Source organism: Amblyomma mixtum, chromosome 10 (assembly GCF_055824585.1).
Source record: "Amblyomma mixtum isolate Tamu chromosome 10, ASM5582458v1, whole genome shotgun sequence".
Taxonomy (NCBI): Eukaryota; Metazoa; Arthropoda; class Arachnida; order Ixodida; family Ixodidae; genus Amblyomma; species Amblyomma mixtum.
In genome coordinates this window covers 73002930-73147108 of record NC_143021.1, presented here as the reverse complement: position 1 = coordinate 73147108, position 144179 = coordinate 73002930, and the positions used below count along the sequence as shown (strand labels likewise).

At 46.1% G+C, this 144179-nt stretch overlaps 2 protein-coding genes and 3 pseudogenes across 2 annotated transcripts; 2 read left to right on the top strand and 3 right to left on the bottom strand.

Annotated features, from left to right (window-relative positions):
• The first annotated feature begins 12837 nt into the window (after positions 1-12837).
• On the top strand, positions 12838-16547 carry LOC149326116 (uncharacterized). The gene is made up of 6 exons (XM_089563394.1): positions 12838-13027; positions 13305-13421; positions 14090-14197; positions 14731-14808; positions 14898-14969; positions 15390-16547. The coding sequence occupies exons 2-6, from the start codon at positions 13322-13324 to the stop codon at positions 16472-16474; spliced, it is 1443 nt and encodes a 480-aa protein (XP_089419520.1). The 5' UTR covers positions 12838-13027; positions 13305-13321; the 3' UTR covers positions 16475-16547.
• A 2453-nt stretch (positions 16548-19000) lies between these two features.
• LOC149326115 (uncharacterized) lies at positions 19001-21597 on the bottom strand (annotated as a pseudogene).
• A 26847-nt stretch (positions 21598-48444) lies between these two features.
• LOC149326114 (glycerophosphocholine phosphodiesterase GPCPD1-like) lies at positions 48445-61329 on the bottom strand. Its single transcript, XM_089564482.1, has 4 exons — positions 61215-61329; positions 59395-59579; positions 54490-54650; positions 48445-48628 (listed from the first exon to the last, which is right to left on the bottom strand). Exons 1-4 carry the CDS (start codon positions 61327-61329, stop codon positions 48445-48447), a joined length of 645 nt encoding a protein of 214 aa, XP_089420608.1.
• Positions 61330-62082: 753 nt separating this feature from the next.
• On the bottom strand, positions 62083-78345 carry LOC149326113 (uncharacterized; annotated as a pseudogene).
• A 667-nt stretch (positions 78346-79012) lies between these two features.
• Positions 79013-111206, top strand: LOC149326112 (kinesin-like protein KIF23; annotated as a pseudogene).
• Positions 111207-144179: the final 32973 nt, after the last annotated feature.

Below are 144179 nucleotides of genomic sequence, written 5' to 3'. Positions count from 1 at the left end.
CCATGCACGCTTTTCCTGGCAACACGACTCAACTGGCACAGAAACTTCGGGACCAGTATCTGTGTACAGCCCAAGACCCCCGTGGATCTGCGTACTCTTATGCAGGCAGAGAGAACACGGAGCTGGATCAACCTTTCCAGCTCCATGATCTGCGGGCGGCTCTCGCCAAAATGAAACGGGGCACTGCGCCAGGACGGGATAAGGTCACCGTCAAGCTTTTGACGAACCTGCCCGACTTGGCATACCAGTCCCTCTTGGAATACGTCAGTGCGGTTTGGCGCGGGGACACCCCCCCTGCCAATCGAATGGAAAACGGCTTTGGTCACTTTTATTACTAAAGCTGGCAAACCAATTGACACAGATAACCTCCGCCCCATCTCTCTCACCTCATGTGTGGGCAAACTAATGGAGACGATGGTGCGGGATCGGTTATATACATATCTTGAACACAAACAGGTGTTTGCGAGCACCATGTTCGGATTCCGCCCACACAGATCCGCACAGGATGTCCTCCTGCAACTCAATCGGGAAGTCCTTGACCCCCTCGAATGCCCCCATAATGACCGGGTAGTACTCGCCTTGGATCTTAAAGGGGCATTCGACAATGTAACACATGAGATCATACTCACTAACCTAAGTCACACCGACTGTGGCCTCAACACATTCCAATACATAAGCCAATTTTTAATGGATCGTCAATCCTACATTCGAATTCAAGATAGAGACCATGTTCCTTACCTACTCTGCACGCGGGGAACCCCTCAAGGCGCGGTACTTCCCCCGCTGCTCTTCAATCTGGCCATGATGCTCCTGCCGGCCCAGCTGAGTGGTGTCGCCGGCGTGCAGCACGCCCTGTACGCCGATGACATCACTCTTCTTCCGTCATATTCTTCCGTCCCGTCCGTCAGCGCTGTTTTGCCGTACCATTCAACATGAACCAACCAGCTCGACTCAGCCCTCTCCTTGACATCACTCTGTGGGCCACGCAGGGCAGCACAGGAGACATTGAAACCAGCCTGCAAACAGCGGCGACGATAGTAGACCGCTACACCCGCCGCTGCGGTCTTCAATGTTCCCCTCAAAAATCGGAATTTGTGCACTTCCGCCCCTCACAGAAGTGCACAACTAAAATATCTCTCTCTCTTGAGAGTGGTCCCATACGCGAAAGTGATGAGATACGGGTACTCGGACTCTACATCCACAAACAAAGGCGGCCAGACACTACATTGGCCAAACTCCGTAAGGTGGAGGACCACGTGGGCCGCATGGTTCGCCGGGTTTCCAACAAACGCGGTGGGTTACGAAGTAAGGATGCCTTGCGGCTGGCAAACGCCTTCGTAACTAGTCGAATTCTCTATTCGACTCCTTATCTCCACCTACGGAAACAAGAGGAGGACGCCCTTGAGGTCATCCTTCGCAAAATTGTTAAACGTGCCCTTGACCTCCCCATCACTACTTCAAACAGCCGGCTTATGGCTCTTGGGGTGGTGAATACTTTCCGGGAGCTCCGGGAGGCGCACCTTACAAACCAGTACACGCGCTTGTTGCTAACGGAGTCGGGTCGCCGCCTTCTTGCTCGACTCCATATCCAACACACCCCTCCAATGGAAGACAGGTTTCGCATCCCGGAACTGTGGAGACGTGCCCTCCACGTGCGGCCTCTTCCAGCAAACATGCCACATGAAGACCATAATGGTCGGCGCCTGGCACGAGCGGAAGCGCTAGCCCGATATTATGGCAACAAAACAGGTGTATACTACGTGGACGCCTCCGGCCCTCACCACGGGGGATGGTACACGGCCGCAGTAGTTCACAACAGCAACACAGTTAACGGCCTAACTTTCAGAGCCCGCAGTGCAACACAAGCAGAAGAGGTCGCGATTGCTCTCGCGGCCTCACATTCCAATTCAAAATACATAATCACCGACTCGCGAGGGGCCTGTCGGAACGTCGAACAAGGCTGCACTTCCTTCCTAGCCTATCGAATATACCAAAATTGCATACGGGATACGGACCTCGCACACCATTACCTTAAATGGGCCCCTGCTCATCAGGGGTTTGCAGGAAACGAGGCAGCAGACGCAGCCGCCCGCGCGCTCTCTCACCGGGCTGTTTTCTCCTCCCCATCCGATCAGGAACCCGATTTTAATCCGATCAATACATTCAAAGATATTACAACATATTATCAAAATTGTCATCGCCTTTACCCTAGCCCATGTAAAGGCCTGAAGAAGGCGGATGAGCGGCTCCTTCTCTGCCTTCTCACCAATACATTGCTGTGCCCGGCAGCGCTAAAACATTTTGACCCCTCCTTTAGCGGCAGCTGCCCACACTGTAGTGCGGTGTCTTCTGACACCTATCACATGGTGTGGGCCTGCCCCTCCAACCCCGCTATTCCCCCCATCCCCAACCCAACCCGGGAGGACTGGGAGGCGACCCTGCTCGGCTGCCACGACTTACAGGCCCAACAAGCCTTAGTCGGGCATGCCCGGGCGGCGGCAACCGCCACTGGGGTCCCATACTAGGGACCTCCACCTAGTGTCTGTAAGGATCGGTCCCTTACGGGCTGATCCAAACATACCTCCTGTTCATTCGTAATAAATGTTTTCACCACCACCACCACCCACAAAGTTGTCAATGCCAACGCATGCGCGCACACATGTCACTACTGACAATATCTTAGCACACGCCTGAGGTGTCCACTATCCCAGGGGGCCAGTTATGCGGCTTTCCTTTGCTTTCGAAGCTATCCCTCTTCATCGGTTTCGTAGCTTCATCGGTTTCGGACACGTCGAAGATGTCCGTTCATATAAACATGGCAGAGTCGGGTCCGGGAGTCGAAGGAGCGAGTCCAGTCAACTCCGTTGCAGGGGGTGGGTTGACTCGCTCGACCCCACGGGCAGATGGCATGTAAACCGGATCGAGTCAGAGTCGGTTTAATGAATGAGAGATGATAAACGTAAACCTGTTTTTCGCTTGCGCCGTCGCGCTTCCAAGACAGCGGTGCCGTGCCACAATCTTTGAGGCTGCCACTGCCCTCTCGCGCTGCGCTGCTCGACGCTTGGTGTCGCTGCAGTTGAACCGGTCTCGACTCGCTAAAACCGAGTTCATGTAAACACGCAGTGGTCGAGTTGGGCTGACCTTGCTCAACTCGATCCCCTCACTCGACCCGCCGCTGTGGGGTTCATTCATGTAAACGAGGCTACAGCAACCCACCTGCGCCAGAAGGGACTTCAAACATCCAACTAAGGTTTACTCTCTCTCTCTCTCTCTCTCAGGGGGCCAGTGATGCACCTTGCCTTTCCTTTGCTTTATCTGCAGGTCAAACGAAGGCGAAATTTCTAGACACGGTGAGCTTGGCTTTACGTAGCATAGTGAAGCTTTCGCTTCAATATATGAATATCTCTTGCCAAGGAGCTTGCCCGGAAGAGGGGCGAGGGCAAATGAAGAAGAGAGAGGGTGCTCACTCCCCCCCCACCCCCACCGGCAGATTGCAAACCCGGCGCCAAGCTCAATGGGAGCCGACCGCCGCACTTTTCGTCGAGGCTGCAAGCGCCGCTTCTCGGTGATCGGTAAAAATAGGCGTGCGGGGAAGATGGGGTGCTCGCATTGGAGAATATTTACTTCAGGAACATGAACACTCGAGCGCAGTGTGAGGACCCAGTGGTGTGCCCCGCATTCCTCTGTAATTACTCATTGTCATCCACCCGAACGCAGCCACACGGCTACAAAGGAAAGCTATACAGCTTTCTCAGAAACTTCGTAGTTAAAGAAAAATTCGTCCTGGTCCGGGGTTCGAACCAGGGACCACCGCTTCACCGGAGCAGTCGCTCTACCAACTGAGCTAACCGGGACGGCAAGCTTATGGTAGGGCGAGAGCGAATTGAGAGCGAATTGATCAATTCGCTCTCGCCCTACCATAAGCTTGCCGTCCCGGTTAGCTCAGTTGGTAGAGCGACTGCTCCGGTGAAGCGGTGGTCCCTGGTTCGAACCCCGGACCAGGACGAATTTTTCTTCAACTACGAAGTTTCTGAGAAAGCTGTATAGCTTTCCTTTGTAGCCGTATGGCTGCGTTCGGGTGGATGACAATGAGTAATTACTCCCTTATTACAAATCTACTCCACCTTGGGGGATTCCCCTAAACATTTGACCATTCCTCTGTAATATTGAAGTTTTCACCCTGCCAGCGGCTTTAAATTGTTTCTAAAGCAGCGTAACCGCGCAACAATGAATACAACTCCTCACAGCGCAATCACCTGACATCAGATAAACTCCTCACCGTTACCCAATTACATCTCACAAATCACTGGGCCACATTCTCACAGCCGGTTTTTCCCTTGCTCCGTCGCCTCCGTCACGCCGGCAGCCGACGGAGGGGGCTGGTTTTGGACCGTCCCCCCCCCGCCAAATCGGGCGGCTGGTGCCGCCGGGTCCTGCTCTACGTTTCCGTCGAGCGGCGGCGACGGAGCCCCGCCCCACTGAAAACGTACCAGTCATAGCGCGAGCTCGCTCCACGTCACCCGCGGCTTGCTTGCTGCGACCAAGAGATGGCGCTGGCGAGCGTCGTCGGCGGCGGCGGCGATGCGCGGGTGCGCGGGCAGGGACAAAATAATAAGCCCTCTTTTTTGTACTCTCCGCCGGGAGATGCACGCGTCTTGCGCCCCGAAAAGCGCCCGCTGTCGAGGAACAGAGAGCGGATGACAGTTTTATTTCATATGGCAATATACGAGGTGTTCGAGCCAAAACGGCTCTCCGAATGAGCATTGTGTTTGCACTAGGCGTGGGATATACGACAAATGATTTTTTTTTTTTGGGGGGGGGGGAGGGTAACGAAGTGGGGGACGAAAAGACTGTTGCCAGGTTTAAAGTGAAGTGAAGGGATGGCTGATGCAAAGGGGAACCATCCAGGTGAAGAAAGGAGAAAAGGGCGAGAGAGGTAACTGCGGAGAAAACGAAAAGAGCAGAAAAAACAAAATTCTGTTCACCCGTTGCTAGCTCTTGAGGCCTCATTGTTTTTATTAGCCGTTTAAATTGTTTTGCTAGTTTAATTCTTGAATGGTTGTATAAAGACCAATGTCTCAAGCCACTGGTAACGGAATTCATTACCACTCTACATATGTTCAATTTTTATTTATTTATTTCGTGCATATTAGCCTGAATACTGTGACTGCAGCACTCATTTCTGCAGCGGCTTTAAAAGTAGCTTTCAATGCTCATATATATTTGTCTTGGTGCTGTACGCGTGGTGTTTCGCTGAAAAAACTGGGGAGTTGCGTAGAGTTAATAAACTAACTCCAAACATTTTCCACCGCTGCGAGATCGCATCATTTTTTTTTTCTCCGATAAGAGCCAAACGAACCAAACCGCAAGCAGACGACAGACGACTTTCACCGCTACTTCGGCATGTCCTTCGGACACCGCCGAGCAGCGTTTTTTTTTTTTTCGCGCGGAAGAAAAAAAAATTGCCTGGCTTAGCTTATGGTTAAGCCTAGGATGCGAAGCATACCGCAGGCGGTATGCTTCGCACTGATTGCGACTTCGCACTACCGATCGCGACCAATTTCTTTCAGTATACTAAATATAGTAGGTGCGAAAGGTTGATCTTTTGATTTATCTATTGTATTTTTTTTTCTTTGTATATCTTACGTGATGTTCTCCCCCTATGTAATGCCCACATGGGCCTGTATGGTAAATAAATAAAAAAAATATAGCGCGGACGTCGATATAGCGACGGGAACGGAGTGACGTCACATCCACCGGGTGTCGTCAAAGCATAGTGAAAATTAACACAGAATTGGCGGGAAAACGCCGGATGTGTGTCAAATTAGATTGAAAAATGTGTAATTAAGCGTGATTAGTACTCAAGATTACCGAAAGATCTATAACTTGGGTAAAATTTCCCAAATTCGAGGAAAACTGTATGATGACGTCACATAACACGAAAGGATGTCAAAGAAGTGGGGTCCTCCGCCAGGCAGCAACTGCCGACGCGCTGCGCATGGCAGCGGGACGTCACGGCTTCCTTTCGCCATGCTGTCTCCTCTCCCGTGAAGTGAATTCAAGCGCGGCAAATTCAAATCAGTGCAATGAGTCGCGAACGGCTTTCGCCTTCCCGCACCTAAGATATATCTAAGTGCCTCTAACGATTTTTGTTAGTACTGTTTACGTTGGCGCAAACAAAAATTACCGAATAAATAAGAAAAGTAAGTGCGTTACTCGTTTGCCAATTTTTAATCACCAGTTTCTGAAACAAAATCGCAAACCTGTTTGTGGAGGTCAGTTTGAAGTTCCCGCGCTTTCTGACGTCAACGACGCGTACTCGCTAACCCTAGGAGTCTGTAAACAAGGGAACATTGACGAGTTTTATCGCCAAATTTTGTGGTTCATGCAAGTTAGAGAAAGCGAAAGCTTCGTGCATCTTTACTTTGCCGCCAACATGGGACACTGCGTAGCTAGCGGCGACGACGAATCTGTGGTGAAGCAAGAGGCCCCGCTTCGACGGGCGCCGCCATGTTGACCGAACGTGCCTTTGAGCGCACGCCGCTGATGTTAACCCAAGACGCAAGGCGGGCTTTACGTTCTGAGCATGCGCACTTCGACGTCGCAAACGTGACAGCATTCGTTCGGAAGGAAAAGGCAAGGTCGTGTTTCGATGGAGGCGAAACGCAAAAGGCGCCCGTATCCTGTGTGAAATCAGTGCACGTTAAAGGTCCCCAGGTGGTCGAAATTATTCCGGAGACCTCCATTACGGCACATCTTTCTTCCTTTCTTCTTTCACTCTCTCTATCAATTCCCTTAACGCGCGGTTCGGGTGTCCACCGAGATATGCAAGAGGGTTACTGCGTCGTTTCCTTTCCTCAAAACCATTTTTTTTTGTAATTCAAGCATTTGTGCGGACGTTTTTATTTTTTTACATGAAAGCTGGATTAGCAGTGAAACGTGGTGCGCTTTCCTTTTAGAGCACAGCTTTTTGGCCCCCGTTCCTACGTTTCGCGGCGTCGCCGTCGCCGTTGTCCCTCTGCCCCTCGCAACCAGCAGTGGACACCTTAGTCCCACTTTAAGCTGCGAAACCAATGGAGCGGGAGTTTAGAAAACAGAGGAAAGGCGCATAACTGCCCTCTCTGAGCAGTGGACACCTCAATCGTGCTTTAAGCTACGTGGCGTTAGTGACAGATGTGCGCTGCATGCGTTGGCATTGACAACGTTGTGCCAGGAACGCGGCGCTGAAGCCGTAGGCTGTCGACGTTCATTGCGTGCATTGGCGTTGGCGTTGACAACGCTGTACACTCCGATCATTTTAAGGAAAGGAAGCGCGCTCCCTGGGTCAGTGGGGTGATGAGAGAGAGAGAGACGTGGGCTGCATGGGTTTGCGCTGACAACGGCGAGCGATCTGTCGCGATCAGCCATTAAGTGCCACCTGCCAGGGCGGGAAGGTGGGTGGGGACTTCAATGCAGAAATAAAGACAAAAAGGAATTTCTCACCACTTATGCGGGAGAACATCGCGTTCCTCTCGCTCGTAACGCCTTCCACGGCTGTGACAACCTCGCGAAATACTTGCGTAGACCTCGTCTTTGAGAACCAGGCATTGGTGCGGCAAGTCGAGCATATATCCATCTATTTCTCCGACCACAAAGTTTCCTTCACGGCAATCAAGAACTGTTTGCGGAATGTTTCTTGTCGAAGGAATTTGTGTGAAAAATAACAAGTCTGTAATTGTGCATACGTGTCTTGCTCGAATTGTTTGCCTCAATCTTTCGAAAAGCTGAAACAGCCGATGAGCTGCGCTCATATTTCGCCTTGGGAAGTAACGTAACCGCGCCGTAAGGGGAGAAGATTGGAATTGAAGAAAAATAGAAAATAAATTCAGGGGCACTTTGACTGTGTAAACTGCTTAGAGGCGAAAGCATTTTCCGCACCACTTTGCCTATGTGACACTGGTGACGTCACCACTGGATTACGTCACACATAATTGAAAACGAAGTAATGACAAATTACTAATTAGTGACTAATTACCAGCCGCTGCGGTGGCTCAGTGGTTATGGTGCTCGGCTGCTGACCCGAAAGATGCGGGTTCGATCCCGGCCGCGGCGGTTGAATTTCCTTGGAGGAGAAATTCTAGAGGCCCGTGTACTGTCATGTGGTCGAAATTTCCGGAGCCCTCCACTACGGCGTCTCATAGCCTTAGTTGCTTTGGGACGTTAAACCCCATAAAACCAAAACAAACCAGTGACTAATTACTGATTAATGACTAAATACTAATTAACTGCTAATTAATGACACTTAAGTTTAGCCTTTAGCTAGAGTGGAACGCGACAGCAGCGCTGCCAGGCAGTCCACGGAACGGAACGCCACCACCCGTTCGGCGTGATGCCTTGCCCTTTGAACGCAACGCTTTTTGAGGAAGGGAAGTTACCAGTAATTCTCTGCCATCTCGGTGGACACCCGAACCGCACCGTAAAGGAAGGGAGGAACGCCACCACCCGTTCCGCGCGATGCCTTGCCCTCTGAACGCAACGCTTTTTGAGGAAGGGAAATTCTCTGTCATCTCGGTGGACACCCGAACTGCACCGTACAGGAAGGGAGGAAGTGGGAGTGAAAGAAGAAAGAGAAAGAGGGGCCATAATGAAGAAACTGAAAATTGTATTTGAGGAAAGGAAATTACGCAGTCTCTATCTCGCATATCTCGGTGGACACCTGTCAAAACGCGAACGCATCTGCCGACACGGCTGTCGACACGGCTGCTAACGACAGTATGAGGCATTAAAGGCTTCCGCCTTAAAAGGGTGCTGTAGCGGAGGGCTCCAGAATAATTCTGACCACCTGTGATCTTTAATGCGCGCTGACATCGAGCACACAGACGCCTTTTTGCGTTTCACGCTCGCGTATCGAACCCGGGTATTCCGGTTCACCGGCTTCTGTTCGCGCGACACGCATGCTGGACTCGGAAAGGAGAGAGAGATGAGGAGTAGGCGTTCGGTCGGTGATAGATAGAACGCGATGCGTTGAGAGCATATGATAACAGCTGCCCGATAGATTGAGAGCAGGAAGAGAGAGGAAATAGGGGCTTTCTAGGTATCGCGAAAAAAAAGAGATATGAAGAAATGAAGGGCGCGAAACTGTCTCTCTCAAGGTGGAAACCTCATGCGCGCTCTCACTGCCGCCGTGGCTTAGGGTAAAACACTGAAAATTGGCTGCGAAAAAAGGAGAGACACAGTAACTATCCCGTTCTCAGCGGATACCTGAAGCGCACCGTGAGGGAAGGGTAGAAGAGAATAAACAATAGTAAAAAGAATGAGGCGCTGTAACACAGGGCTGTAGAAATTTGTACTGCCTGGGTCCTTTAGCATGGCTTCGCGTCACACGTCGGCGTCTGTTGTACTCCGACACTGCCTTCAGTGCATGCGGTGTTCTGCTGCTGAGTGCGGGACCCAGCTAGTTCATGTCCCGGCCAAAGTGGGCACGTTTCGGCGGAGCGAAATGCAAAACACGCCCGCATGGTACGCGATGTCCGGGCATGTTGAAGCATCCCAAGTGGCCGACATCAATCCGCAGACCTCCACTACGGCGCCCCTCGCTACTCGCAGTCTCTTCTCCATTCCTTCCTTCACTTTATTGGTAGTGGTGTCCACCGGGAAGTTAAACGTGCGACACCTGTTTTTAATAACCAATTTAAATATAACTGATTCCTATTGCGAAATTTGAGCGCAGCTAATCAGCTGTTTCAGCTTTTCGATAGATTAAGGCAAATAATTTGTCCAAGACATGTATGTGAAATTACAGGCAACTTGTTCTTACATTAAATTACAGGCAACTTATTCACAGTGACAGTTACAGCCACAGTTACAGTGACGTCACGGTAACCGCGTTGATTAATTGTCGGTTTTTGAACCTTATACTCTGATGATTGCACGATTACCCATTTCGTTGTTCAAATTCGATGCCTTGATTGATTTTCCGTCCACTTACTGCATACGTATGCCCCTCCAAACCATTCAACCCTCCATTGCTTTTGCATCTAATTAATTAATTACTACACATAACTGAAGTACGTGCTTTTAATCGATTACTTTGGATTTAATTCACCAAACGTGTTCCAATCCATTTAGAACTGTTATTTTTGAAGCGAAAAGCTTCACTAGGCTAGTCAACACCGGGTCTGGCGTGCTCCGTGATCAATTTCAGCCACATCTGCGCGTGCGCGAGTTCGCCCCCTCGCCGTTGTTCGCGGTCTGTGCGCTGCGCGTGTTTACCGAGTGTGCATCGGCGCGCGCTCGGCTTCCTCGTATTGCGCATGCGCCACCTTCTCGGCCTTCGCTGCGGCGCATCTAATAACGCTTTGGGGCGCTCGTTGAAGAAATGCACACGCCTCGCCATGAACGAAGATCCCGAAGTGGTGGCTTGCAAGTTGCATAATGCGTGCCTATATGATTCACATGAGACAATGACACACTGCCAGTAAGTAATAACCATGGTATATCTACAGGGGGACCACAACTACACAACCATGGCATAACCACAAGCTAAACCACAAGCATGCATCCACGAAGCTTTTCGCTGATATCCAGGCTTAAAACGTAAGCTAAGCCATAGCCAGTTTTTTTCGCTCATTCTGCACAATTCTCGGCAATTGCTTGCCGTGCGCGTTATCTCGATATTTTGACTGATTATTGGGTATAATTAGTTAACCCCTATTTCAGTGACAATTTCATTTTGCGCATCATCCGCACACAAGCATTCCTTATGTGCCATCTGCAACGCCGTATACCGATTTGAAGAACCAGCGAACCTCAGCGAGCGGCCCCCACCTCATAGTCTCAGACCTGCAGAGCTGCACCGCGTAGATGATAAATTTTGTGCAAGTGGGGGGGGGGGGGGTTCAGTTTCTTTCGAGATTAATGTGAAAGCATTAGCGTTATTTAATGGGATCGATTGTGAAGGCTTTTTATTAGAATTGCAAACATGCGTGCATATATTTTACCTTAAGCGCCTTTTTATAAAAGAGTCATATTGGTTTTTGAAGGACGGAAAAGACGCAAGACTTTCCGGCCGTTTGCTGCCGCTGTAGCCAAGCCAAGTGTTGCCCACGCCTAGCCTTCTAAATACCTCTAAAACAGTGTACTACCACTACCTCAGCTGTATCAGCCGCGCCGTGGGTAAGGGATGAACGTGGAAGTGGTACAAGAAAGTGAGACAGATCTGTAGCGAAGGGCCCCAGAACAACTCCGACTGGAGTCAGTGGATAATTTCGATCATCTGGGATCGTCAACGAGCACTGACATCGCACAGCGCACCTTTTGCCACCTGCAGGAGGTTATTTTCGAAGTGACCGCAACGGCGGACTCTGTCCAACGCTGAAATGGGTCGAGATGAGTTGAAAGCCCTTTATCGGGGAAGGGAGGCGCTTGGCCATGGGGGAGGGTAACGAGGCAGTCACTTCACATTGCTCTGATCGGGCCATGTCTTCGGACGTTTTCGCTGGTGTACGCGAGGTGGCGTGATCGTTGGTGCTGCAGTCTCTTTCACGGAGGACCGAACATCTGCGGATCGGTGAGTGGGGTCGGCACTGAGGGCCGAGTACAGGTGAATAAAAGCGGAACTTTGTTTTAGCGTGACAGAGGGTCCTGACAGCTCCGCTTAAGGCCGTTGTACGATCGTTTTTCGGGCGGATCCGCCAGCGAGCGAACCGCTCGCTTTCAGCCTCCGCTTGGGCGTGGGGCGGAATGGTGTTGTACGATCACTTTTGCTGCTGGCGGACGAGACGGATGGTTCGAACGTTCCGATTGGCGCTCCCGGCAGTGCCGCCCGCCTAAAATCGCCTGCGGCGGTACAGGCATGTGTTTGTAGCGAAACACGCAGATATCTTGCGGCAGAAATTACCCATATTAAATGCAGCGTATTGAAGACAATATCCGTTGCGTCAACGTTTCTTTTGCTGCGGGATTTTCGTCGAAGGTAGACTCGTGGTGGGCTGTGATTCGGGCTGGGACGGCACAAATCTCGGTTCAGACGACCCCGACGGCCGCGAAACAATTCGCGACAAAACTTTGCAAGATCGAAGGCGAGTCTGCTCATCTGAAGCGATGCCGTCGGAAACGATACGTGTTTGGATCATTTCTACCCAAGAGGTTGAAAAACGCGTCACATCACGTCCCCGCTCAACGATACGTTCTCACAACGGCCCGTGATTTCCGGCCCCAAAATAAGAGAATGCTGCCTGTTCTGAAAGTTACGCTGCCCTGACGATTTCGCTGCGACGACGCGATTCTTACTGCGAATTCTCGATCGGGCCACACTGCAGTACAGGCTGCTAACAACCGTCCGTATTTACTATCGGCATAATCCCACTTTTTAATATAGTTACGATTGCATACTTAAAATTTTTAGTCAGTTATTCAAAATAGCACACTTCAGTGTTTTTGCATTGCTGACAGAGAAAAAAAATAATTGAACTCGCAGCCTTTCCCGAGCAATTTGCACAGTCACTGTAATATGTAAACGGCCTTCTCCTTGGCTCCCTATACTGTTACTATAAAAGACATGCTTACCTATTCAATATATAAGGTGCGTGTGGGGGTGTGTGTTAATTGTGCATGCGTTTAACATTCACAACTTAGTACAACACTGCTGTCAAACACAAATGCTAATGGACATGAGAAGTTATGTTTCCAGCTAATTGGAACAGGTAAAATCAGTTGTAATTGACAACTTGCAGAAAACCTTCTGCGCCTGCGCGGAAAAAGTGCGACGCTAGCGCCCCCAGTTTGGTTGGAAAGCAAACAGACGATCCGCCGTTTCTATGCTGCTGGGCCGCGCGCGCCGACACGATGCCAGCGCACTGCGTCGCGTATGGATGCAGTAACTATTTTTATGGCAAAGCGGACGTGAAGTTTTTTAGATTTCCATCGGCGAAACTGTATCCCGAGAAGCGAAATGCATGGATAGCTGCGGTGAAGAGGGAAAATGCAGACGGTTCGTTGTGGCAGCCGAACGACCATTCACGCATCTGCAGCGCGCATTTTATCACAGGTGAGTACAGAAGCACACTTGAGAGACTTATGACAAGTGTTGAGCACCACTTACTGTTGAACTATACTTAGGTTTCCATACTTTGATGAACCAGCGTAAAATAACAAAGAAAGGCTGCACGGACGGAAGCGCTTCCGTCCGTGTCATTTCCGTTGATGCGCTACCGTCCGTGCAGTCTTTTTTCGTGTTGGCCGTCGTGTTATTATGCACGAGTTCATGGAAGTATGACGAGCCTTCTTCGGTTTGACTAAACGTTTAATATCGGTGAAAATTACAGGGCGGCCGTCAACTTTTATGAGGCACCCTGACTACGTGCCGAATGTGTTTTGCTACAAGAGAACTCCGGGTCCAGCTGCCGTGGATCGGCACAACCGTAGTTTGAAAAGACAGAAAGGTGAGCCCGAAGTTTCATACTGCTAAGATATTATGCTGGCAGCTACATGTGGTCCTTTTTCGGAATCTCGGTTGAGCGCGGCGGTTGAGGAATCTCGGTTGAGGAACGTTGCCGCAGTCACGTTTAGGAGCGCTGTAATAACATGAAAATAGCGGTAATTAAAACTGTCATTGTTGCTTTAAAAAAATATACAGCTTGATATCACTGTACCAATGGACTATTTGCGAACATTTCATGGTAATCAAGGGCGAGGCGCGTCTGTGCAAGCGTTATGAGACACTGCGTTGGGTACAGCAGCGAGCGCGAAAGTTGCACTATTATTGCACTGCCTTTCTGTAAGCGTCGCAGGTGTTGATATTTCAACGGGAGCATGCACTTATGCCTTGTGATCAGTCCAGTGATCGAGAAACTACGTTTGCTGTGAGCCAGTGATATGTGTTCTCAAAGCTTGTTCTTGCAGCTTTGTGTTTGTTTACAGGAGTTCTCAGTACTTAATATGTTATTGGTGGCAGTGTACACCACTTTTAGAATATTTAGAAACTAGTCCTTTCATTTTCTGTGCCATATGGCATCACAGTTTTTCGTTGCTATTGGTTTCACTGGCTGTGTATGCTTCAGCTTTCATGATATATGTGCCCCTCACTAAATCTCGCGAAACGTCATTCCAGGTGCTGCTAGTGCAAACCAGCTGCATAAAGGGCACAACCTGGCTGATCAACTTGCTGCCACACAACAGCCAACATCCCTTTCACCGACCCAAGTGAAATCCATTGAAGGTATATGCCATTAAAACACAGTAACCTAAAGACATGTGAGACACCTAGCATAAGCATTCTCATTGCTAAATAAACTAAAAATGTGTATGTTTCTTCTGCTCAGTTTACTCCAGTCCTGTCTGCAAAGTTATTCAGCATCATAATATTGTATTTTGTACAGGGTAGCAACAAGAGTTTTCTTCTAATAACAGAATGAGAAGAGAGATTCTCAAATTCTGTTCTAGTAATTTTTTTTCATTTCTACGCTTGACTTTAAAAAGATGAATTTTTTATTGGCTTCAACCTGAAGCTGAGTGCCCATGAGTAAACAAGAGTACACTTGATGGGCCGTGCCAAAGCCAAACAGGGGCTTAGCAGCAGTGCCTGGCAGTTGAGAGCAAGTTTTTGTACAGCACTAATTATACAGTTCATCAAGGACCTGGCATGCAATTTTTTAATGACTTGTAAATGACTCATCTCTTGGCGTCCTTTTTTACACTGCACCTCCTGAAATTAGGTGCCGTCTTCATGGCAGTTTATCTTTATGCTTGCAGATGACGTTGACATGGCTGTGGACATCTCAGATGATGTACCTCCTGAAGAGCTACAACAGCTGGAAATTTCTGCAAATGGTGAGCTCATATGCACATACATCAGCTCATAGCATGGTTGCTTCCCGCACAGAGCTGTTGTCATGGCAGACATCTTTTCGTATTTACAGGCGACACTGAGATGGCTGCAGATGGTGTAGTACCTCCTCAAGACCTTGAACAGCTGGAGATTTCTGCAAATGGTGAGCTCATGTGTGCATGCAAACGTTGATACCTTTCTCACCATCTTTATATGTTGAATCTGTTAACATCACCATTTACAGAAGCTGTTGTTCACACAATACGCTTTCCATACAGTCCATTGCATTATTTACAGGGGACATATGAGCATATTTTTTAAGAGACGATGTACCATATTCTGAAGCACTAAACTTAGTGAGGCAGAATGTTTCTATTTAATTTATGTCAACAAGATGCTCTTTATCTGTTGCAAAATTGACATGGCAGTCATACATGTAGCTTTATTCTTGTACAAGTGAACACCATCCAAATTTTCCTGTTCTAAGTTCCACACAGCTATCAGGCAGCTGCCATGGAACTTCTAGCTTTAGTGCTCTCTCTGTTAAGGTAACAAATCTGTTTTCCTTTGGCATTACTTGCAGATACCAAGGCACACTCAATGCAGGGGTGCAGCTGTGAAGAATGCAGCTGTGGCAAAGTGACACGAATGGAGCGTGAACTAGGCAAACTACAAAAAACAGTGCTTCTTCTTGAGAAGAGGAACCTAAAACTTGAATGCAAGCTGGACAGGGTCAAGTCGAGGCTTCTCTCATTAAAGACACTACATGATCCAAACAACTGCATGCACTACACTGGACTGCCCAACTATGAAGTTTTCAAAGGCTTGTTTGAATACCTCAGACCGCGCGCCAGTGAAATGTCTTACTGGGGTACTGGCAAGAGGAGAAAAAGTGACCTTCGTGGCCGCCCAAGAGATCGGGAATTGGCCAACGAGTTCTTTATGACCTTGGTTCGGCTGAGAAGAGGAATGTGTGGCAATGAACTGGCACGCAACTTTGTCATGAGCGAAAGCCAGGTCAGCCGCTCCTTCACCACGTGGGTGAACTTACTGCAACGAGAGCTTCAAAAACTCACCACGCTGCCTTCTCGAGAACAAATCAAGCCGCACCTACCAAAGTGTTTTAAGGAATTTGAGGACACGCGCCTGATTCTCGATGCAACAGAAGTGAGAATTCAACGACCATCATCACTAAATGCACAAAGGCAAACCTTTTCACCCTACAAACACTACAATACATACAAGGTGCTTGTAGGGTGCACCCCTGATGGGTATTTAGCATTTGTATCGCGCCTTTGGGGTGGGTCTGTATCTGACAAGGCCATCCTCGAAAGCACCGGGTTGCTTGATCAGTTGGTGGAAGGCGATGCAATCATGGTCGACAAGGGTTTCACCTTTCCTTACATACCCGCAGGGGTGACCATCTATCGACCCCCCTTTCGTGAGCGCCACGAGAAACAGATGCCGGCAGCAGCAGTTCATGAAACGCGACGCATTGCCTCTGCGAGGGTACATGTTGAACGGGCTATAGCACGTGTAAAAAGCTTCAGGATATTAGATCGGCCATTCCCAATCTCTATGATTGACATTGCTGAACAAGTATTTCAAGTGTGCTGTTTCTTGAGCAATTTCAGAAATCCGTTAATAAAAGATGAAGCTACATCATAACCATTGAATATGATATTTCAATGCAGTAACCTGGAACTGCTCTGTGTGGTCATGACCAGACAGTGCTGCTATAAAATTGTTGACATTATGATTGTTTTACTTGTTTGAAAAAATAAAAATCATGAATGCACAATGAAATGCAAGTTTTTTCACTTTAAATCCGTCCACATGGGGCAGACATATCTCTGAGTGCAATAAGTGCAGCAAACATCACTGCGGCATCCAAAACGCCTAAGAAAACAGATTTTTTATAGTTGGCGTGTCTAGGTAAAGGAGCAAAGGTCACACAACATTAGAAGCAAACATGTAATCACTGTGAACAAATTCAGATGTCAGCTCCATCAAATATTTTTTTACTAAAAACAGCTACTGTGTCTCTGCCAAGTTGGTGCCCGAGCAAAACACATTTATTGCTGGCAAAACCAGATTTAAACATGGTATTTATTCTTGCTGTAACGGGGGGGTTTATTACCAAGTACTGGGGCAACGGCGACGGCAGCAGTCCAGGACCAGGTCGGCGAAGGACACACAAGCGTAGCACTGGCAAAAACTCTCGAGAGCACTGCCACCTCGTCTTCGTGTTTGCAAATCATCAGACGCATCTTCTTCTTTAGCCTTACAATCACCCCGGGGACAAGAGGAGCCATTCTGGCAACTTAGGGTGATGGCAAGACGGCGGGGTCGTAGTAGGGCTTGAGGCGCTGCACATGAACGGTCTCCCGTCCTCGGCGACGGAGATCAGGAGACGGCGTGAGGGGTTCCAGGACATAATTAACCGGAGAGGTGCGCTCCAGTACACGGTAGGGACTATGGTACTTGGCTAAAAATTTTGAGGAAAGACCGGGAGTTCCTGAAGGGATCCAGAGCCAAAACAAGTGAGCCAGAAGAGTAGTTCGGTGAAGTTTGATCTTGGTCGAGGTGTGAGCGCTGGCGATTCTGGGTGTCAGTCGTGAGTGAGCGGGCGATTTGTCGGAACGCAAATCGGGGGAGGAAAAGAGTTCGGCCCCTTGCAAACAGTCCAGAGTGTCGTCTATGCGCGGAAGGGGATAGACATCTTTGCGCGTAATCTTATTAAGGCGGCGGTAATCTACACAGAAGCGTATGGAGCCATCCTTCTTTTTGACGAGCACCACAGGCGACGCCCATGGGCTGCTTGAGGGCTGAATGACGCCGCTCTGGAGCATCTTGTCGACTTGGTCTTCAATAACTTGGCGCTCGGCGATAGACACACGATAGGGACGTTGTCGCAGCGGTGCGTGGTCACCTGTGTCGATGGCATGGGTGACAGTGGAAGTTTGGCCCAAGGAACTTTGATGTGAGTCAAATAACGAGCGAAACTGATGAAGTAAAGTAAGAATCTGTGTCCTTTGCGGTGCTGGAAGGTTGTCGTCGATGGAGCGAAGGAATGCTTCGGTTGAGGAGGGATCGGGTGCAGCAGTAGGTGGGCTGAGTGCGGCTATGGAGAGGTGCGGCGAGTCGTCCGTCTCTTCGCAGATGAGCAGAGACGCGAATGGTTGTACCGTGCCGAGACATTCACCTAGGAGCAAGGCGTTGGGGAACGAGAATGGGTTAGAGATGAACAGTACGGAGAGCCCAGCGGATACAGTCAGTACGGCGTATGGCAGAGGAAGACACTTGCGGTGCAGAAAGATAGGGGACGGTGTGAGGAGGACAGTGTCGTCGCGAAGAAAGCCGCAAGAGAGGGGTACGAGAACTGAAGAGCAGGGGGGCAGGTCAATGTCTTCGGCAACGAGGGCCTTAACACAGGCACCAGAAGGGGCAGCATCCAAGACAGCTTGGGGCAGGTGAGAGAACTCGACTTCAGCTCAAGCACAATCGATGATAGCAGCATGGCGCGATAGGAAATCCCATCCCAGGATAAGAGCATGAGAACAGCAGGGCAGTACGACGAATTCAACGGCATAGATGGTCCCCTGGATGACAACTCGAGCGGTACACACTGCAGACAGCTGGATGTTCTGAGCGCTGGCAGTACATATTGAGAGTCCAGCAATTGGCGTCCTTACTTTTCTTAAACAACTACACAGCTTTGCGTCCATGACAGAAACCGCAGCACTAGAGTCGACAAGCGCCATGACAGAAACGCCGTCGACGGAAATTTCGATGAGGTTAGCGGCCGACGGATGAGGCCTTTCGAAGTTCAATGTGATGTTCGAGTGTTCCTTCTTGCGGTAGAGAAGCTTCCTGCTTGGCCTAACAATCTGCTACATGGGGCATTCTAGGAACATTCATTTGCCACCGCGGTGGCTCAGTGGTTATGGTGCTCGGCTGCTGACCCAAAAGACGCGGGTTCGATCCTGGCCGCGGCGGCTAGAATTTGTTTGGAGGAGAAATTCTAGAGGCCCGTGTACTGTGCGATGTCAGTGCACGTGAAGGAACCCCAGGTGGTCGAAATTTCCAGAGCCCTTCACTACGGCGTTTCTCATAGCCCGAGTTGCTTTGGGACGTTAAACCCCATAAACCAAACCTAAACCGAACATTCATTTCTCTGTGGCCTTAATACTTTTGACCAAGACTTTACATTTTCAATGAAAGTAACATATTTTTTTCTCGCGGTGGTTCACAGTGGCTTACGGGCTTGCAAGTATTGTATCGTCTGCCTTCTCATCAGCTCACTTCAGCTTTCTGATTTTCATTGTTAGGCCCTCATCTGCAAGTTGGCAGACATAAAAACCCTGCTGTAGTTTCTTATAGGAGACATACTGCCCGCATGTGTACAGTTTCCCAAGTCTTTTAACTCGCTTTGTCAGCATCTCGGGGATGAGTGCATGGTGTGCAAAGTGCAGCAGGGCAGGTAGCATATCCTGCTTCCAAAAGGACTCGTCAAAATCAATGCGCTCCCAATGAATGTGTGCTGGCATGTCAAGCTGTTCGTTCTCAGTCCAAATGACGAAATCGCACCACTTGTGTCCGGTGACAGCCATCTGCCCTTGCACTTGAAAATAATAGGAGTGGTCTCGTTTCAAAACAACGTCCCCATTCACAATCTTGCAGCAAAACGTCAGATCATTGCATGCTATTTCAGCCGGCATCCCCTTCTTGGAGTACGGGCACTTCACTTCAAGCAAGCCCTCTTGCCCATCAACTCTGACGATTCTGTCTGGCGATGCTGCTAGGAACCCGTATTCCTTCTGAATGTGCAAGCCAGTCCCTTCAACTTCTATACTGAATCCTTGGGCTTGCATCAGCGCCACATATGACTCTACAGCCGAGACTTCATGTAGCCGACCATATGCCATTGCTTCTGACACTGCTTTATCACTTGGATACAGTAGAGTCTTCAATAAGCCATCCACTTTTGTTCAGCGACATATCCTCTTAAATACCGAGGCTGTTAAGCGGCCGGTCCTTTCTACAAACCATTGCTTATTGTTGGCTTGCCCCAGTGTGTGCATGCATATGTGCTTCCTTTCAGGAAATGATGGTGCCAGCAAAGACTTGAAATGAGCTGCAACAAATTCTGTGGCACGTTGGTTCCACAAGTCTTCCTCATCGCTCAGCTGCGGCAAGGCATTTGCTGCTTCTTTTTTCACTGCCTGCTCGCTTTCACTGGAGCACATATAACGTAACGCGTGCAGTGTTGGGCATGCAGCAGCAAGGCTTGCTTTCAGTTTAGCAATGTCTTGACCACATTGCACTTTTTGACAGGGATCGTAGTCGCGCAGCCGCTTCACGGAGGCCGGCTTATTGATAACATTCCTCTGGAACGAAATTTTCTGGAGAGGCACTCTTACTGCAGGTTTCCTTGCTGAAATGGAAACAAATTGAGCATTTCAGTGTTATTTTACACACTTTTATGCACACCCAGTTCTTGTATCCGCCTACTTTCCACAAAATGGCTCGGTATTATGCAGGCAGCAGTAGCAAGCTGAGCATTTATGCCTGCCCTGACATTTTATCCATTTCAACTAGTAAACTCCAAACCTTCAAACTCAAGAAAATGGACAGTGCTTAGCTTCTTGCACAATGATGCAAACCTTCTGCAGGAACTATCCACTTGCACGGCAAGTCTGTGCAGGATGGCTTGTTCTCATCTGGTACAGGGTTCTTGTCAGCAACAGTGAACAAGAGGCCCGCAACATGCTGGCATGTCTCGCTCAGCCTGAAAGAGATAATGCAGGTATTTTTCATACTTTGAGTTTGTGCCCTTCTGTATCGCCATCTTCTATGTAATTTAGGAGATCTACTGTACTGTCAGTGGTTATTTGCATTAGAAAACAGCTAGGATGTGCTAATTAGCAGGTTGGTTAATATCTAATAGTTAAAATTTTACCAGCTACAGCTGGGTGCCTTACTTATTTCGAGGTTTGTAGCTCATGTCAGTTTCTAGATTTTATAAAATGCGATTCTTGCCGCCGCTGCAGCGAAAGAAACTTTGGGCCCGCGCACGCTCGAAGCCGAAACAGCGCGGCCGGGGAAGGCACGCAGCCCCGCGCTCGTAGGCGTGGCGCCTCATTTGGCGATTTTGTAGCAAAGCCGATTTTCTCTCAAGCATTTCAGGAGCCAAGTAACTGTTAGCGAGACACCTTCGGCACTAGAAGCGCAGCTGCAATCAGCAGTGCTCGGAAAATGTGTAGGGAGAGGGCGTGAATATTCAGACAGAAGCAACGCTACACACAGTTTGTCGCTTCGTCAGGCCAAGCGACCATGCTAAAGTTACGCAGGGAAGCTGACTTTCGGAGTTTCGCATATGGCATAGTTTTCGGTTAAGCGTGAGCGGTTCAGCGTGTCGACATCGCATCCGCGAGAACTGCTAACAAGTAAAAAGTCTCTTACCCTGCAACACATTCGAAGTGAGCTCCAGCGATGGCACCTGTAGCACGGAAGTACCACGCCGACACAGTGTAGACGCCCGTCTTCATGGATGGCGCGCACGCCGCACGCACAAGACCGAGTTCCGCGTCGGCGGTGAGAACGTTTAGCATAACGTTCTTTACGTACCCTTCTTCTTTGAGGGCCCAGCCACGATGCGCCTCACGCACGGTCGGCGCAAGCGAGTTCAAATAGATCCACACGCTGTCGCTTGTTATTGTACACTGCGACGCGTCTGTCGTCCACCCGGTTGACGAAAATGCAAATGGTATGCCGTCTTCTTCAATCATTTTGCACGCACAGGGTTCACAGTCGCGCAGGGCTCGAAAAATACGTTTGGCAGAGGCACAATGGTCAAAACTTGAAGTTTTCAAACGCGAAGAAAGGGCACCAACCAAGCTCCGCCAAGCTAGCCAAGCTAGCGAGGTGCCATCTTTTCCACACAAATAGTCTCGCACCCAAAGAACTGCAGCTTTCGGCGCTGTACTGTAGACGGCGCTCACATTTCTGCAAGTTGCCAATTAAAGCAGTTATGCATTTCACAGAACAGTGAAAATGCAACAATAATGATTTATTTTTGTCTTTATTTTCACGCCATTATTAAAGCCAACATAGAAACAGCACTCTGTGGCTTCAAAGGGGCTTAGACGTGCATCACTGGGCTAAAAGGGCATGGCTTTGTTCTGCACAGTGACAGCGGGCCATCAAGTTTTTGTGGTTTAGCATTCCTTCCTGAGCTCATATTGCAGTTGCACAAGCCAGAATGCAGTGTTGAAAACAACTATGGGAAGTTCTGCTGAAGGCCATGTCATTGTTGCCATGTACAAAACAAGCTGGCATATACTCTGTGCAACTCCAAAGCATTCTCAAATGTCGCTGTGAATGCAAAGCAAAGTTGGCGCCTTCGTATTGCATAGAAGTCTGTGCATGCCATTCTCATTAATATAATGAGATGTCGGAGCCAGTAAACTGAATTACAGGTTCAGTAAATGCAAGAACCAATTTGGAGGGTTTACATGGCCACGGCTCCCGGCTTAGGCTGAGAAAGAATACTCAGGGGAACAAGGTACGATGGCCATATTATCTGGTTATCTCGAGCAAACACTAACACCTCAAGTATAATTTGTAAAATTGGATTTTGCAGTAAGGGAGCTATGATATCGTGCTATAAAATGAAATTACAAATAAGCCGTTTAAGTATGTGACAGGTATATATGCATATGTTCTCTGATAAAGCCTTAAAGCAATGTCTGAAGTTATTTTCACTGATCAGTAAAATGTAGAATGGCTGAATGTAACGATGACCACTTCCCAACGTAGCAAGCAAAAGTGAACATTGCTAACTGTTAAGTGATGTTCATACCACTTAACACATGCTGGATTTTAGAGTGCTATTAGTTGCTGACTATCAACATGTTCAGCAAAATATACCTATATCACTGCCAGTCTGCTTTCAAAAAAAGAAATTAACCGAGGCATTGACAGGCAACAGAAATTTGGAAAATAGCAATATGAAGTTAGGCCGAAGAATGCCGAAGAAAAACAGAAAAGCAGTGATGGCTTTTGTCGTTTCTTACATCTCTATACTGCAACTTGAAGTTGACGGCTTTTGTGTTTAAGATGAACCAGCAGTCCTGTAAGCACTATCCTGAATATATAAGAGTCACATGCGTATGTATGCATTTGCAGCTTTCTCACTGAGCCATGTTACGAAGTCGATGTCTTGCTTACCTGAAGAGACGATAAGAGAGAAGCGCCAAGGAAAGACTGACACAGATAGGCACAGTAATGCATGCCTAGCTTTTCAGTGCACGAGTTTAGCTGGCTGGACCTAGCTTGTGCAGTGTGCAAGTTAGCCTAAATGCAACTGTATACTGTCCGACAAAACTGTTGTGTAAATCTGCCCCAATATTACTTGAAATAGATTGTGAGGATAGTTCTTACGCATAAGATAGCATTGTATTACTTTCCTGAGCTGAGCAAGTGGCTAAGCACTTTATGACAATAACTTATTTTACCATTTATTATACCTGAACAGTACTAATTTATACTAATAATAAGTAATTAACCATTAGCATCTAAGTACAGCCATACCGCTACAAAGGAAAACTTTGTAGGTTTTCTTTGTAGCCTTATGGCTCCACTTGAGTGGATGCTAATGAGTAATTACTCCCTTATCGCAAATCTTCACCTTGGGGGATTTACCTAATTCAGTGGATGAACATCATCATTTACTGCATGGATTTCTGCAGTGACTAGCTCAAAGGACAAGAGGTTAGTAAGCCTGTGAGTTGGAAGGCCATTCCAGCCTTTTGGGGCAAAAACAAAAATGAATCTCGAAATGCAGTGGCATGCGCTAACTGAGGCACAACACTGCTTGTGCGACTAGTGCAGAAGGAACCATGTCTCAGAACAGATTAGTTGGTTATGTGACAATAAGCAGTTTAGAAAAATCTGCAGTTTCTGCACGACATGCAGAAATTTGAAGATTCACCTTTAGTGCTGTCACACTGGAGCTTCAAAAATAGTCTGAGAGAATAAAACAAGCGCCTCAGGTCTGAACTCATTCCAGGATTCTAGTTAAGTTAGATTTTGTGGCATGTGCCATTCGAATACACAAGCTGATGCCACACGGGGGATTTGAACGCAAGCAACTTGGAAGACGGTGATACTAAGGACACTTCGAGTGTAAATATCATGGGTTGTGGGTGGGTGTATGAGGATTATTAGGTATTTGAACCAGTATACAGTGAATATAAGTTTATCGGAAGGCCTTATAAGTTGGCAAAATGTAATGCTGACAATAAAAGAAAAACAATATTAGTGCATTCTTGGTAACATTAGCAAACAGGCCAATCCAGGGCATGCTAATTGTTGTTTTGGAGAACTGAAATGCTGGTATTGATTGCAATATGGCAGACCCCATATAGCTGTCAGTGAAGGCATGTGAGAAAACACTGAAGGGACCGTAATAATGCAAGTAATAAAAAGCTGAGGCCCAAAGGAGTGCCTTGGCGGACGTCCGAAGTTGCAGGAAAAGGCAGTCGGAAAAGGCAGTCGGGGGCACAGCACCACGACTGCAATGGAGCGCTCACCGATGTTGCTCTTTCAGGTGTCCCTTTTTCTCGGCGCGTCTCTGGAGGCACAGTCCACAAAATCCTGCGCGAACTCTACCGGGCCTGATGGACGCGAAAATTGGAAGCGGTCGCCACTTCTGGACAGCTGCCACCGCCTCTGCTGGCAACCGGGATGGACCACACGTGTCGACGCTATCACCACAGGATGCACAGCATATCAACCGCCATTTCACCGCGCCCCGCTGGGGCACAGCACCACGACTGCAATGGAGCGCTCACCCATGTTGCTCTTTCAGGTCAGTTACCTTGACTGCTCCTACTGCCGCGCAAAGAGCGACAATCGTTTTCTTATTGTGGTGTTGTGCCCCAGTGAGTGGTCTGTTGCTTTCATGAACTGTGACAAGTTTGTAAAAGACCTGCTGTTCTGTCAGGGGATGTTGAATCGAATCCTGGCCCGGGAACGGAAGAAGTTCTAGCAACTGTCTTGGAAACTGTGCAAAGAATTGAATTAGGCCAGGATGATATCCGCAACAACCTTCGCGCTTTAAAGAATTGGCAGGCGTCCGTTGATGTCGAGTTGAGACAGCTGTCAGCTCGAATTCGGGTGCTAGAGGTGGACACTGCTGCTCTAAAAAACGGTAGTGCTTCACCAGTTCAGGCGCCTGAGGTTGCTCTCGAAATCTCGGACAAGTTAAAGTCTATCGAATCGCGCTGCGATGACGCCGAAAACCGTCTACGCCGTTCCAATCTCCTTTTCTTCGGCCTACCTGACACCTCTGACGAAACCTGGTCATCCGCTGAGACAAAAGTTATAAACTTATGCTCGGAAACCCTCGGTGTAACTGTCGAGCCGTCTCAAATAGAGCGCGCACATCGCCTCGGGAAGTACCAGGAAGGCAAATGCAGACCTGTCATTGTTAAATTTGCACTTTTCAAAGACAAACAGCTCGTTCTGGAAAAGGGGCCCAAATTCAAGAATACAAATTATGCTGTACGAGAAGATTTTTCGTTAAAAACACGAATATCAAGGAAACACCTACTTGATTTTGCGAAGTCACAAAACGCCACGTATAAGCTTAGCGTAGACAGACTGCACATCGGTGACACCACCTTCGTATTTGATGCTGCATCTGGGAGCGTCATTCGATCTACAAGATAGCTCACACGGGAAAAGATTGGTACAATCGATCATTCAAACTCTACTTGTCGTAATCACACGCCATCACGTTTACACTTATCATGCACTAATGTGCGTAGTTTGCTACCCAAACGTGTTGAACTATGTTCTTACCTGGAGAACAGTGAGTGTGACATTTTAGCATTAACTGAAACGTGGCTTAATCCTGATATTTCTGACACTGAGGTACTGCCCGATACCAACGAGTACATAATCTTCTGAAAAGATAGAGAAAACAAAAGAGGAGGAGGTGTCCTAATAGCCGTCAGGAAGCGTATAGCATCTCATCTTGTTAATTTACCCAGTCCCCTTGAGATTATATGGATCTGCATTACGTCATCATTCGTTAATTCAATAATAGGTGCATGTTACAGACCACCAGATAGCTCCGCAGCTTTCATATCTCACTTGCGCGATAACCTCAGTGCCATAAGGACCAAGTTTCCTAAAGCAAATATATTTCTGATGGGGGACTTCAATTTCCCGGACACTGACTGGTCTAACGTCACCTCTGACTCTCGCTGTTCTAAAGACTTCATCGACTTAACTTTAGATTTTTCTTTAACTCAGTTAGTAAACCAACCTACACGCGGAACGAATATTCTTGACCTTGTTTTGACTTCATGCCCCGACAATTCAAGCACCGTCTCTACTAGTGAGGGATTCAGTGACCATCTGATTCTTAATTTTGCTGTTAGCATCCCATCACATACGCGGCATCTCCCGTCTAAGCTCATCTTCAACTATAAAAAAGCTGATTGCAATGCTCTTAACGTTGGTCTGCAAGAATTTTGCTCCTCGTACCTTTCCACTTTCTCTTCCCGTACCGTCAATGAAAACTGGATCTTATTTAAAGAAAAGTTGCTGTCATTAATGGCTGCTCACATACCACAAATTTCATTTCGGGTCAACATTTCTAAGCCATGGTATCATGGGTCACTTCGCACAATTAAGAATAAAAAGAAGCGCTTATTTAAAGCAATGAAAAAATCTGGATCTCCCCCTCTGAAACTGCAACAGAAAGACTGCGAAAAACAATACTGCCGTGCCGTTCGTAAAGCGAGACATCAATTTTATTCTCATGATCTTCAATCCCTTATGCGCAACAACCCTAAAAAATTCTGGCGTACAATATCCCCAGCTAACACCCATGCCCAAATCGCTCTACAGGACAATACCGGAAATTTCATTACTGACGAAGAAAGTGCGACTATCTTTAACAATTATTTTACTTCAGTGTTCACCCATGAAGATCTTTCTAACATTCCTGCCACCGCCGAAGTCGACTACAGATATATGAGCCCTATTGAATTAACTGTTGAAGGCATCGCGTCACTAATCAAAAACCTTAAAATGTCCACTAGCTCTGGTGCTGACGGAATCAACGCCAAAATTCTTAAACTCACTATAAACTCGAGCAGCTTAATCTTGTATCACATTTTTCAGCAGTCTTTATCTACAGGTGAACTTCCGTTTGATTGGAAAATAGGCAAAGTCATCCCCGTGTTCAAATCCGGAGACAGAAGTAACATCAGTAACTACCGACCTATATCTTTAACCAGTATTGCATGTAAGCTTCTAGAACACATCACTGCTTCACATGATGCGCAGCACCTTGAACAAAACCGCTTTTTTTACCCTCATCAGCACGGTTTTAGAAAAGGACTGTCGTGCGATACACAACTCATGGAATTTACGCACGAAATTCTGACTAACATGAATGATAACCAACAGACTGATTGCATTTTCATCGACTTTTCTAAGGCATTTGATCGGGTAGCACATTGTCGTTTAATTGCCAAATTCTCTGCTTTAAATATCGACTCATTAACGCTATCATGGATTAGAAATTTCCTCTCATTTCGCAAACAATTTACCAGTATAATTGCTCATCCTCTCTCTCTGAAGTATCGTCCGGTGTTCCCCAGGGCAGTGTCCTGGTCCCGTTACTATTTTTAATATATATTAACGATCTGCCAACCGACATTACCTCTAACATCCGTTTGTTTGCTGACGACTGTATTATTTACCGCAGAATTTCTAATCCATCCGATCATATCGCTTTACAGAAAGGTCTAGACCGTATAACAAACTGGTGTTCCATGTGGCTAATGCCAGTCAACACTGATAAGTGTAAATTAATGACTTTCAGCCGTAAACTTTCAAACTCTTCTTTCGCCTACTCGCTCAGCAGTAATCATGTGACAACAGCGTCCTCATATAATTATCTCGGCATTCACCCAAATCAAAACCTTTCCTGGTCGACACACATTAATAAAATTACAGCTAAGGCTTCACGTACCCTTGGATACTTAAAGCGTAATCTTCATGGTGCACCATCTGACACTCGAAAACTAGCCTACCAGACATTTGTCCGCCCACAACTAGAATTTGCATCACCCATCTGGTCACCTCACCAAGCGTATCTAACACGTAATCTCGAATCTATACAGAACCGTGCTGCACGCTTCATTGCTCGCGATTATAACCTCCATTCCAGCGTCACTAACATCAAGTTATCGCTATCACTTGAGTCTTTAGAATCACGTCGTACCGTAGCTCTTCTTTGCTTATTTCATAAAATGATTTTCAGTCTTCACAGTCGCACATTACCTTTGTCACGGCCATGTCGCACATCTCATCGCCTCCATAATCATAGCAGCTTTACGCGTATTTTTGGTCATACAAAAGCATTCAACATGACTGCTCTCCCACGTGCCATAAACTATTGGAACAGCCTTCCTGACGATGCTACTAATACCAGAAATCCTGCTACATTTCGTGATAAAATAACCGCAGTAAATTTCCACAGGTTCTCTATCTTCTTTCCTCGCACCGGAGGTGCACCGCCAGGGACGGTTTGTTCCAACTGGAAGACTGAAGCTTCATCTTCGCACCAGAGGTGCCCCGTCAGAGACGCTCTCACGATGAGTTGAGATGCAAGGGTAAGGCGAATACTTGAAGTTTTATGTACAGATATTTACAGCGTATAGAAGTTTAGACACTCGAGACAAATTAAACGGCAAAAGGACAAACAACCAAAAAGGGTGGAACTGGCTAATACTAGGGGAGGCCCCTACTCGGCGTAGCCGAAGATGCATAGCATCTCACCTTAGCGCAGAACCCCGCTTCCAGCTCCGGGGCCCAGTTTTAAAGCCCTAAAGGCCCGGCCCACATTCCGTAGCTTCCAATCATGTTGCAGCCTTAACATCATTGGTTCATCCAGGGCATGACCAGCCCTCCAGCTTCCGTAAGGTAGAGCACTCTCTCCACCACAAAATAAAAACAAACACAATAGATATTCGCCAGCACGTGCGCGAATCGGTACCGCGGGGCGGGGTGGACACTCGTACTTATTGGCGCGTTCGCGAGCGGCCGCGTTCCGATGACCCCGCGTACACTACCGATCCCTTACAACCGCAATCCTCGCCTAGTGTCTCAGTTCTCTGTATTCTTGCGAAAAATGTTTTATTGCTGCTTAGTGTGAACTAACTTGTGCACTTTTTAGCCTCACTGTCAAATCGTGTTCCATTTCCATGTTGCCACATTTTGAAACTTGTAATTATTGTATGTTGGATTACTTTATTTGTATTCTACTGAGTGCCTCCTGCTAACTATTGTATAACGTTTTTCTTCTGTCGTTTTTTTTGTTCTTTTGTGTTTTTTTTTGCGCTGTTCTCTAACTTCTATGTACTGCCCCACTCACACAATGCTCCAATGTAAAGGAGCCTGTGAGTAACTTGAATAAATAAATAAATTGGCAAGGCAAATCTGCCGAAGGCTGGCTGTTTAAGCTTGGATCCAGTTTAGAGCTATTGGATGCAAGTTAAAGCACGAGAAAACCAGCCTCACATAAATAGGGGAATCGCATGCTTTTTCAAAGCAAAGAACAAAAGCATCATAGGGGGATGTTGCAGTCAAGGTGAAGAACAAGAAAAAGTTGGCTATTGCAGAAATGTCTTCTAAAAGCTTGCCGATTTGAATCAAACAACTTAATGGGCCAAAAACAATCTAGCAGGGTATGCAACGTGTTTGGTGATTTGCAGCACATGCCAATAACACAAATAGGGCCACAGGTGCTGGGTGATGAAGGGTTAAAAACAGAGGGGCCAGGCAATAATAAGGCAGGAAGCCATCTGTACAGCATGCCTATACAACCTGCTTCTTTTCCCGTTGTTGCTTTCTGTAAATTTCACAGAACTTGATCATAGCGTACTGTGGGGTGCTCCGGTGGCAAGTTGGCATGTCGAAACTGTGCTAAGGGACGACGACAGAGCAAGAATTGCTACCCTGTGCAGTGATGTTGTTACCATCGTCTTTGTTCCTAGCGTAGCTTTACCAGCTCCACAGGGCTTATTTTGCCGCCTGCAAGTAGTCATGTCTGTAGCAAGCAGGCACAGGCAAATGAAGGTGGTAGCAGACAGACATATGCAAGTGCATCGACGAGATCGTCTCAAAGCTTCGAGAATGTCCTGTTAAACAAACTGCTGCGGCTGACCCAGGAAGCGCCGCTGAACAACCGCTTAACACCAACAAAGCCGATTTTGCGAGCAGCTCTGCAACAATAGCATTGCGAACACATCCAGTTTCGTACCACTGATCTCCGGATCGAAAAGGACCATGAGCGAAATCAACAACAGACACTGTCATTGCCTATGAGGTGCTTCAAGACCACTGTATTTTTCTGATTGCAGTGGAAACCAACATCCGACTTAAACTGAATACTGCCAAGCATTTGTCAATATTGACTTAACACTGCTAAGCAAAAAGAGAAAAAAAGCAATGGCAAAGGTTTTCTCAATATTTTTTTCTTTTTCATCAAGACTCGTTATGCTCAACTTGCTCTGTGGACAGTTTTGATTGCATAAGCTGCAGCCACACTTTTTTTTTCTCTGCGCTACATCAATTGAAATGCTCTGTGGGGACGCCTTCGTCCCCTGCGTTCGCTTTCCCGCATTGCACACCCCACTGTTAGCTCCTCCGAAACGCGCTCTTCTGTTTTGGTTACTTTAACTAACAGGGGAGGGCGCTCGCGTCGTAGCGACACCAGCGCCACGGATGGCGTTTTGCTGCGCGCGCGCGGGGGATAGCTGGCTCTCTTCTCCCTGGGACAGGATAGCGTGTGGACGTTCACGCGCAAAGCTCCGCTCTGTGCCGCGGGCCTCTCGTGGTTGGAACTTACTCCCGCCACCTCGTCCCGTCGGGCCTCGGAGCTTCCCTTTGCCCTAGCGTGGGCGGACGTTCGCTCGTAGCCGTGCTGGTGAGTCGGACATCCTAGATTCCTCAGTGTATTTTGTTGCTAGCTGGCGTTATTGTTGTTATAGCAATAAATGCCTTGTTTGTGTCAGCCAGTGTGTCGTTCCTTTGTTCCCGTAGAGCACGGCCCGCCGTGGTCGGCGTGCGCTCAGTAGCGTACGCGACCACGGGGTGGGGTCAGCGCGGTTTTGAACCATGTCAGCCGCGCTTAAACGGGGAATACGCATTTATCCCCCCATTTCAACCCCACAGCTCATGAAAAACAGACTTATGAGTTCGCACATATTAGAGATTTGTACACTGTCAGCCAGTCGTGATTTAAAAGTGGCAATGATTCTTGTTTGTAGTCGCGTAATACCATGTTGTTACAAACTAAACCGAAATGGCTAGAGGAAGTGTTCAGTCACCTATTCATCACGCCGATATGTTTATTGCAGGCAAGTGTGCGCACAGCCGGCAGGAAATAAAAAGAAATGACGCTCCCGAAGATACATTTGCACTGCACCGATGTTTTCACACAGGTTACACAGTTTCTCCGGCGAGTCGTAAACCGAGCACCCATCATCACAAAACGTACTGAATGGAGCACCAAAGCGCAGAAGGATGGCGACATCGCTGTTGTCGCCGCAAAACAGTCCTACGGCCGTGCAGCCAAGCTCGCGTCGCGTCACGTCGCACACACGGCAATTCTCAAGCACAGTGCCAACACGAATCGCGAACAAAATGGTAACGAATGCGTAGCCAGCAACAACGTCATGTGCACGCTTCGGTCGCGATCACTGCAACCATCGCAACGAATGCGACTAGCTGCACAACGCCACGTTCATTTCAGCATTCGGAAAGCACGGCGTGCGTAGTGAGCTCTCGAAGGTGCACATTTCACTGCCTTGACGTAAAAGCACTCGCTTCGATCGCAATCACTTTCACTACGCGGACACTAGTCACTGTGCTAGGCAGCTCAGGCATGCACAGAAGTTCACCGTGAGCAGCTGTTGCTCGCCGCTGTGCGTGATGATCCTCGCAGGAATTAGGAACGCTTGCAGCAACCACAAACAGCTCCATATAAACACTTCGTGACACCGAAAACGCGTAGGTCTTGCGTCGGTTTGAAGAGGCGCTCTGTCAACTACATCAGCGTCGATTTCAACTCGGGAAACTGTCGCTGCTCGCCGCTGCTGCACGCGGAGAAGTTCGCAGTCGCTCTGAACACTCGTAATATCAACATGTGGCCAATATAGTATGCCTCGCGGCATAGCTTCCACCACTACAGCCACGCCCTATGCCTCGCTCCCCAGTTCAGTCGACGGACGGCCATCTTGCCCCGGCAGGAGCGGATGCCTACGTCACGTAAAAAGCAGCCAATCGCTGCAATTCGGTCGCCAGGCGGTTCGCTCGTCCGCCCGAAAGTTGAAGTTCACCAACTTTCCTCCCGCCCGCTGAATGGGGCGAATGCCTATTGTCTGGTCGTTCGGTCCGCCTGCCTGGCGGATCCGCTCAAAAGCGATCGTACAACGGCCTTTAGTCAGTTGCCTGGTTGTGTTAGAGATGGGTCGCTCAGGAGCGAGCCAGATCTTTTGAGCCGCTCTTTTTTGGAGAGCGAGTGAGCCGTGGCTCAGTAAAGTGAGCGGCGGTTCTTCTGGAGGAAAGTTTAGCCTCTTGGCTAAACTTTCCTCCCTTTCACTGCACCCGCTGATATTATCATGGATTCGCAGTTTCCTAACTAATCGTTCGCAATACACCGTCATCGACAACCATCCTTCTACCGTCACTAAAGTTACCTCCGGAGTGCCTCAGGGCTCAGTTCTTGGGCCGCTCCTGTTTCTTGTCTTTATCAATGACCTTCCTGCTGGCATTTCATCATCCGTCCGTTTGTTCGCAGATGATTGCGTTCTTTACCGCCGTGTTAGCACTACGAACGACCAGTCATTGCTGCAGGACGACCTGAACTTGATACAAAGTTGGTGCTCTACCTGGCTCATGAAATGGAACGAAACAAAATGCAAGTTTATGCACGTGTCCCCCGTAAACGATCTAGCCTGCACTTTTCATACTCGCTAAACAGGACCGCGCTATCTGAAGTGGAATCCTACAGATACCTCGGCATAGTAATAACAAGTGATCTTAACTGGTCGAAGCACATTACGTCCCTGGCTGCTAGCGTTTCTAAATCACTGGGATTCATCAGACGATCGCTCACATTTTCTCCCCCTAAGGTTAGACTAATCGCATACGAAACTTTCATCCGCACTAAACTTGAATATGCATCGAGCATTTGGAATCCCCATCAAGAGTATTTAGCACATATGTTAGAGGCCATTCAAAATCGAGCTGCTCGGTTTATAACATCAAATTATGATTCTTGGTCGAGTGTTACTAATATCAAATCCTCCGTTGGTTTACCTTCCTTGGCATCCCGTCGTAGATAGCAAGGCTCTGTCTATTTCATACACTTTATTATACTTTTCCCCAACTGCGTGAGAGCCTAATTTTGCCCCCTTTAAGATCTTCGCGACGTTTGTTTAATTGCCGTAGTATTCAACACATTCATGGTTCAATCAATGCGTTCAATTCCTCGTTCTTGCCAGCTGCCATAGCCGAGTGGAATGTCCTTCCTGACAGTGTTGTGAATGAAGTTAATTCCCTAAAATTTAAACAGATGTTAATTAATTTATTTCCCAAATGATTCCTGTTGAAGGCCCTTTTTCTTTTTCTTTTCTTTTTTTTCTTGTGTTTACCTACTTACTCGATTGTTTTTCTTTTGAAGTGTTCACAGCTGTATCTACATGTGTCTAAGTTTATGTTCCAACTTTGTTCTTTGTGACTTGATTACTGTTCGACCCCCCCCCCTTATGTAATGCCCCCTGGGGCCCTTAAGGGTAAATAAATGATGATGAGAGCTGGTTCCCTCTCGTTCAGTGAGCCATGCTCACCGTGCCTAACCGTTCCGTCAGAGCCGGGTCTGCTCCAGGGTGCGATTTGCGCGCCATCTATTGAGCAGTGCGAGAAAGCAACTGCATTCCCTTCCTTCGCAGCCTCGCCTTCAGCTGTTTCCGCGTGTGCACTGCCGCTGCCACCCGCGTTTTTAAGGAGAAAACCTCTTTTGGCTACGGCTCACTGAACGAGGGAGAAGAACCGCCGCTCACCACGGCTCACTCGTTCTCTAAAAAGAGCGGTCGGTTCAAAAGACAGCCGAAGGTGAGGGGTTGGATGCCACCCTTGCCAGGAAGGGCAGGAGAGCAGTTGCCTTCTCGCACCATGGCGCGGAATCGCAAATAGTGTACAAAGCTCTCCCCTGTCGTTATTCTATGCCCCTGTCCTTTCTTGCTGTCGCTTCCCTCTCCTCACTATCCTCTCCCTTTCATTTCCGCCAGCTGCGGCCGGAAACACTCTTTTGCTTCACTTTTTTATTTTTAAAAATAAACCACTACCACCAGACGGTTCGGGACGTCCACGGGCACGGCTCAGTGTGAACGAGAGAGAGAGCCGGCTTCCTCTCTCCAAAAGAAGAAGCACGGCTCACTCAAAACATCCGGCTCACTGTTGCAGACTTAAGTGAGCCGGTGAGCTGAGCCGTTCTGAGCCGCTCACTGAAGTGAGCCGTTTTGCCCATCTCTAGGTTGTGTTCCTTTCCACCTTGGAGGACATGTCATAATTTGCAAGGTTAGTAACCTAAGGAGGATGCTGGTGAAGACAGATTTGCATCGCTGTAAAGATTTAACTGTTCAGTTTTATTTGTCCAGTGCTATACAAATATTGTTTCCTTCATTCTTAGTGTGTTTCTGCACATACAGCAATATTGGTAATTGCTGTAAGTGTGCTGTAGTATCTTAGCTGGGCATCTTTTCATCTCGATTTTCTGACTCTTTTTTTTCTTTACTCATCCAGTGGGATTTCCTCCCAGTGGCAGTAAAAATTTTAGAGCGGGCTACAGGCATATTCTCCACATGATTTGTTCCTAGAGGAGGAAGTATTTATTGCCACCTGAATGTCACGCGTTGTGGGAGCGGCGGTGCGGCATCGGTCGTGTCGCTCAAACATGTGTGGATTACCTTGCAGATGCTGCCGCTTGTGATTGCCTATCAGGGAATGAGCTACAGACTACCCGCCTTGCCTGAATCATCGTTCATCGTGCAAAGTGACGTCACCGAGGAAAGCTTTTGGAAACAACCCGCCAGGGGCACGTCGTCTGAAACTGGGCTTGTAAAGGCGTCCCTGCATGGCTCCGTCTTCAGTCGGAGCGGCGGTGCGGCATCGGTCGTGTCGCTCAAACATGTGTGGATTACCTTGCAGGTTGGATATTATACTTCTGTATCACATTTTCGCACAAGTGATCCTTTTCTTGTAGTACTGCCGCTCCCAGTGAACGTTTTTGAAATGATCAGTGTGGTATTGTCGCATCTTTCTCATCTTTCTCTTTTGCTATCCGGGGACATCGAGACCAATCCGGGGCCAACAACAGAGGAGTTATTGCAGCTAACCCTGGATAAGCAGACGGATATGGAAGCTAGACTAACTGGAATTGAAAAAAAACTGGAATCCTTTTCTGAGCTATGCGTTAAGCTAACTACTCTTGAAAGTACTGTTCAACACCTATACCACACAGTCGACCAGCAACAACAGAGACTAATTGAATTGGAAGATAGAGCGCGTAGAAATAATCTGATAGTTTATGGTGTTCCGGAGGGAAATACGGAAACAAGACAGGATATGGAACATAAAGTGTTGAAGGGAATGTTCTCTGACACTCTTGGTGTTACTGTTTCTTCGGTGGAGCGAATTCACAGGATTGGTCATAAGAAAAAAGATGAACACAGGCCCGTAATTATGAGGCTATATGACTATAATGAAAAAGCAGCTATATTTAAACAATGTAGCAAACTGAAAGGGTCCGGCTATAGTGTCTCTGACGACTACTCTCGCGAAACGTCACAAAAAAGGTCATTGCTTTGGCGTTTGGCAAAAAATGATAAGCGCGATGGTGCGAAGATTAAGCTGGTCCATGATAAACTTTTTATCGATGGTACCGCTTACACGTGGGATTCGCGAACTGGCATGCGTGTCCGGCTCACGAACAACCAAGACGGTAAATCGCCCAGCCTTGAATGACGGGGGAAGGGCGAGCCGAGAATGCTGTACGCAAAATCCCCAAGGGAAGTACCTTGCATCACGGTTTTAGATGTGAATTCTCGCAGTTTACTGGACAAAATCGTTAACTTCAGCTGGCTTATTGAAACGCACCACCCTTCCATTATTTGTGTGACAGAAACATGGCTCAACAACTCAGTCTTGGACGAAGAATTTGTTCCGCCTGGTTATTGCGTCTTACAAAAAGACAGATCGTCCAGTCGCGGAGGCGGTGTGGCCTTATTTCTTAAAAGTAGCATCAACTTTTCCTCGCTACCTGATGTTCCAGAGACTGAGTCCGTATTCATACTTCCTTCTCGACGTTGGTTATAGGTGTTATTTATCGTCCTCCAAATGCTGATTACAATGTGTTTCCAGCTCTGAATGATTATATTGCAACCCATAGATTACATAACCACAAAATGGTTTTGTGTGGTGACTTCAATTTGCCTTACATAAATTGGGCCTCACTTGTGTCGACTGGTCGCGACAAGGCACACTGTGACTCGCTCATCGACATAGCCGTATCTTTCGATTTGTCACAAGTTGTCCAATCTCCTACGCGTGGTGACTCTATACTCGATCTTGTGCTTTTGAACGAGCAGTTGTTACAGTGTGGGTTCAAATGCGAGGTCACTGATGGCCTTTCCGATCACAAAGCAGTCGTTCTTAATTTGAACATCGCACCTGAACCCAAAAGACCTGAATACAAGATGGTTACTGACTTCTCTCGTGCCGATGATAACATGATACTTGGCTCTTTGGCGTCAAATTTTGATGATTTTTTCTTTAGTAGTGATCAATGCAATGTTGATACGTTGGTCGAACAATTTTATAAAGTTGTGCATGACTGTCTGTGTAAGTTCGTCCCCAAGAAATGCGTCAAGAGAAACCCCACGCACATATGGTACAGACAGGGAAATCATCCAACTTATACGCCGCACAAAGAGGCTTCGCAACCGGTGTACATCACGGCACAAAAGTGATGCTGGGCTTCTTGTTTCCTTGAAAACGACTCTGCGAACTAAAATGCACGACGCTCAGAAATTTTATTATGAGAACACGCTAACAACATTTATGAAATCCAGCCCATCCAAATTCTGGAAAACAATTACTCCGTCCGGTCGCTGTTCTTCATCATTTGTTGTTAATGATACCATGTTCTAACCCTTCAGTTATCTCCGAAGCTTTTAACAATTACTTTAGATCGGTATTTGAGAGTGACAATGGCACTACACCAACATTTAGTTTAGTCACTGAATTGCCGTCCTTCCTGAAGTTGGATATAACATACAATGGAGTTCTTAATCTACTATTACAAATTGACACGACGAAAAGCGCTGGAGCCGATGGTATACCCAATATGTTTCTAAAAAAGTATCCTGAGTGGTGTGCCCGCTACCTGAGTGTGATTTTCCAAAAGTCCCTCCTATCTGAAACCGTTCCACAAGTCTGGAAAATAGCTAATGTAGTACCAGTATTTAAGTCCGGTAATAAACAATGTCTCTCCAATTATAGACCAATTTCCTTGTTGTGCACTTGTTGCAAGGTATTAGAGCACATTATTCACAAACATATTGTGTCGTACTTGTCTAACAACCATCTTCTCTGCAATAATCAGCATGGTTTCCGGGCTGGGTTCTCCACACTCACGCAGTTAACTGAATTCTCATACGACATTGCATCATGCGGTCAGCTGGACGCCATTTTTATCGACTACTCCAAAGCATTCGATTTGGTTTCTCATAGTAAACTCACTACTAAACTTGGCGCTTTTCTCAAAGGAACTCACGGCGTTCCACTACTAGGCTTGATCAAGGACTAGTATTTACGGTTAAGATCCATTTTGTCACCTTCAATCACTCTCAATCAGCGTCTGTCTCTGCAACATCTGGCGTCCCGCAGGGATCAGTTCTAGGGCCACTTCTATTTCTCATCTACATTAATGACGTCGTCCAGATAACTGCTAACACACCTGTTAACATTCGTTTATATGCAGATGAGTGCGTTCTGTATTCAAACATGAATAATGCATGCGACCAGCTAATTTTAAATAATGTGTTCTCTTCATTCTGTGCTTGGAGCAACACATGGCAGATGAAGATAAATTTCAGCAAAACTGTGTCGATGACATTCACTAACAAGAAGAATCCTTTGCGTTTTTCGTACACTAACAGCACTCATCAACTAACGCACGTAAACGAGTTCAAGTACCTAGGAGTAACCTTTTGTTCTAACTTAAACTGGTCAAAACACGTCGATTTAACTTGCTCCAAGGCACTGAAGAAACTCGGATTTTTAAAACGCACCTTAAAGGATTCGACTGAAAACTAAGCGGACGGCGTACAAATCTCTGGTAAGGCCTGTGCTTGAATACGCCTCGGCAGTCTGGTCACCGTACTTCGCTAAAGACATCACTAAACTAGAAAATGTGCAGAAAAAAGCAATAAGATTGCTTATTACCGCCAGTTATGACCGCCAGTTCTCTCCCACAGCTCATGCCCGCACCTTATCACTTGACACACTTCAACACAGACGCATATGTGATCACCTTATCCGTTTGTTTGCAGTAATGCTTCCGTCCTTACAACCAGATGACGCCACTATAGGCTGAGTTTATTTTTGCGTCTGTGTTAGCATACACGGAACTAAAGTGGGAATGCGCCTTCGTTTAGTGCACGTAAGCGTGCATACGCTTATGGTACGTATAGAGCGTCGATTTATCTCTTTTCTCACCGTATCTGTGTAAGCCGCGAGCGGCGACGTGGTGTGCAAAAGTGAGAAACAGCGGCGCGGCGGTTCCGCCTTGCCGGGCGTCAACAGATGAGAACAGGTCCTAGTTATTGCGGCGAGCAAATCCACTTCGCTCATCGGATTTTTGGACAATTGTGAACGTGCCCTTATAGCACACACAGAGACTGAAGCACCAATGCATGCGTAGCGGCGACGTTGGTGAGGCCCTTCTTTTTTGAAAAACACTTAAAAATATGATTAAGCAAAGTTAAACTATAAATATTCATGTGATTTACAGAAAAAGTGAGTGGTCTGCCTTCTACAGTTTACTGGAACAAAACGTACCTATCTGTGACATTGGGGCTTACTAACGGTACATAGTATATTCACTTATGCTTCAAAGCAATGTGCAACCAGAGAGAGAGAGTGTGTGTGTGTGAGTGTGCGTGAAACTCATGAAACTCATATTATGCCATCATCAGCCTTCATTCGCACTTTCCCCTGTGTGGAGTAGCAGGCCAGGGCCATGTTACCACCGGCCGACCTCTCCACCTTTTCCTCTCAGTAAAATTCCTTTCTCTCTCTACCAAAAAAAGTGTACCACATGCTGCAACAAAAAGAACGTTTGGGGTCGCCACGATGCATTTTTACGCGACTTGTAATGGCAAATTAAAATATAAATTCCTGCCTAAACCAGGAGCAGTACCCTCGTTATTGACGTTATCGGGTGCCAACTACCAGCCTATGCCATTATTTACACACTCTTCTCCATGAATAGACCGACCTTTAAACCGCCACGATGGCATGGCCGTGGTGTCAGTAGATGCAGACACTGCTCTCGGTAGAACGCCACTTTTTGTGGTGCTGTAGGCCAATGTACATAGCTTAGTGTGGGAAGAGGGGTCAGAGGGAGTGAAGACCAAGAAGCAACTATCTCGAGCTATCAGCGAAACACGAAGGAGGGAAAGGGTGAAAGCGATATGGCAAGTGATAACGCTCGTAAAGTTCCAATAGAAACAGACCAGCAAAAAGAGTTTTCACAGTGCAGTTTTATTCCAGTTTGCTTGGATGCGCTCAAGGCAGCAGTAATTCCAAACATAGCTTCAAGAACGGCACCTTGGCAGAGAAAGTATTTTGCTCACAAGATGATACAGACATGGATAGTTTTCAATAAATAACAATCAAAAACAAGGAAAATTCCTCCTGTACAACACTGTTCCTCAAGCAAGTGGTACACTATACAAGCCAAATTACTAGGGGTGTGCGAATAACCGAAATTTCAAATACGAATCGAATATTTCTGTTATTCAGTTCATATTCGACTCGAGAAATCAATACTCGGAGTTTTCTGAATATTCAAAAATTACCGAATACATCAAGGTTGTGCAAATATTTGAACAATACTGAATATTCAAAAGTCTTCCATCTGTTGGCAGCAGTCGAATACAGCTGACTCCCTCAACACGATCCTGAAGAGACCGCAATATACCCGGTCGAATTATCCGAAGGTCGAGTAGAAATGCCAAGAAAACTATCAAAAGAAGACAGCAAGCAGAATCAGGCCAACAGCTACACTGCCATGGACCACAGCAGTTCCAAAACTGCGACTGCGTTGTCTATCGAATCCAAATCCAAAACTCAAGTGACTGACATCGTCTTTGTTCAGGTGCCCCTGGTTGAGCAGTTCATGCGGCCAGTTCACGTCGTGGTATCGTTCTATGGCAGTTTGCGCACAGTACTGCCCATCTGAATTGCGCGTGCACACATGTACAGCGAGGATGTCGGCCACCAGCGATAAGCCAACCAGGGAACCCTTAGCGAAAAAGAGGATGTGCTAAAAATGCATTTCAAACGTATTGTATTAATTTCATATTTATTTCGCATTTTTTGTCCCTAGGCTTAAACTGCAATACGAATGCTTTCTAAGTATACTAGGAATAATATTTTAAACGTTCTTAAAAATACGTGAAAAGTGCATTTTTGCCCGCTTAGCATATTTATAATGCATTAAAAATATAATAAAATATACATTAGAAATATACTAAAAATATACATTTAATACATTAAAAATGTGTTTACTCGGGCTTAAAAAAAGTCTACTCGGCGGCTCCATGGAATGACAAGGGTGAATTCTTCAACTGGAGAACAAATCGTACACGGGTTATCATTAATCAACAGGAGGCTGATATTATAAGGTCACGTGATTGAATGGGAACGGCAGATACCTACACACAGCATACCAAGACGACAGTGACACAGCAGACAACAAATCCTTCGACAAGCGATATGCTTGGCTTGCGGTATATATACCCAGCGAAAGCGACGCACAATTTTGCACGGTGAGGCCTTTTTTTGCGCAAATACTGTGGGCTGCCAAATTATCGCAGAAGTACCCTACTGGTCGCGTTCGAATCTGGGGTTAATTGAGAACGGAATTGCTAGTTGAAACTTGCGTCAGGCCCAGGTCAGGAGTTCAACTGTCAACCAACAGATACATGGGCGTGTAAGGGAGCCGGTCTGCCCTGCCTGACGGGGCCCTTTCCGCTGGCGTATTCGGACCCAGAAGTACCCAAGGCGCTTTTGCTGGTATAATGCTATCACGTTCTCACACAGAAATGTCGAATGACATTGAGTGGAATGACATTCGAGAATAGGAATGACATTCGGACTCGACGGACTGCCGCGGTGCTGCACGACACTTTCGAAACGCATTCGAAAGCCTCAGCTCGTTTTCAGTGTACAGCGACGACGACGGTCACACTCGTCCGAAAACGACAGTATATATCACGCTGAACAACAGCATGTAATTATAGTGAAATATCTAGTTTACTATAATATGATTCTAGAGGGACACGTTTTTCAGGCCAACGACACCGACGAATCCGGTCGGTGGACGGTCAGCCTTGTCGGCGGCTGAGCGAGAGCACGGTGATGAGGCGGCGGTGTGTATATGCTCGCGCTTCTAAATGAGCGAAACGAACGGCTATATTTCACGTGTGCACAACTGAACACTCACCAGCGATAAGCGCTTGCCAAATCAATTTCAATCGACGACGGCTCTGTTCCCTTCCGCGACGGCTAGGCCCAGCGAGTTCGCAGGGTTGGATCTGTGATTTCGGCGGTTGTGAAGAGCAAATCACAAGCTTTAGGGTATGCAAATGGTCACCAGGTGTAGTTTTGGCAACAGTGACCTGAAATCAACTATTGCTTACATCGCAGGGCACGCGTACGATGAACGGGAATCGCCGGTGTGACCCAGACTGCCGAACCGTGCTTTACGGCCAGCAGCAGTCGTCGCCGTCGCTAGCTTGTGCATAACAAGTCAGGCCGTTTCAGTTAAAGCGAACAGTCGCCAGACATACTTCTGGATAAAGTAGTTTAAAAAAAAGTACTGGTCACGTCGGAGAAAGCCGGGACAAGAAGCGAGAAGCGCCAGTCCTGCGCGATGCCAACAACCCGGCTTTCTCAGGCGTGCGATCGCATCATCGCTTCCCACACATTGTCGCACTGCGTCAACAAGCACGAGTACAACCAGTAAAAAAGAAAACAGATTGTTTAATAGAACGAAAGCGCAGATTGCGTTTTATGTTATGTAAACAAGCGATGTAAACAACAGTATGAGTGCAGTCGTCCTCATCGGCGCACTCCCGGGGAAATTTCATGCTGACGCGGTTAATATTTATTGGCGTAATATTATCTTCAAGCACTCCCTTAGACAGAACACGTGTAGCATCGTTAGATGACATTCGGCTGGAAGGCATTCGAAGCGCCCGTGTAGCAGGGGTATAAGTGGTGATCACCTTCCTGCTAGAAGTTACCATAAACGAAGATGACAAGAAAGGGAAAGTTTTCACTCTTCGCTGAAATGTCATTTCGAGCCCTAGATTGTTCCACAGTAGCTTGAAGTGTAATGCAAATATGTTTACGCGGACAACCCATTTGTTAGAATTTAAATATATTTCAGACGGATTAATTGCGTATTTACGAAAGTACACTTTAAATAGATGGCCAGCACCAAAATGCGATGTCCTGAAACTCGATTTTGAGCATTAGATTGTTCAACGACAGCTTGTAGTGCGCTGCAAACATGCTAATGTGGACTCCCAATTTGCTAGAATTTCAGTGTTCTTTGGACGAATTAATTGCATATTTACGGAAGTGCACTTCAAATACATTGACGACACGCAAATGCCATTTCCCGAAACGCGATTTCGAGCACTCGACTGTTCAACGGCAGCTAGAAGTGTGCAAAGACGTTTAAAAGGACTGCCCGTTTGTTAGAATTGAAGTATATTTCGGATGAATTAATTTCATATTTACGAAAGTTCACTTTTAATACATTGACAAGATGCTAAAACTGCATACATATACGTTTACAAGGGCTGCCCGTTTTCTAGAATTGAAGTATACTTTAGATGAATTAATTTCATATTTCCGAAAATACACTTTTAATACACTGACAAGATGCTAAAACTGCATACATATTTTTTCACGTATTTGAAAAGTGCTCGAAGTATGCTTTAAGTAAGGTATTTTTGGCACATTTTAAAAATATATTTCGAATACCAAGCATGAAATTTCAGAAACGTATTTCCGACATATTTTTAGTGCATTCATGAATACAAAATATGTTTCAAATACATTTTAAATAGTCCACCGTATATTCCAAACGTATTAGTTTTTGCTAAGGGAAGAAATGCAGAAAGCCTCTCCTGTGGGACTATTACACGAGGCTGTCACCGTCAACAGCGCAATGTAAGTCGTGTGAACGTGTTCCTCAAACACCGACCGGAAGGACTATGACGCTTCAAAATTATCTTAAGTAGCATCCATCATTAATGCAAGACTACAAGAGAAATGCTGCAAAAGTGATATCAAAGAGTCAACCAACGCTGCATGACTTATTTCGCACGCAGCAGCCCCTATCTGAAATGAAAACAAATGCGCTTCATGTAAAAGTCACAGAGATGATTGCTTTGGACCTTCAGCCATACAGTATTGTCAAAGACAGCGGCTTTAGAGCGCTTATGAAAGAAGCGGTGCCAGGCTATACTCTGCCATCTCATGCAAAACTAGCGCGCATGTCTGTTCCGTGCCTGTATGATGATACAAGAGCAAAGATGAGATGTGAGCTTCATAAAGCTCTTGAAGATGGTACAAGCGCCTGCACCTTCACCAGTGACCTTTGGAGTTCCTGTGCTACTGAGAGCTTTTTAAGCCTAACCTGCCACTTCCTCAGTCCGCGGTTCGAGATGACACTGTTCACCTTGAAGCTCACTCAACTATTAACATTGCTACTTTACTGGAGCAGCTATGTTCCGAGTGGGAGATACCCAATGACTGTGTCAAGTACATTGTAACAGACAATGGCCGTAACATCTGAGCTGCTGCCAGAACGTTGCCATGGTTGGAGTGGGCATGCTTTGCTCCCACGCTTCAGCTAGCCATCAGTGACGCAAGGTCATGTGCAAGAAAGCAAGGACCGCACAGAAGAGACTTGAGGACCGGCAGAAGCAGCTGAACATGGAAGTGCTTCATGTTGGTCAGGATGTGGAAACAAGGCGGAATAGTCAGTGCCTCATTCTTTCACGGTTGCTTGAACTCAAGGAAGCCATCACATTCGAGTTTGCCTTGTCCAACACTGCTGCTGATAGTTTGGACTTTTCAGAGTGAAGAAATGCAACTGAATTTGTGGAGGCCCTGAAGCCATTATAAGAGGCAACTGCAATTGCAAGTACTGAGAAGTACCCTTCACTTTCCTGCCAGATTCCAGTTATCTTTGGCATACTGCATTGCCTTGAAACTACTGGTGGCAACCATAGCTTTGCCAAGTATCTCTTTGATGAAGCTGCAAGTATGGCTACGTTCTTGAACCCACGATTCAAGGCAACACTCCATAATGCATCTGGCCATTTGGTGTGGCTCAAGGATCTTGTGGCAAGGGAACTTCAGGTGGTTGAAGTGATGCCCAATGAAGACACAGTCAAGGCACCATCAACGTCGTGCCCCTCGGTAGCATCCTGTGTGTGGAGTGCTTTCGATCCTGTGGTTATGAACAAGGAATAAATGCAGGCAAAAGCTGCCCCTAACAAAGAAGTAGCAGCTTATAAACAAGAAGAACAATGTTTGTTTTTTGTTCATTTTTTTCTCTAAGCAAGCATTCGATATTCGAAAGCATTTTTTCTGCATATTCGTATTCAATTTGTATTTGAGAAATTCAATATTCGCACACCCCTACAAATTACAAGTGACATTGCATACATGCATATTTAGTACCTAATAACAGCGAATAAAGCGCGAATATCAGTGTACACAGTTTGGGCAACCAAAAATGATACACAGAAGCACAGACACCCGGGAGGCACAGCTTTTAGCCGAGTACCGAGGCATTGCATAAAAAAGTGTGCTTGTGTGAAAACTTTCTGTTCCCCACAGGCAAAGGCAAGCGTGCAGAGCACAAGGCATGCGCTAATGGACAAAGTGGAGCATGGGCTCCAAGCAGACTGGCGGAATGCTAACTGTACTGCAAGGTAGTATGCAGTCGCACAAAAGAGTGTGAATGGGTTCCGAGAAACTATACACACCTCAACACTTCAGAAAAGGGGGGGGGGGGGGCACTTCAGCCGATACTGCACAAAAAAGTTTTGGCCAACGGTGCTGTGAAAGCCACCTCCTGATCCCAAAGTGAGGCGTTCACATGAAAAGAGTGCACCTTTAAAATTGCGTGCATTGGCCGTGTCAGCCTATCCAGATGCCTCAGTCTTGTTCCCCCAGTACTGGGCAATCATCGTCCCTCTCACAACTAACAGGGAGGAGGAGAGGACACGTGGCAGCATGCAGGAACACCGGTTGCGTGCGTACAGGCACTCCCAAGAGGCAGTGCTCGCTCTACTCTGGAGGCGTCGCTGCCACAGTGATGACAAAAAAGCAAGTGACAACATGTCACATGCATTGCACCAAAAGGAAGCGAAGCGTTTGGAACGATGCATGTGTGTGGAAGGCCAGAGCGCACAAATACCTATGCAGCCATTGGAATAGAGGAGGAAAGTGCCTGGGACACTGTCCGAATATGTGCTGCACAACAAGGTCCCCAAACCCATGTCAACACATTTCTTTGAACACAAAGCACTTACTGTAACTCGCCCGTAGTGTACACAATGGCCGTACCGTCATGCATGACGTTAATAATTTGACAAAGCAGCTAGCATGATCACTCTTCATACATTTGGGGTAAAGGCCTGTTAATTTTTTAAGTGCACCTTACCAACTGGCAAGATCTAGCGAGTGCAGAAAGTACCATATTTCATCTCAGAATATTGAACACACCAGCTATTCTGGTTGCCGAAATGTAACTTTTGACTATTACATAAAACATTCTCAGGACTAATGTGACCCTATGAGTCAGAGGGATAGGGTACTCGAGGCGCCAGTATGTGTGCGCAGAATGCCAACGCCCCTTGGGTCTTTGGGTTAGCGGGCGATCCTAACCCTAAACCACTGAAATAGCATGGCCCCATAACGCTGGGTAGAGACCGGCAACTTGACAAAGTCCAGCGAATTAAGGCTGCTTGTCTCACCACCAATTCGTCATTGCCACTTCACCGCCTCTCGCATTCACGGCAAATGGAGCTTTTTATTTGTCCCAAGGGGCCCACACCATAAAACTCTAGCTATAAAAACCGTGTAAATTTTATGACTGCTTCTGGATTTCGACAGCCCCTGGGTTCAGCAAGTAAACGTTGTCCGATTTCCCTCGAGATATCATTTCAGACAGCACGGGATGTTGAAAAAGGTTGGTCTCGATCATTTATTAAACAGGATGCAAACTGTTCAATTTCATAGTACCTTTTTTATTATTTATTACTGTCTTTTGCCTAGGCCGGTGTAAATAAAAGTGTGAATAAAATTAAATTTCAAATATCTACAATTGAGAGTTCACTTCACAGCCGGAATGACACTGTGAGCGGAAAACGCAGTTCAGATGCAGCTGGCCCCTACCCTAAACCTTTGCAGGTACAAAGCGCAAGGCCACGTAACACGGTACAAAGAGGGGGCCCCTAAAGTTGGTTCCCAAATTCTAAAGCTCTCTTTTGCCGCGCAAAATGAATGTGCAACCAAAATTTTTCTAAAACTGCCATCAGTTTTGAGGCGATAAAATGCATGTCTAATGTGAGTAAAATACAGTAATAATGAAGCAGAGAGTTGTTCTCAGGCCTCAGTGTTGGGTATGCATGGAGTGCCTGAGAAAATCTTGATAAATGTGTGCAGTAGATGACACTCCTGTAGTAGATGTACAGGATGACCTTTCACTCGCTCCTCCCCCTATTAAACAGCTTGCTTTTCAAACCTTTGTGCGTCCCAAGCTTGAGTATGCTAACGCTATTTTTGATCCGCACCACAATAATCTTACTAACGCCCTCGAATTGGTTCAGAACCGCGCAACACGATTCATTCTATCTAATTATTCCTACCACTCAAGCATCTCAGCACTAAAAGCTCGAATCAACTTGCCCCCCCTAGCCTCGCGCCGTCAGATAGCACGTCTTAACCTTTTTCATAAATTTTTCCATTCTTTGCCTCTTGATAACCCCTACATAAAAAGAGCCCACCGCATCGCCCGCTTCAGCCACAGTAACGCAGTGTATCCCCTACAAGCCCATACTGTGACATTTCAGCAGTCATTTTTTTCAGCGTACTGCACGAGACCGGAATGACCTGCCCAGCAAAGTTGCCATTATCATCAACCCACTAGAATTCAAGCGGAGCATCGCCAACCTTTCATCTTAACATTTTTTACCATTGTTTGCCAGATACCGTCCACTCCCTCACGTAATGTCTCAACCGAGACCCTTTAGGAAATAAATAAATAGATAAATTCTATGGCAACAGGCTACAATTAAAGAAGTCACAGGTCAAGCTTTGCTCAAAGTCACTTACAGAGACATAGAATACACTTTCGCATGTGAAAGTTGTTGATACAATCTAAATATAATGTACTGCACTGAAGAATGTTTGCAATGGGTATTGCCTGCCAAAATTTATTTTTTTAAGAAAAGGTGCACTTGAAATGTGAACGAGCTACCTGATGCCACTCCTTGTGGTGGAGTTCAACGTCGTACACACTGTCTTAGAAGAACCAGACATCCAATCTAAAAGTTATGGACAGTATGCAGGTTCGGTGCACAGCAGTTTCTTCTTGGCAGTCAGTGTAACCACCGACGAACTTTTTGAGCCAAACTTGCACAGCGTCACACGTACAGACATAAAGCACCAAAAGCAACAAGTTGAATTCAAGCATCACCAGGTAGGTGGATGACAGCAGAATATTTCCCTGCACGCACCGACCTGCCTGCCTGCCTGACACATAACTAGCGAGTTAAGTACAGTCAAGAGCTCCAGCGTCTGGCAACATTTTGGACATGCCCCGTGACAGTCACACCAGCATTGCTTGGGCTGAAATACAACTTGGTATTGTTATTGCACATTTCCCACGAGCCCCAACAAACGCTGCGCAGGGGCACGCACTTTGGATATATGATGCTGCTTGAAAAGGAGGAGGAAGATAGCAGTTCTCTCGAGCATTCGTGTAGTCTCTGCACCGGCCTCTCACCCACCTCGCAAATGCAACGGGTCTGCCTTTCGTGGGCGACCATCACTGGTCCTGTTCGGTCTGCTCTGAAGCAGGTCAACCGAGCATGTGTGTCAGGCGTGTGACAGACAAAGGCTCTCTGCACAAGCAGTGCTGAACAGGATGCAAAACAATCCTCTCTCTACAAGGGGCACAGTTGGTGTGAGCCAGGATCCGCCCACGCTGCAGGGGGGCGGCCGGAGCCACACCGGTCTCGGGGCAGGGTCTCCCTGGAGCAGCAGCTGGCCACCTCGAGCAGACTCACCGTCGAACCAGAGGGAGCGAGGAACACACTCTCACTCTCCGCAGGACGCAGCACATCCAGCCTGCAGGACGGTTGTTCCAATTAAGGAGCAGGCAGTGTGGACGAATGCATCGACACTGGCAAAATGCACAGACGCCTGCTGAGACTGCATTTCATATCGAGTAATTTCTAACAATAATGATGCCGCTGCGCTCCAATCTCATCTTGACAAAATTTGATCATGGAGCCAAACTTCGTCAATCAGGCAATGCAAGTTAATAAGGATATTGTGTATACAGCCGACGACTGATTTTTTGGACTCTCTAGGAACCGCGAAAACGACCAAAAAATCGGGCAGTCCAGAAAATCACATTTCACTAAAAAAATCGCTAACTTATTACCAGTATGCCGGAGAAAGCGGCCACTTCTATTGCACACATTCTAAAGGTCCTCATGACTATATTTCTCCATGCGACATACTGTATAAACGCCTATAAGGGTCGCACTTTTTGTTCCAGATTCGAGGGCCAATTTTTGGGGTGCGGCCCATACACGCGATTTGCGAAACAATTTTTTTTTTAAAGTAAAAACACACCAATCAGGGAATGAACGGCATTTATTCTGCTCCCAATCGGCACTTGCCGAGTATTTCGACGTTGAGCTGGCGCTGTGCTCTGGTGCACGCTCATCCCAAAAGAAGCCGCGCAGCACGTTCGCTGTCAATGCGTAGCCGTTGTTCCGCACTTCCATCACATAAGAGAGCAGCTCTTCTTCCATTTCGGGAAACTCGCACGGCTTGCCTCGGAAAGCGGGCTTTTTGCAGCTTGTGTTTCTCAATGCATCCTTCTGGTTGCACCATCATCAGACGCACTCCTCGGCCGCGTTGAGTTTCCTGCCCGCTGCACGCTTGCGTGTTCGAGAGCTAACTCCTAGCCGTGCAGCTATTAAGGCACTTGCCCATCGTGCTAAAACTGCAAAGCTCGGCGGCAGCACGCGAAAGCTACAACCACCACAACAAAGGTGAGCACGCTAACGCGCCACAAAAACAACAAAAGGCTGAAGGTGGCGATGCTGATGTTGATGTGGATGGCGGGAGGTCGCGGCGGAGAAAAAAGTTTACGATGATGATGATGACGACGGCCTCGGGCACCATCCATGGACGGCACTTGGAAGCTCCTGTGCGCGTGCACGGCCACCTGGATCGGCGCGTGTGTGATCGAGGCGGCCGTGGCGCGTGCTTGGACTCCGCGAACAAGCGCTCCGCGATCAAGTGCACTTTGCTCGCAGCCGGAGCTGATAGCGGAAGCCACGGCGCGTGCATTTAGAAGGCTATCCCCACCTGGGTCGTGGAAAGTTCGGGTGCAGCCCTTACACGGATTTATTTTTTTTTAAACATTTCCTTCGGGAAAACGAGGTGCGGCCCATACACGCGTGCGGCCCTTACACGCGTTTATACGGTATTCTACGTTCAATTGTCACTCGCGGAGTATTTTGACTCTTGAGCTGGTGCTGTGCTCTGGTGCACGCTTGTTGAAGGATTTTGCGGGGTCGCAGCGGAGCACCAGACAGAGACGACCAGCGTGGCAGGCTTCTAGTTCCGAACTGCGCGTGCCGGGCGTGCGCTCCGAGCACGCGCTGTCGTTCTTTATTTTCTTTTGTCGCGGGAACGCCGATCTCAGCGCCTGCGCTTTATAGCGTCGCCGGGCGCTACAGGGCCCCCCGCCTAGACGGAACGTCGGAATGTACGTGCCGACGGGGCAGAGATGGAGTAGCCACGGCAGGCAAGCAGGCAGCTAGAGTAACAGTGTCCCCACGGGGTCGCTACAAGGTCCGGTAAGTTCAGGTCAGAGGCCGGGAAGAGCAGTCGGGTGGAGTGCGCCGGCTCAGGTGGACGAGCCTGGCTGCTGCGCAAGGGGCGAATGATGCAGGGTGCCCAGCTGACAACGGACATGGGAGCAGGGGAGGCCATGGTCGGGCCGTCACCGACTGTAGTGCTGCCCGCGGACACAAGTGTCGTCGGTGTGGGGACGTTGGAGCTGGTGTCGGTGGGAATCCGGCGCGCCGAGTACGTCGGCACAAGCGCTGGAGTGGGCGAAACGGCTCCGTGGCCTGACAGCAGCTGTGTTTTGACCATCGACATAGCGACGACAGCTGTGACGATGCCGGAGCAAGTTGCTGGGCTCAATGCCAGGTGCTTGGGCGAAGCGGGAGTGACAGTCCGGAGCGACTGGCCAGTGCTGATGCGCGTGTGGGCACGGTTGGCTGTAGGTGGCTGCCAGGAGGTTGTGGCAGTGACATGCCGTGGAGCTGAGACTGCTACGTCAGACGGCTGGCTGACAGCAACAGGCACAGCTGGTGGTTGGACAGTTGCTGCACTACTCGGTGTGGGTAGCTCGACCATTCGGTGCCGAGGGTGGCTCAAGTCAGGCACCAAAGCAGACGCTTGCTGCAGCGGTGTCGAGCTGCCAGGGTCAGAATCCGAGAAGCAGTTGATCGTACTGACGGCTTGGGGTGGGGCCTCTTGGGCAGGCGGTGTGGTCGCCAGGGTAGTGGGGCTGGTATGTGGCATATGCTGCGGTGGCGGCGGCACCCTCACAGCAGAGGTCTGCAGAGCTGTTGGCGGTAGTGACGAGGTAGATGGGGATGCCGGAAGCCTCGGCACGGCTGCTGCCGCAGAGTCGTCCTTGGCTGCAGGAGGCTCTGGCGACAACGCCACTGAAGCGCAAGGAGGCAGAGCCAGAGACGCGTGTACGATAGTAGTGGGAGAAGGACGCGAGGCGGAGCTCGTGCGGATCCCACCTGGTGTGGCGTCGAGAGAGACAGCCGGGCTGGAGACGCTGGACGGGAGTGGCGGCGATGCGGCGAGGGGCTGCTGAGGCGGGCCGGGTTCTGATGAAGGCTGCGTGGGCGCGAGCGAGGCCGGTGCAGGGCCAGAGGCTGGCGGCGGCGAAAACGGGTCCGCTGCGTCGTAGAGCGGCGGCGGAACGTAGTAGGCGCCGAAGTACGCCAAGACGGCCGCACGCAGCTCATCGTATGGCCGGCCGCCGAAAGCAGAGTAGGTGAGCCGACGCAGGAGGTCGGCCGGGAGGATGTCACAAAGGACTTCGTGTTTGAACGGCTGGATGGTGATGCCGTTCAGGTACATCGCAGCCTCCAGTTGGGCGAACCACCCGCCGACGCCTGCAGGCCGGAACGCCGGGTCGAAACTTGGGTGCTGCCAGTACGCCATGCTAGGACGCCGCTGGGTAGAAGGCACGGTTCGCCGGGTCACCACTGTTGAAGGTTTTGCGGGGTCGCAGCGGAGCACCAGACAGAGACGACCAGCGTGGCAGGCTTCTAGTTCCGAACTGCGCGTGCCGGGCGTGCGCTCCGAGCACGCGCTGTCGTTCTTTATTTTCTTTTGTCGCGGGAACGCCGATCTCAGCGCCTGCGCTTTATAGCGTCGCCGGGCGCTACACGCTCATCCCACAAGAAGCTGCGCAGCATGTCCGCTGTCAACGCGTAGCCGTTGTTTCGAAATTCCATCACATAGAGGAGCAGCTCTTCTTCCAGTTCGGGAAACTCGCACGGCTTGCGTTTCTCTTTTGGTTGCACGATAATCGGACGCACTTCTCGGCCACGTCGAATTTCCTGCCCGCCGCACGCTTACAGTGTTCGAGAGCTAACTCCCAGCCGTGTAGCCTAAGGTGCTTGCCCATTGCGCTAAAACTGCGAAGCTTGGCGGCAGCATGCAAAAGCCACAATCACAACTATTACAGTGAATGCGCTAACACGCCACAAAAGGCTGGAGCTAGCGATACCGATGCAGATGTGAATAGCGGAAAATCGCGGTGGAGAAAAAAGTTGACGGTGATGATGATGATCACGGCCTCGGGCGCCATCCATAGACGGAACTTGGAAGCTCCTGTGCGCGCGCATGGCCTCCGCGAACGGTGCGGCGCCAGAGCAGATTGCAGAGGCAACGGCGCGTGCTGTGGCTGCCGGAGCAGATCGCGGCGGCCAGTGCAATTAAGAAGCCCTTCAGACCCTAGCAAGTACAAGCAAGACGCAATGTGCTTCTCTCCAGCCACCCTGTGAGGGCAAAGTTCTGGAAAAATGGCCTATAAGAATCCCGAAGACGGGCCCTGGTGGATACACACCTGACAGCCAGTGCAAAGAATGTCAGTGAAACTGCGTTTGCAGAAAATTTAAGGGGCTCACACGCAATCTGTGAATTGACATTTTAGCCCTGCTTCTGGCGCTAGTGTTCATGTGACAACCGGAGAGAGGCTGCCTTCATCCAAGGAATACCCTCCCTTTTATGCCCCCAATTCAAGAGCACTTGGACAGTGTGCTGTGGGCAGCTGCATTTTAAGTGGTACACCACTACTGTGATCTGGATGGGAAGTAAACTTGCGCTCGAAAACAGCACGTTGGATGCATGCAGTCCCACACTACGATTGGTTATGTTACAAAGGGCCCGAGCTGTGTCATAAAAAAATTTGACAGGCGATCATACAATGTGAAGCGGCAATTTTGCACCAGGATTATTATTCTAAGCTTCTTTTCAAATTCACGTTCAATAGCAACCCTTTCATTGTGCATTCCTGATTTTGCGCTCCGTGGGGGCAGGGGGTTATTGCTCCATGCCTTCTCTCCATTTTCCTCTCGCACTTCTTCCCTCGATTCGACAGCAATAGCTCCATGAGAGTTGGTTCCTCTAATTGCCACTAGGGGCACTGTTGCAGCATGCCTCCTATTGAAGGTTAGAATTGCTGTTGAAGGTTAGAATTGTAGGAAACCGTACTGTGTTGGCAATTCTCATTAAGAATCGCCAACACAGTAAACAAAAAAAAAATAAAGAAGAAAAGCTGAGCATGGTGGCCCGCCCACCCGCCCGCCCATCCATCCATCCATGGAAACGAGGCCCATAGTGCCAACACTGCAAAGATTTGTGACAGCATAAGGGCATGCACCAAACTCCTTCGAATTTTCCCTCTCACGCAAAAAATCTCAAACATGCTATACATGAGGAAAGAACCCCACAAGTGCGAAAACATTTCCAAGTACCTCATCTCTAGTGGTGCATCATGTCCTTGGGCACCACAGGCACATCAAAATTGGCCCTGACGAGACATGTTGACTCAGTTCCAAGGAGAGCACAGTAGCTGTCACAACATGCCCAATTGTTTTTATAATTCTGTCGGCACAGCAGTCCCAAAGCCCCTCTACAGAGTTTTCTGCCGACCAGGTAAAGTAGTGTCAGCCTACCACTCCCCAACAGCATTTCCTCCTCACATAGCTGTCACGCGCCACGGTGGCTTACTGGTTGTGGAGCTCGGCTGCTGACCAGAAAGACGCCGGTTCGATCCAGGCTGCGGCGGTCAAATTTCGATGGAGGAGAAATTCTAGAGGCCAGTGCAATGTGCGCTGTCAGTTCGCGTTAAATAATCCCAGGTGGTTGAAAACCCCTATAATCCAAAAAAATTACACACAGCTTTCAGGCTTACGGTCTTGAACGGAAGTGCTGCCATATTGAATTCTTGGGGCGAGTCTGTCTGCGGCTGCGTTACAAAGCTGCGGGTTTCATCTATTGCTTACTGTGCACAAAACAAGGCAGACAGGCTGCTACAGGCCGAGAAACAGTGTAGCAACACTACAATAAAAGGTCTGCTGGAAAGTTCCCGAGGCGTGGATAGGAGGGGATACAAAATGGATGACTACTACTCGCGGAAACGGAAATAAGAACAGGCAGAGCAATATGTGAAAGCGGAAAAAAAGGCAGCAGTGGGCTTTAAGGATAGGCAGTACTTAAAAAAAGCATTGGTGTATCAGAGCGGCTTTATCCAGTGCAAGCTCAGTAGCTGGCATGCCCAACCATTGTCATAACTGATGCTGCAAGAAGAGCTGAGAGCAGGTGCAACATGAAAGCCCCTGCTGGAGCAGCCCCGAAGCAGCACTCACTTGTCATAGATGACTCCGTCCACGCCCTTGCGCTTGAGGCTGGTGATGGTCTCAGCATGGTTGTTGTCTTCGCCCCAGCAGAAGAGGATCAGCCTGTGCTCCTTCACAAAAGTGATGAGACTCGGCTCGCGCAGCAGCTCCTCCGTGTGCACGTTGATGCCCTGCAGCAAGCAGCCACAGCACCCTGGAGGAGAACTGTCGTCACGGGCCCAACTACACCCAGGCCAGGACAAAGGCCCCTCTGCCTCCAAAGAGATAACTATTGCCTTCCCCCTCGTATTGGGGCGGTGGCAAAATGCCACCTTGTGTAGCAAACTGAAGTGGACCTTTATTTGTTTTCTACTCGTTCCCCTCCCTTTTTTGCACTCTGAATCATGTTGTTTTTTTTTCTTCATTCAATGCTATTTGTCATATCCTAAGCTACATTACTTTGATTTCTGTGACTTTTTCCGTAATTTCTGCATTTTTCTTTGGCACCACCAATATGCCAGTCTTCTTTTGCTCGCCTCTACAGCTGATAACTTAACTTTGCTTTCGCAATCCCTAGAACCCAAACCTACTGAAAGGCTCACTATGTCCTCTCTGATACCCGGTTGTGTAGCTTTACACTCTACCAAAACATGTCTAATGTTTTCTACACTGCTCCTGCAGGCTATACTGATATCATCTCTCTGTTCACGTATAGTACTTGCTTTTGTACTGCCTGGTTCTCAGGGAAGCTGATCTAGCCTCCAATGGAAGGGTACTGCCTCTTCAGTTAACAGCACCACCTGCAGTCACTTTATCCCCACAAACTTCACAATCTCATCTGACTCTGCCACAGCCTGCTACGTTTGCCTTCCCTCGGAATACACTCCGTTACTCCAAGTGACGGCCAGTTATCTTCCGTTCGCATTACATGCCCCGCCCGTGCCCATTTCGCGTCCTGATTTTGACAACAATATCATTAACTTCGAGTTTGTTCTCCATCAAAACAGTGTTGTGTTACAAATACCAGTCTCTAAATGTGGTGCATCTCATCAGAGAATGCAACAGGCAATGTTTCCGGAGTTTGCCACTCAGAAATGGTTGCTCACTTGAACCGAGCTATAACAAGGTCGAAAGGCCCCGGTGATTACTTCGTTACAGCCGTAGCTTCATTATAGGCCGTGTTGAACGAGCTTCCAAAGTGAATCATCATTCCTTCGTTGTATCCAATATTTCCTTATAAACCATTCCGTTATGACGAGGTTCGACTGTGTTCTGGAATCTATCACTGCACAGTGGGCTCATCGAATGAAGATTACTGAAATCTGAACAGCCAGTTTATACAAACTGATGCTCAGAACCTGCCAAAATCGAGAGTATTTAAAAAAGACCCCCATTTACCGAACTCTGCAGAAAACAAATTTTCAGCCCCTTACAGAAGGAATTATCTAGAATAAGAGTCAACAGTTTACGAGGGTCTGCATACCATTGGGACCTACTGGGATTTTCCCTACATGGCATTAAAACTTTCAACTCAGTCAATATTTCAAAATACAGTCAACGACTGATTTTTCGGGCTCTCTAAGGAACGCGAAAATGTCCGGAAAATCAAATTTCGCCGAAAAACTCACTAACTTATTTCCAATATGCCTGAGGAAGGGACAGTAGTTATGTGCACATTCTGAAGCTCCTCATGATCAAATCTCGCCGTGTGTCACGTACACAGACGACGGGTGGCGGCCGCTTTCAGAATCTCTGCATACAACGGTCGCATTGCCTCTGGCATTTCATCAATGGACGCATGGTTCACGACGAAGTATAGACATGAAAGCGCCGCTGCAGGAACTGCACTTGCGCCCACAGTAAGAATGGCTCGGAATGACGAGAAGGCAAAGGTGGTGAAACAATAAGAACCAAAAAACGATCAAAGCAAGTTCTCCGTCGGCATTGGCCTTCGTAATTAGGCGTAACAACTAAAGCCAAAATCGGCACTGCAACTGACGATACGCACTCTGATGAGGTTTGCGTATAATGAGAGGTGTCTTTCCTGTCATCAAAATGCCAGATTTTAAGGCGAAAGCCTTTAATGTCTCATCGTTGTAAGCAGCAGTTGTCGACAGAAATGTCACGCTTTTCAGTTGGTCGAAACGATCGTGACATCACAGTGCGCCAATTTCAAACGGGGCCAATTGTACTTTGGCTAGTAACCAGGCAACCAATTGAAGGGATCGTATAGTGATGCTCCAAGTGGGACTGAGCTTAGCTAATTGCTTAATTTCTCAATTAGCCTAATTAACTTTTCAAGTCAGGCCATATAAATAAATAAAACCGAGTAAGAAATTGGTCGAGCTCGGGAATCGAACCCCAGTCTTCGGAGTGTGAGACGAGCATGCTATCCACTCCGCCATGCCAGCTCGATGGTTTGGGAAGAACTAAGGTGCGTCTAGTGAATACGGTGTCTTCGCTCACTCCCATCTTCCTCCCTTCGCTTCCGGCGAGGTTTAAGTGTCCACCGAGATATGAGAGACATACATTTCCTTTCCTCAAAAAACAATTTGCCGACGAGTGAGGCGTAGAACCGAATGGGCGATGGCATTCTATGGACTCCTGGAAGCGTTACAAGACGCTGTCGCGTTCCACTCTTAGAGGCGAAGCTTAACATCTTAACCACACATCAGTGACCACACTTTAGGTCAAAAAAGTGCCCTTCTGAATTTTGACGGGTGTCCACCGAGATATCTGAGACAGTTACTGCGTAATCTCCTTTCCTCGAATACAATTTTCATTTTCTTCATTACGAGCCATCTTTGTCTTTCTTCTTTCACTCACACTTCCTCCGTTCCTCGTGCGGCTCAGGTGTCCACCGAGATGACAGAGAATTACTGCGCCATTTCCTTTCCTCAAAAAGCGTTCAAAGGGCAAGGCATCGCGCCGAACGGGTGGTGGCGTTCCGTGGACTCCCTGGCAGCGCTACAACACGCTGTCGCGTTCCACTCGTCAAGACGAAGCTTAAGCGTCATTAATTAGCAGTTAACTAGTATTCAGGCACAAATCAGTAATTAACCATTAATTAGTGATTTGTCGTCACTTAGCAATTAGCACTCAATTACATGTGACGCCACCAGTGCCACAGAAGCAGTCAAAGTGGTGCGGAAAACGCTTTCGCCTCTACGCAGTCAAAGTGCCCCCTGAATTTTTTTATGGCTTTACAATACAAAAAACAGGGTTGTGGTGCATTCTGCTGTGGGCGCGCTCACCTCACTTTGAAATGCAACACCGTTTTCTTCCGCGCTTGCCGTCTCCGGAAAGCTGTATGCCACCCACACGCTTCACTGTTACCGCTTCCCGTAGTCAGAATCACAGGCTTCGCATAGATGAATTCCATGAACTGCAACTACTGTTCAAAGTCATGCTGAGGACATAGCCCCAAAACGGTACGAATTCGAAGCCACGCGGGTGCAATGTGCTGACTCGCGGAGAATATTGGCCCCACCATTTAAGAGGCTCTCTTTCATCTTGGATTTCATTTTGTCTGATCAAGTTTCCGAGCTACCATGCAATTTGAATTAATGAGGTTCTACTATACATATTGTGTGGCAGCTTGGGCACTGGTGGCAAGTATGAACGAAGTGCGAAAAACTGGGCAGTCAGTTGTGGCGCATCCAAAATTTCAGGCGCTCCTCTACATTGGCTTGATGGGCCATGTCGCGGTGCTGCAAAAAAAGTGCGAATAACCAAGCATGTCCGAAAAATAAGCGGTCCAAATTCTGAGTTGTCGACAGTATGCAAGTTCCAAAATGTGCGTCTGCTGTATCATGCATCTCAGTAATATACAGGATGTACAGTACAGTACATGTAAAAGATGTGTTATCAGGCACAAAGCTAACTGATACCCCCCCTGTCCAAGTTCTGAACCACACCACACTGCACACAGGCACCACCTGACAATGCACTCCTGGTTTTGAGACCAGCGCAGTGCGCCATGCACTGGTCTCGACACCAGCAGTACACAGTCAGGTGACGCCCACACGCAGTGTGGTGCAGTTCAGAAATGCAGTGAGGGGGGGGGGTATCAGTTACTTTTGGCTCCGATAGTACTTTTTGTGGTTTCGTGCCTTGCGGTCCAATGTGCCCACTTAACGTACCTGCCTCTTTCATATGCTTCGACGTATTACATGAATGCCTGTGAACAAAGCTTTCTCAGCAGTTGCTACTTTGACATGTTCAGCACCTATTGGCCGTCTGGATGCAGACATTTACAAGCAGTGGACTGTGAGATGTGAACAGCCATGGTAGGAGACATGCAGTCCTGTGTCTCATAACCTCCGCGGCATTTCAAACTGCACCAAGTTTTGAACACAATGCATAGGATGATGCACATGTAAAGTCGCCAAGATTTTGCCTAAATTAAATTCCACTGCACACAGTCACGCGCAGAAACAGAGCTTAAGCACAAAGTACTTTTCCTGGATTAATGTTTCATTGTTATTCACAAATCACTATTGTGGACAACTCGCTTCGTGGACAGCGTTGATTGGGAAACCAACGAGTGCGTATTGACTTACTACACTGGTAAAGCATCCCAAGCTTAACACTTCTGACAACAGTCTGCCCTCACCCCACCCTCATTTTGGCAAGACAGAGCACAATTTTAACAGCGCAAATCATTTTCCATCACCAGGGAGAGGAAAAAAAAGAGGTAAGAAGAAAGAAAATGTGCTCACATTACACCACCAGTATGCACAACTGGTTGATAGTAGGTACCTATTAAAATAGGACCAGCAGGACTGTTTCCCTTTTGTTAAAAATGAGTGAGAGAATTGGAATGCCATGTGCACCTCAAGCTGCTCCAGTGGGACTGAACTGGTGGGCACCTCCTGAGCCCTTCTTCTGACTGCAGTGCTACCCACCCGGAACTGCATGGGGCACTAAGCCGACCGCAGGGTCCACTGCCTCCAGCACGTGCTGCAGGGTGGGGAAGGGCTGGTTGTTTTCCCCATCATCCTCGTGGAAGTCGTAGGGGTGGCTCTCGTGCACCGAGGGGGACAGCTTCAGCCGCCGCAGCTGGGCCACCGTCAGGTCCTTGACCGCCAGCTGCAGCTTCTCTTCCTCCTGCACTTGCACTGCACCCCCACAGGTCAGCTCAGCTACCCGACAGGCCAAGGCATGTGGGCAACGTTTCCAGTCAGCAAAGTCTGCTTTCACTCTGGAGCTACTGACAACCTGCTCTGAAATTACTGCTTTCCAGTAGATCCAGCACTACGACTGAGGCTTCCCGTTTCCTGAGACTCTCCGATTCCGGAAACATTGCAAACTTACATATTTTTCGCAAAAGCGTTAGCAGCCACCATGCCTTTTTTTTTATGTCATTGCAGCTACAATGTTGCTATGGACATCAGTAGAAACAACAGTATTATGGAAAACATGAATTCTTATCCAATCGGCCATGTAACACAATGTGAGGGGAGAGTTCGAGAACTTGGGAAAAATTTATGAAATATTATTACGATTATAACGCAACCTCAAACTGTTCAGGCCAACCACAGTCGAGACCCCTTGCCCCAGATAAACGCAATGGCCATTAAACCATGGAAGAGCAGATATGTCGACGTTATTCAAGAGGCAGTGCTTCAGACGCACTTGCCCCAGTCAAGTGAAGCCGAGCCTCTGATGCTGTAATTCACGCAGCCTCCCCTGCAGCAGCAGCCGCCATCATCGCCACGGCGCCACTGCTCAGTGTTTCGAGTGGCCCAGTCCTGTGGCCGTTTGCCCTTTTCTGCCTTCTCTACTCAACTCTTTCGGGGCCTTCTCTTTCTCGACAACTTGCACCCCCTTCTGCTTCGCACTTCCTCGCCAGGTGCTTCGCCCCAAGGTCATTAACAAGCTGGCTTCTCCTAGCAGCATTCAAGCCTGTGGTGAGAGTCACTTAGGCTACACTGAAAAGGTCTCGAAAAAAAAAGAGAGAAAGAATTCACACTACATTCATATTTTGGTTCTGAATCTCAGAATCTCATGATTTCTTCAGTTCTCAATTCGCGAAATTTCAGTTCTCAGTTGCCCCGAAAGACGAGGACGAAAAGATTCCATCTTTTGCACTGTTGCTCCTAAGACTATTTGTAGACACGGCACTACACTTGATCTCACTAGTGTTTTGCAGCACTGTGAAAGGTCGAGCTCGTGCGTCCAATCAGGGCCAAGAGAGACAACAAACAGTTCCTCAAATATTTGAGCAGTGCTGAGACTTTTTTTTTATGCAATTACTGCAGTAATTGAAAACTAGTTCAAAGCACAACAAGCGTTTCATTCACTGGTGTTAATTTAGCTGAGGTGGTGTGCATGACCACAGCCCTGCTGCAAAGTGGTGTGTGTCCATTTGTGAACACAGCGGAGTCATCCTGCAGCTGGACACTGCTGCTCTTTCCTTCCCAGGGGTGTGGAGAAACAAGTTTTGCCTGACTGGCTCCGATCATCGCAACCTTCACAGTGCTGCGAGATGGAGCAAGGCTACACTATTCATGCAGTTTAGAAAATGTACAATGAAACCCGGGGCTTAACGGAAACCTGTCTGGTTGGGAATGCTACCGGCGGGAAAAGTGCCAAGCGTCAGCCAATCTTGCTAAAACAAAAGACGTTCCAGCCCCGCTACGGGGGCCCCCGCAGTGGGGCCGCAATGTCTAACCTTAACAGGACTGGTCCGTGCTCGACACTATCCCACCATGAAAACGTGGCACTGCTTGCAGCCCCTAACAAAACAGCACTGCGCTGTTGCGTGGGGCAGATGACGCGCACCTTCTTCATGCAGATGCAGATGTGGTAGTCGTGGTAAATGACGGGCACCTTGTCCTTGGAGAGCTGCACATCCAGTTCCACCATGTCTGCCCCCTGGACGGGGGGGGAAGGCTGCACTCATCTTGTGGTAAGGACAACTCAATGAAGCGGTTCATGACAATACTTAACACTGTGATGAATCTTTAAGCCTCAAGCCAGTCTTCATCTTTTTTGTCTTTTGGCACTGCCCGTAAATGCGGCCAGTGGTAACTATCTCAACTATAACTTATTACAAACTGCTAGCCCTCTTTAAGAGGCCGTTGCAGGGTTTGGGCGTAAAGATAGCGAAAACTTGGGACAAGAACGCAAGGTAAAAATTATGCGGTTTAATGTGCCAAAGCAACACATGGGCTATGAGGGATGTTGTAGTAGAGGGCTCCGAATTAATTTGAACCACCTGGGGTTCTTTATTGTGTGCCAAAAACCACATTGCACATGGGCGTTTTTGTACCTCAACTCCATTGAAATACGGCCGCAGTGACCGGGATCCAAGCCCTGGGACAATAACCTCTTCTGCCTACCCGGTGTTGAATACAGTTTTCAGTGTACCTTTGCACTGAGTGTGCCTTTGCGGTGTTCTCACGTGCACTTTCAAGCAGATGAAAGAGGTGGGAATAGCAGGTATAAGTGCCGACACAATGCAAAATATGAAGCCTGAATTTAAAGTCTTTTCTGAGAGAGGCTCACCCTTAATAGAACTAGTTAATTAGCAACTGCTGGCATCATTAACTTTCACTTGTTTCACACAGGCAATAAGATGTGCACCTAAAATTAAAAAAAAAATTTAAAAAGGTATTACTAGCGAGTGCTTTCTGCAAAATAAATGAGCAGGCCACCCTACACATGCACGCAGATACACACAACACCCTAAACCAACCAAGCGACGAGACAAAATCACCTCTCAAAAACACTACAAATAAGTGCAGGCCGAACAGTTGTGTAAGCCTTGCTCAACTAAATGGCATTAACAACGAATGGACCACTTGCAAATCCCTGCAAGCTAGTGGAAATAGTCAGTCACAACATGAAAGATAAGCTGCCAAAAGACTCATGTCTTTCTGGTAATATTTTTACCAGTCCCTTAGCGTGGTTCAGTACAGCTCAGGTTCAAAATTTTAGCCTTAAGCAAAGATCTGGCACACCGACAGATTCCTGAAATAAAAGAACCAGCAGACTGCATGGTTTTCTCTCATTGCAATGGTAAATGTAGTTTATCATTGCACTAAAGGTCGTATATCAATGAAGAAGGGCTCTGTAAAAAAAAAACCATTTCTGGTATCCAAACTGACAATGAAAGTCACCTAATTAGGCGAGATCACAACCTTAATTAGGGCCAATCAGATGAACTTAAGCTGTGCGAAGGAGATCACTCTTAGAATTTTGCCAACACTGAAGCAACTTGCTGAATATTTAAAATTAAGCTAAACAAGGAAGAAACAAATCTAGAATAATACTTAGAAGAAGCTTACCTTGAACTGCTTTGCCAAGAGATGAATCTGAAGCCTTCATGGTAGTCAAGCTGGAGCTAAAGCAGATAGACACCAAAGATGCTTACCCAACAATAAGCCAAAGAAATTTGAAAACAATACAATATTTGACTGAAAGGTGGATTTAGAGGCAACGAGCAGGGGAAGCGGTCCTTTATGGACAATATGTTTTTCTGAACTTAATTTGCTGAAAAAAAGTTCTGCAATAAATTTCTTGCTCACAGAAATGGTCCCTCTGGCCCTCATTAACCTTTAAAATGTGCCCATGATTTATATATATTTAGAAAATACCAAGGTTTGTACAGTGATATATCATGCCATTTCAGAAACGTGAATGATATAGCAGTATCTTGCCACATAACTTGTGCCAACCAATTTATTCTTGCATAGTAGTCATGAAACTTCGTTGACCCCTTTTTCTTCAAATGAGCTGCCTGCCAGGACACAATATGAGAGATGAACAGAAAGAATGCCATATGAATAGCATTCACAATTTACCTGCCAGCCACATGTTTTGTGCTATACACATTTTAGTGCTTTCGGTCAGTGCATCAGATTGCGTACCTTAATTTTTCTGGTGCGCCTGATGCAAGACATGAAACTGCATCCACAGCTTCTGGGGTGTCCAGCGTGAGGAGAATGTCACCATCACACTGGGGACACCTCTCTGATTCATGGACATCTGAAATTTTCACAGGAAAAAAGAGAAGAAACAAAAAATCATCCCTGTAGAGATTTAAATTTACACACTATGTTTTGAATGGCAACAAGACATTCTGCACTTTGTATTCCAGATATAGCACCGAAATAAAAGCAATGTGATAAATGCGAGACATCAGCTGAACCATATAAACTTAACTGCTGATTCTCGGATAGATTGCAATGGTATAGTAAGGGTGATGAAATTTTATGCACACGTGTAACATGTATGTACATATATATCATTAGAGCCTTGAAAAACCAAAGAGTAACATTTAATATGAGCTAAGGTTGACCCTTCAGTTCAAGTACTTATACCAACAGTGATTGCAAATACCACGTTTCAAACAAGCCAATGAAGCGACAAGAGCGACCTGTTGTCACTTTGTCTTTTGTTGTGCTGACCACCGCCACTTTTTTGGCAGCATGTTTTGGGAACCGCACATTGCACTTGACGCACTGCAGAGTGGAAAGCCAGAACAGCGAATGAGGAAGTCAGTCCATAAAGTGCCTTGTACTTTGTATCAGCCAGGACAAATGATAAGTTTAGTTCAAGAAGCAAGTTCAGAATGATTCTTGCATTTCATCAGAGGCAAATAACACGACTTACGCACTGCTTGCCTCAAGACAAATTTGAAGGATGCAAAAGCTTGTTTGCATTACACTGGCTTATTTTTCGGATGCTGATAATTCAGACATCACAATTATTCAGGCCATTTCACGGAACTATAAACTTGAAGGCAGGGTTTGTTTCGTTTTGGTGCGTTTAAATATTCAAATTTGTTCCCTGTTTTCTTCAAGCCTGACGAATCAGACAGCAGATGTATCGCTAGTTGACCACGGTGGTTTTAATGGTGGCACACTGATGATAGCTGTAACCACAGGGTGACGGGAGGAAATTCCCTACGCTAGAAGCACCACTGTCATTTGGCATCACATTTCATAGGCACGTGAAAAGCCACAAACAGTTTATAAGTTGGCTTTGCAATGAAAACATCCCTGCAAAAGAAAATTTTGTTAGCAACAGGTATAATTTTGTTGATTTTGACCTGCTTGATTCCTCTGGTAATTTATGATGGTGTGTACTCTGAAAATCTTTATGCAACCGAATAAAAGATGTCTGCCTGTGAACGTGTGTTTACTCTTCAATCACTTTATGTAATTAGTAATTCAAACCCATGAACTCAGGGAAGCAGCAGAAGCTGGTGGGGATGTTCAGGAACTTGATATTTTCTTCAATATCAAGTTCACCTTTCTATTTTTTGCCATCTTCTAAAATTTATTCCTTTAAACCTGTGGCCTGCATAGGCTACTCTTACTAGTATTACAATCCCTTCATGTCAGTTCTGTGTAAATCTGCATAGGTTAGTAAACAGGAAGGTCATGTTATCTGGTAAGCACGAGAAAAATAGTATGCGCATTTTCTGCTGCACCTACAGGAGGCCCTAAAATGTTCTTGCGCTCTGCAACATACCCAACAATTGCGGTCAACTCAACTTGATTCAGTACACGCCCATTGCCCTTGGTTCAAAGTGCATTACACAGTGAAGGCTAACACGTAGTACATTACCTGCAACATCTCAGAGTAAAGGTCTTTTCTTGCTTTTGCTTCTACAAAAGGCTGCAGCATTTTTACAACTTCCTGAAAGCATGCACAAAAAAAAAATCAAATGTTGCACTGAAATGTTTGACAGGAGGATGTTAAAAGGACAACTAGAAGAAGAACCTCAGCATCTTCACTGCTGTCGAAAACTGGCACCTTTCCTTGTGTCAAACTTCAGCTTCACTGCTGTGCCACCATGCTGTTCAGGGGATAAGCAAAAAGTATGTAAGAAGGTGAACAGGTTAACATTCAAGAAACAACAGAGCTGATGCCATAGCTCCTCACTAGTGCCAAAGACAAATCGATGAGTGTGAGCATACTCAATCACAACAAAAAACTCAAATCAATCACTATGGCACTGTACACAGCCAAGTGAGAGGCCACTTAAGACTTATAGTGACAGCACTGTAGATCTCCGTTTCATTTAACAGTGGGACTGCAGCCAAAAGTTTACGAGATTACCATCCCTGACTGGCCCAACAGAAATTTGGCAGAAAAATGATCAAAGCCATCAACATATTGTGAGAGTCATTCACAGTGCACATGTCAGCAAGCCTCTTCCTGCCCTCAGTGAAAAAGGAATAGAACAAATAAAGAATAGTTTCCATCAGTGGTCACTTCTCAAGCAGTGAAAAAAGAAAAACAACTACAGTTTTGAATCACTTGTTCTATTCTGTCCTATACTACACATTTGATGGTCGACACTTCTCACACACATAAGCCTCTCTAGACAGTAATAATCCACCAAATTTTGCCCAGTGTTCATTCACAACAAAGCACACACATGTAATGTCTAATAAACTAGTTAACTGGAATAATTACAGAATATGCTCTTTCTTGCTAGTTCCAAAAATTTATTCATTTATTTATTTACTCAAATATCTTTAAAGGCTAGAAGGGCAATAAAGTCAAAAATAAAAAGATATGCAAAATAACAAGATTTGAAGCAACACCAAAATTCAAATGCCATATTGTAACACAAACCCTTAGAAATCCTTTCAGATATAGTGACAGGAATGTAATGGAATACTGAGGAATGCAGACCTCAGGACAAGTAATGAGTTTGAGCAGATGCAACACCAAAATTCCAGAAGACTCCCTTTACACGTATGCGTATTTTCCCTCTGTCACTTTCGCTCATCACATCATCTTTTACACCGACAAAAGTTGACGTTTCGCTGCCGTCATTACATTTCTGAACAAGAAACAATTTGCTGTCCATGTCTGAAAAAAAAGCAAGATTATATGGGCAAAACACAACAATTCCTGCAAACAAATCCATTTAGGATGAGCATTTCCATAATTTCGACAGAACAACATAACAATAGTAACTGTATTAATGGTGGTTGAAGCACTGTGCTCAAATGTACTTAGGTGTCCCAGCAAAAGTCAACAGATTTTTCTGCTTTTCCCTTTTAGAATCAGCTACATGACTTGGCCAACAGTTCCAGTCTCAAATTGGATGCAGACATGCTCTCACGTCATACCTCTATATGCCATAAGAAATGCACAATACATAATAAATAATGGTAGTAAACTTGCTGACATCTAAAGATGCCACTGAATTGTTACAAATACTCTTCAGAATGCTCTGTTCAAGAGCAAGAGTATCAGTTTGCGCAGACCTAATCTGCAATGCACAATAGAGAGATATAGCATATCGTTACCGTGTTTACGTTACCGTTTACCGGGCTCGGTTACCGTTTACCGGGCTCGGCTGGCGACATCTGCGCATGCGCGCCCATTACCGGGCCGGTAACACTTTACGGAAACTCTTCAGCCTTGCGGAGAGAGTTAGCGTTCGCTTGTAAACAAACATGGCGGCGCCCTGCTCGCCCGCTTCGGAATAAATGCATGTCACCGCTGGATTCTTTGATGAGACAGCTCACTCAAATGGTAGCGGTTCGCTTTTATTTCGCATACTCTCACTCATACGTCGAGGTTTAAGTGACAACTAGCCCATGTTGTTGAGATAATTCTGTGATTTTCGAGCACTTAAGCCTAACTATCCGCGTCGCAAATTTTCCTTCCTCCAAGCGCGTAGCCAAGGAAGATACAACACTGTAGCTTTTGTGCCAGCTTTAACATTTTTCTCTCTATTTTCATAGTTTTCTTCCTGGAAAAACAAAAACATTCTGGTAATGCTTGCCATATTCACCACTAAATTCAGAAAAAAAATGTTTCTCCAGTCCAGAGTTCAAGCGCTTTGACTTACTGTCACCAGATGGCGCCACTATGTTTACATCCAAGTCGTGCATCCAAACATCCAAAGAAGCGACGCTGCGCACGGCAAACAGAAGGTGTTGTAGCTGCGTTTTTACAGCATTCGCAACGCAGCAAGCGCAGCGTACACAAGCTTAGTGCGTTCTGTGTAGTAAACCTGTCTACTGGTCAGGGTACTTTTGAAGCCACTGAGCCGGCCGTTATGAGCACGTCTTTACACACAGAGAAAAAGATGATTAAAGAGCATGTAGCACCTCACTGCAAAGAAATGCTTTCAATGCATGCGTATTTCTGTTTGTAATTAATGCGGGGCTTCTACCATCATCATCATTCGTTTTCGCCTTACGGTAACTTGTTACGGGAGAGACCGGAGAGACGATATGCTAAAGCGTCTTCTAGCGTGCGCAGCGCTAACCGGAAACTCCGGCGTCCGGTAACACGGTAACGTAAACACAGTAACAATATGCTATAACTCTCTAATACTGCTGAAATGCACAATACAGTAAACTCTTCCTCTAATCTGAACTCGCTTGATTCGAACAGCCAGTTTTTGTTAAAGATGGTGTTTTGGCCATGTCAACATCGTGCATTCATTTAAGTCAAATTCCACACAAATCAAGCTAATTTTTTGCCCCTTTGAGTTTGCATTATCAAGAGTCAACTGTACTGACATGCCTTGGCAGCACTTACAGCCCACTGCTGTCTTTATGCCACGTCACTGTTGCATAACGAGCAACCAGAGCAAACATCCCTAATACATGTTTAAAGAAAAGTTTCAGTAAAGAAAGTTTTAGCTCCCTCATTTTCTACTAAGCAAACAGCACTGTGTCCAATTTATATTTGACGACACTTGAATTTAGAAAGAACTTACTTGCGTGCACATGACATAAATATAAAAACTGCTGGTAATTCATGCACCAAGCATCTGTCAGCAAAGGCTAAGGTAAGCATGAAGCATTGATGCTAGAGGTGTGCGAATATCAAATTTTTCGAATACGAATCGAATACGAATACTTGATCCCGAATATCGAATTGAATATCGAATAATCAAGGAAAGACGCATTTAACCACTGCAAAACATTTATTTGCGCACCCAAGAACATCAGAGTTCAACTATCGATGATTAAATGGACACAAAAGGTGTGTGTGGCTGCACAAAATGTATCAAAGTCTCGAACATTATTCTTAGAAGAGAGGAAATATCAGAGAGGAGGGCTAGTACACAGTATTGATTAAGGCTAGCTTGCCATCAGCACAAAAGCACGTTGCTGGGATGAACATAAAAGGTTGTCGTGAAGGAAAACCAGCTGCTCCACATGGTCAGGCAGAAGTAGTTCCCTTCTAACTAAAACGACTCCTCCAGCCACAGAAAATGCCCTCTCACTTGGCACTGACCTGGCACGTATTGTGAGGTACATCGTGCACAGCCCTGACTATAGCAGCTTCGTAGGTATAGCCACAAAAAGGCTCACCAGCGCAGTCAGCTACGGCTGGCCCTTGGAAGGAAAAATGTTCCTTCCTCGAAGGAAAAATTCGAACGAAAAATTTTCCTTCATCCATGCGCATTGCTCTGGGTGCCGCCATACTGTTATGTCTCTGTCGATAGGGCTTGCGGACCGAAATGAACGGCGGTGCTCACAATGAATATTCGGCTAGATACGAATATTTGCGTCGGACCGAATATTCGAAAGAACACGAATACTTGGATCTCGAATCGAATACGAATACTAAAAATATAATATTCGAAATATATTCGAAAATTTCGAATATTCGCACACCCCTAATTGATACCAGTTTCATGAGACAGGCACAGACTTTAGGACAGTTACAAAAGATAAACGAAGTTTGTCCACTGAAAAGCAAGAATAACAGAAATCGCTGCAACTGGAACACAGGTGAGTGATTTAATTTTTACTATTTTTTTTACTATTTTTTTTCTTATGTTAGTTTTCTGATGCCCACTCCTGCCTAAGGCCTCAAACTGAGGCTGGCAGTATCCTGTAAATAAATAAATAAATAAATAAATAAATAAAAATAATGCTGCAATCACTGCCAATAGCACAAATCAAGGCTGTACACTATTTCCATAAAAACTCCGCAGACCACATTGTCTTTGCTGCAAATGAACATCTCAGCATCTTCAGCTCTCTTTACATCTACTCAGGGAAAAAAGATGCTTCTGTTGCAAAGGCTTACAAATCATGCCACTGCAACCAAGCGGTCCATGACTGAGCCTTAGCTGATTATGAAAGTGTGCAACTTAGGACAAGGACCCTTCATGTTTCCGGGTTTTTCAAAGCTGTAAATCCTCAAGTGTGAGAAACTGAAGTCAGAAGCTAAGCACCGGGAGACAAAGGACACAAAGTGAAGTGAAAGCAGTGTGGCCATAGAGAACATAAGAGAGTGGAAACATCCCACATTGCAGCCCAGTGGAGTTGTATAGCTGAAAGCCACTCAGATGCTGATGGCAATTTGTGGGTCAGAGATCACCCTCACACACTTCAGCAAAGCAAAGCGTGGAAACTGCACTCCGCAACACAATGCCAGTGCATGATGTGTACCAACTGGTCCTCTAATGTAGCACAGTCTGTTCACCGGAAATGCTAAGTAGTCATAGAAGCGTACTTGCCCTCCTGTATACTTCAGCTCCATGCTTCTAGTGCATCATTATAAAGTTACTTTCCTGAGCCATCACAGCAAAAAAAAAAAAAAGCTGAATGTAAGGAATGTACGGCTCACCCTCAGCAATTTCTGTGCCCTCCAGCGTAACTTCACTCTTCGCTGTCGTCCAGCTGAACCCTTCCAAAGGCGACAAGACACTGGACCCGTCAAGTGGGTCGGAAGGCGCCTCATCGAGCACATCAACACCTTGGCTCAACTCAGAGATTCGTCTCTGAGGGCCTTCATCTTCAACAGCACTTTCCTTTGCCTCCTTAACAACTTCCACGGCGACTGGCTCCTCAGGCAAAACTGACTTCACTGACTCCGCTCGCCCAGAATCACTGTCACTTCATTGGCATCCAAAGACCCTCTCCGGTCTTCAGTTGGAAAGTCCGGCTCAAGTGATGCACGTGTGTTGGGTGTTTGAGAGTAGACACGCCGACAAGCCACTCCTCGCCAAGTTGCTCTTTCTGGCTTTCCAGTTGGCTTTTGTAGCTGAGAAAATCGTCCTGCTACAGTTGTGGAATGCAGACACAAAAAAGTATGTACTGCTCAGTCAGGTGAGCATACACATAACATTCATGATGCTTCTGTGAAAACTAGCTAGCCATCTCGGCTGCCTTTATTTACAGTGGGACGTTTTATTCTTGGTATATAATTATCAGAGATATTTTGAGATATTACAGAAATTTGCATCAACAGCAATTTTAAATTTTTCGTTAAATTATAATATGTCTACAGAAGTAATGTTTTTATTGAATTTTGAATTAAATCCCTGGACAAAATCACTGAGTTTTATTTGCTACACTGTGATGTTTAAAGCATTAATTTAGTGGTCAAGTAACACATCGATAATTCGTCCGTCGTTAATTCTGAAATTCGGTTAATTTTGGCAAACCGCCAGATTCCCGTTAAAGTCAACAGCATCAGAAGGTGTGCAGTTAATTCGGGCTACCATCGGTTAAATCGGACGGCCTCCCGAAACGGCGCAGTGTACAAATGATCGTTCAAGCATTCATCCTGGAGCCTGAACTGCATATTATATTGTTTCCCGCGTCCCTCTGAAGTGCTCGTAACGGCAGGCGTGTTGACGACCGCCAAGCCCAAATCGTTTGAAAGAGAGAGAGCGTGGCTACGCAGTTTCGTTTTCGGAGCTCCGCTGCCAGCCCGCGACAATGGCGGCTACCTGCCGCGTGTATCAAGCAGCCTGCCGAGCCCGCCACTTGGAACGATGACTGCTGCTATCTTTTTGTTTTTTACAGGCGTCTTGCCACTCTGGTGTCAACGCGCGCTTCCTTTCGCGTGGAGTTTCCGCCCTTCCAGCGGTCCAACACTACGCACTTGTCACGTGCTGTTTGCCGTTTGACTCACATGGAGGAAGGAAAACAATAATTTTTCCTTCCTCACAAGCCACGCCATATGCGACGAAGCTCTAGTGCCACCGCTGCATGCACTGAAAGAAGGCATTCTTGTTCCGATGCTCCCCATAGCATGCAGGCATTTGACGTAACGGTCACACAGTTTTCCTCTTAAAAGGAAATGGCCATTGTCCAGGTTTCCACAAATAAATTTCACGCAGCGGTTTTTGGCAGTGTTTGGGAGACGGGGTGGGGGGAGGCCGCATTCGATAATTCAACATTCTGATTGTTCAGATTTTTTTATTTTTTTTTCTAGTCAACTAAAGTCCGTATTAACGAGGCATTCCTGCACTTCTATTTTTCACTGCTTGCCTAAAGTCCAATACAAGAACATGTGCACGGGAACTATTGCTCACTTTCAATTTTTCCTCACTTCACGTGGGTTGTTTCCTCCAACAGGAATACACTCCATTTCTACAAGATCAACTTTACAAGTTATTTTATCATCTTTTAATTTGTAATGGTCAAGCCCAGGGAGGCTGTAACATCTACGTGTGCGAGTTGACATGTGGTCTAACCAGAATGCTCTAAGAATTCCAAGAATTACAGGCTAAACTTTATTCTGCTGGTGATCAAAAGGCAGTACTAAATTTGAAGCTGCTGCGAGGGCTCCTAAAATATGATATCCAGCTGCTAAGCATGGGGTCACGGGCTCAAGGCAGGATCAACACAGCAGCCTGAAGCAAGACAAACGAAAAATTTGCATGCACTACGATTCTGATGCAGGTTTGCGAATTCCTGGTGGCCAAAACTGATCTGCGGCCATATGCTGTGGTGTCCCTTTTGACAGTAACTTTTTGATGCTGGAGTTGACCATATGCTTTATATACTGCCCATGAGCACGCATATCATGCACACAAGTATGTATTTCATGCACATGTGCACATCTCAGGACTCATGAAGTCAGCGCTGAAGAAACCCTGCAGTCTTAACATTCTCTGGCAAAGTGGCAATTATCACTGAGGCACGCACATCTAGCCTATGATATCTTTCAATAAATAACCCATTTGTGTGATTTATTATTATATGCATTATTAATGCTCAAAAAACAGGTTCACATTTCAGTTACAAAGCAGGTGCACAAAAAAAAAAATAAAACTTTGCTGCACGCTAGAATCACTGCAGGGCACAGGTTCTCAAACAGGGCTCCCAAAGCACTAAATCCATGCATGACTGAAATTGCATTTTTCCTTTACCCACTTTATTTTGACACTAATCAAAAGTACAGTGTTCCATTATACTGCCAGTCATTATTAACTGAGGAGCTAAGTGCCTGCATTCTTTTTGTATGCATGTTAGGCAGGAAAGGGCAGAAGCCAAGACACATAGGGTTACACAGCACTTCTGAAGGCCATCAAGGTGTTACAAGGATAAAACAGAATGAGGACACCCGGTATAGGGTGTCCTGCCAAAGCAAAACAGATGTTGCATGCAACCAAACTGGGTTATTGTGAAAACTGCACATCTTACAAGACCTGAAACTCTGAACAGAGCCCTTACTGGCACTGCTTTCCTTGGCAGAGGACACATATCCTCCTTGGTCTGAAATGGCTGCCACTCTGGTAGAATGCCGCTTCTTGCGTTTTTTGCCATCTTTCTGTTTTACACTGATCGCAGCATCCATGACTTCAACACTGCTCGGTGAACTGCACTCCGGATCGACCGGTGCAGAGAGCCTGGCCTCAAAGCCATGCGGAGTAGACAGTCTGCCATGCTGGCATGCCATCTCTTCCGTTGTCGTCCGCCTCCACTCCATTCTACAGCGACGGCACAGAGATTATGGGATCTGGTAACGGCATATCGGCCTGCCTCACTTGGGGCTGCCTTGCATTCACAGGCTGCGGAGGACAACAAACAGACACTAGTAAACAACTTGCCTCCGATATATTCAAGCATTTGTCTCATTTTCGGTATGCGACAGCTGGATTTTGTACTTCTGCAACACGTGCCTCAGTTAAAGTTGGGTGATAAAAAGTGTGGCTTGCTATAACAGTAACATCTAGCTACAGCAACAAAAATTCTGGTGATAACAATGGAAAACATGAAGACACCTGTCAGGTAGCCCGAGAGAGAGGAAAACCAGAGGGGTTGGCGACAGAAAATAGGACCGTTGCTTGCTACTCCATACTACAGGGAGGGGAAAGGGAGAAAGAGGTAGAGGGTAGTTGGAAGGTAGCACAATTTCCTCACAATGTCATCCCAATGATACAACTTTAATGAGTTAATTGAGGTTTACCTAATAACGCCCATGTCCACGCATGCACATGTCTCTTGAGCCAAATCAAAACTGTAATGCACACAAGCATGAGCACACCTCGCATATTCTAAATGATGCGCATGTTTCAAGGTAAAGTCAAATGTTTTCACTCTCTGAACAGGTTAGATTCCACTAAGAAGGATATGATTAACAAAGATTTACAAGAAACTCTTTCCTGTTACTGAATCAAAAAGGTAGGAGGACGAAAGAAAACACTTCTTCATGAAGCAGGGAGAGTAAAAGAACTGTCCAGGCCACGCACAAGAAGGCAATTTTACCTTTGTCAATTTTTTCGGTAACAGCCCCTCATCCAGTCTGAACTTTTCTCTGAGAGCTCTACGGTGTAGGTGACAAGCTACTATGGAGAAATATTCCTGGTGGAAGGCGATAGGGTTGCCTGCAAGCCGAAACTGTGAACAGAAAAAAAAACAAAAAGCTATGAACAGCCAGACTTAGTAGCAGCATGGCTCTAAGCTTAAGAGGCGTGGCACACATAAAGTTTATTTTCATTGTCCGTCAACAACTACGGTGCAGACAATTTAAAGACAATTAGGTGCTAAAACAAATTACAGACAGGTATCCATGCCACCGCACCTTACTTAGGCATTCCAATACATGACAAATCTTTCAAACGTATCCCTGCACCTATGTCTCTACATGGCTGCCCATACCCTCAAGTCAACAACAAAAAAATGCTTAAAAAAACACACCGGTAGCATCTCTCACAAGGCACTCTCCAGAACTATTTGAGCAGGCAGTTTAGATACCGAAAAAGGGGTATCATTTCATGCACATTACAGTACATGCAATAAGTAAAAGATTAATAATGCACAGTCAAAGTCACCACTAAGTCAAAATCAGGATTTTACTGATCATGCAATGACTATTAGTGTTGTTGTCATTTTTACAATAAAAATTATCCTCTTACAATAGACAAGCAGTACAGTTGCTTGAAGCCAGTCAAGGAGAGATCAAGCTCCCTCAGCCGCTCGATACCCGAGAGAGACTGTGAAGCACCAGCCGAATCCTGGAATCAAGTGCACCAACCATGCATGCTGTCCTCTGTCTTGTATACAGCAAGCCCCCACATGGCACGTACTCTTACTACTTCTTCTGGCAGCAAAAATGGCTATCACAAATTAGCACAACTCAAGATTAAGAGAGGCAAACAGATAGATCACCAAGTCTCAAAAAGTTTAAGCTGACCTATGAAGGTGGCCACGGCGAAGAGCTCTCAATCAATTTCAGCCTGCAAAGTTCCTTGATGCATGCTGAAATTGTAGTACATATAAGTTTATTTCGCACTAGCACCAGTCAAAACAGTGCCACCATTAGCAGGCATGCAGATGACTATGATAATGTGATTTTGTACAAATGCAGCAAGGTGCCACAGCAATTTTTTATTTTTTTGTCTGCAAGAGGTGGAGCCAGACTCAAAAAGTAGGCATGCAGTATTAAGTAGGCTTTTAGTTGAAAAGATTTAACAGCAGTTGCCCTAATGGCAATGCAGATGATCAGCACTAGCAGTACCTCCATGTGAGTTGCTTCTGTCGCATTTGCCACTTATGAGCACGTGGTGATTGTGTTTGTTTTGGGAAGGGTGTTTCATTTTCATTTCACTGAAATGAAAATACACCGCCTATGTGCACAGGGTTGTCATGATCACGCCCATGTGGGATGCCCGTGTGGGTGTCACCCAGCCCCCCTCTTCCTGGTCAAGCTTGGCTGCATGAAAATAAAATGACTGTGAACACAAACATGCCTTCTCCGGGAACCTCTGTCTTGGTTTGGGAAAGTTCGCGTGAAGCGCAAGGCGCGAGCTATGTGCATGTGGTGGTCCCCCACGATGTGGCACCTCATGCACAGTACCACCATCTCCCTGGTCATGCTCGGGTGCTTTTTGACGACGATGAAACATGTTGACTGCAAAGCTTCGCTTTAACAGCTAGCATTGTAAAAGAATAACACAATGATACAATAAATAGAAAATAAAACATGAACAAGAACTGCAAGTACAGCCACTGCATATTGTTGCACTACTGTAGCATTCATATTTTTTATAATCACTAAGCCAACTGTTATTACAGGAAATAAGGGAAGTAAAACAAAGGAAGTACACTTCTAAAAACTGGTTGCTCATACCTGAGGTGCTTTCAGTAAAGTTGTTCCTCAAGTATGGCACGAGCCACAGGCTCCTCTCCTTTGCATATTTATCTTCTCAAGAAAACTGAATGACAGGCTGAGCACTCCGATGTTCAGGGGGTACTGAAAAAGTGGCATTCAGAGGTCGCCCAATTGGCAGCGTTTACTGGCTCATGCTATGAAAAGCAAGTGATGTCCAACCTCCCCGCCAGAAGCAGCAGATGTAGAATTATTGCTGCAGTCAAAATACCAGAGCTTTGGAGGTAAAGCCTGCAAAACAAATAAAAAAAAGTGATTTTTGCACTAAAAAAATGCTGTGTTACATGCTACATGAATCTAACATACACATGCATTTATTATGCAGGCATGCACATTTAATATGGTGTGACATTATTTACCAGGTTATCACCTATGCCATCATAGCTGAAATTGGCCACTGTAATCTTCACCCATGGCTGTGGCACATTACTGCGACTTCGAAGAACTTCCTGCACAGAGCCATGCCCATCCCAGAAGAATTAGTAAAAAATTTGATGCGACTCTTCACTGGGAGCCGTTTATGACAGCTGCATTTTAAGCTAACCAGGTATGCTCTCAGCTTCCAGCACTAACATGGGGAGAAAAAGTTCAGTCTATTTCATCACAGCAATCTATAGCTAAGTGTTTAGCCATGCTAGAACAACGCGGCAAACTGAAAGCATCTGTAAGGTTAGCTCTATCATTATCAAATATGATATGCATGGTGTTTGTACAATAGTTTAGCATTAGTCCTATACTGTCCTGAAAAATTCTGCTCAAGCATAAGCTAACCAGCCATAAAGCCAACAGTTAGATTTAGTTCAGTGCACAGAAACTCTGTGATAAATGCAGATAAACAGATGGCTTGCCTAGATTTGTGAGAGATTGTAAAGGAAACCAGAGTAGAATGAGAAAATCACTAAAAAGAACACGCTCAAATCTACCAGACCTGTCAAGCCAAGAACATCGGCAATAATCAACGAACGGCTGGCAGGGCCAAGCTCCCCCTTTCCCCTACCCTCACCCTTCATACACACATCCTGACTAACTTTAAGAACAAAAATGTCGGGGCCTATGGTCACATTAACAAAACAGTAGACAGGTGGTACTTCTTCACTATATTAAGTTTCATGTGCTGATTAAAAATGGTGCACACTGGGGGCTGCGCCCAATATTCAAACAAGGAATGACATGTGCTGGGACTGTCAATCACCTTCACTGAAGAGATATTTCTTTGGCAAATCAGTGTTTCCAGCTGGAACACCAAAGAATCAAAGCCAACTAGAAGATGTGGTGGAACTCTCTTAAACTCAAGGGCCCCGCCGCAGTGGCTCAGTGGTTATGGTGCTCAGCCGCTGACCCGAAAGACGCGGGTTCGATCCCGGCCGTGGCGGCCAAATTTCGATGAAGGCAAAATTCCATAGGCTCGTGTGCTGTGCGATGCCAGTGCACGTTAAAGAACCCCAGGTGGTCGAAATTTGCGGAGCCCTTCACTACGGCATCCCTCATAGCCTGTGTTGCTTCGGGGTGCTAAACCCCAATAAACCAAACCAAACCAAACCTTCAACTCGAGGATCTTCAGGCCGTGGAACTTGGACAGGTTGAGGCTGCCTTGAATGGTCTGAGAACTGTGAACAATCTGGAGTCCAAAGAGCACATCATGTTCCAGACACAAGCATACAACAGCTAAGCGCAGTATCTCCTTTGCTGTGACAGTACAGCACCAAGGCCAGGAATCTTCCGAAGCAAGCTCAGTTGTTTTTTCGGAGTTGGAAGCACACACTGCACATGCCAGACTGAAGAGGGAAACAAGGACCCTGGCACACCTCTGTACAAGCTCCAGTTCAAAAATGGCATGCACTACACGCAGGTTGCATGCTGCCAAAGACAACACACATCACCTCTCACATTCTGGCCACAGTTACTTCAACGTAGTCCCCTTCGCAAGGTCTCTTTTTTTTTCTTGCATATATGGCAAAGTTTATCCCTCCAACTAGCCCTAGGCCGTCTCAATAGCAGGCTTGACTCAAAAAGTTGCGGCACCATTAATTGGATTGTAAGAGACTCGGCACTGATAGCTGTCACTCCCTGCGAAGGTAGCTGGAGATAGAGAAAACCTGACACATCAGACTTTTGGCTTCTGTTTTTGATACCATGTGAGGCAGATAAACGACGCACTGAAGTATCAACCTGCGAGGGCACGCTGGTGCACAAGAAGAGAAGCAGGCAAAGCGACCATGCTAGAGTCGCGGACTGTTTCAAGTACCTTCAGAGAGCAAGTCTTCTGCATGAAGCCGCGGAGAAAAAAAGGCGTCATGGACAAAGTCCGAGTTTGCACTGCATCCCAGGGGGACATCGAAGGACTCAGTCTCCTGTGCCCCCAAGATCTGACGAAATATATAGTTCAGCTCGTTCAGGCATGATGTGGTCAAAGTGAGCCGTCTCGTTCCGCTGAGCACCACGTCTCCTAGCAGGGATGAAAGCTTCACCGCGCTCCCTAAGGAAAGCTGCAAGGCGATGTATCCTTTCGCTCCTGCTCGTGTCGGGAGTCATTGTCATGCGTCCGAGCCAATATTGCGTATCAGTGGGCAGAAGGAATTTAATTCACGTTTTTCTTGGCCTTGTGCGAAGAAGCGTGCATTGGAATCCTTCAATGCTCGGCGTGTACTTCGACGTTTTAGTCCAGCGGATCATATTAGAACAAGTTCAGAAATACCTTGAGCCAAGCTAGCTTTAAAAAATCAGCGTTATTGGACTGTTACCAGCGATCGCACAAATGATGGGAGCGCGACAACAACAATCAGCTGAGCTGGCTGAGCCGAACGGAAGCTACCGACGCTGTTGGCCGTAGAGACAAGGTCTATTGGTAGAGGCGTACAGGCGTCGACTAACAAATTTTACATGAATAAAGTTGCATGAGTTGGTTGTTTTAAGTAAAATTTATTTGTATAAAGTATAGTTTTTTATTTATAAAATTGAAAATATAAAAATTGTTTTTTTTCTTAAGAACAAGAATGACAACAAATTTTGGGAGTGCTGGAAACCATGAGTCTTGCGCCGGGGGCGCTGATTGGCTGACTGCACTTCGACGCATTCGGCCATCAATTAACCGTTGATGCGCGTAGTGCAAACCTTTTCAAGCTGAGAGTTGGAAACTGCAAAAGCGTTCGAGCGACAGTATTAAGTGGATTTGTGGGGCAGCTTAACGTCGTGTCTGGACATGAATCCTGCGTAAGTTACCCGCTGTTTTTTCGTTTCTGTTCGGAGCGAACGTTTCATGCGGTTTGACTGTTAACCATAACTTTTTTAAACTGAGACATATTTCAAAGTAAAGAGTGACCCCGTCAGGATATGGTGCGTCTTTATTGCAATAGACGCATACTAACATTATAGGGTTATCGTTTCGAATGGCCGCACCATTCTCATGGAACCGGCATCGTTGCCACGTCAGGAACGCGGCCATACGTCACTGCGCGTTTACCTTGGTTCGCTTGCTTTGAGCTCTTTGCCGGCTAACATGACTTTGAAGTTGGTTACCGAACTCGACGCACGAATTTGGGTAACATGAAGTGCTTAATCCGTTGTCCTCCACCTCATGGCGTGTGTCACCAAGCAGTGTTTCCTGTGTATTTTGCACGTAGGAGAGGAGCAAAGCGACGAAGGAGCGAACCATCCCGGCCGGCTTCTGCAGAAGCGCGTGACCCGGTTGAAGTTTATTGCCGCATACGCCCCCTGCTCAACCCAAACGATGCCCCTGTTGTGGGAGTCATCGATAACAGGGTTGTTCAGTTAAAACCGCAAGAGACAAATGGCCAGGAAAGAAATCCTCCAAAGCGGGTAAGCGGAACGAATGTAAAATTATTTGTATTGTTGCAGCACTAGAAAAACTAAATGATCCTAGTCATATTGGCTCTGACAGCAAGTGTTGCTCTCTTCTACCTGCTTGTAAAATTCACTGATTCTCTACTCTTCTGTGTACTATGTAGATACTCGATAATTAATCTGGATTTGAATTAGTGGCAGGCTGTAAATATGTGCGAAGTATAGTTTGACAGCTTGAGGTTGGGAAGTTGAAAGTACCGCCGCGGTGGCTCAGTGGTTACGGCGCTCGGCTGCTGACCCGAAAGACGCGGGTTCGATCCCGGCCGCGGCGGTTGAATTTCTTTGGAGGAGAAATTCTAGAGGCCCGTGTTCTGTGCGATGTCAGTGCACGTTAAGGAACCCCAGGTGGTCGAAATTTCCGGAGCCCTCCACTACGGCGTCCCTCATAGCCTGAGTGGCTTTGGGACGTTAAACCCCATAAACCAAATCAAACCGAAGTTGAAAGTTGGTTCCTGAAAATTCTGTTTGCTCTACCCAGCACCTCCATCCGTTTTTTGGGTACCCAGTGCCAAATAAAGTACTGAAAATTAGAAAACAGGCGCATTGATCAGCTTGCATTCGCTTGAACTTTCAAATCTGATGCAGTGCCCCGCAATGCCACCAGTGTTCAAGGTGGCATTTTATTGTCTGCACGGCTTCCCATCTGGGCGGTACATTCTGAGTGTTACTGGCAGTTGGACTGTCATGGTGGGTGGCTAGAGATGTTAATACCCAATGACAGACGTTGTTGATGTTTCCTCTGCTACACTGCACAGTTGGTCATTGTAGCAGGACACTCGGTGCCCTGTGTGCATTGTGCCATTACATGCCTGAGCGATCATATGAGTTATAAAAAAATTCCTCTTTGCCAATTGTCAACTCCAGTGTCTCGCACAGTGTCAGTGATGACCCCTTTTCGACTGCGCCCTTGCCTCTGACATTATACTATCTTGAAGAGCTCGACGTAAACTCTATTCTCCTTGGATTAATGGAGACATCATAATCTTATGCAAGCAGAAGGAAGAGCTGTTTCAGGGTGCCCAAAGAGCCTGGCTGCCGGCCAGCTTTCTTGCTGCCAAAGAGCACCAGAGCGCTCTGAGGAATCAAATTTGGTTGGCTCGTCGAGCGTTTATGGAACACATTGCTGCTCAAGCAACAAAGAAATGTAAGCTTTTCTGGGCGTATGTCAACTCTCATCAGAAGCAATCTTGGTGCCCCTCCTTTCACACTGATGGTGAGATATTATTCTCCTGGTGGCATCCCGGAAGTATTGAGTAGCTATTTCTCTTCCATTTGGATGGACCAACCCATGCTTGGGCCTGATCTGGCATAGTTTCTTGAAGAGCCCTTCCCAAGTCAAGTGCCTACTTTGTCCTCCGACTACTGACGTCATGCAAGGTTGCTCCTACATCCGACCATTTCAGAGCCCTTACCCCGATGGAATTCATCCCCTGCTCCTTCAATGTACAAAGTGCCTCTTTTATAGCACCTATATTATGCCACAAGTTTCAGCGCGTTGTTGATTCGGCAGTGGTTCCTTCTGCTTATAGGGGTTGCGTGCTGACCTCTTGTCCTCCTACCGCCCAGTTGCATCTGCGCCTATCGTGTGCCGCATCTTTGATAGGATAGCCTTCTGTCACTCACCCAAGATGAATTTCTCCAGCACTGCACCTGCAAAACTACTCTTGATGTGCTGGCCCACATAGTTAGTGCCCACTTCCTTGACAAGCTTGTTTGGCTGGATTTTTCATGCACTTTTGGTCATTTCCCTCACCATGTGCTCCTGTTCAGCACTGCAGCCAAGGGGCCCTCCGGAACTGTTCTCTTGGTTGGATTCCTTTGTCAGCGGCAGAACTCAGTACAGCGTATTCAGAGGATCCGCTTCCACATCTAGCACCATTTTGTCTGGTGTACTCCAAGGCGGTGTTCTGGGCCCTACTCAATCTTCACAGACAGTGAAAATCTCTGCTGTCTTCATGCTGATGAGGTCTCATTACTGCAACCCATTTCTTAGCAGACTGTTCGGCTCTTCAAATCGATCTCAGCACCTCCTCTAATTCCTGGGCCCAGCAACACCAGTTGCCCATTAACATTAGCAGGTCCTCTACAGTGACTGCGCTGCACTCACCACATGCTGCCAGTGTTGACCCTTGGAAGCCGTCACCACCATGACATTCCTTGCCACTTGCACGCTTCTCATCTCATTCATCACCTGGCTTATGGCAGACATGCCTGCCATTGCATTGTGGGGCCTTTCTTTGCACTGCCTTTTCCATCCTTGAGTACTGGTGTGCAGTTGGGCTAGCCCGATCTGCTCCTTATCGTGTCAGCTTCGCCAGTGTCCAGCATCACGCTGCATCTGCGACCCTTCTCCAGCATATCTTCTGGGAGGCCCTCTCCTCCAGTGTACTGCACCGGATCAGCAAACGCTTATTCACTGCCCAATGGCCGGAGTGGCTGTGTTTAACCGCTTCTGGCATGAATCTTCCTGGCACTTCTTTGCCATCTCTGTGGTGACATTTTTCTGCCACCTGCTCCTTCCCCTTTCATGCCTCTGATGTCCCAGGTATTGTGAAGGGCTATCGTAGTCTTTCATCTCTCTTCTGCTCCTCATATCCAACATTCCATCATCCTGGGCTCCAGGACAGGGTCAGCAAGCCTTTGCGGCGTGGGCAGTACTTACTGCCTTTTGCTAGTCATGCAAGCCTGGGCCATCCGTGAAGAATACTGAATAAAATTATTGCCAGCATTCATATGTAGACGGCTGTAAAGTTCAGAGCATTGGTCAGCTAGAAGTCCAAGCGAAATTCGGGACCAATCCACGAATGTAGACAACCTCTGGATACTTTACACAAGTTTGTATGTGTTGTGTGTGCACAGCCAGTGCAATCCGGCTAGCGTCTTTCCAGAAATTCCTCTGTTCTTAATGATGGGCATAACACGGAATTCTTGTGTCAAATCCTGGTGCTGCAAACAATCTTTTGCAGACTGTTCAGTATATCTTACCTGCTGAAAGCCCACAGAGTGTTCGCAAAGCACTCCTCTGTTGCGTGCTACTTTCTCTTTCAGTTCTTTCTTATGCTTGGCAAATTAATCTGAACCTGCGTTGAGATGAACTCCGAAGCATTTTGTTATGATCGTCAGTCATACACAGCCGCCCTGGAGAAGCCGCTCAACTGAAAGGGGTTGTGCCACTTCCTACACCATCACTCCTCATCTTGACTGATTAAACCAGAGGCAAACATTACTCATCGTCCCACCACATGCACTAAGCAGATACTGCACTTGGGCTAGGCTCTTTGCATGAAGAGCAATATCATCTGCAGACATTAAAGCAGAGCTCTCCTGTACCACAGGCTGCTCCTGTTTCTTGTGCTGCCTCGACTAATCATGTGCACTTGTCAAAAGTCTGGAACCCAGAGGGGTTCCAGGCTTATGGACCATGCTGTTGTTCGTTGTGCATCCTCGGAGTTCCAAAACTCTTGAAGATAAGATGAACTGTCCTCCTCCCCCCTCCAATGGTGAAGACTTCTTTTGCGTGGTACAAGAGCCCCGGCTTAAAAGCAAATTCCCCTGGGCTCTACACTTTGTCAACTATACAACATGAACCTGAGTATTAGGCAGACACTCCTGCCAAAGTTCTTGCTCAGTGAAATGAAAAAAACAATTGGGTGAGTTGGTCAGACATGCCTCAGTTACAACTGGCTCAGTGGAAAACAAGGACATGAAGACAACTCGCACAAGGCGCCACACTGGTGCTTCATGTGTGTTGTCTGCATTTTCTGCTAGTTGTCACTAAAGCTGCAGTAATGCCACACCAGTCCACCCTGGCTGTTAGATCCACGTACAGGGACCCCTCCACTGAGGCCTGGTTCCTGCAGGGTTTCCCATGGCATAGACCTCTGCACACCTTCATAGGCCTTATTGAGGTCCAGAAATGCCACTGTGCTATGTAATGTAGGTTCTAGGTCAGCTCCGCAAGACGAAAGGTTGTTCTTTGGTTTTCCATCAAGGGCAGAGAGCTGTCTGGAGCTTGTCCAAACCGCTCGTCAGCTCTGCAGACTTTAGTAGCCTTTCTCGGGCTACTTGTGCACACATTCATAACAGCGCCTGCACTGACTATTACACTGCAGCTGACTGTTGTCACCATTGTGAAATGAAAAATAGTTTTGGGGACCTGTTAGTTTGCTATTGGATGGCAAGCTTGAGAGATTTTGAATATGCATATGCCACAAGCTTTGTGGGCTTGCCATGTTTGAAAAAATTCTTGGCTCATGCTGCAACGTAGGTGTTCTGTGGAAAATAGTGTCTTCTCAGTGCAGAACAAGCACCTTTTTTTATAATACACCTTTGCTTGTAGTAAATTGATTTGCCACTTTCAAATTAGTACCTTTTTCTTATGTTGACAATACGGATTATCCCTAGTGAAAAGCAGTGGATTGACAAGGCTGAGACCCCTGACTAGTGCTGTGCTGCAGTGCATTTTTGAGGTATGTTCAGTTTGGTTGACATTGCTGTCTGTTCATCTTTTCCGTTCCCAAACCGTGCAGTCATGGCACTATGGAATCGCGTAACAAGGCTGTAAATATAAACTTTGTAGAGCCAGGTGCCTTTTCCCTGGACTGAATTATTCATGACACCATTCACAAAGGTTTGCCCATTCTCAGAATGTGTTAATGCTGCAAACACGTTTCAGTGAGTGGGACAAAGACATTGACTTTGAAATCTGCGAAGCAAACATGCAAAATGGCTGCGCATCGTTTGGGAGCCAAGAAAAATTCATGATGCCGGAACCAGTTGGTATTGGGGTTGATATTCTACTGCGGCTATACTCTGTTGCAAAAGTGCTGAGTGCTGCTGATGCTGGTAAATAGCTTTATGTCCAAATTTTATGCCTAGAGAACCTCCTGAGCGACACGGCACTTGCATATTAAGTGTAGTGGCTGCCATTTTGGGCACTTTATTGATGCATGAACGAACATGTTATGAACCTGCCATAGTGAACACGGCGAAAGTACATATAAACAGCGCTAAACGACAGGACTAGAAGAGGAGTAGACAAACACGGCGCTGAACTTACAACTGAATTTATTGGAAGGAAAAGTTTTTCAATATATACATACAAAAACGCGCACACGTGCGCACAGTCACTACATCAAAGTGGAGATACAATCAACAAGCCACGTTGGTCACACGTGTTGTACCTGCCTTCAAGCTACCCTTTGTGCAACAATGTCATTTCTTTCTTTGACAAAGCTAAAGAAGTATTGCTAACGCAACCTTTTGATTTTCTAGTGATATGAAATGCTTCGGCGACTTCTCTTGTAATCTTGTCAGTATGAAAAAATAACAATTCTGTATCGTCAAAGAACGGCACACATTTGCATACACTGCAATGACTTGACAAGTTAGTATCTCTTTTTTGCAACGAATTAGCATGCTCCATGAGCCTAACATTAATGCATCGGCCTGTCTGGCCTATGTAAGTGCGACCACATGATAATGGAATCTGGTAAACTACCCCCATCTTGCAATTAACGAACTTGTTCACATGGTTAACTTTGCAGACAGACTTACGTTTGGCACCTTCCTGCTTTCTCTGAACTGCTGCTCCTAACCTACCCAGTTTATTAGGAGCAGAAAAAACCACCCTCACGCCATACTTGGCCCCTACCCTTTTAAAACGATGTGACAACGCGTGCACATAAGGCATGACAACTGTTTTCTTCCCCTCAGCATTTTCTTTAGGCTGACCCGAACATTTCAGTGTTCTAAGAACCTTATCTGCACCAGCCACTAGTACGGAATCAGGGTACCCAGCCTCCCTACATCTCTGGGCTTGGACTGCAAGACTAGCAGACATTTGATGCATACAAGATTTTTTGACGGCCATACCAATACATCCTGTCACAATACCGAATTTCACAAGCTTGGAATGGAAAGACGCATAATTAACAAGAGGCTTTTCACTCCTGGGAGCATATCGCCAGCATACATGGTTCGGCAAGAAGGACAAGCTCAGATCTAGGAACTGCAAGGCGTTCCCCTGAGGGATCTCATGCGTAAACCGCAGTCCAGACCCATGCTGTGAAAAAACATCAAGTACCTCAGACACACACTCAGTACCCAAAGACCTAACTAGAACCAGGAAGTCATCCACATACCGAAAAATTCTAATGCACTTTCCATTTAAGTCACTTTCTACTGCTCTGTCAACATAACTGAGAAAAATGCTGCTAAGAATTGGCGCAATTTTGGCTCCAATACACACTCCCGATTTTTGCTTAAAAACTTTACCTTCCCACGTTACATAGGTATTCTCTAGATAAAAGGATAAAAGTTCCAGGAAGGACCCAACGGAAATGCCACAATCATTTTGAAATACGCACTCATCGTTCTGTTCTGAGATGCAATTCTGAACACATTGCAAAAGTTGATTATGGGGAAGAGAATAAAATAAATCAACCACGTCTATGCTAAAACCAGAGCACGAAGCCGGATTCTCTTTCAAGAGAAAGTTCACAATTTCCTCCGAATTTGGAACAACAAACGGGTCAAGAACGGAGAGTGATGACAAATGCTTATTAAGGTGTGACGAAACCTCTACTTGCCAAGTTTGACGCTCTGAGACTATTGCTCGAAACGGAACGTCCGGTTTATGCGTTTTAGCCGAAAAAAAGATTTCAAGCACAGAACACTCTGCAACCTTAACTTTATTTGCCAGACTTAGAAGCCCAAAGCCTTTCAATAATGAAACGACATTTTTCTTATTCTGAACCGGATCCTTTCTAGTCCCTCTAAAATGTTTCCTTATGGCATCACATGCTTTGCATATGATGCCATAAGGATGTATGTATATATTGAAAAACTTTTCCTTCCAATAAATTCAGTTGTAAGTTCAGCGCCGTGTTTGTCTACTCCTCTTCTAGTCCTGTCGTTCAGCGCTGTTTATATGTACTTTCGCCATGGAACACCAACTCACCCAATCTACTGTTCTTCTATAGTGAACACGCTTGATCCCAGATTGTTTACAGCAGAGCTGTCCTTTATGATGCACAGTTTAAATAAAGCTGATTGTTTGAGACAGTCTAAGTGACTAATGGTGTTTTTTTTTCTTTCAGTATCACTACACATTTAAGTATGTGTTTGACGCAAATTCTTCTCAGAAGGAAGTTTTCGACCATGTTGGCCTGCCCCTGGTCAGTGATCACGGAAAGCCTGGTAAGCTTTTTCAATATTCAATATTTCACACAGCCAATTGAATTCTGATTCTTTCTCTTTCTTTGAATCATGATGTGTTTGTAAGGCTTGCTTAGCATTCCTTTTGTTACTGGAATTGCTGAGATTGTCTCCTCCTCTTTGATGAAGGTCTGCCATCCTGAACTTCATTTAGCAACGTTTAACTTTGCGAAAACAAAAAGCCTTGTCTTAACTACATGTGAGGGAAACAGACAGGTTTCTGCTACAGCTACTAAAATGTCTAAAGCATATTGTGCTTTTCCCTTGTTCTGTCTGCATCAGTGGATTTGTTTGCACTCACTACGGCCCCTAATAAAAATTTTAAATTGTAACTACGAGGGTAATCCTAAAAGTAAGGTCTGCAAAGCACTGGCGCTGCAGAAAAACTATTGACGCTGCTTCAGGCCACATTGCTCTGCTCACTGCTCCTCCTCTCCCAAACAAGCTCACGCTTGTCCTTCTGGGCCGGCCAGTCTGGGCTCGGCAGCCTTCTTCGTAAGGAGGTCCAGCTTGTCACTGCCGCCAGGTGCGCAGTTGGCGCAGTTATTCGAGTTTGGAACGCGAGAGCTCTTCAATATGCTGAAATTCATCACCTCTTGATGGAAGTGTAGGTATGCTCGTGCACAGACGCCAAAAACGAGCGCAAGTGTTGTACGGAGTTTACTGCTGGTCACACTGCAATTCATGACGAAGAAACAAGTGGCCGACCTTCAGTTTCTGACGACACAGTCACGAAGCTTGAAGACGTGATGTGACAAGATTGGAAGATTACTCTCGTCGTTCTCTGCATTTTGATTCCTGAGGTGTCTTGAGCTATCACGCGTAGGATTACGGCTGAAAAATTGGAATATGGGAAGGTCTGCGAATGCTCACACCAGACCATGATGGGCAACGCGCCTGCTCTTCCCGCGAATTTCTTCTGCGTTACGCAGAAAAAAACAAGAATTTTTTGGATTCTATTGTTAGCGGTAAGGAATCTAGGGATCCCACTTAATTTTTGAGGACCAAATTATAGAGAAATATGTGCAGCAGTAAGTATTCCTCCTACTTTTGCCAAGCAGTGCAGTGCATGCATGCTGTGGGATGAACCAATCGCACACATGTTCTCTACGCCTGCACACACCTTGCTTATCAGTCAGCGATGTGCATGCAAGGAAAAGAGAAAATGTCGGAGCATCCTGTCGTACATTCTTGACTAATGTAGTGATGAGTGCGCTGCCTTTGCAATTTTGCTCGACAACAGCGTCACTTCGACCCGCCGTGATGGCTCAGTGGCTGGATATGGTGTTTGGCCGCTGGTCCCGAGGTCGCAGGTGTGCTCGTGGCCCCACAATGGCCATATTTCAATTGGGGCGAAATACAAAAGGTGCCCATGTGCTGTGCGATGTCAGCGCATGTTAAAGAACCCCAGATGCTCTGAATTAATCCACAGCCCTCCACTGTGGCATCCCTCAAAGCCAGAGTTGCTCCAGGACATTAAAACCCCTCAGTCCACAGTACAAGCCAGTACCACTGGTGCTATAGTGGCCAGATTTTTAATCTGCCCACTCACCATCATTATCACCTGGTTGCCGTGACTGAACGGAGTTTTTGAATTCTCATTTTTCTGAATGATCGAATTTTCCAAAATTGTTCAGTTTTTCTGAATTAATTATCCGATTTTTCGGACTCAACGAGTTTTTACTCTTGGTATGTGGGGTTTAATGCCATGAAGCGACACATGGGCTTTGAGCGATGCCAAAGTGGAAGGCTCCGGATTTATTGAGACCACTTGAAGTTCTTTAAACTGCTGTCACACATCGCATAGTGTGTGTGAATTTTTACACTTCGGCTCCATTGAAATGCAGCCGTTTTGTTTGGGATTCAATCCTGCAACCTTGGGGTCAGCAGCTGAGCATCAAAGCCACTGCAGCAGGCACTGTGTGAATATGTACCTGCCGCATATTTACGCAGGAATGAATGTGCAGTTTAATGTGTACCAATGTACTTGTAGTTCCTGTGCTAGAATATCATATTGGATAGCATACGTAAATTTTTAATTGAGAACTTTTGTTCTTCCAGGGCTTTTGTTCACCTACGGAATCACATCATCCGGGAAGACCTATACAATGACGGGGAATCCTCAGGATGGAGGCATTCTGCCACGTTGCTTGGATGTTGTATTCAACTCTATTGGGGAATACCAAGCCAGGAAATACGCAAGTTTCCTTTGCTGCTCGGTTACTTGGTTCTTAAAAATGTATTTTTACACCATGTACTGCAGTGTTGGCTATCATGGCATAGTGGAAAGCTTCAGGCTTCATTCCTACCACCCATCTTGTTTTCTTTTATTATTTGCTTCAATTTTAGCAGATTAATTTTTTGCATTTCTTCCTTTTAAATCGTCACTACTACAGCTAGGTATCATATCTGCAACCTCATTTTCAGTAGTATGTTGGTATAACTGCTGACACATCATGGCAGTCAGCCCTTTGAGTGTCATTTTGCATAGCGGTATGTTTCGAACTTTGGCTCGAATCTCTCTTATGTGCTTTCGAAAATGTGCACTGGAATGCACAGCTGGCCTGCTTCGGGCATTCCCATCATCTATTTTATCCATCTAGAAGCTTGCACTTTATTCTTGTGCTTTTTTTCTTCAAAAGTTGAGGTGCACGGAGTGACCATGGCCATGTCTCTCCAAGGGGGCTTAGTTGCTCGGCTCTATCACCATACGTGCAACTTTGAAAAGTGATGGAGGCTGGTTCTGCCATCTGCTGTAACTGTCTAGAAACTTTTTTTTTTATTATTAATTTCGCCGTGTCCACTGTGCCACGTCTAGTGTAGGGAGCGTGTACCCCTGCCCTTCGGCGGGCTTGTTTGCCACTACCAATGGCAAGCGAAGTAGTTGCACTGTTCTGTCTCTCTTTCGTCTTTCTTTTACAAGTTGTTACTTTCGCTTTGTGCGGGCCACAGAAAGTGCTCCCTCTGTGTGCGCGATTGCTTTGCGATGGCTGCCTGCGCGGGTCCTACGCTGGGGGCAACGTTTATAGATACTTTTTTAGTTCCATAACTCCTCGCAGCGCCCGTAGGGAGCAGGCGGCCGGTCGCTGTCCCCGCCACCGCGGCGCTGCAATCGCGGGTTGAGCTAGGAGAGCGAGAGTCGTCTGCTAGCGTGCAGCGTTTTGCACGAGCACTCGCATTCGAATCATCGCTGTGCAACTACTGTTTTTTGTTTCCAGCTCTTGCCCGGAGGTATTTCATAACATATGCGTGCTTAGCGCGTTTGCGAACTTAAGAGCGGTATTCTGAGCCGTGTCACAAGCGGCCGTTTTGTATGGGCAATGACGAAATACATGCATGCTTCGATTCTGCTTCTCGTGAGATGAACCTAACCTTGCTACTTCAATAGATTCGGATTATCCGCCGAACCAGTTTTTCGCGATTGGCTGTTTTGTCTCGCATTTCGCGCAAAATTACTTTTACGTTTTATTACAGCAATACTGGTGCAAATAAAACCCGCTGCTGTCTCGGTGGCTACGGCCCGCGGCTGCTTTCCCGAAAGCCGCGAGTTCGATACCGGTGTAGGCGAAATGCAATTGTAATTCAAGGCCCTTGGCGTTTAAATAGAAATATCGTTGCTGACAGATTTGCTGTCAACTAATTTGTCAGACAAGCTTCGCCTACTTTCGCTCTTTTTGAGCTCTAACGGCGCTACTATTTTCCAAGCACTTTGCTCGCGCAAAGAAGTGCATGCGCGTCACTGAATAAAAGTAAATTAATTGAGCTGTGAAGACCTCAGCATGCTCTGGTAAACCAACACCATTCGTGCCTTTTTTTACAAGAGAATCCAGCACGTTCCAAAACAGGTCGCCGAACAACAATGAGCATAGCCTCATGCGGCAGAGAATCCTGCTTGCCAAGTGCGTCACATTGCGTCACAGAGTTCATATTGCGCTTTATTTTTCATTTTGAAAGCCACATAGCTTGCCAAATAGTACAAGGCTGTTTCTTCTGGTGATGGAACACTGTGTCTGTGGTCGTTGGAGGCATTGGAGAGGTCCCTGAAAAGTATCGCCATCAGCTCCTGCCAGATCTGTTCTTTCTAGCCTTTTTCTGGATGAGGGCGTCGCGACGCTTTTCTCCGAGGCTCTCGAAGGCACTAATTAAGACACGATCAGTTCCCGTCTCACAGTTCCCTTTCACAGCTACTTCAACAGGTGTGTAAAAGAAAGCAGCCTAAATAATTGGCTGAACTTGGTCACTGTAGGGTGGTCTTCGTCACCTCCTAATGACCTCACTAGGCCAAGGAATCTCTGAATTAAAAAAAAAAACACATTATATATGAGCATTTCTAGGCTTTTTCAACGTGCCAGTATAATTACCTCAAGCGGGTCTTGGTTCAACTTCGCTGTGAGTATATAGCTGAGGCTCTTGTTGTGTAGGAAGTGGACAGCACTGACATCAATGTCACCCTCAGGGACTCAGCGGTTTGATTTGATGCAATGAGTTTGATATTTCCTCTTGCTTCCGCACGGATGGCGTTTCTCCGGGTACCCGTTGGTACAGCCGGGCACGAAGCAAGTGGGCGCTCGAAAGCTGCTTCACGGCCAGCAGCGTTTGTTGTTCTGAGTACAGGAATGCAAATGGACAAAAAAAGGCAACGACAACCCCGCGCACGGGCTAAGTAGTAACCGCAGGAGAGGAGCAGCGCGCGTGCAAACCTCGACTGCAGCGCCCTCTCACCGCCCGGGTACAAGCAGCGCCCGCTTTCAGAGGGGGAGTTATGGAACTAAAAAAGCATCTATAAACGTTGGCTGGGGGTGTGTCACTCTCAGAAAAACCAGACAGTGAGAGGGTTGGTTACTCAATTTCTGATAGTCAGTGCATTATTTTACGGCTTTCAGAGACCAGGTAATGAGCTGTACTCTAGAACTTTTTCTTTTTTTTGCTTGTGAATATCGGCTGTAGCAGCTACTAAGCAGCTGAAGAAGCAGAACCAGTAATGGCAAAAGTTCATTGGCAGATCAACTTTTTAACAGCCTAAATTTGACATTGGATAGGTGTGGCAGCTCTCTTGTAATTTCACATTGGGTAACCTTCAGTGCATGTGAAGTTTATAAAGTAGGAAAGTGTTTTTGAATGCATTCAGGAATTGTCACTGGCAAAGAATAGATATGAAGCTTGTGTAGACTGACAACGCTGGTTACAATTTGTGGTGTAACACCTCTTGGTTTAGCATCTGTGCATGCAAAATACTAGCTGTAAGAAACAGGTTACTACTAGAAGCTCGTCTCGAAAAAAGTAGTTTAAAGGGAGACTGAGGTGGTTTTCGAATAAGCTAATTTTTTAGGGTTTTGAAGTAGTGTCATTGCTGATCACGTCTGTAAAATTATTTTTTCGATTATGGCCAAAACAGTGGCGCAATCACCAATTAAAAACGCGATGTTTAAATCTCCCGCGCCGCGCGCGACCGCAGGAGAGGAGAACAGCGGAGAGGGAAACCTCGTCCATGTCGGCCAACGTGACGTCACGTTGAGGAGCCGGGGATACTTCGGCGCACCCGAGAGAGCTTTCAGCGCGCGTTGTTTCTCGTGCTGCATGCGTTGTTCCTCGTACTGCGTGCGTTGTGACGTACAAAGCGTGTCAGCCGACCTTGAGATCAGATTCAACACGAGGTACTGCTCTGCTTTCGTGTCCACGAACAACTACGCCAGCGACTGTGTCGTCTTCCACTGTTTTCCGCAAGGTCATACGCTCGCAGCGCAAGCGCTCGCTGCTTTGACGAAGAATTGAAGCCGACCAAAGCAAGCGTACTCTGCTCGAAGCACTTTCGTGACACCGGCTACATGCAGAGCTTGTCCCTAATGTGATCTCTGGAGATTTCGGTCGCGGCTGAACCATGACGCAGTTCCTTTCATTTCCTCGCGCATGAGAGGCGTGGCACCATTTCGAAGAAGCGCCTCTTCTAAAAGCAGAAACATGCTCACTAGAAACACGCCTCTGCAGAAACCTAATAGAGGCTCAAGCATGTGTTGCTCTTCTCAGCTTATAGGTGCGGCCAGACCACCTGAGGCGTGCTCAGCAAGGCTCGGTTAGTGATTTTGTACTCGGTTCGACGTGTCCAAGCAAGCAAGCAAAGCAAAACACAATAAAGCAAAGCAAGCAAGCATTGAAGCTCGTCATATGCGGCATCTCGTTTAATAGTATCTAAGCGATTAAAATGAAAGCGTTCGACGTTCTGATTTCGGATGCAAATTTAACAGAGAAATGAATGCCAACCAAGTTTTTGCAAAAAACCATCATGTCTCGCAACCTTAGTCGGTTTATTCTTCAAGTTGTGGCAGCGAAGGAGTTGCAGCTAGCTTGGCTTTTAAACACACATATAGTTGGCCACTACTTCACTGAACATAAACTGCAAATATAGGAAGGGCGAACGTTTCCGAGCCAGCGATTAATATTTTCTGGCATCTGCTGAACGCGCCACGAGTGAAACAGCAGCCTTGTGCGCGTATTTAGCTTGGTTTCAAGCGCACAATGATTCCTTCAATATCCTGTGGTCACATGCCTCGCAGTGCTTGGCCACTGCGCTTCGCTAATTTTGACATCAGCTTTGTGCTGCTTCATCGTTTCCTTGAAATACTTTCTTGCCACAACCTACGCCGGGTAGTGAGAATAGGATTTTTTGTGCACAGCGCTTTGGGCCTTTTCTTTAGGATGACGCTCTTTCGGGCGAACCAGGAGGCGTCCGGTGGTGGTAATTGACTTGAGTATTGTTCGCACCCCTTCCTTTCCGAGAATACCAGCCGAGGTTGTGCTGGCACCTTTCACGCATGATCTGCGTACGTGTCTTTCACGCTAGCGTATGCTTGTGCTAGGCGTAGAATTTTTCGCTCGTGTCTTTTTTGCTTTCAGGTGATGCGTGGAATGAACAAACTGTAGTATCCTTTTCTTTAGAGGTCAGTAAAAGAATAGTTGCCATATTCGCTTTTACAACGCCACGGAAAGCTGCTATCTGCACTCAGCGCAGCGCCGGATCCGCATCGGCAGCTTCTCCAGTCCTCAAAGTGACGTCACGACCTCGCTTGACCAATCACGGGCGGCGGCGCGCCGCGCGGCGTGCCCCGCGGCAGAGGCCGCATATTTCTGCTAAAAAAGGCAATTCGCGCTTGTTTTTGCCTTATTTGGATGCGATATTCGAGCATACAGCATAAAAAACTATAGGACGCCGTTGCCAGCCTGATTTTCAAAAAAAGTGCTTCAGTCTCCCTTTAAAGCTCTTCCTTTGTATGCATGATGTCAGCCTCCTTTATGCGTGACATTTTAATAGCACTGTTGTTTAGTGAATATGCTGCCTGGAAAAATCTTTAAATATATTTGAGGGCATCTAGAAAATTTGGGCAACTCTAAGGCAGTTTTATTAGCTGTAGTATGATAAGTTGGGAGAGTAGGGTGACATTCATTTTTTAGGGAAAAAACAGTGCGAATAAGGATGCAGGACGAAGAAAACCACCTGTGTTGTGTACTTTTCTTTATCCTGCATCCTTTTCCGCGCTGTTTTTCCTACAAAATAGACAATTTTTATTTCAACTTCTCATGATCCACTTTGTACAGACTGGGAGTTGATACAGCTGCTACTCACTGCAGCAGGTGTGTGTCCTATAGCTACTAGCAGGCAAGATAAAATGAAGACATTTTTAAACACCAACAGCAGAGCCAGGGTGATAGCCTTACTGTGTGCTTGTCAGATACCTCTTAAATGTTATTAAACTGAACTGACATACACAGGGGATTGTGATACGTCCATGTGTAACAGCCACTTCTGCTGACACCCAGGCAGCTTCATCTGTTGTTAAAATTGCTGCCTTCTGCAAAAGGTTGTGTTAAATATGTCAACCTTGCTTGCTTTGCTCCCCTCTTCCAGGTCTTCAGACCAGACAAGCTGAATGGTTATGACACGCAAACAGTTGCTGAGGCATTGGCCGAATGCCAGCAGGAATACCAGCCGAATATGGCACCCAAGGCACCAAAGATAAGAAGGTATGCGCAATAATATGTTTCATTATTTTTTGGCCGCACTGCTGTCAGGCGCACATGTGATCGCAAAGAAGTGATGCGATTGCTTTTCACAAGCAGCTTTGTGGCTGTGGCCGGAGTGCTCCTCGGCCTGGTGTGTAGAGGACACATTTGGTGGGAAGGCAATGTGACGCTTTGTTCTGTGAAGTCTTCTTTCCCGCCATCCTTAGTCTTGCCAATCTCTCCCGGCTCTTCTTCAGCCTGGCTTCTTCTTCTGACCCTAAATGGTTGTTGTGAATTCAAGATGCATGCATGTCCACAAAGCAACTGCACAGCTGTTAATGTACTGGAATGTGCATTATTCACATTTGCGATTGCTACTGTGCCACTTAATGGTACACCTTGCTGATGTTGACAGTATATTTTAATTTCAGGAGGGATGACGATGGAGTGGACTGGGCTGCTCGTGCTCATGAAACGGGCAAAGTGGAAGACGTCGACCCTGATACGGCATACGCAGTATTTGTGTCATACATTGAGATCAACAATAATTACGTCTATGACCTCCTGGATGACAATCCAATTGACACTAAGACAAAGTGAGCGCTTTACCTTACCCATGTTTGTCATTCTCTCTTAAATTTCAATTGCTTTGGGCATCTTTATTTGCATCTCCTTGTAGCATATTGCACCAAACACGTTCAGTACATTCAGCCAGTGTAACCTGATCCGTATTTTGCTTTGCACTTACTATTTGTCGAAACCAACTGCTAATCTGTTTGTTTTAAAGGTGCATACACCTCTTCGTGATAATTTAAAATCTATGCTACTAGCTATTTCACGTGATCAGTACCAGCAGAAACTGAGACAATGTAAAGTGACAAAATGTGCCTGTCACGGCAGCATTGAGCTTTGTTAGAGCATCCTTTGTCACTCATCAGTGTTGAGGCATGAAGAGCACATAGTAGTGGCTGTAGTCAGTGGAAACAGTAGACAAGGGGAGTGCTAGGTCACAACTGACCACATATAAGCGCTTGTCATGTTTGTTTTGATCACTATCCCTTATTCCTTCGCACTTATTTCTCATTGAATCATCTCCACCTTGCTATATGCATGATGCAATGCATTCTAGGCTAGAACTCTGGCTCCCCTACAGCTTTTGCTCTTTCCAGTCCAATACATTGAGAACCAAAACTCCACACATTACTGGGAAATCTCACTGAATTGACCTTGAATCAAATAATGTTGAAATGTTGTGACAAAAGCCAAATATTAGACTTGTGCCACAAACGTTGCTTGCATTCAGGGCGTAAGCAACAAGTCTGTAGTTGCAAGAGGTGGGCATTTACAGTACTACTGAGTCACCCATACCTCTGCTGTCTGCGATAAAAGATTGCATGAGTGTCATCCTTTGTGGAAATGCATAAAAGTTCAGAAACCAGATTTAAGGACTTGACTTACATTATAATCTTGTTAATTTGAACTGATTGAGAGATGTAGAGAGGGTGAGGGAACAAACACGGGTTAATGATATCCTAGTCGAAATCAAGAGGAATAAGTGGGCTTGGGCAGGGCACGTAATGCGAAGGCAAGATAACCGCTGGTCCTTAAGGGTAAAGGAGTGGATTCCAAGAGAAGGCAAGCGTGGAAGGGGGTGGCAGAAGGTTAGGTGGGCGGATGAGCTTACAAAGTTTGTGGGGGAACTGTGGCCTATCCCACTTATCCTGGCTGACAAGGCACAACACAACGGCTCGCTTCTGGCGCCACACTGAGAAGCCACGCAGCAGTAACCGTACCAGTCAGTCACATCAATGCTTTGAACACATGGCCCAGCATTCAGTGCAGGGCCTTGCTGCATCAGCCTTGCGAATAATTTGAACAAATTTTTTGCTTTGGAGGGTCTACAGTGTGGAGAGTTTTTAACCTAAGCATTAATATACATGCTCATTGTCTTATCATAAAGTTTCACTGTTAGTACTTGGGGCTCCACTCACAAGCTTTGTTTTTTAGGCACCAGGACCACAGCACCATCCTTGTTGGATGCTTGTTCGCCTTGCCTTCGACACCACTGAATTGAAGCATGTGAATGATTTCCAGCTGGGTGGCTCATTTTAGTTCACATGCCAGGCATTCATATGTACTTATTTTGGACTTGCATTCAATGTTCACAAATGTTTCCTGCTTACCTGAACAGTTTATTTATTTAAAATACCCGCTAAGGGCCCTCGTGCGAGGGTATTACATAGGGGGGCATAAAGATATGGCACAGGCATCTGAAACAAAATACACATAATAATGAATTAAAACTAGTAATGTACACAAATAACGCAACAAACAACGCAGAATAAAATAATTAGTAAATGCGCATAATCCAACAAAAAATACAAAATCTGTTAGTCCATGGTTAGCTTTAACGAATGCTGAAACAATTGTAGGTTAACCTCAGTAGCTATGTGTGATGGCAAGTTATTCCAATCTATTATAGTGCGAGGAATGAATGATTTCGCGTAGAGCAATGAACGGCATGTGATGCGTTTTATTTTGTTATCGTGGTCGCGGCGAGGAAAGACTGCAGGGTGTGGCAAAAAGGAGTCGTCGTGGAGGGTGGGGTGGTGATACAGTTTGTGAAGTAAGGTTAGGCGAGCGAAATGGCGTCGACATGATAACGGTTATACAAACACATGGTTATGCAAAGAAAGCTGTGTTTAGCTTTGAAGAGAACAACTTGGCTACGTGACTCAAAGAAAAATGCTGTGCTTTTTTTGATGCTAGCAGATGGTCGCACAGGCCTGAACAAGTTATGTAGTGTACCTATCCACAACTGATCCGTCATTGCGCTATCATCCTAAGTCTATGTGGCACTAGCCATTGGGCAGCCATCCAACAGTTCTGTGTGGTTATTTTTCTTTTCCTCCCACTATCCAGGCAGATGCGATCCAAGATGCTGCGAGAGGATTCCAAGCGTTGTGTGTATGTCTCTGCGGTGACTGAGACTGAAGTGAAGAGCGCCGACGAGGCATTTGAAGCCTGGTGTCGAGGCCAGAAGTCCAGGCACGTGGCCCACACTGCCCTCAATGCGGAATCAAGCAGGAGCCACAGTGTCTTCAACATTAAGCTGGTTCGAGCCCCTCTTGATGCGCATGGACTAGATATCATACAGGTACGTTTTTATTTTGTTGTTCTATGATGCCGAACCCAAATATGTACACTGTGTGTTGATGGTCAGACTATGTGACTCACTGAAATCTTCCCTAATCACTCTCCTAACCTACAAATTATGGTAGACTCCCTCTCAGGCAAGCACAGCTGGATGCTGGAAATCTTGTCAGCTTGTAAGGCACTTAACACCCCAGATGTCAAGTCGGGTGAGAGGACATCAGCAGTGTTATTTAACTGTAAATGAGATGGCATAAGTGATGAGTTCACCAGGAAGCATTAGATAATCATTCTGAAGGTACTGTTTTCAGATACGCCTTAGAGTATGCTTACTCAGCCGAACAGTTGCTGCGAGTTTTAGCCTTTTCTCGTAAAATTTATCTCGCACAGGTCATCTGCCGAAGAGTGCTCACAAACATCATGCTCCTAATCAATCCAAGAGACCAGAATGTGGCTAATAAAATGTTAAAGGCCACCCAGTACTCACTGTAGCTCTTATAATGGTGGAAGAATGATTTGCGCTAACTTATGCAGTTTTGCTCTTGACCATGCAAGCTGAATGTGTCTTTGACTCCGTTGCTTCTGCTCAGCAAAGAACGGCAATTTTAAATAGGGTTTTTGGATTGGATTGTCCACGAGGACAAAAAAAAATGATGAAATGCAAGTTTAAAATTTCTTTGCACCACCAATGAATCTGTGGACAGGTATGTGGTCATCCAAATGAACTAAATTTCTCTGGCATTTATTGCTGTAGGGCAAGTATTCGATAATTCCAAATATTCAATCGACTAGTTTATGTGATATTCGATTCGATCCGAATGTTTGGTACTGGAAATCTCATACAACTCAAGGACAAAGCGGCTTTTCCCCAAAGGACCCCCTTCCGTCCAGTGGCGTCGGCCGATTCTCGTGAACCTGCTATAGCGTCACAACGGGCAGATGAAAGGGGAAAGTCCCCCCTTCCCTGCACTGTCACGCTAGCACGGTCTGAAGAATCGATCGACGCCACTGGACGGAAGGGGGTCCTTTGGGGAAAAGCCGCTTTGTCCTTGAGTTGTATCCGGCTATAGTACTGCTCATTCGTCTCGAGTGAGCAGCGTTTCTGGAACCCTTGCTCTGTGTGGTTTTGGTTCAGTGTACCCCCTCTGGGATGGCACCATGGTGCAAACCGACTCCACGGACACTTCCTAGATGCAATCCCATAAGATCTTTGCAGGACTGTGAAAGCTCAAGAAATCCTTAGGCGGTCAGGTGTATCACTTCTTGCCTCGTTGTCTGCTCTCGTCGTTTGCAGGCATGGTTGAAAAAGGGAAATGAAGAAATATTAGTCAGTTTCAGATTAGGGTATGCATGCTTACCTATGCTAAACGCAAGTATTTTGTGAGATGTTACTCTTTGCTATACGCTCACTTTTAGTTCAGCGTATGCAAAAGCATACGAAACGATAACCTAAGCCTATGGCACCATCTCGTTTCTTTAGAAAGAAAACCACTTTTGTAAGACATTATTTTTTATTCCTAGGAGTGGCCTGAAATCCCAATGCTCCATTTATGACCAGTGGAAGTGCTGAAAAACCCAGTGACACGAATTCACTCTGAATTGAAGAGTACTGCTTCGAAGCGCGTCACCATTTTGGGAACTTTATTTTAGTATACAAAAGCGTCAACTCTGAGAAATAGCATACAAAATATGAGTGCACTCTTACTGTATTTCTTGATGTCAAGACAAACCAGTGATATGCAGTTTAGCAGGTTCCCTGCAGTAAAAATTCCTTGTAAGCCTTCGGCAAAAAGCTTGCATAAAGTATACTACATTAGTGCAGAAGGGCTTTTTTTACATGAAACTGGCATATTTAGAATCAGGACACAAAAATACGTGTTCGTTGATGATTTCAATATTGTGACATAATTTTTTTAAGACCCTCTTCCCCCTTAAGGCTCAATTTGAAATAGCGTTTGGTGTATGCACACCTTAAAGCACACCGTCCCTCGTGCCTCATATGTCCATATTGCACTGGCTCTACATTCTGCAGCATCGGCACACCGCCTCTGCACTCATCGCAAGGAACTACTGAGAATGTTCGCGCCACATGCCTGCATGTCACTGCAGCACACACGAGCAGCCGTGAGTGCGACGCCCAGATCTGTGTCTGCGCTACCTGCAGTGCACACGTACATGAAATGAAGGACGTGCAGCTCCCTCGACTTTTGCGGGATGAGTCCGAGCTGGGTGTAGCTGTTGCAGTTGCTCTTATCAGTGCGAAATTCGCCAATCAAGTGCAGTGGCGTGAGCGCGAAGCTAAAGCTACAGCACGAGGTGCATGGAGATGGGTGCCTCTTTCAGATGCCTGAAGCGGGATGGCACTGGGTGCAGAGGCGCAGGATTTGCACGCGTGGCAGGTGTCCATGAAGTAGCTTCTTCAAAGCAGGTGGAGGTCCCACGAATGTCCCACAAATGTCGCAAATGTCCGACAAATATGTCGACTTCGTCGGCAGGTCGACTCCTCCAATTTCCGATGGCCAGTTTTGCAGAAAGTCAGCACAGCCTGAAGGAGTGTTGCAAAGCTGTAATGTACTCTTAGTTTGTTTTTATTTTCAGAATACATGATTTTGAAATTGCCTATTGTGTCGTTCAACCTTTTTTGTGCACCAGAAGCATTCAAAATATTCGCTTCGAAATTATTCAAAGAAAATTATTCCCTCAGGCCTATGTAGACTCATACATTGGCTATATTTCTCAGATCTCTCAGAAATGTGGATTCTGGCTATTAGCACTCTAGTGAATTAGGAGAGTTGAAAGTTGTCAGCTGCTAGGATTGGTAACAAGACTGCTGCGTTCATTTTTGTACATAAGCTGGGATGTTTAAATTCCTTTTCATTCAATCCAAGACTATGTTCATGGTGTTAGTACCTGACCACTCTTTTTCTCTTCATTTTCAGGACAAGAGGACACTTGTCATTAGTCAGCTTTCGCTTGTAGACCTTGCTGGCAGTGAACGCACAGGCAGGACTGGGAACACTGGCCACAGGCTCAGGGAAGCTGGTGAGACTCGTTTTGACAGCTAGCTTGTTTCATAGATGCCCACCATTTCATGCATGCAACAAACCCTGTTCCTTGTTTCTGTGCGACAGCATGTTGCTACGCTCATCTTTGCATTTAGAAATGATGCTGTGTGAGATTTTGTTCAGGACCTGTTTTCTTTCCTTCCCCCCCCCCAGAGAACATCAACAATTCATTGATGGTTTTGCGTAGTTGCATTGAAACACTACGAGAGAACCAGACAACTGGGTCAACCAAGGTGATGTATTGGCTTTTGTGCTATGTAAATAAATTGGTGCTATTATGAACGTCTTAAAGATGAAGCTTTTTCTCTTTGCCTGTTTGTCTCGGAGATCTTCACTCGGGTCACTGTGCGCTTTTCTAGAACTTTCAGCAGGGCAAAAAACCTGTTTATAGCAGCTTTAAGCTTACTTTTTGTTTATTTGTTTTGGTTTGTTTTACCTGCAACCCTAAAAAACTGCAACTCTGCATTTCATATTCTGCAAGTGGTCTTGGGGCCTCCTCTCTGAAACTTGCATTGATTTTTCAGGTTGTGCCATACAGGGACACAAAGATCACTCACCTTTTTAAGAACTTTTTTGATGGCGAAGGCAAAGTTCGTATGATTGTTTGTTTAAACCCACGACCAGATGACTATGATGAAACATTCGTAAGTATATAGCAGAGCAGTCGTAATTTCAGTGTTAAGCTTGCATTTTAGATTGGATGAATATTTAGGTTGAATTCAGATCGAATATGTATTGCACTGAGCGCATAATTTAATATTTAAAATGTTTATATTTGCTAGCTTCAAATCTCTGTAGACTGCTATGAGGAAAGAATATTAATTCATCCAAGGGTTTCTTATCGCATTGCAGCTCGCCAAGTGTGCGCTGCTTGCCGCGGGTAACTGATATGTAGTGCCATATAATTTTATGTCGGTGAACGCTGCCTACATGAGTGTGCTTACATTTGTTCTCACTTGTAAGTGGTATTGCACGCTTTGACAAATATTAACTGGCTTCATTCATGAGTGGTGCTTTTTGTCAACTTTTTAACATTAAACTGCTGGGAATAGTCGGTGCTTGTTTGACACATTCCTCAAAACCAATCTTTCTTGGACACTATTTATTTTTGATTAGAGAGCATGGCCACTCGCATCACCAGTGTATCTTGCGCTTGAGTAAACTGGTGCGGCTGAAATTGTTCTAGTACTGCTGGACTAGAGCACTCTGTGCAACAAACAGGTGTAGCCAGAATGAGTGTCAGAGAAAGCGTGCAGTTTCTTTTCAACCGTTAAGGAGTTCAGACATCACACTGCCACCGACAAACGCAGCAAGGAACAGGACAGCACAGCAGTCTGCTGTGGCGAGGATCACCGAACAGCTGCGCTTAAACGTTTGAGACAGAGAGACGCTTGGCAACGGGTCAAGACAGCAGTGTGGCAATGTGCTTTAAAAATAGTTTGGCAGTGCTCTCATTTGACATCCTCCTTGCTTTCAGCATGTGATGAAATTCGCGGAGATGACCCAGGAGGTGCTGGTTCCTATGGCCACAGCACCCTCCGCCTGCATGCAGGCCGGCGCCGGCCCATCTTGCCGCGCGCGGCAAAGTTTCAGGGTGAGGTGTGGTTTTCTGTTTTCACTCCTCTACTTTTCCACTTGTGCTGAATACTCGTTGCATTTCTGCCTTGTACCAGTCGGCCTGCAATTAAATAGCCTCAGCACCACCAAAGAACAACAACCACTAGACTGAGTGACAGCCTGTATCCAGAGGTTCAGAGCAGAGCATACTGCTATAACATCACAAAGCCTTCTTTAAAGATACTCATTGGCATTTCAGAAGATCGTGTTGAAAAAGATTGAGGTGCCTGCTTTTTGACAGCAAATTTCATGGTTGGAGCTGAAGATGGAGTGCTTCTTGCATTAAGGCGTAGTAGGCTGCACAGCATCCTGCTCACATTTCACCTCTAATAGGAGAACACAAGTTCCAAAATTACAGTATCTGTCCTTGGAGAAACTGGAGAGGTGAAGGCACTTTTCTTTTAAAGACGTGCTTGCATGAAAGTTAGGGGTACTATGTTACATTATTAGCACAAAATTTGCTTTCTGACTGCTGGTTTCTTTCACTCAAAGGTTCTGTTTCACCCTGTCTGCAGGGAGCCTGAAGGAGCATTCTACAATGCCACCGCCAGAACCATCACGGGAAGTCAGCTGCATGCCGGTATGGCTATCTGCTTTGTTTGTATTCAGGGTGCATTTTTTGCTTCATGTGTGTGAACGTTTCAGGTTAGCCCGCCGCCCACGCCTTTTAACGCGAGAACATTGCATGGCTCGTTGTGCGAAAACCCTGCCATAGCCAGACAGCTGTGGCAGGAACATGGGGCAGAAGCGCTGCACGCAAATGAATTCAGGCAACTCTCTCCCTCTAAGAAGGGCAAGTCGACTTCCACGATGAATGGAAACAGGTTTGAGGGTCCTCCTCACTGGGGTCACTACACTATATCTTTTCACGCTGATAACGGAGCAGACCAGGCTCAAGATGGGAGTAGATATGGCCCCCTCCGCCCCATGCACTGGGCGAGATGCTACTGTCTCGTCTGATGGGAAGTGCTGCATGTACACCGCCTCCACGAGATACGCTAGGAAATATGGTGCACCACTGTCGGGGCTAGAGATTACACAAAGGGGAAGTCTCCGCCGCTGCCGTCAGTTGACCTTCAGCTTTCGGAGACTGAGTTTGTGGCGCCATGGAGTCGCTCACATCTACATCATCAGGCGAGGCAGCAAAGCATGGCCGGAGGCAGCAGTTCACTGGCAACAAATTTTGCAGCCACCATAACGCAACAAAATATGCGAAACGAGCCGCTGCTCCGAAACAACGTTCACTCCTATCCCCCAACAACAACTAAGCAACACGCTCAGCAACACAAGCAGTACTTTCGCATTTACACATCATAACTGCTTAGGTACCCCCATAATTTATTTACTCTTTTGCCGCTACTTTGAGCCCATTGATTGCGGTGCAAGCATTGTAATGGATTAAGACTACGACAACACCTATTGTGGCTTGGTGGCCTTGGTGTTCTGCTACTCAGCACGAGGTCACTGGCATGATCTCATCTGCTGTATTTCAGGGGAAGCAAAATGCAAAAATGTCTATACACTGAGATTCTGGTGCTCATTAAAAAACTGCAGGTGACCAGGCATCAAAATTCACCTATATATTGTCATTAAGAATGCTGTAGCAAATTTTATTTTTGTCTGTAGTACATGCATCACTTTCAAAAATGGGCTTTGCTTACCACTATTTGCATGTTTTGCAACCTAGGTCATGAAACGGTAATCATAAAATTGGCGTGTTTTTGGAATATTTTTGCGGAGGATAAAAGCTGCAGTCACTGCAATATCACACCAACAAATATGCAGAGAGACTAATATACGATAGCAATATGGCATGGTAGCTCAACTGACCTTCTGTTCTGCTAAAATTCTGCTGTTCTCCCCTCTCATGTGAAAGGTGCGGGGTTCAATCCCCAGTGCCGATGGGTATCCACCGGTGATGAAGTGGGTACAAGCTTTCCCTTGACCTGATGCTCAGCATCTCTGGGGTGAAGTGCTTAGAAAATGGGACCTTGTATGATGGTGCTCTTCGCCACAGATTTCCTTGCACCATTAAATGCAAAATCGTCATCAGCTGAGCTGTTCTGCTGAAAACTAACATGCATATTTATATCATTGAGCATGAGCGTATGTGATGTACAATATGCAGACTTTGCTTGATCCCTTGATGCAATCTTCTTGCGAGAGTACCGTTGCACTGCTTAAGCGTTGGTTTGTTTGGGGATTTAAATATTTTTACCCTTTCTTTGTTTCTCTGAAGCTGAGCGACTGCTCTGACAGTGATGTTCTGCAGCAAGAGGACGACCAGCGGACCGATAGGAAGAAGCCAAGAAGAGAAATGGAGGAAAACAATGGTGCTGAAAGTAATTGTCCATCTTATTTCCTGGTGTATTGATCATTTTTTCAACATGCTTTCACCTGCTTTTTTCTCTTGTCAGTTGATGACCTCAGGAGTAAGCTCACCCAGAAGGAAGCAGAGAACAGTGCTTTGAAAGAGGTATGACAAGCAAGGGCACATGTGGAGAGCGTTGCGGTCACATGATTGCATTTGTGGGCTCGTATCGGGGCTTACTCATGCGAAGCTAAGGTTAAGCTTAGTGCCGCAACTAGTCGGCAGCACATATTAAGGCCACTACTGTGTGCAGTGCAGTTCCACGGCCTGTGCGTTTGCTTCAGGCATCACGAGAACACTTGTCTCGTTTAGGAGTTCCTTTTGTGAATGACTGCCTTCTGTGCAGTGATCTTTTTGTTATGCAGAATGCGCACAAATGTTCTACTAATTTGTATTCTGTTCACAGCTGTGTGGCCTGCACTCTTACAGTTTTGTTAAGCATTCAAAGCTACAGCACTTATGAGAGGTTGTGCTGTGGACCAGCCAGTGGGAAAGGATGGAGCTGTGTGGACCGGCACCAACCGGGTCATTCACTGCTGTGTTGCAGATGGGAGGAGAGGAGAAATAACAAGAAAAAAAAGTTGGATGCACCTTTCAGCCATGAACGCAGAGTATCTAAGAGGTGCTTGTTGTGCTATGCAGTGTAATTCACTTATGAGGATACCAGATATAACTATATATTGCTAATAATGATCAAGTTCTTTAGATTTATTAATTCCCCTTTTGCCACTGTGTAAAAATAAACCATACGTAAGAATACAATTATCGGTGAAATAATGAATACAATGATAGGATTCTGGCCCCCCCAGAAATTGCATGCCACCCAAGCTGTCTTGATAGAAAATGAAATGCTTTGATGCGATTGATGTAAAAACTCCACAAATGGGCCGCTGTTGTGGATTTTTCGAAGGTCTTATAATGTGCGACACTGTCAAACTAATACTAAGACCTTTGATAATAGGGTCCACAGTATGGCATACTAGAAGTACTTGAAGGAATCAATAATTTTAGCATGCTTCTTTAAGCTGAGCATTGCATATGTGATGCGGGCACTTATGAGTGCCGACATCACATATAACATATGGACAAAAATCGCACATAAAAAAGGGGGTGTCCACTTTCTCCTTTCTGAATCTGCATTTCTGCATTGGGAGTAGTTTAACTGCAGTTCTTCATGCTTTTTTTCTTCGTCTTTTGTACCTTTGTGGCATTGTTTTTTCACTACTGCATTTAAAATGCAGTCCTCAGCCAGCCTTTCCCCAAGGAGAAGTACCATGATGGGTGGTAACTGGACAATCTTTATGGGTGTTGCACATAGCACTTCCCAAAACTTGTGCTTTTAGCTCCTAGCAAACTGTTGGTGAACATGAAAGGGTAAAGTTAGAAGACTAAGAGAGCACAGTACGTTAGGGAACAAATGAGAGCTGGTATCCTTTGACCTGTCCTTAGTGGAAATCAAGAAAGAATGGACATGGGCGAGTCTTGATGTGAAAGGAATGTAAGTGATGGTCCCTTAGGGTGATAGAGTGGATTTCAAGGTAGGGCATGCATGCATTGGTAACAATGACATTGTCAAGGTAGATGTGAAAGGGCAAGAACCGGAAGCAAGCAGAGGGCATCTCTAATGTGGTGCGCTGCCTCATCTGACCATCTTGTTTCTGTGGTGTGTCCAGGAGCTCAAGGTGATGCAGATGGACCTGAAGGCCCGAGAGCAGCAAGTCGTTCTGCTTGAAAAGAAAGTGGCCCATGCCGAGCAGTCTGTGCAAGCCCTCACCCTCCCCAGGAGAAGAGGACTGTGGAGAACATGGTCAGTGCATCGCAGTCATGTCCTTTTTACTTACGCCTGTTGTTGACCTTTGTTTTGATTCGCTATTATGGGATTTGATGCTGTTTATGTTTCATCAACCGAATTATGGCTGTGACGTGAACTTCAGGTCAGGAGAGGCACAAAAAAATGGCAATATAACTGCTGATATGCCATTTGTTGTAATTCTAGATCCTGACGCTGGCTGGTGCTGTAGTGAGTTAAAACTACTTATCCGCATTTATATTGCACTTTAGCTTTGCCTCACAGAGCCTAAGGCACAACTGCACATCACAGCCATCGTTCGGTTGATGAAACCGAAACAGCATGAGAGGAGGAATTCGATTACAAATTATTTAGCAGTTGTAGTTGAACACCACATCAGAAGAAAACATGTAATAAAATTAGGTTCTATAGTCATTTAATTATAATGGACCAAGTCAAATTTAGAAGAGCGGGGTAACATTTGTACGTATGAAAGACTCTTTGTGACGTAAAGTTTTCGTTCTATACGGCTGCTTCCAGGCTATGCAGCTGCTCTCAGAACATGCAAGGTTGCAGTACCCACCTCTCATCTTTTGGATAATGTGGTTCATATTGGTTCTGCAAAGCACTGACTTTGTTCATACTGGTGATAAGTGACTGCCAGGTACGCGAATTTGCAGGGACACCATGAACAGTTGTACCTTGACAATAAGGCATGCGTTACTGGTTCTGCAACTACATCTGAATGTTTCAGTGTCCAGCCAGATCAAGCAGCGATTGTTGCAAACATGAACATTCTATATTTTTCACTTTTGAGCTGTACAAAAGGGTTGTTGCTTTCAAATGGCATCTCCACCCTAAAAATAACATCTTTACTTAAGTGTGTAATGAAGTGTGTGCCTTAGTTTATTGCGTTTCACCTGAGCTGATATTTATTGGTTGTCTGAGCACCATGCTTAATTATAAAGTGCCTGTGGCCTGCATTTTGTGTACAGTCGCCCTCAAAAGTAAATGGGAGGCGACTTCATCAAAAAAATTTAATTTCTTTAAATCTAAAGCATAATGATCCATGTTTCTTGGTGCACACTGCAATTCGCACAATCACAATTAGTCTGCACGTATGTATTCAAGGATGCATGAATTGAGTGGGCAGTGATTAAACCGTTTCGTTAATATTGCCTTCCATTTACTTTTGACAGCACCTGTACATTGTGGGGCAAATTTAGCTACACTGACTTCCAAATTTAACGAAATACAAACTGTGCAAGTAAATTGGATTTCTTACGTTTGGAAATTTCTAGAGCTTGCAGAAAAATGCTATTGTGCGATAGTAATGTCATTAGTAGCATTCAGACCAGAAACTCGATCATTGGTGGAAAAAAAAATCGCCTATGAAACAACTTAGCTGTGGCCCTTGGCATTGTTTTTGTCCTCTGGGAGACAGTAGCTGCCTGCTTCAAGGTGTTCGGTGCTTGAGCATCATTTGTGTGCAGCTCAGCGAGAAGCAGAGGCTGCTGGACAGGGAGGCCCCGGAAAAGGTGCAGATGCAGCTGGAGCGGGAGAGGATGAAGTCGGCCATGGTGGGTGTTGGCTTGATCATGTTTTATTTGGGAGATACTGCAGTCGCGGAAGACCAAGCAGGTGGGAGCATACAGATACAAAGTTTACATAGCAGTGCTTTCAGAAGCATACTTCAAACCAGCACACCTTTCTGTTAATTTTGTCGCGACGGCAATTGTACCTGATTCATCACTCATAATTGGTGCATTTTTATGACACTACTTTCATGCATGTAGACTACTTTCAACCATATTTCATGTGTACTGCGAGAACTGCTTACTCCGAAAGTCGATCCATATTGCGCCCAGCTTAAGGGGAAATGCAGGTCTTGAAATGGTAAAAAAAATTCAAAAATTACGTTATTTGGATTCAATATACTTTAAAGTAGCTGCCTATAAAGTTTCAAGGTCTCATTTGACCTCTGACTACTATAAAATCGATATATCGGGTGTTGAGTTTGGAGCAAAATGCCGGAGAACTTCACTCCCATCTCTTCCCACAATCGTGTCCCCAATGATCGTCATATTGGTCTTGTTCAGAAGCTGGTGCTCTTCTCTATTATCTTGGTGCTACTCGCTGTTGTGAAATCCTCTTGGGACGTCCGCATTCTGCCATTTGTTTAGGTCTCTACAACGCCTCCAAATGGCTGGCGAGCACAATTCAAATGCATTTTTCTGTTTCGCGTTCTTTGGCAACATGACTAGCCTTACAGAAATTTTCATAATCTTTTTATGGTGCAAGTTAAATTAACCTCATACCGCTGAAGTCAGAAAGAACTGAACTATGGAGCTATGTTATCTTTAATGGCTCAGTCAAACATAAAATTTTCTGAACAGTAATGTTACCTAATTATATTTCATACTTATGGTGCTTCGACATAACTGACCATATTTTTATAATAATTTATTTCAGTAACAATATAAATAGCATAGTTCCCCATTGCAGATCATTGGCTATAGCTCCATTTCAAATGGAACCAAAATTATTTAAGGAAAGCGTCTTAACAACCCGTAAGAAATTACCCTATTAGATTTGAACTATTTTTCTATAACATGGAAACCAATCAAAATATACTTAAACTAATTATACTATTGAAAACAGAAGAAATACCAACACACATCTAATTTCATTGCGCTGTGTCTAATAATAAAAATTTAAATTTAAAGACCTGCGTTCCTCCTTAAAATCTTTTTCTTGAGCTATAGACCATGGGGATCATGAGTTCAGCTGAGGAGCATAATATAAATTTGTTCCTTCCATTGAAATTTCCTAGCAGAAAGAGCACTTGGACATTTGACTGCGCACTCTCTTTGGGTGCCTATCATAGGGTGCATTTTATTGCCTCTTGGAGCCCTGGGCTAGTTAGTTCTGTCAGTGGTAGACAGGAAAAAAAAAATTCGCTTTGCTGCACAGAGGAATGTTGCTAGGCATGTTAAAGCATACGGTCCACTCCGGTGCACTGTCTTTGATTCAGAAAGCCGAAATGCCAAAGAAGCTTGCAGGTGAACAGCTAAGCTCATTACGAATGCTCATTCAGGCTGTTCTGTACTTATGATGCAGTGGAGTTTCCACCCATTTCAGGTCTCAGAGTGCTATTCTGTTCTGTGGTGGGATGGTTGCTGCTACAAACAACTGCTCTTGTTCATCAGCCATTTCGGCGCTGATCAGACCAGGAGCTATTTCACGTGCAACGCCCCCACTGTTGAGTTTAGAGACCCATTTAGTACTCGATGGCTTTGTTGTTGCACTCTGTGAAGAGGCTGTCGATCCTGGTCGATGTCTTTCCCTGACAAACAGGCCGAGGTGGAGGCCAAGCTGAGCGTGGCCAATGAGAAGCTGCGCATTCTTCGAGAGGTGCTCAACTCCACCGACTCGTACATGCCGCCAACGGCATCAGCGGGAAACCCCGAACCGGCTGCACCTCCTCTGCTGCTGCCAGTGAGTGGGGACACCCCGGGGCACCGTTAGCCTTTTGCTGTCGTCGATGGAGCACCTGTCAAGCTTCCCGAGCATGCTGATGCTTGCGGCTTGCATGCTCCTTCCTATTGAAGTAGCCTGGAAAAGTGAGAGACGTTTTCTCTTGCATCGTTCGAAGCATGCACATCTGTGCAAGAATTTGCTCGCAGTGTCAACCTTGTGACAAATGCGACAATTATACACTGCAGTTCAGTGACGCTGATATGCAGTGAACAGTGTTTGCGACTACGCTTTATCATTTCTGATGCTTGCTCTAATGTTTGCACTTCATTTTGCATGTCTCATTGAATTAGTGCATCGAATGTAGCACTGAAGCACACCTTTTCTTCATGCATTTTTTTCTTTTTTTTCTTTTTTCTACACTCGTTATGTGGATGGACATGCATTCATATGATGGCTGCTCCTTTCACTGAATGCAGGCTTGCTGTGCATTTTCTTTTGTACCTTTGGGCAATGCATCTTTATGCTCTAGCCTAAGAAAAGGCGTGCATGCTTTGCTTACGCAATTTGCATCTAGTAATCGTCCTTTGCTGCATGTGAATTTGCAGCTCTTTTAGTTTGGAATTGTGTTCATACTCTGAAAGAATGTGTTCTAGCCTCATAAAGACTTTTGAGGTGCATGGCTGTACGCTCTTTTCTTTTCATGATTTCATGTAAGTCATTAGATGCAAAGAGTTAATAAAATCTATTTTGTTTGTGTGGGCTGCATGGTTTTATGCATCAGTGCAAGCACAAGTGTCTTTATGCTGGACAACTTGCTTTACAGGGCAATGGTTGCCGCATCTAGTCATCGTTATGCAATAACTTAACACACTGAAGCATTTGTGAGGGCCTCATTATATTTAGTCGCATTTTCATTGGCACCTGACTTCTCTTCCTTCTGTTTTATTTTGGGACCAACATGCGTGAGGCAAATAAACACTTTTTTGTGACTTGTGCTGTTGCTAATCTTACTGCAATTAACATTTCGAAACTGCCGTACCTGGTGTACCAGGCGGACAGTAGTAGCTGACATGTCTCCTATTTGTGTGTGTCAAGCTCAGTGGTAACTGACGAGGGAGGTGGTATATGTGAATAATGTACCGGCTGGCTGGTGTGATGGCGTAATGAAAAGATGTGGAAAGTGCTTGTGTCATACCCTTCTTTTGTCCTGTCCTGACACTGTTACTGTGTTTGTTGGTGTATCTTCAGCTTAGTGAGCAAGCTTTATTAGCTGGCCACAAACTTCAGTAAACTGTTGTTCCCCTGAATGCAGCGCCCTGAAATTAGGCATAAATATGTAACTGCATTGGTACCATTATATAAAGGGAAGTTTCAGTGTAGCTTGCTTTTCATTTTCTAATAGTGAATCGCCTTTAATTTTAATTATGTAGTCAAAATCTTGAGCAGGTTTAGTCAGCATCCAAGATTTGTGGTCCTTTAAGAAAGAAGCTGGTCTTAAAAAAAAATTGATGTCAGTCACAATTATGATTTTTGGGAAGATGTGTTTTCCCCTGCAATTCCAAATATGGCATTTAATTGCTTGTTCACTTGTGTAATGTGTTATGCAAGATTTTGGAGAGAAATCGTAAGAAAGTTTGGTGCAGGGAACTTGCTGAAGTGCAAGTTTGTCTTGACACCAAGGAATGCAGCAAGGGCAAAATTGTTCTCTTGCCTTTCGTAGAACTTGAGGTACAGAGTTTTGAAGTTGCCACTCTAGGAATACAAACGTTTTCTTCCCTCTTCTGAAGTGGCACATTCAGAATCCCTTAACTTGACTTCTATGGTGGGCATTTCCCAGGGGCAAAATTTCTTGAATAAGGCTGTTGGCAAAAGACTTGCATATTTCATGAATGCACATCGAGTTATTTTATATGAAATTAAAAGACATAATTGGAATTGGCACACAAAAAAAATATTCATTGAAGATTTAAGAATACTGACTTCATTAATAATAAACTTTTCCTTTCTAAGACTAGCTTCCCCCCCTTAATGAGGAGTGCTTTCTTGTCTGGTTAATGTCTGCTGCCTTCAGAGGCAGTGCGGGCCCCAGTGTACTTGTTACTTCCACATCATGCCATTACTTGCAACATTCATCATCCTGCTCAAAGTAAACTGACATTTTAGTTTTTTTTGTAATGCCCAGAGAGTGGAAGACAAGAGTTCACAGTAAACAAGAAATTGCGAAGCCCATGACATTTGTTGATGCACAGTGAATTTCTTTCTAGGCAATATTTCAATTATTTCACTTCCACCAGTGTGTCAATCATATTTCAATGATCGTGTTTTGGTATTCACTACAGTTCAGCTTCAGATTTTTGTTCATGTTAAAAATATGCTGGAAGTCATTTTGAATTTCTTTGCTCTGAATGCTCATTCTTGACCAGAAATGCACTTTGCAGACAAAGGCAAAGGACATTTATATTCATTCCTGGGCATTCCTCTCGGCTAGAAAAGGCCGTTTTTCTAAATTTACTTGCTGAAAAATTTTACCACAGCACTGAATTTCTGAATTTAGTGGCGTACAGACTAACTTCATACAACGCTTCGCTTCTGGGCTCCGAATACGTTTAGCATGTCAAACTTTGTTCCACGCGTCGACCGCACACAATCAACAGGTTGCACAAAACAGTTCAAAGGTCATGACAAGAGGTCGTATACACAGTCATAGCGAAAAACGGCAAAATGTGAAGAGAGGAAACAAAACACAAAGGCTGCCAGAAACAAGGAAAGCCAGAGCAGATGGCATACTGGGGGCAGATGGAAGAGATTGCTGCGTCATCGCATGCAGTAGCTAATAGCAGTCACACTATCCCCTGCATTCTCAAGGAGCGTGTGCTTCGCCCAGTTGCAGCCTCGAATTTGAGAGGTGGGAAACTCAAAACCCGCTCCACAAGGCCCCCAATCACATGCAAGCCACCCTTGACCAGGATGACGGCACTAGGTTCAGCAGCAGAACTGCTCTGGGGTGAAGTTAGGGCATACTTTCAGAGCTTTCTTGTGGCTCAGGGGCTGCCGCAGATTGTTATACATTTCATTTCAAGTAGCTTCACAGCGAATTAAGTGTTGATAATTACTGAAAAGCTAGTTGTTAACATGTACTGCCAAACTTGTACTCTGTTTCATGCATCAGGTGCAATGCTGTCAAGGATAGCGCTCTGGTTTGCACTGCCTACATCCGTGATCAGAAAGTAGGATGTTACTTGCGGTGAGCAGTAAGTAGTGAATTTTTTCCTGTATGTGTATTACATGACATATTTGTTAATTAAATGCGCACTTAGTGCTGATGGCACGCTTTTGCCTTCTGGTGTCTTAGGCCACTCGGCCACAAAACAAGCGCGGAGCAACTGTCCTGCCGTTATTTTTTCATGCAGACTACTTCCGTATCTTTCACAGAGTTGTACTTGATGTGTGAAATGGAGTGAAACAAATGGGCAAATGAGTGGGTGTGCAAGTGCTCTTTTCGGCACCGGATAAGCTAACAAAACTGTGCAAGAAGGTCAGCTCTACCGACAGTCAGGATAGGAACTGCACCATTAGGTGCCAGCAATGGTTTGTTGCATGCACAGCAAACATAGTGTACTCAATTCCTTTGCCCTGTGGACGAGCCTACGTTGGCCAGACTGGTAGATGTTTGAATGAAAGGCTCAGGGAGCACAACTATAATGTCACAGTTGCCTCTCGACAACTAGGCACGCATTGTTGTAACTGCCAACACTGCAAGCAACAAGGGCCTTCCTTTCAGCAGACCACAGCTCTGCGCAGATGTGCCAAAAAGACCGCAAGGGAAATTGTTGACGCTGGGGAAATCACAGAGCATAGAAAATTGTGTCAGCATACCTTCAGTACTGTTAAGTTGCAAGGAGTGCCACTTTTTGGGCATAATGACGCAGTAATGGTTGTTCAAAGACTGCCCATTCATGTGTTTACTAGTTGTTCAGTGTACAGTAATGCTTTTGTTTAGTTTGTGCAGTTGCTTTGCGTAGCACGTTGTTCGTTGCCACTATCAAGGAGGAGCCCAATGTATCGCCTGTACGTTTGCGGGGTTTTCCCTGCGCGCACTTATGCGTTGCTTTGTATAAATGTAGGCACATTGCATGGAAATAAACTAGTTGAAGTACGGTGCTTTGCAGTGTGTTTTCTGTCAGTCTACATCTGTTTCTTGTATGCCGGGAATCATTTGGAGACAGTTGGCTGTGATCTTTGATGGTTGCTATTGGTAAGGGCCTTTAATTGTAGGGCCACCTTATGCAATTCATTCATCTGCCACAATCAATGCGACAATTTGTAAAGCTTAAAGTTTCAGACACCAGGTTGTGATGACGTGCTCTAAAAAGCGCATAGCATGTTGCTCATTCTATAAAATCCGAGATGCCTCGACGTATGATGCAATCTGCTGTGGACTGTTTGCATCATAACAAGCACTGCAGTATGCATGCACGTTTCACACTTGTCTTGTTCGGGATTTTGTGAGAATGCTTATGCACTAACGTGTGTGTCCAGGCTCATATACTGCCAGTGATGCGTCACCGACGGTCCAGATCATCTGGTCCTGATCTGTGGGTGGAGCACAAGCCAGCTGACACTGTTTATGCAGTCTTTTTTTTTAAATTCGTTAGGGAGACGTGATTCTATCTGCAACTGGTGCAGCTCATGTGGTCTTCAACGATGTGGAAGCGGTGAAGCATTTATCCTCAACTTCAAGTCGCATAAGGTTTATTAAACCGCCTGTACATCTGCATGCAGCTATGGATGTACAGCCTTTCTCAAAAGATTAGAGCCCAAGGGGCTTACTTCCAAGCCATGTAGTGGGGCTCTTCAGCTTCTGAGGGGTGAGGTCAAGAGCTCCTCTCACCTTCAAGAGACTTTGTAATGGTGAAGTTGCATAACAAGCCGCACAGCTGAATGAAACCCCCTGAGTGTACATACAGAGACAGCAGCCCCATGGTTCCAGAGAAAAGTGGTGACTCTGGGGCAGCTCACTACCGACTGATACGTTTTGAAGCAGATGGCGCCTGCAGTATACAGTGAGCTCGATGAGTATGTTAGTCACTGATACAGTTTTTTCTTTGGGTGCAATGTGGTTGCTGCTTTCTTTCTGCTTTCCTTTGAAAAGATGCACTTGCTCTTGATAATGATCAGGTGTGGCAGTATAATTCTTGTCCCTTTTTACCTCTTTCCTTCGCATTTAGATGGAGCATTCGTTGTTGACTGTGCCATCAACACAGCAAACGAATTTGTCATTTTTCTCTAAACTAGGCAATGGCACATTCTCAAGATTCAAAGTTGAATTCAGTATTGCCTGTTATTCAACTTGGGAATGAGACATTTGGTATTCTTGAATATTCCCATGTTGTGCATAACTGAGGACCCTAGTTTTTCATTATCCCGCAAAAATTGCAGGTTTCAGCTCTCTTCAAGGAGCTATGTATTAACAGCCACATTCTCTCTTATCTTTATGTTTTTGTTGTTGTGGATGTCAGTAGGAATGATAGAACTATGGGAGTTTGATTAATTGAACCGACCGAATTTTCTGAAGTTAGAATCTGGTAACAAACCAAGTTCCACTGGTGCCTTTCCAGGCTTGCTCCCCTATCTGCTCATAGTGCACCAAGCATGGCAGCTAGTGATGGTTGCTGTGACAGGGCTGGCAACAATATTACTCAGCGGAGCGTTTGCACACAAACACAGAAGTGGGCGACGCTTCCAGGACTCCCTGTTGACATGGACATCGTCGTACTCATCGGAACGTGGCTGAAATGGCCATAATGTTTTATTGCCAGCGGTCCGCACGTTGATAATGGTTTTTAGAAAGGTGGAAAATGTTTTTTGTCACAGCACGGTATCAGCCAAACTGTGGCGGAAACTACGTTTTTAACCGAGGCATTGCATGAGCCACTACTTAAGCGGTTAGCCAATACACTGAAAGCTCGTTAATTTGAACCTCAATAATTAGAATTTGTGGATAATTCGAACTACACCACTTGGTCCAGCCAAGCTCCATAGAGATCTATGTATGAAAAAGCCTGTCCATTCCCAACAAACCAAAGGAGAGGAGCATGGCGAAGTAGCTTGGTTGTGATGGCTGTTACTACGTTATTAATGAGTCTTTCCAAAAACACTAGCAGGCACTGCAGAAACAGCATTGGGAGAATGCGAAAGCATTGACGCCTCCTCAGCACTCGTCGCTTCTCTTGGCTCCTAATTGCCTCCCATTGCTAATAAATGGCTCTTTTTATATCGCACACACAACTGTCCATTTAATTGGCTTATCGATCACATATCCACCACGTATCGATCACGCATCCGTTGCTTATCGATCACTTATCTGTTACTCATCGATCACTTGTCAGTTACTCATCGATCACTTGTCAGTTACTCATCGATCAGTTATCTGTTACTCATCGATCACTTATCTGTTACTCATCGATCACTTATCTGTTACTCATCGATCACTTATCTGTTACTCATCGATCACTTATCTGTTACTCATCGATCACTTATCTGTTACTCATCGATCACTTATCTGTTACTCATCGATCACTTATCTGTTACTCATCGATCACTTATCTGTTACTCATCGATCACTTATCTGTTACTCATCGATCACTTATCTGTTACTCATCGATCACTTATCAGTTACTCATCGATCACTTATCAGTTACTCATCGATCACTTATCAGTTACTCATGAATTACTTATTATCACTTATCAATCACTTATGGGTTACTCATCGATCACGTATCGATCTCTCATCGATTGCATAATCATCTGACTGAGGGAATCTGCAATTTTTCCAATTCCACCGCGGTGCATTCAAATTTCGCGCCGCGCGTTGGCTAGAAGGAAAGGTGACTGTCGGGGGACGCCTACACTGCGCAGTCATAAATATTGGCTGTGGCTCAGCTAAGGTTAAGCCTGGATATCTCGAAGCGAAAAGTTGCGGCGAGGGGGGGGGGAGGAGCCGCGCGTCTAGTGAATATGGTGCTGCCTTAGAAGGTTGCTTTAGAGACATGTACTGTGGTGTGCATTCCTTTCGGGTGTACACCAAGGTCATTTCATTTCATTTTCCTTAAGGCCCTTATGGCGCGGTTCGGGTCTCCACCGAGATATGAGTTTCCTGGTGCACTGTTTGTCTTTTATTTATTTTTTATTTGTGCCGCGTGTAACGTCACTCCTTTCGTGTGTACACCAAGATATGAGAGACAGGCATTTCCTTTCCTTAAAACCAATTTTCATTTCATTTTCCTTAAGGCCCTTACAGCGCGGTTCGGGTATACACCGAAATATGAGAGGGACAGGCACCGTTTGCTTTCCTTAAAACCAATTTTCTTTTAATTTTCCTTCCCTTAAAGGTGCCCTGCGACGTAGATAAAGCATGGGGTCTTTATTCTTTGTATGCAGAGTAAGGGACATTGTGAGTCCTGAACGCGCAATGAGATCACCGAAAGCATAATATTTGATATTTTAATCTTCGCTAGAAATGCTTTTTTTGAGCCGATGGTGTCGCAGCGCGGCGGCCATTTGCGGCAGAGGAAATGACGTGGCATCCAGATAGGGCGCTGCCTTTCTCATTGGTGGGGCGTCCAGTTTGCATATTGTTCATTTATACTTGCGAAATGGATCCAAAATATTATGTCTCTGAGTACTGAAAGCTTTTCGCATGCCACAAAAACTGGAAAGAAGCAGGGAAAGCGAACGAAAACTAACAAGAATACAGCTATAGGGGCGACACTTTCCATTCCGCTTCAAACCTTCGTGGCGGCCAGCGCTGTTCAAAAAACGTTGGCTCAAACCAGAAAGCGCGCGCGTCGAGACCGGCCGTGACCATACCAAGACGGCAGTGAAAAAAAAAAGCCAGTCGACACACCTTGCCCAGAATTGTGAAGAGAAAGGCCGGACAGGAGACGGGAGTCGAGTTTGGGGGGGGGGGGGGAGGGGGGCTACTGCGACAGCCTTCTAGTCCGACTAAAAAAGAAACTTCGGGGAGCTTCCTTCGTTGTTAGTCACCCATTCCCCGACTACGGCGTCGCGTACGCGGGGGAAAGATGCCGTCAAAATGCGCGGGTGTTGACAGCCCCGACAAAGCAACAACTGCATGCACGCTTCCGCTGCGTGTGCGCTAGGCGCGGTTCTGATTGGTAGCGCCCAATCTCGGTACTGGGTGAGTGAAATGCGTTTTCGTCTGAGCTTTTCACTTCGAATTTTCAGAGTGGAATAACTTTCGTTTGCATGCTCCGATTTCAATAATTCTTTTTGCTCTGGTCTCTGGAAGCATGATGAATCTATTTAATGATATAACTGGTACCGAGGAAATCATCGCAGTGCCCCTTTAGGCACGGTCGGCGTGTCCACCGAGACATGACACTTTCCGCGGTTTGGGTGTCCGCTGAGATATGACACTTTCCTGGCGCATTGTCTATTGCTTCTTGTTCTCCTTCCATGACGAGTATCTGCGCCTGTTCCAAGGTAGATATACCATGACAGCGAAGGCTCCATAGACGCCCATTGGTCCAAAAAATGGCGGCTCATGGGGCACTCCAGCGCCCCTATATTGGGGGCCAACCTACGTATGAGTGACGTTAATGACCTCACTTTTCCCGCGAATTATAAATCAGTTTTTTTGTAGAATCCGCATTTTCGAGACCGCGTCCCTTGGAGGTTGTTGCCTTTCAACGCGCGCCAACTTTTGCCAGTCAATTGTGCTCGAGTTCCTGCTAGTCATGTCTCTATTTGTGAGCAATTGGAAACCCAATGAATGTTGCTGGCAAAGAAGGCAGCATAGAAAGGCAGCAACCTTAGACACAGGCTAGGCATGCATAAATCGCAACGCAAATACTGATGCAAGTACCTTTACAAGTACTTGGTCTCTGAGTATAGCAAGGTATGATCCACAAAGCACTGGCTCATGTGCACAGTTCACAGCAGAGTGTACGGCAAGTATCGTTTTCATATTGATGGTTTATTACATCAACCACACGAATATAGGGATAAAGCACAAAATCGGAAACGCATGTCACATGCAGCACAAACAGTAGCACTGTTTAAGTTGGCTTATCATGTCAATGGACCAAGTGCAGACAAGAAAAAGCCCTGAAGTGCTTCAAAGGTTGCCAGTTGGAAGATTTAAATGTACAGAAAACATGTTATGACAACTTCAATTGAGATAAAAAATGACATCAAATAGGTGCCCCAAGATACACATGGGGCATAGAGCACTGATACTACTGTTCACACTTCATTCCTTCAACTGAAAGAATACAGCAACTATGTTTACACCTGCATGACTATATTAAAAACAAGTTTTAGCATCAACAAACCTGCTCAACGCTAGAGCATTACAACATACGTAGGGCCTGCGCACAAACTCGAGACCTGCTTCTTGTCGATAACTGCAGTAATTTGAAGCAATCCCAGTAAAAAAAAAACCATTGGAACCAATTGGATTTCCAAATTGTTCCAATTGGACTAGTTGAGTTTCCAACTGGTTCCAATTGGAATGGTGTTCCAATTGGATGGTCCAATTGAACTATCCAATTGGACCATGGTCCAATTGGACTATCCAATTGGACCATTTGGGTTTCCAATTGGTGGGCCCAATTGGTCTTACCCATTACATCCAATTAGACCGCCCAACTGCACCCAATTTTTCCAATGAATGTTTGCATTTTTGACAAACAAGGTAGAACCAATATGGTTCCTATAATAAGAGCTATCAGCAGCTTAACCTACTAAGTTGTATTCATCATCTGCACCACCACTGCAGCTGAAATTAAATTAAATAACTGCGCTCAGTGGGCGAGCGCCACTGGCCCCAGCATGAGAGCCTCACAAATGGGGTATATAAGTTGGAGCAGAAGTATCCCAGTAAACCATAAAACGTACCAAAGACATCAGCAAGATATTTACGCTGGACATTAGACACCTCCATTAGACATCCATATTAGTACCGTTTACGAAAAATCTACGTACCTACAACATGAAAATTGGGGTCCAGTTCACGTTGTAGGTACGTACTGCAGACATCACGCTCTACATTTATCAGATATTTGTGAACATGTAGTACGCTCAGTCTACGTAGCCTAGACGTCTATATAAAGAGAATATGACTATACATAGATCAATATCCAGGTGAAAATTTCTAACTGGTTCCAGTCCTACTGTTTTAAGAGACACATTTCCAGACTGGAACCAGCTGCAATACGAGATGCAGCTGACACCTGTTACAATTCCAGATGGAACGGAGACCTACTGCATCCCAGCCACAGACTTCCCTATGGAGTCGTCGGGACGTCCAAGCACTCCAGCTAGCTCAAATACAGTTGAGTAAGCGAGTACATGGCCATCATGGGAGCCCAAAACACTGCAGATGACTTCCTAGTGCGTTAGAATTTTATTGCGCTCGGCGATTTCACTGAATCTTCTCGTTGAACATAATCGTCAGGTTAACAGCTGCGGTGGCATCAATACTCTTCTGCCGAGCCCAATAAGCCAGGGTTGCTGCAAAAGAAAGCATAATTGTTCACTTTTACAGGTGACAAGAGAATGGCACAGCAACCACAACAAACAAACCCAGTAATTCACGCCACTTTTACCGACGCAAGTCTATGAAGCGTCAAAGGATGCCCTTGCAGCTCTAAAAGGCGGTCGTGCTGAGCGGAGTGTGCTTGCACACGCACTTCGGCACACCATCCGAACGCATGCCCACATTTCGGTAGTAGAGGCCAGTTGCATACATCACCAGCCTTTGTTTCAATACACAGCGAGTTTGGCAAAACAGCCAAACGAGTGAGCGTAAAAATATAACGTGCTGATAAATGCGTTAGAATTTTTTCATTACGAACGCAAAAATAGCATAAAATACACTTCAATGAGTAAACTGAGACTGAGTACGCACCAAGAAAGGTCACGATCCCAGCCGGTGAAAACGACTTGTAGTCCTAATTCGTACGGACGGGTCCACTTCGCCGAGTAGTAAAAGCAAGCAAACTGTCTTCCTTCAGCTCCATCAAGGAAAGAACGGTTGAACAATCTCGCCAGCAATAATAAGGGAATAATTAATTCTGTGTCGAGGTTCTTCAAACACAATGTTGAACACGATAGAAATCGCACACGCCCTGCGCTCTACCACTGCCGCCATGGCTGAACCTAGTCTCGTGCGGATGTGCGAAACTGTCACATATTTTGTATCGTCTCTTTTTTGTACTTAGTAGCAGGCTTGCTGTGGCACGAAAAATAAGTTAATTATTTTTAAATTGTAGCATATTACTTTTTTCACAGCTGCAATCGCCATGCGCAGTTTGCGCTATTATTGATAAAATACGATACGAACTACAACGCGATGGCGGCTTAGACAATTCACCGCACTTTCCCCGCCGCCGCCTGTCCGCGGCATAGAACAGGCCTCCTGGAACAGGCATATGGGCAGCGCATGTTGCATGAAGGCAAGATTACCAATTATCGTTAGATTAATGGGCTGGATTCAGAGAGAATGCAAGCACAGCAGAGAGGATCAGGGCAGGTGGGCAGATGAGGTTCGGAAGTTTGCTGGGATAAGGGGGCCGCCGCTGGCACAGGGTTAACTGGAGAAATTTTTGGCCTGCACTGGACATGATTACACTGTTGACATGATGATAAAAAGCGGGACTCAAGAAGTTTATTCTCAAGAAATATGAGGTCACACATTCAGCTACACAAATGCCTAAGCTTTCCTCAGCTCAACATTCCAATAGTTATCATTGCTAGCGCGATTAGCAGATTTAAGCCATTTTTGAAAAAAAAATAACTCCCAAAAATTGAACTGAACCAATTCTTGTACTTTAAATAGTTGGATAAGTTGAATAAAACATGCTTAATCAGAAAAAATGGTTATTATATAGTCCTGGCTGCTAAATAACAAAAAAGTTTTTTAGTGTGTCCTCACTTTTCAGTGTGGTTGAGATAGCTTGCAGGCTGTAGCACAAGGTATAAATTGAATGTAAGAATAGTAATGAAATAACAATGCGAATCCTGACCAAAGTGACTGGCATTTCAAACAAACTGCGTACAGTTGAGTCAGAAACCTGATGCGTGTGCATTCAGATTTGTCTTTACTACTTCCCGCATTTTTCTTCTTTCTAAGTAGGATAATGTTGCCGTGAAGCGAGCACGAAAAAACACAAAAACACAGGCAGCGCTGGTCATGCCTCCAATTTGTAGTCAACAGCGATTTCCAACTTTAAATGCAGTAAGGCAACACGAAATATCGAACGATTGAAAAATATGGAATTCTTAAATTATATATCTCGCTTACATACCCAGGACGTGACAAGTAATATCTACGAGGAGTCTAGGTTAAGACAGATATAATGTCGTGGGTACGTCTGCAGCTTTTCCACGAAAAAAGGTTGGTAGATAAGACGTCTGAGAGATTTTGGTTTGGTACATAGACGTTCAGACTTAATCTGGACATCTATGGGAGGTTTGTGGTTTACTGGGATGTTCTGTGGATGTACATATTAAGCTAATATATGCTACTAGTGCCTGAATGTTGCTTGCGTGTGATGTATTTGTGCCTGTTGACTTTGATTTCCATAAAAACTGTTAATCTCAATTCCGTAGAACAATGTTGATTGGCACTAGGCACGACATCTCCCTGCTGTCCTCATAAATGAGTTTTCCTTTTGCATATTGTAATATGTTCAGTTGTAGAAATATTTGTCCAACATTCTAGAGCATATTATTCACAAACATTTAGCTACCTCTCTCAATGAACATAACATATTTTGTGAATATTTGCTGGGTGAAATAACTGCCTGACCTAATGGGTCCAATTGGCTAGTCCAGTTGGGTCCAATTGGTCGGGAGTCCAAAAACACCACTGGAACCAATTGGTCCCAATCGGGAAATCCAATTAGAACCAATGGGAATGTCCACTTGGTTCCATTTTGAATGTCCAATTGGTTCCAATGGTTTTTTTTACTGGGATTCTATTCAAACTAAAACATACATGCGATCCAGTTTACAGTGAAGTACAAAGACATTCAATAAAGCCAGTCCTTCATCTAGTAGCTAGCTAGGCACGGCATCGTGACGCAGCCATCCTGGCCACAGATACGCAGACGGTGCGAAGTGCTTGGAACAAACCCTCAGGCCTCGCAACTGGCACGGCGTCTTCTCCAAGGTGAGATTGTGGCAGAACTGCATCCACATTTCGCACCAGGAAATGATGCTGCGTGCACGTTATACAACTGCACCCAAATGAATACCATACACTCGAAATGTCAATAGCCATGATTCCTTTCACCTAAATGCAGTACATTATATTTTAACTGTTGCAGTAAATGCTCGCGCCAAGCCTCCGTGCCTCATTGTGCGGTTACACTCGCCTGATACCACGCGACTAGCTGTTTTTCTATGCTCAAAGAGTCACGAGAGCGATGCTGCGAAATGAGTTTAAAACTACATTGACGGCCATGTAATGTGTAGAACGGCAATAACTACTCATGCTGACCGAATTCAGTTAAGGCATCGTCAAGGCGGCGCACATACACGTGGTTGAGTTTCGATACTGTCAGTTGCGAGGGGATCCTCAAATTGGCTTCACGGTGCTGCAAAACCCATTGATGTCATGCTCATAGCTGTTAGGCAGCGCTGTTGGTTTTAAATTGACCATGCGGCAAGTAGAGGGCACGTGGTTGCTCCTGAGAGCCCGGTATCAATTTCACGTTGGTGACAGTCGGCTGCACGAAACTAGCTACAAATAAGGCAAATGATTTGAGTCTTTTGCACATCTTATGACTGCAAGTGCGTGCGCTGCAATTTACTAAAATATCCCGATAACATGCAGCCAAGTGCGTATGAAACGGTTACAGCTACGAATAGGCGCGGAAAGCCCGACAAAAGCATATCTAGAGCAGATGACAATGGCAAGAGCTCACCTGTGAAAGTACAGAAAGGTACAGTGGGAAGCGGTGTAGTAAGACACCGATGGTACAGTCCATCAAGCGGCCGTGGTACAGTCCACACTGCCGCAATGTGCCACGGAGCAAAATTTATTCACATGACGCGAGCTCATCTTGAAATGAAGAGCTAAAGGATTCAAACGAACACTCCGAGCATGACACAACGACGGGAAAGGTTTCGCACTGGCCATACACCGAAGGAAACGATAGAACCAATAAAACTGCTGCAGCGGTGCGGTGGGGTGCAAATCTAACCAAACAGTGACAGAGAAGCGACGAGCAAGGACGACAAAAACTTCTCGAAAGGGCCATTTCGAGACCGGCGAGCTTAATTTACACTATAGTGAACTAGAATAATTTACAACGCTTTCCCAGGCGCGCCATTGCAGACAGCTGAAGATAAACCGCTTCGTAAGCTCCCGCGGCCACTGTGGCCGGGTACCGAAACAAGGCCTGCAAAGTCGCGCTGCAAATGCACCGCACGCTCATAAACAGGGGGCGCAACAAGAGGGTTGCAAAAAAAAATTACAAAATTCGGCGTAATGTTTTGCCGAAATAATTTACCTATTTTATAAAACGTGGGATTAAAATATTCATTTTTTTTGTCGTTTTATACCATTTTTATCTGTACTTCTGAATTTCTTTATATAAGTGTTTTGGCCCCAGAGTGGCTATGCTGCAGCCCCGTAAATTGTAAATTGGTTTTTTGAGGAAAGGAAATGTCGCAGTATCTGTCTCACATATATCGGCGGACACCTGAACCGCGCCGTAAGTGAAGGGAGGAGTGAAAGAGTAGTGGAGGTCTCCGAAATGCATCCTGGCCAATCCCCCGCCGTGGGTATGTGCCATTCAGCCCGAGGACATCATCATTTCGACCACCTGGGGATCTTTAACGTGCACTGACATCGCACAGCACAAGGGCGCCTCTTGCGTTTCGCATCCATCGATACGCGGCCGCCGCGGTCGGGTTCGAACCCGGGTACTCCGGCTCGGTAGACGAGCGCCTTACCACTGAGCCACCGCGGCGGGTATCCCTGCTAAACCGTTTTTGGGCCCAGCCCATTGAGAATCTATGCCCAGCCTTCGCCGCCATTCCACATCCGCCTTGCAAAAAGTTTATGCACTTGAATATAAGAACATGTGGGCCCAAAAACGGTTCAGCCGGGATACCCGCCGCGGTGGCTCAGTGGTAAGGCGCTCGTCTACCGAGCCGGAGTACCCGGGTTCGAACCCGACCGCGTATCGATGGATGCGAAAAGCAAGAGGCACCCGTGTGCTGTGTTAAAGATTAATTAGGGACAAACAGCGCTGTGTTTGTCCCTACCTTAGTCCTGTCTTTCGTGCGCTGTGCCTTCAGTTTTAACAATGTACCGACTAGCCCAAACAAATACCTTAGTGTGTTAAAGATCCCCAGGTGGTCGAAATTATTCCGGAGACCTCCACTACGGCACCTCCGGCCACCGGTCGTGCTGCCAGTGTTATGGACCTTAGGAACATAAACACTTGAGTGCAGTGGGATCGTGCGGGGACAGTGGGGCGTTCACCGAATTCCTGTTACAATAAAGTTTTTCTCTCTCTCTGGTATGACGCTTCCGCCCACTCAGTTTTGGCGAGGGTAGGTCGGCTTGCCGAGTGACCTATTCTCCTTTTCCTTCCTTACACACTAGTTCACAATATGAGATCAGACACACTTAGATCCACATTAATGGAAATGCACAGCCACCGGAAACGGTTTGCGTATTATCGCCAGCCCCACTGCTTTGCGAAGGTGCCACATTTTCAAACACGCAATACGGCGCTACATAGTAGAAAATTTTTTGAGAGAACATATTTACTTGCGCAAATATATTAGCGCGTAAGTAATACTCTTATTCAATGGGTTCATGTGTACAGATCACTTAAAACATGCGTGCGCAAATGCATCTTTAGAGCCTTTGCACATGTTTTACAACACCTTTAAGTGTGTTTCTGTTCGCTAGCCGCTGCAGCCGGCCAAGCCCAGTGTTGCCCACCTCCGTTCCCGACAAATCCAATGTTTCCCGCCCGCACCCGGTGGTGGTGAAAACATTTAATCGGAATTAAGGGACAGGGTCTGTGGGAAAGGGCATGCGGTGGACACCTCAGTGGAGGGACGAGAGCGGGAGTCATTATAAGAAAGAGAGAAAACATTTAATAGGAAGGGACAATGGTATGCCATCGAGAAAGGGTATGCGTTGGACGACACAGCCGCGCCGTAAGCGGAGGGAGGAAGGCTGTAGTCAATGTAAGAAAGAGAGGAAAGGGAGCCTTAACACAGGGTTCCGGAATAATTTCGGCCCCTTGGGGATCTTTAATGCGCACTGACATGTGGCACAGCGCAGCTTTTCCCATCTGCAGGAGGCCATCCTTGAAGAGCGAGACCGCAACGCGGACGCTGTCCAGTGAAGTGGTGCAAGCGGGCGTTTTTGTGGCTGCACGCAAGATGGAGACAGGGGTGATTCGTTGGTGCTGAATCCCTTTCACGGAGGTCCTGACAGCTGTGTATCGTGAGTAGAGTCTGCACGGGGGGCTGAGTGCAGCTGGAGAAATCCGGAATTATTCTTTTTCAGCGTCGTTCCTGACAGCTCCACTTAGACACTTGCGTGGCTCTGTCTCTTTCCACCTTGGCGGAGATGCCATATATTTGCCAGATTGTAACTTAAGGCAGTGCATAAGGAGGGCTGATGCAGGTGAAGACAAATTTCTTTCACTGTAAACATTTTACTGTAGTTTTGTTTGTCCAGTATGCTGTACATTATAGCTTTCTTCATTCTTCCAGCGTACGTGTTTCTGGATATAATATTGGTAATTGCTATAAGTGTGTTCTGGTATCTTAGCTGGTGGCATACATCTTTTTATCTTCGTTTTCAGGTTCGATTTTTTTTCTTTACATATCCAGAGCGGTTTCCCTTCTGGCTATAAAAACTTTAGAGCGGGCTACAGGCATATTCTCTGCATGATTTGTTCCTCAGAGGAGGAAGGATTTATTGCCAGGGGAATGTCACGTAGTATCAGTTAATTGCCAAATGTGGCATGTGACAGTCATTCAAACCAGTACAAGCATAGGTCTTGCACGGTACGTGGTTTCAATATATACACCTGATGTAGAGAGACCTTGCAAATATTTTACAAGGTAACATATGTAACAAATATAAAGGGAATTTCTGATGTGGTTTGTAGAAAGTGCTTGTTGAGAAGTCATTCTTTTTTATTACTTCTATACAAGGACTGTTAAGGCCTGCGGTACTTTTTATCTTGAAAGAAAACAGTGCAGAAACAATAAACTGTCCTGTGATTCTCCTCTTGTTACTGATCAGTTTTTCCAGCTTTCTTTCAAGATGCACATCCACCCTAGGCTTTGCAAATGCGTTACTTCAATTTATTTTATGTGTGGAAGTATCTTCACTTCCGTGTATTAGTATGACTTCATAGTGCGGGCATGCAGTTTGTAGATGGCAGGAGGCTAGAAAGTGCTTACTTTGGGAAGGCCTCCTAAATCCGTCTTCCTTTGCTGTGGCACCATTCTACAGTTCTTGATACTGCAGTGCTCTTTGTCCGAGTGTGTTGCAGCAGACTGGGCTGTATGAGACAATGCGCGGCCTTCCAGGTGCTCTATATATGTAGAAGTTTTGTGGCAATATAAAACACGAAAAGAAGTAGGGGGCACACTTTGTAGCTGCAGATTAGTCCTGATGTAGTGTGCTGCTTGGGATGCAACTCACTGAGGTTCTGCTATACCATATTAATGGTTTTTACCAAACACACATCCTCATTGTGGCTGCATTTTAACTGTTTCATTTTTCAAAACTGCTCTGGAATTTTTTTTTGCATTTCATCTCAAAAATATTCTCTGATGACATGCGTGTGAACACTTTTATTTTGCATAGTTTTAGTTTATTTCTTCAAAAACTAATTAGTCCCTCTAGTGTACTGAATACTGCAGGTGAAAAAAACTCAGTATTCAAAATTTCTTACCTCCAGGACATGATTGACTGCAGAAACAGTTAAAGAGTAATTGATGATCGCAGTGATCCTTAAGTTTTGTGCCCTTTCATAACTACCTCCAGAAGCTGTGGCACGCTTGATGACAGAAAGCTGTCTCTCCATTTCCTGAAACTAGTGAATTGCTACTGTCATGCGTTCACGCCAAGTATCTCTGCTGGAAGCTTCGTTTTCACCATGGTGTCATACATTTAGTGCAGATGTAAGCCTCCACTTCATCAGGACGCAGACATATCATAACAATTCAATGTTGGGAAAACCCACTTTGATCGCTTAATAATCGTAGTTGTGGCTTTTTTGGAGTTCTGGTATTTTTTAAAAATTTGATAAGCTGCTCATATGGCTGAAAGCATTTCACTGGTGCAAGAAAGTGGCACATTGTCGCATGTGAGTCATGGCGCAAGTTAAGACTGGAATGATTAGAAGGTGCACAACTTACTATGTGGGCTTGGACCTGCAAAATCTAGAAGCCCAATGGCAGCAAAAATGAGATGCTTGTTTGGTATTCATTTAATTTAGTAGCCTATCTTGAACCTAAGCACTATAATGTGTGTCATCCATCATAGTTTTGCCTCAATGGATGGATATCACAATTATTTCAACAACTTTCCTCAAGTACCTTGGCAGTTATATAACAAGATATTCAGCATGCCTTAGTCTGAAACAAAGTGGTGATTTTCTCCATGCCAAAAAAGACTGGGCAAGGGCAATCATGATACACTTGTACAGCGCTTGTCTTACTTGTTCTTGTACTATACTTTTTAGTACCCGAACGTTTACCACACAGTGCACATACTCACCCAGGCTTAAATCTTGCTGGAGCAGAAGCTTCAAAACAGTGAATGCCTATTATAAAGCCCTTGCGAAACAAACGTGGCTTGTATATGAGCCTTCTTTATGTGCAGATGACATCCGGTGGCACTGAGAGCCTTATTCTGCCCTGCAAAGCTTAGAGACTATGGCTACAATGAAAAGGGCATTGTGTACCCAGAGATTTGAGTGTGTTGACATAGGTCACCATCTCACCTGGACAGGCTGAAAGCCTCACTGGGGGAGGGTCACAATGAGTAGGCATTTGCCGTCTGTCCATGATGTTGTGGCTGCGGAGCGTGTGCTGCTCCATCACACGTAGGCACACATCAGTTGCAAGGGCAAAACAAACATGAAGTAGGCCCTCATTTGCTCGCATTGGATTGGAAAACATTTATAGTCAGCATCAAGCCCTATGCGGGCACTATTCTGGAAGGCTTCGAGCCCGTGGCTCTCGGCGACCTTGTGAGCCAACTCAGTGGCCCGTACTTGTGTCAACATGTCTGAGTCAGCCAGTATAGCCTCCCACCACTGCAGAGAAGGCACTGGTGGTAGGAGGTCCGCTGGTGGCGGCGCCTTTTTGCAGCTCCATAGAATGTGATCATATCCGGCTATCGCGCCGCATTCTTTGTAAGTTGGATTGTATTGCACTGGGTGAATGAGTGCTAGTTTCTACGGGCTAAAGAAGGCTCGCGTCTGGTGCCAACGCCACATTACCTCCTGCCTTTTGTCGAGCTTGTAGCAGATATATCCTCCTTTCCAGTTTAAAATGATTAGTGTCGTGAAAGGATATGAAGGCATCTCTCGTGAAAGAATGGAAAGTTGGGCGAGTTGGTATACGTTCATTTTGGGTGGAAAAAAACAGCGCGAAAGGGACGGAAGACAAAGATGAAGGAAACCACACAGCGCTCGTCCGTGTGGTTTCCTTCATCTTTGTCTTCCATCCCTTTCGCGCTGTTTTTTTCCACCCAAAATGATCTCTCGTGAAACTTGGGGACTGAGCCCAACTCATTGCTCGGCTGACATAACCTCGAGTTGTACTGTGAGCCAACTCATTTCCCGAGTCTGCCGCCTCAGTGGCTCAGTGGTTATGGCGCTCGGCTGCTGACCCAAAAGACACGGCTTTGATCCCATCAGCGGAGGTGAAATCCTAGAGGCCCGTGTACAGTGCATTGTCAATACACGTTAAGAAACCCCAGGTGGTCGAACTCCGCGGAGGCCTTCAGTATGGCGTCCCTCATAGCCATAACGAAAGTTGCGGTAGAGCTGGCTTGAGTGACTGCACTACGGTGCAGCCATCTAATCCACTTTCCTTTGCGATGCAGGCGACCTTCCTTGCGTTTGCCAGCCTGCTGCTGCCGACTCTGGCATGCTTGTCAGCCTGGGCGTCATCGGTGGGCGCAGTGCTGTGCACCGGAAACGGACGGGGCTTTTGCTACCCACCGCCCGTCAGCTGCTCATCCCCGCTGAATGTGCCCCCAGAGGAGCTACGCTCGCCGGATATCACCACTGCATCACTGGCCACACAGGAGCTGCTGCAGCTGCTTTGTTGTTTAGGTGCTTATAGCAGCCTTGAATTAGCAGAAAACATTGGGTAAATCTGCCCATTTGCACTCGCTTAAAGACAAATGCAGAGCCTCATGGTTGACTTTGAGTAACTTCATGATTAACTTTGTTGATGTCACTGGCACCTGTGGGAAAGCCAGTACTAGTAAGCATAAGTTGTCAGTTTGTATGAGCTGACTGCAGAATTTTGTATGCACTGTTGTGTATCCTCGCAGGCAGGTGAATACCTGAAGATCAAGGCGATCCATGTTCCGGTTGACCCCGAGACGAGGAAGGCTGATGTGCGGAACGTGAAGGCGGCCATCACCGGCAACACCAACCTGGTGAGCGACTTCGTAGAATGGGGCTAGCTTGGCTCGCATAGGAGATATTCATGTGACTTCGTGGGCACTTTTTTGTGGCTGAGCACGCAGTTTCAGCACTGCAAGAGCTGGAACAGGTGGTGATAAGCCAAACGGATTAGATATGCCTGCAGCCTTTTGCCATACAGTATGCACCACAACGTTGATGCACACTCCCTATAACATAAGAATGCAATTCCATTTCTATATTGCCCCGCCGCGGTGGCTCAGTGGTTACGGCGCTCGGCTGCTGGCCCGAAAGACACGGGTCCGATCCCGGTTTGCGGCGGCTGAATTTCGATGAATGCGAAATTCGAGAGGCCCGTGTGCTGTGCGATGTCAGTGCACGTTAAAGAACCCCAGGTGGTGGAAATTTCCAGAGCCCTTCACTACGGCGTCCCTCATAGTCTGGGTTGCTTTGGGACGTAAAACCCCCAAAAAACCAAAACCAAACCCTTTCTATATTCCAACTCGTTGTCACTGGCTGAATCTGCCTCATGCCTCCATCACCCTTCTCATTACTGTGCTTCAGACAATAATGAAGTGCAAGCTGTGTGCACGGCACCACTTCAAGTGAGTTAAAATGGTAGAAAATACACAAATGGAACAGAATCAGTTTCAGGATCATCAAATTATGCCAGCCTTGGTGTAGTCCCACTCTATCAAGGCATGGAAAATGGCATGCACAAAGATGAGATAGTGCAGCATTATTCTGCATCTTCTACCCTCTCTGTTTGTTGTTTTCACTGTCTTATGAACGTAAGGTCTTTTGCCAGTTTTGACAGGCTTGAAGTAGTTTTGGGTACAAAAGTCTCCAAGTTACATGAGCAACAATACAAGCACGTGGCTGCATTACTGGCCGATCAGTGAAGACCACACTTGTGGAGGTGAATGTTGGACTTGCCTGCTTTTCATGCACGGTAGTAGAAGCAGGTAATCACTGGCACATGCGTCACTAGTGCACCTTGACGGCTCAGAGGCAATCAGTGATCAACGTTTTGTACAGATTGGTACATTTTTAAAAGTTGCCTGTCCTAACTGCTGCTTCAAAGAGCGTGTGTTGACCTTTGTCAGGCGTGCTTGTTCCATGGAATTATTGTCACTGCTCAACTAAGGGTGACAGTGTATGACAGAGGAAACTAATTGGTCTATTGAGTCAGTCAGTTGGTCTTCGAAACCCAGTATGTACTAGTGGTTGAATGTATAATGAAAAGCACAGTTGCTTTACTGTGAATGTGAATTTGAGATACAGAGCAAGGCATTCTGTCGTTTACGTCTTTTGAAAATGTCAAATGTGTTTTAGATGTTAAAAAATGAGCATAGCACCAAGTGGGGAGCTTTTAGGGGCATAAGACGATGCGTAACTTGTGCTCTTGAATATGCAAGAGCATGTAGGTAGTGCTTGCATGACCATTGAAAAAACAAATACATGTGAAGGAAAAAATGAGTTGAATACGCCTAATGAAATCATGTGAAGCAGATGAAGTCATTGGGAAGAAGTGAGAATGTTAGAGTCTCACTTAGGAACTGTAACAAGACGCAAGTGTCATGCTAAGCCGAATGAACCATGACATCTACCTCTATTTTTCAAGGCTGCCTGCTTTGTTGTGAACACTTTCTTGTTTATTTTACTTTGTGCCATTGTGCAAAAAGAAAAAAAGAAAAGAGTGTTGTTCTCTTCGGCATCTTGTGGTATCTGCACCTCAGTTCCCATATGGCTGCATAGACCCCACTCAAGAAATTACAGAGAAGGCTTCACTTTGGCTTATGGGGTGCAGAGACTCATTTCACTAAACTTGGAGTTATCTTAAACAGCCATTAGCAAGCATTGGCATGGCCTTCTTTCAGATTACAGTCATGCCCCATTAATGCAGCCCCCGTCAATATGCACGACTCTAATTATGCACAGTTTTTCTCGGGACCCAACTTTATCAAATTATTTATGCCTCATTACTACCGAAACTCATTGTCCGGACAATGGACAGGTTGCAAAATTAATGGAGCCCATTGGGACTCTTGTACTTTTACTCTTAAGCCTTACTTCCCCATTCAGCAAAAACCAGTCTCTCTTTCTCTCTCTGTGCATGAATGGGTGTGCGCGGGGGTTAACACTTGAAGCTAGGTATAAAAGGTGGTGTCCTCATACAACCTGGCAACGCGAGGTTGCTCGAGACAACCTGGTTCGCACCAGTCCCACTGGTGGCACCACCTGCAATCCCAGGGCAGTGGCGCACCGCTTAACCTCTGCACCAGCAGTGGTATGAGGACTCTCAGGAATCTATGAATGTTAAGTAGAGGAGAACCAATTCTGTATATATGGGCTTTAACCCACTAGCTATTGCATCAGGCTCGTGGGCCACTGTACAGAGCATGGGCCACTGTACGGTGGCGACTGCCTTCAAGAAGTTAGCACGCAGATCAATAGGAGTGGAGCAGCATCGCGGCAGCAGCTACTAGCACCATGCAGAGTTAGAATTGCCAGGTGCATGGCATCGGGTTACATCGCACCACAGCGCACGGCAACTGTGTTCACAAAAATGAGCGGGCAGGCTTAAGCTGCGTCACACGTAAAGTCTTTAAGTGTGGCTGCCGACTTTTTTTTCCCATTAATATGGACAGCGATCAGGACAAAATCCCGAATTGTTGTGCCAGATGTTCTAGCCCTTGTATTTAAGGGGGAGAACTCCAGTGAAAGGCAGTGGAAAAGTGCAGATGACCTCAGTATGTGTGTGTGATTTCATGCTTTACAGTGGAAAGGTGCCTGATCGATGCGCCTTCTCATTTGCTGCATTTTATGAGTGGCTGCGAAAAAAATTCTTTCCGTGCGCTGCGTTCCAAACTACATTCAGCAGCTGTCAGCTGAGTGAGTACAGAGTTCTTGAGGTGTGAACAGACGTAGTAGGAGATACTTCATCACACCAAGAGGCACCATCACTCGTCTCGTGCACTGCTAGGTGCTCCAAATGTGCTAAACCAGCGCCACATGATTTCACAGATAATGGCGATCTGAATAAAGCACCTGGAGCTCCACGATTACCAGATTTCCACCTCACTGCCCACAACCGTGCGGAGAAGCAGTCCGCAATTGTCATCAGCAGCAGCAGCCTGACTACGCCCACTGCAGCGCAAAGACCTCTCCCATGTCTCTCGAATTAAGCCTGTCCTTTGCCAGCTGCAACCACCATATCTCCGCAAACTTCTTAATCTCATCCGCCTGCCTAACTTTTTTGCTGCCCCTTTACACTTCCTTCCTCTTGGAATCCACTCTGTTACCCTTAAGGACCAGCGGTTATCTTGCCTTCGCATTACATGCCCTGCCCATGCCCATTTCTTCCTCTTGATTTTGACTATTATGTCATTAACCCGCGTTTGTTCTCTCACCCACTCTGTCCTCTTCCGGGCTTCTAATGTTGCACCTATTATTTTTCTTTCTTAACTTTAGCTCAACCCTTTTCGTTAGCCTCCATGTTTCTGCCCCATAGGTGAGTACTGGTAAAATACATCTTTTGTATACTTATGCCAGTCCTGATCTGAGACAACCTGCTTCTATATGCGCTCCACCCCATTCTTATTCTTCTAGTTATTTCCCTCTCATGATCCAGATCAGTGGTCACTACCTTCCCTAAGCACACATATTCCCTTACCACTTGCAGCACCTCACTACAAACTGTCAACTGCTGTTCCCTTGCGAGACTGTTGAGCATTACTTTGGTTTTCTTCATGCTATTTTTTAGACCCACCATTCTGCTCTGCCTGTCTAAATCATTGATCATATGCTTTGCAGTTCATCCCCTGAGTGACTAAGCAAGGCAGTATCTTCAGCAAATCGCGGATTACTCAGGTATTCTCTATTATCCCTTATCCGCAACTGTTCCGAATCCATGCCTCAGAATGCCTCCTGTAAATGGTCAGTGAATAGCATTGGCGAGATCATGTCTCCCTGCCTGACAACCTTTCTTATTAATTTTTTTGCTGACTTTATGAACGACTATAGTAGCTGTGCGGTTGTTATACTTTCCAGTATTTTTACATCAGTCGTTTCTACACTCTGATTCTACAGTGCCTGCATGACTGCTGAGGTTTTGACTAAGTCAGATGCTTTCTCATGATCTATGAAGGCTATATAGCGGTTGGTTATGTTCCGAACATTTCTCAAGCACATGATTGATAGTGTGAGAATGGTCTGTTGTTGAGTGTCCTTAACTGAAGCTTGCCTGATAATTCGGTCGATTCAAGTTTAAGGTTTTCCTGTCTTTATTGGCGATTATCTTAGTGAATACGTTATAGGCAGTTAACAGTAAGCTTATCGGGCTGTAATTTTTGAAGTCCTTGACATGTCATTTCTTATGGATTGAGATTAGATTAGCATTCTTCCAAGGTTCTGTTATGCTGGAGGTAATAAGGCATTGCACGTACAGGGTGGCTAGTTTTTCTAGCACAATCTTCCATTCCTCCTTCAACATATCTGCTGTTGTCTGATGTTCATCGGCTCTTTTCCCCCTTTGCATTGCTCCTGAGGCTTCTTTTACTTCCTCTATCGTTACTGGCGGGATGTCCCATTGCTGTGTGACACTGCCTGTCTCATTTACATCCTCATTACATTGGCTACTGCATAGGTTTGTGTAGAACACTTCGCCTACTTTACTTATCTTACCCATGTTGTTAATCACATTGCCCTCGTTGCATCTTAATGCATACATGTGATTTTTGCCTATGCCTAGCTTTCTCTTCACTGCTTTTAGGCTACCTTCGTTCTTCGGAACATGCTTGATTCTATCCCTATTACCTTCTTTATGTTGGCTACCTTGCGCTTTTTTGTTAACTTTGATAACTCTGCCGCATCTGTTCTGTCTGTGGGGTTAAACGCCTTCATGCTTGGGCATTTCTTAATAAGATCTTTAGTCTCCTGAGATAGCTTGCCAGTATCCTGTTGAACTAGCCTACCGCCTACTTCTACTGCACATTTGGTAATGATAGCTATGAGATTATCGTTCATTGTTTGAACATTAAGATAGTCTTGCTCAGTCAAAGCTGAACATCTTTTCTGCAGCGATATCCTGCATTCCTCTGCTGTCCATCTTACCGCTAACTCGTCGTTGGGCTTCCGCTTCACCAGTTTCATCTGTTCCCTCTTGGGGCCAAAGTGCAACATCCCTTTCCACATTGACACCTGCCTCGGAGGCTTTCTGGTTTCCATTAATATATGAAGCGCGGTTCCCTCTTCCTCCTTTTGACTTCCGCTGTCATGGCATTACAAACATGTCAGCCGACACACATAAGGTGCATTGTAGCTTTCTTTTTCATTGCAAACTATTTCTGAGGACCTGTCTGCATATCATGATGTAATGAATTCAATATAAAAATCAGATGAAGGATGCAGGAAAATGCACAAGCACATTCATATGTGCCTTGTTGTGTTGCAAATCTTGTTTTTGCATGGAATTGATGAAGATCATGCAGAGCAGCTTTTTTATTCCTCTGTGGAGATTGTGTTTTGATATTCAGTCTGAATTGGGCTGACGTTTTTCATTCATCATCTTGGAGCAGTTTACCCTTTGATGAAGCACTATTTCTTAGTCCGCTGAACATGCCGGGTATGCAAGGAATTTGAGAACATAATTCTCTGTCACCATAGACAGCAGTACTTTAACCACATCTATCTAGGCACGCAGTTTGTTCCACAATGGAAGGGCATTGATTGATGCAGAAAATGAAATGCCATGCAGTCCTCGTCACACTGGCCGCACCCAGTCAACACCATCAGAGACGACAGAAGTTTTGTGTGCATCACTGTAGAAACCTCATCAGTGCTTGAGCAAAGCCACTTGTCCTTACGACAGTTAGCTTTTTTGGTCTTGGTCAAATTGCGTCTCGTCTGCAAAAACAAAAATCCTTGCACTTCAAACTTCTTCAGCTTGGTTAGCAAGTGCTTGTACCGAAGCAGAGGATCCTCCCAAGTTTTATCGAACGTGAATGGCCCCAACCTCACTGTGTAGGAGTGATACCTGAAGACCTCGTGCATGGCGAGCCTGACAGTCTTGGAGCTCCCTTGCAGTGGCCCTCATCGCCTTTACTGGGTAAGTCAAGATGACTTGCAGCCGCTGGAGAAAATCATGCAGTCAGGTGAAATCTGACCACTGACGGGTTTTCCTTTCCATCACAGATGCCGTATCACCGTCGGAGCACATCAGTTCTTTCCACACTTTGTAAACATAAGACTTCGCTACGTTCAGAAAAGTGGTAATAGACCTCTCCAAGCATGCGTCATCAGTGCACGTGTTTCTGGGCCGATGGGGCTCTCACTGGGAAAAAAAGGCTGTGAGGCGTCTTGAATCGGGAACTAAGGCGGTGGGGACAGCAAAAAACCAGCTGAGAACCGAAAGTGGACGATTTTGCCCATGGGACCACACCTTTTTGAAGCCACACTGATTACACCAGGAAGAGGTCTGTGTGCCACTTCCTGTGTTGTGTGGCCAGAGTGGCAAGGGCTGCCTGGCGTTTCATTTCCTTCGTCAACCTGTATGCCTTCATCTTGGAATGGATTGCACAGTGTGACTGATAGGTGTCAATATACAAGAAGCTGCACACCTATACATATGTGGAGAGACTACTGGTGTCTGTAGCGATAGGGAATAGCGTTCGTAACAATCTTGCGACCCGGTAGGTAAGAGTTCTCCAGAACTCTGAGGATGTGGTGCTATCACTTCAGGAAAGGCCAGGCCAGGCATGTCTGTTTCCAGCACTTTTTCAGACATTGCCAGGTAATGTTTTGCAGTAGTATCATCTCTTTTACTATTGCACTTATTTCATCAGTTCAGGTAGCCATTAGAATAGTTACCAGCTGTGACGACGATGACACTTACATTCTCCATGAGATGTTTATTCAAATAATCTTTCCAAAACGGCCTTGCAAGCAGCTAAAATTCGCTTTTCTACATTGATGTAGTGCGTAGCTATTCGGGCAGGGCTGTTTCTATACTATCTGTCTATTCATTTGCAAAGTTTTGCAGCATCGGAAGGTATTGCTGCAAGGTGATATGAGAACATAAACCGTATATCTGGCTAGGAAAGTAATGGACAATAAATCAGGCTCACAGGTGGTGGTGCCACAGCTTTTCCACCCTGTTATTTCATGTGCAAAAAAGAGCGATTGTTACATTAGCCGAGCCACATACTTTCCAAGCCTTCAGTGCACATATAACATAGGGCAGAAAAACAAGGGTGGCACGAAGAGAGTCGGAACATATGGTGCTTTGAATTGAAGGTAGCAGTGGTGATGACATATCTGGCCATGCTCACAAAATGCTCTCCAGTGGCTCGATTTCATGCTCCTGCAGTGTGATAGATGGCTCACTAATACAGGTGACACTGGCCTTATGAATAAGAAAGGCTTTCACTAGTTTTTAAACACTTTGATCACTGGGTAGGAAGGTAACTTGGCTGTCCACTGGTGTCTGTTTACATTTGTGTTCTTGGCACAGTAAATAAACGTTTAGGGAGCTAGTGGAAGCCTGTCATTTTCATAGTGCTGACACCACGTACGTTGCCATGCCATCTGTCACACTGCATGCAGTAGCATGAGATTGCGCCATTGCACAGCATTTTGTGAGCAAAGCCAGATATGACATCATCATGGTAACCTGTATATGTTGCTTTCCCATTCGAATAAACCAGTGGGAAGTTAGCACCTGTTCTGTCGTCCTTTGTGTCATCCTCATTCTACTGTTCTATGTTCTACAAACGGAACCAACTCGCCCAGCTTTCCATTATTCTTCGATCACAACCACTTTTCTCAGAGGCAAAGTGAAGTGGCAGAATGCACCATCTTTGGCAAAAGTAAGCAGGCTGTCTTTACGAACTCTCATGGCTTATCTTATCCAGGGGGGGATAGTGCTAGCTGAGGTTCCTGTCAATCAAGTAGGTTATCCTCGCAGCCGACGAGGGCTGACGACCACAGCGGTGACAATCCGCCGCCAGCCTGCATTTTCTATGGTCACAGCTACCTGGTTACATTTGGCAGAGATGATACTGTTTGTTAACACTGGCCAAATTGAGGTCTATATTATAGGAAGTTCTAACCTGGTGTTCATTCTTTGTTCTTAATATTTGCCAACCTAAGCAGTGTTTATTAGCCGCATGTTACTTTGATAATAGTAGTCATCAAAGACAAAATGTGCGGTAGAATTCTAAACTAGTTTTGAACTTTCATATTCTCTCGATTCACTCGCCATGAAGTTGCATTAAAGTGAAAGCCTGTAGCAATACCCCTTGAAAATTCCTGCAACTGCACTTTGTGAAGTCAGTTCTTTGCTGGTCACAACTGGCTCATCCCTTTCATGTGCTGCAGCACTGTTTTCATGGGCGTGGCAGGAACTGCCAAAACTGGAAAGCGGTGTGGCAAGTGCTGTTATAGTACAATAGTAGTGAAGCGTTGCTCTCTTCGCATGCCACCCAGGTGGCCTGTGCGAAGCTTGTGCCTGTACGAAGCATTGGCATTGTGGTCTGTATTCATTGTCAAGGGTATCAAGTAGAAGCCAGAAAATGGTGGCTGTTGCAAAAGGGCATCATTATCTAATGCCACCAGCTCCTACATCAGATTGTGCTTCTGATGCAGCATGGCTACACTCGATGGTCACGTACCGGAGCCGCAAGCACCACCACTGCCAGTTCTCGGTGGTGCGTGACTGGCCGGGCTGTGTCTGTCTGTGCCTCACCAACCATGTCTGGTAAGTGCTGCTTTGTTTGTCGTGAAAGGATGAGAAGGAAATGCAGCCATTGTTCAAGCTTGCTGAAAGTGAAAGGTTGCTCCTTGTTCCTGGTTGTTCCTTGGAACAGTCTGGACCAGTCAGGTTCAGTCTTGGAGCTGGCTTTCTTGTCAGTTAGGAGGCAGTCTGGCACAGGATTAAGCCCACATGTACAGAACATCCCTGGGCGGCTGGCACTACCTCGGGAAACAGCACAATATCAGGGATCACTTGGTTGTGGATACTACTGGATAGCAGGTTAAGAAAGTATAAAAACTTAGCGCACTGGCTTCATTAAGGCATCAGATCTCATCAAGGTTTGAAGCATCAAGGTTTGAAGCAAAAATGTGCTTAATTTATCTGTTACTTTCGCTAAACTCATTGCCCTCGCACATGAATGTTCCATTGCTTTTGTAAGTGCTTTCTAGCTTCATTCTAACACATTTTCTGTATAATTTTATGTAGTTCTTATGAGTAATTGTAATTGTAGATGTTTTCATGTTTTGTTCTATTTTCTTTTTGGATGAGACATGCCGTTTCATTGCGCCTATGATGCTGTCAAGTGTATAGGGGGGCCTCCGGCTTTGTCAAGCTGTCGCTTGTGACAGCTTTTACTGCGGGTCTCCCGCGCCATGTATTCATTTGGCGCAAATAAAACCATTATTATTATTATTATAAGGTAGTTCAGAGACAATGCACAAGTGATACTTTCAGGTGATATTGTCATACACCACAGATGACATTAAGGCAAGGGTGCTTGCGGATGCACTGAAAAGCAAACTGTTTACTTGCGCAAACTGGTGCCCTTAAAAGAAACTGGACCTAGTAGCAGCAGTACCAAGATGGACACTTAGTTGGTTTAGGCACGAGAATGGCCAAGCCTGTTGACTGCGCCCAGTTTAAAATGACTCTGAACATTATCGGCAAGGGGCGTACATCTTCATAGAAAGTCCCATGTGGCACAGAATTGCCTGCTCATGACTGCGAATCTTTGAACACAGTCTAGGAGCATTGACAGGGATGTGCACAGATTACTCATGAGTGATAAGACCTTGTGATGCCAGCGACAAGAAAAGCTTAAGAGACATTTAAAAATCTAAACGTAATAGAACAGTGCAATGCGAAAGTCCACATTGAGAACCAGGATAAATGCACAGAATGTAACGGTAACCTCAGGATAATTCTATATGATGACAGCACTATATTTTTTTAAAATCCTTTTTCTTGCAACAGCATCCTTTTTTGTACTGATGAGAATAGGTTTAAAATGGCAAATAACAGAGAACCTGGCTGCATGGCTACTTGTAGTACTTTGCATAACTCAGTGATGACGTCATACAGATTAATAGCAAAACTTTCGCAAAGGGTTGAATGGCTAAACTAGCTTGTACAAGCAGTGACCCACTTATGAATTTTTTTCACTGACCAAAAACGTGCCTTGCAGTTTGTTTTCGTCATCCAGAGAAGGTGTGTCAGTGAGCAGGTAATGTTTGCGGTGTTGCAAACACAGTGTTGGCCATGGGAATCTGCTAAACCAGCAATCATATCTGCATAGTCTGTTATAGTCTTTGTAAATGATGTACAGTATGTATGTGCAATCTTCAAATGAACCATTTCATCGCCATAATACTCATTCTCTTTAGAAATGCTCTCTCCTTCAACACTTACACTTTGCTGATTGGCATTATCGACAATTCTTCATAAGGCTGTCAGGGGCAGCACCATGTTCTAACGTATTGTTTTCTTTACATAGTGCTAAAGTCACGGTGAACGGGTGACTGGTTATGGTTCAATGCAGGTCTCCATGCACTGGTTGGCCAGCAGCGGTGTATGTACATAAAGTTTAAAGATAACAGTTCTGCTCATTGTGTCCAGTGTGCATGCAGTGAAGCATTGCTGGAGATGGGGAAAGATGGGGGGAGGGACGGGGGAGATGGAGAGATGGGGGGTTGTCTCTCACGCTGTGCTTGCCTCGAAAGAAAATTAATATTGTGCGGTCTTTGACCAAAAAAATTATTAGATGTAAGCATACCGTCGTAGCTCAGTAATCAGCGAAAGCTGACTGGAATTAGCTGTGGAGAGGTATGAACTGGCAGGTCCATTTTGAGGTTTCACAGGCGGCTGCCCATATGGGCATCTCACAGTCCCGTTATGGCATCTCACACTTGGCCTTCTTCCGCATGAGGTCTTCGGTTCGATCAGGTTCCCGGCACACTTCATGGACTCCAAGGCCTGCTTGCATGAAACAGATAGTCTAGTTCCTGGTCTTGTCTTAGTCGCAGTCTAAACCTTGCGTTGTTTTTGAGGAAAGGTGTTCTGTATCAGCCAGTCAGTCTGATAACATTGTAACGGAAATGACGTGTGCCTGACCAGCATGCAGCGTTGCCTATAAAAGGACGCTGCTGCCTCGAATAAAGAGCCTTTTGCGTTGCTCCCACTGTAGCGTCTGTCTGCTGCTTAGAACAGAGCATCTGGCGACGAGGATGGGATCCGGCGCGCAGTGAACCGCCGCCGGCCAGCAGCAGTCACGAGGCTGAACCGCTTACGGTGCAAGGCGACACGGAGCCCTTGCAGCCAGGATTTCATTGGAGGCCAGGAGTAACGCAAGAACGCCGGAGGAGCGCAAGAACGCCGGAGGAGCGCAGGAACGCCGGAGGAGCGCAGGAACGCCGGAGGAGCGCAGGAACGCCGTAGGAGCGCAAGAACGCCGGAGGAGCGCAGGAACGCCGGAGGAGCGCAGGAACGCCGGAGGAGCGCAAGAACGCAGGAGGAGCGCAGGAACGCCGGAGGAGCGCAAGAACGCCGGAGGAGCGCAGGAACGCCGGAGGAGCGCAGGAACGCCGGAGGAGCGCAGGAACGCCGGAGGAGCGCAAGAACGCCGGAGGAGCGCAGGAACGCCGGAGGAGCGCAGGAACGCCGGAGGAGCGCAAGAACGCCGGAGGAGCGCAGGAACGCCGGAGGAGCGCAGGAACGCCGGAGGAGCGCAGGAACGCCGGAGGAGCGCAAGAACGCCGGAGGAGCGCAGGAACGCCGGAGGAGCGCAGGAACGCCGGAGGAGCGCAAGAACGCCGGAGGAGCGCAGGAACGCCGGAGGAGCGCACGAACGCCGGAGGAGCGCAAGAACGCCGGAGGAGCGCAGGAACGCCGGAGGAGCGCAGGAACGCCGGAGGAGCGCAAGAACGCCGGAGGAGCGCAAGAACGCCGGAGGAGCGCAGGAACGCCGGAGGAGCGCAGGAACGCCGGAGGAGCGCAGGAACGCCGGAGGAGCGCAAGAACGCCGGAGGAGGGCAGGAACGCCGCAGGAGCGCAGGAACGCCGGAGGAGCGCAAGAACGCCGGAGGAGCGCAGGAACGCCGGAGGAGCGCAGGAACGCAGATAAGTAGAATTTGCTCATTATGGCAGAACCTGGACATGGTCCTAAGCTCGGCAGAATGCCCGAATTCAACCCGAAAATCGACAACATAAGCTCGTATTTTGAACGCTTCGAGAACTTCGTAGACATAAATGATGTCTCTGCAGACAAGAAACTGAAGTTGTTTCTGAACGTACTCGGTGCGCAAGCATACGAAGAGCTAAAGAAGATAATTGTGCCTCATTTGCCTTCTCAGAAGACTTTCGAAGAAATTAAACAGCTTCTGGAAGCTCATTTCAGCCCAGCTCATTCAATTATCGCAGCGCGTTGTAAACTTAATCGCCGAATGCAGCAAGAAAATGAAAGCGTCAAATGTTTTATCACTGAACTGAGGCATTTTGCAAGAGATTGCAATTTCGGCACGTTTTTAGATGATGCCTTAAGGGACAGGCTTGTAGCTGGTTTGCGTGAGGAGGAAACGCAACGGGCTCTTTTTGCACAGTCTGACTTGACGTTCGAGCTGGCGTGCCAAATGGCGCTAGATAAAAAGCTAGGGGCACAGCAGGCGAAGCAAATGCATGAGTTTGACACAAAACCGTGCAGCGTCAACGTTATTCAGGGCGAACGTCACCGTGATAAGGAAAAGAAATCGAGGACGGTTGCATGGCCAAAAGATAAATGCGAAGAAGAGCGGCGAAGTGCTCGCAAGCATTGCGGAAAGCGTCATGCGGGAGAAAAATGTTGGTATCGCAACCACACCTGCAGAAATTGTAACAAAAAAGGGCATTTGCAAGCCGTCTGCAAAAGCGGAGCCAAAGCAAAAGCTGTCAGATACGTTGACACCACGCACGACGAATCCAAAGACTTGAGTTGTCAGACTGCGTTCTTCTCGGGCAAAAGTTCAAGGGGCTACAGCGTCGACCTGAACATTGAAAGGAAGACTATTTCGATGATAATTGACACAGGTGCAGCGGTCGCGATCGTACCAGAGCAGTTCTATAAGCA

Coding starts and splice junctions, on each gene's coding strand:
- LOC149326114 (XM_089564482.1), bottom strand. CDS start 61,329: ATGGTGGAACTGGATGTGCAGCTCTCCAAGGACAAGGTGCCCGTCATT. Junction 54,651..59,394: donor TGGAGGCAGTGGACCCTGCG/GTCGGCTTAGTG, acceptor TGCTTGCTGCAG/GGCATCAACGTGCACACGGA. Junction 48,629..54,489: donor GACGGAGTCATCTATGACAA/GTGAGTGCTGCT, acceptor ACCGTCCTGCAG/GCTGGATGTGCTGCGTCCTG.
- LOC149326116 (XM_089563394.1), top strand. CDS start 13,322: ATGAGGCACCCTGACTACGTGCCGAATGTGTTTTGCTACAAGAGAACT. Junction 14,198..14,730: donor CCAAGTGAAATCCATTGAAG/GTATATGCCATT, acceptor TTATGCTTGCAG/ATGACGTTGACATGGCTGTG. Junction 14,970..15,389: donor GCTGGAGATTTCTGCAAATG/GTGAGCTCATGT, acceptor CATTACTTGCAG/ATACCAAGGCACACTCAATG.